General features: G+C 42.3%; 5 protein-coding genes across 7 annotated transcripts; 3 read left to right on the top strand and 2 right to left on the bottom strand.

Annotated features, from left to right (window-relative positions):
- Nucleotides 1-13,925: 13,925 nt before the first annotated feature.
- LOC138214662 (stathmin-like) lies at nucleotides 13,926-17,204 on the bottom strand. Its single transcript, XM_069176427.1, has 5 exons — nucleotides 17,093-17,204; nucleotides 15,424-15,465; nucleotides 15,142-15,314; nucleotides 14,794-14,985; nucleotides 13,926-14,693 (listed from the first exon to the last, which is right to left on the bottom strand). Exons 2-5 carry the CDS (start codon nucleotides 15,437-15,439, stop codon nucleotides 14,622-14,624), a joined length of 453 nt encoding a protein of 150 aa, XP_069032528.1. The 5' UTR covers nucleotides 15,440-15,465; nucleotides 17,093-17,204; the 3' UTR covers nucleotides 13,926-14,621.
- Nucleotides 17,205-40,238: 23,034 nt separating this feature from the next.
- On the bottom strand, nucleotides 40,239-69,257 carry pkib (protein kinase (cAMP-dependent, catalytic) inhibitor beta). Its single transcript, XM_069176727.1, has 3 exons — nucleotides 68,986-69,257; nucleotides 44,180-44,331; nucleotides 40,239-42,114 (listed from the first exon to the last, which is right to left on the bottom strand). Exons 2-3 carry the CDS (start codon nucleotides 44,319-44,321, stop codon nucleotides 42,032-42,034), a joined length of 225 nt encoding a protein of 74 aa, XP_069032828.1. The 5' UTR covers nucleotides 44,322-44,331; nucleotides 68,986-69,257; the 3' UTR covers nucleotides 40,239-42,031.
- A 2,214-nt stretch (nucleotides 69,258-71,471) lies between these two features.
- serinc2 (serine incorporator 2) lies at nucleotides 71,472-81,346 on the top strand. The gene is made up of 10 exons (XM_069176627.1): nucleotides 71,472-71,565; nucleotides 73,316-73,477; nucleotides 75,252-75,439; nucleotides 75,600-75,679; nucleotides 76,299-76,436; nucleotides 77,364-77,533; nucleotides 78,799-78,889; nucleotides 79,082-79,241; nucleotides 80,301-80,516; nucleotides 80,615-81,346. The coding sequence occupies exons 1-10, from the start codon at nucleotides 71,527-71,529 to the stop codon at nucleotides 80,751-80,753; spliced, it is 1,383 nt and encodes a 460-aa protein (XP_069032728.1). The 5' UTR covers nucleotides 71,472-71,526; the 3' UTR covers nucleotides 80,754-81,346.
- A 3,440-nt stretch (nucleotides 81,347-84,786) lies between these two features.
- On the top strand, nucleotides 84,787-127,150 carry hivep3a (HIVEP zinc finger 3a). Of its 3 annotated transcripts, XM_069175825.1 has the most exons (8): nucleotides 84,787-84,937; nucleotides 85,175-85,318; nucleotides 110,410-114,592; nucleotides 115,005-115,207; nucleotides 119,065-119,228; nucleotides 119,308-119,382; nucleotides 123,534-124,108; nucleotides 125,843-127,150. In XM_069175825.1, exons 3-8 carry the CDS (start codon nucleotides 110,762-110,764, stop codon nucleotides 126,350-126,352), a joined length of 5,358 nt encoding a protein of 1,785 aa, XP_069031926.1. In that variant the 5' UTR covers nucleotides 84,787-84,937; nucleotides 85,175-85,318; nucleotides 110,410-110,761; the 3' UTR covers nucleotides 126,353-127,150. The 3 variants fall into 3 exon arrangements, with proteins under 3 accessions (XP_069031926.1, XP_069031927.1, XP_069031924.1); XM_069175826.1 differs by lacking the exon at nucleotides 85,175-85,318; XM_069175823.1 differs by lacking the exons at nucleotides 84,787-84,937; nucleotides 85,175-85,318 and adding an exon at nucleotides 106,470-106,654.
- A 9,552-nt stretch (nucleotides 127,151-136,702) lies between these two features.
- Nucleotides 136,703-140,076, top strand: LOC138214607 (endothelin-2-like). Its single transcript, XM_069176358.1, has 5 exons — nucleotides 136,703-136,876; nucleotides 137,535-137,688; nucleotides 137,803-137,916; nucleotides 138,539-138,622; nucleotides 138,738-140,076. Exons 1-5 carry the CDS (start codon nucleotides 136,810-136,812, stop codon nucleotides 138,796-138,798), a joined length of 480 nt encoding a protein of 159 aa, XP_069032459.1. The 5' UTR covers nucleotides 136,703-136,809; the 3' UTR covers nucleotides 138,799-140,076.
- The last annotated feature ends 4,103 nt before the right edge of the window (nucleotides 140,077-144,179 follow it).

Raw genomic sequence — 144,179 nt, 5'->3', positions numbered from 1 at the left:
AGGTGCCTTTTTTCACTTACAAGTCATTGGTTTTGACAAACCAATTATGAAACTGCCACTTGCCGATGCCACAGCTGAGACGGAACGCCTGTAGTTGATGTCCATCCATGAAATCCTGTGATCTTAGCAAAGAGATCATCAAACTGGCCCCTGGTCAAACCTCAAGTACAGCTCGAAGCAGTAGTCGCAGTTCATGGAGCGAGCTGGGAAATTCTCCAAGCTACGTGCGCCTCCAGATGGTGTTATGCACCCAATCAAGACTGTGTTTTCGGTGTTCCTGAGACTTCCTCAACAGTGACAATCCAGAAATGGAGGTTATCGAAGTGTTGATGGCAGAAATAAATGTAGCTAAGGTATGGACATAGGCTTTAAATAAAGTGGATGTAGCTTTTGCGATCTGAAAAATTAGGCCTATGCAGAAGTGCCTGAAGCTGCTATACCACAGGGTGCCACTAGAGGTTGGCTCCAAAAAGCCTCCGACTCCGTAGACTCCCATTTAACTTTTCCCAAAAGTTAATCCGGTGTTGTTAGCTAAAGTCACTCCTTCTTATTAGTTTTCTGGAGGTCCATCTGAAAATAATTCCATTAATTAGAAAGTAAGTCTGAAAAAGATGTGTTTTTGGGGTGTGTCTGTTTGATTGACAGGCCTGTGGTGCTGTCAGGTTACAGCTATTGGTGGGCACCTCCAGCTCCAAACCGCTCCGAACTAGCAAGATGACGATGGCAAAAATCCTTGAAGCTTCATAATGACCGTTCACCACCCAATGGATGACGTCACTGTTGGTTGCAGCAAGATGTTGGAGATGTTCTACCATCTGTTGTGGCCAGTGAACTGTACAATAACTCACCTCTGGCAAAATCCATCACACAACAATAACACTGTTGGTTGTCTGTTTTCTTGTTTGTTTAAATATAATATATATATATATATTGTACTGTATATACTGTATATACTGTGCATTTTTATATTTAATATTTTTGTACTGTTATTTTATTGCTTTCCTGTATCTATAAATGCTGCCATAGTGAAAAAAAAAATCCCTTTGGGGATTAATAAAGTAACTACCTACCAACCTACCTACTTCTTTAAACTGGTCTGCAACAAAGTTTGCTTTTGATCGTTGCCTTAAGTATGTAGTATCTATGCATGAAAGCCCCTCACCCCTCTTTCCCACGAAGGAGTATCCCATTGGCTGTTAAGGGTGAACAAGTGCAAAATACTCCAGTAGTCCAAAATTACTAAATAAAACAGTTCAGCAGCCGTACTCAGGCGAAAAGTCTTTCACGTTTGTCCTGAATACAACAAGAGGACAACGGTTGGCCTTGACTAAACTACAGCAGCGACTGCAGGATAGTAAGAACTTAACTGTGGGACTGATGCCTTTCTGGCCCGTGTTTAGCTTGTGGCCTTCACCAGTGTTGCTGGAGCTTCAACTCTGTAACTCTGACTCTCCTATTCCATACACCATGCAGGGGTGTTTCTAAAGTTTCTGGAGCCGTTTCGTCATGACTTTAGGTTGCATCTGGAATCCATTGAAACTGCAGTGAAACCAAGTTCAACAATTCATCTAGCAGGACAGAAACCTTATGGTGCTTCTGGCTATTTGGGCCAATAATTTTCAGATGTATGGGATTTATGGTCACATCCCGATCAAAGGTGTCACAGCAGGTATTTTGTCTTTGACAGCTGTTTGGAAATGTCTGTCATTATATGGACAAGTGGGGTGGGACCACGAGTGCAACATGTCTGAGAGTTTTTCAGCCTACAGAGAGGAGTGCAGCAGCCCTTTGTGGTGCTGCGTCGATTTGACCATCGAAGGCAGTTAACCCTGCCAAAAGCATTTCATTAGTCTGGCTGTCAGAGGAGACCTCAGACAACGCTTTAAAGGCTTTTCAATTCCAGACAAGAACATTGTGAGGGAAAAACAGAATACTTTTGACATGATAATGGCCAGACGAAAAGATATTTAGTGGTAAATAACAACACCATATCTGTGGTTACCAAAATTATCGTGTTTTCTTTGATTTTTTTTTTAATACAAGCATTGGCATTCGCTCTGTTAAATGAATCAATTTCAAATTAATGCCATAATTGTACATCTCCAGCCAATTCACATTCCATACTTCAAAAAATTACACTCACAATCACTACTATGGCCTAAAGAGCTGAATTTATTCCAGGACAGCAAAACCTTGGCTCACTGCAACCTGTGGTCAATTCAGAAGTCCATCACTGTATTTGTTCAAATATACTAAATCACGCAACATTTATAATTCCACAAATATTTATTCAAATTCTACCAAAACTGACACAGACATGCTTTCGATGAAGAGATATCACTTTCGAAGGGATTCAGTTTGGTCAAATGATGAGTCCGCAATGATGTTCAATATCCTCCTGTAATTTTTACTGTATGGACAACTATTTTTATTTCCCCAAACTTCACCAAAAGGTCTCTAGGCCTAAGATGGATTTGAACCACCAATCTTCACCTTGATGAAGTATATCTTAACCTGTGGAATTAAACTGAATGCCAGCTAAACAACCAGGAAACTGCATCTGCAGTCATGTGTAAACCACCTTTTCCAACAGAAAACAGTTTCACTCTTTCTACCTGCGACTAACAAACTCTGTCTGCCTCCACCTCCTCCTCCACCTCCTCCTCCTCCTCTGCTTGACTGCAGTGCTGGACACTGTGAACTCCTGTCCTGTTGCACTTTCTCTGCCGCCACTCGTTCTTCAGCACTGTAGGTGGTCCAGTGCATTGTGATCAACGCTTCAGGCTTGAAATAACAACATGTAACAATTCAACCAAAAACCATTCATATTCAAATTGTATTTAATATTTACCAATTTATTGGATTTCTGTCTGAACTACCACAAACTTTATCCCCACAAATTCCATGAACACATTTAAAATAATACATTTTAACATTAGATAATGCAGCGAACCTCAGTTACTGTTAATTGTTAAGAGCTAATTTTTTTTCAGGACTTCCTCTGCATTGTCCTGCCCAAGTACAAATAGTCATCAATGTTGCCATGTGTGCATGTGATTTACTTTCATGTCCAAATCCGATCTGTTCACCAGCAAACAACAGTGCAGCCAGTCTGTCCTAAAAATGTGTTGAGATCAAATCTGATTTTCTTGCAGTCTGAACTAAGCCATACTGGAAACAGTCTGCAAAGCTTTTGTCAAGACAAACAGTGGCTTCTTTAAGGAATAAAAAAAAACTTAAACTTATTTTGGTTTGTTTACACCTTTTTCAATTATTTCATCTCCACTACTTCATAGTTTTATGTCTTCATTTTTGTTGTATTTGAACGAGTTCCTATAACTTTGAACTACTACTGAATGCTCAGAGTCTCCATATTTAATTGCTGCTGCTGTCTGCATCAGTACTCTCCTGGGAACAGTTACATTAAAGTGGAGAAATTGTCTAATGTTAAATTACAGCAGGAAACATCAGTCTGTGGGAGCACCAAAGTTTATTTTCTGTTTTCAGTATCTGCCATTAAACCCCGACATCGGTCAGACCCCCGGCTGATCCGACTGAGCAGCCTACCGTTCCCTCTCTTATCACCACGCATGTTCAACCACCTGCTACTTTTAATATTAACCGCATCTGTTTGCTACATTAAAATCTCAGTCAGCCCTGTAATTGTGTTTTCACGTCTGGGTCTTACTCATCATCTCCGCTGACCGGTGTTTGTCGACCTTAATGGGCTTCTACTGACCCCGCTCAGCATCCGCTCCCACCCTCCACCTCCCACCCCCCACCCTCACTCTACCTCCACTCCCCTCAGTCCCAGACTCAGCCCAGACCCTATTTGTTGTTTCCCCACAGACGATTTCATTAAGATGATGTCACGATAGACTCAACTCATTCTGCATTATGTTTATCCGGGGCAATACGGCACGAACATCGCTCCTCTTTGTTGTAATCTCAGCGTGGCTCCATTTGAACAAATACAAATAATTGAAAAAAAAAAAAAAAAAAACATTAAAATGGAAAGAGATGTCCATGTGGCAGAAAAATGATCGGCTTCATGCAATGCAAAAATAAAAACATTAGAGGTTGGCATTAAATGACATTTGAATTGAAGTGTACAACCTTAAAGAGGTGGTTGGAAAGTGTAAACCCATGTAGGATAAATCTTAGGGATGACAAAACGATTACAGGTATTGTTACAGAAATAGATATATATACAAAGTTTCATAAGGGTATGAACCTTTCTGGTGAAATACTGGATGTTTTATCTATTTAGGACTTCTAAAAAATCCTTTAGATGAAACAATCCGAGGAAAAATCCGTCTTCAGTGTGACTGCTTACAACTAACTGTATGAATACGGTGCTATACTAAAAAAGCCGGTAGCATGTTTGTCTTTCTGCTTTGTTTAGTTGCTGTTTGTTGATTAAGACAGTTGGAGTCTCCAGTAAAGAGTGAGACGCAGCAGCATGGATTGGCATGAAATTTGTTACACACATTCAAAACCCCCTCAGGATAAAATGTAATCCTCTGACTTTCTGCCTAGAAATATTAGCTCAAATTAGTCTGACACTTTGGTTTGGGATAAAAATATGAACAAAAACTATTGATATTCCCATCTGTACATTGTGTTCATTGCCCATTTAAAATAATTTTCAAAAGTAACATGGTATCAACATGACTGCCTCTATGTTTAACATCAACATGTTAGCATTGCCATTGTGAACACTGCACATGCTGGCACTGTAGTTAGCATTTAGCTCAAATCAGAGCCTCGTAGTGTAGCTAGAGCCTCACAGAGCCAATCAGAGCCTCAGTGTATACTGTAAATACAACTGGACACTGTCTCCAGGTCTAAAAAGTGAAGGTAATGTGAAAGCTCCTTACAGGGCAATACCAATGAGGGCCAGTAGGGGCTGGCGCCAACAAATCTCTGGCTCCAGTAAACTCTCATGAAATACCAAGTAAATACATTTTTCCACAAGTCAATTATGGTGTCATTACCTCCTTCTGATCAGTGCTCTGGTGGTCCTTCTGAAAATAGTTCCATCGTTAATCAGATATCAGGCCTTTTAAAAAAGATATATTTGGGGGTGTGTCTCTCCAAAGACACGTCCTCAAAGGTACGACTTTACCTTGAACACGAGAACTTTAGTAGCACTTAAAATGACACTTACTGATAGACCTTTGTAGTTTGGCTTTCTGGAAGAAATTGTATTTTCTTGATTCTTGTTGTTCTGGGTTTTGTACCCTCATGGTTGAAATGCACTTATTGTAAGTCGCTTTGGATAAAAGCGTCAGCTAAATGAAATGTAATGTAATGTAATGAAATGTAATGTGTCTGGTTTGATTGGCATGTCTGAGGTGCAGTCAGGTTGCAGGTTTAGGTGGGTGGGCATAGTATCCTCTGGGTCTCAGCCAGATCTCAATCTGAGTGGATCTGACTTCCCCTCGCTCCTCCCCGGCTCCACCCTCTCCCACAAATATGGTCACTTCTTGCACTAAAAGACCAATAAGGTGACGGACAAAACGGCCAGACTCGAGGACTCAGAACGGCAACTCACAAACCAGTGGGTGATGTCATGGTGGGTTGCCACTTCGGCTAGCTTACTTCATATATGTTCGTACATTTGAGCTGTCAAATCTGTATCAGTTTCTCAAAAATAGCTAAGAGAAGTCATCGTCAGAAGATCCACTATTAGTATTTGACCTACACCCACCCAGGACGTTGTTTGAGCAACATTGCGGGTGTGATGATGCTGATAACTTCAGGAGATATTTCATGCAGCCTCTCCACAACCAGGCAAGATATTATCACATAATGAGTTTACAATGACTTCTTAGGTGATCTTTAAGTGTAAAACTATCCAAGTGCCAAGTAAAGGGGTCACAAGACAAAAATGGTTGAAACGTTACAGTGAAGAATACTCCAGAGAGTGAATTGCTGTGTATTGCTCACATTGTCAGTAGAGCGAAGTTAACTGCAGTAAATGTACATGATTAGTAGGCTACTTGGCTGTGTTCAATAAGAAACAGGTCATAATGGCCAGTCTCTACTGTCTCTCTACTGTCCACACTGGGTTCAGTCAAAGTGAGGACCCCCTCAGTGTTCATCCAATTAAAGCAAGTTTAACACAAACTTTGTGGAACTAACAATGTGTGTGTTTAACACTAAGAGAAGTCCTTTCATGCTGTGTGTATCAGTAATTATCAGAGCACTTGTGCCCACAGAGCATTATTGAACTGTCATGCAGCAGGTCGTCTTCAGTCGCTCCTGCTGGGAACAAAGGTGAATCACAGAAGGTCATTACAGGACGTCCGGCTGTAGAGCGAGCTCGTTGTCATTAAAACTCTAAAATTGAAGACGTTAATGTTGAATTTCACGTTTTAACCCACACATTCCTCTTTTCTTCAACATTGTCCGGCCTCAATAGATTTTTCTTAAATTACTCTTCTGTGCGAAAACAGCTGAACAAATCAAGCATGGAGAATGAGTTCTCGAACAAGGGTTTTTAACGGCCCTGATATCTCTTTTGTCGCTCCTTTTTTCTTGTTGGAGAACGGTATTTGCAAACTGCAGATAATTGCCAGGCTTTGTGGCAACACCCTGATTGTTACCTACATTATGCACAGCATGTGTTCAGCCAGGCACTTTCTATGACCAGCCAAGAGCAAGACTCTTTGAATGGACGGGAACTCTACAGATTTTACATGGTAGTTAAGAGAAGTTAAATATCAGCAGTCGCAGGGGTTCTGCATGTCGTTCTAGAGCAGAGGTCTCCAACCTGTTGTTCACAAGCTCGTCTCCCGTTTCTGAGTAACTCGCTGCAAGTTCGAACAATATGCAGTGTTTCCCACACCTAGACTTATGTCAGCATTTTTTGTTTATTTATTTTTAAACATGTCTAAGAGAACAGCACTATTAACACGATTGATTAACGAGTGGACGGTCTCCCCTCGCTCCCTCCACCTGTGTCTGCTCACCCCAGTGCAGTAGAGGTTGAGCTTCGCCCTTCGTCAGACATCAGTGGACCTGTGAAACGCAGCAGAAGAAAGAAACAGCTGCTCATAAATTAGGTAAATAACATAAATACAATATTTTTGGTTGGACCACAACACCACAACACTACAGCTATAAAGTAGGTGTCTGTCACTGAGTGAGCAAGAGATCAAAGTTACACTGCCAGTATGCTGAATGTCGCTACTTCATGGGTCCAGCCATATACTATGTTTGGACCTGGACATGCGATTCTTTCAGGAGGGGCATGGACTCCCAATCGAAGGGAAAAACATTGGATTTTTTTCATTAAATGTTATATTAGAACTATTTATTTGACACGTTTTAAACTAGTTTGGCCACGCAAGAGTTGCATGGGCTGTAGTATGTATTTAGAAAAACACATGTTGGTTTGGGTGGAGCTCAGCTATGTGAGTAAATGTTACTAAACATGAGTAGCTCTCAGACACTTTCATTTTGTCAAAGAAGCTCTCGGGTGGGGAAAAAATTGGACACCCCTGCTGTAAAGGTTTATGGACCCAGAGAGGAAAATGTAATTTCTTCTTTCTACTCTGATGTTACTATTTCTCATTTTAGTGGAATAGCCTGCCTTAGAATTACCAAACTCAATTCACTGGGTGAAAATATGGGTTGTTGCATCCAAATGTGCGCAGACCTGAGGCTAATTTTAAAACTATTAGAGGAGCCTTTAACCAATCAGCCTTGACCACCATATACTATTTGCTTTGCATCGCTTTTGCTGTAACAACTTCATCCCATTCAGACATGATTGCTGAGCCCTTCGAAGTAGATGAGCAAACCTTAATGCAGACTGGGTTCCCAGACAATGACAGTTACGTCTGAAGTTGTGCGCAAACGTGTTGAGCCAGGCCAAGTAAGGCCCTTCTCAAACATGGAATTTGTAACATTGCTGCCCCCGTGTCACTCAGACATGGGTAACTTTTACGTTTACGTATAATCTATGATGTGATATTTGGCATCAACCACATGACTGGACAGTACAGGAAGTTACATATCCAGCATGAGACCCTCACTGTCCGTAGAACTGTTGGTCATTTCGTCCTCGGTGTGAGAGGAGTGTGAGTGTCGGATCTCAGCTTCAGCCCAATTTCCGACATTTTGGCTTTTTTATTTCCGCATGTGTTGTGAAACAGTTTGTCTTTGCAGCCAAACGTGTTGCTTCCACATGAAGTCTTGGATTAGGTTTCACCGTTTGAAGCGTCACTCTCTTGGCTGCCGTGATTGGCAGACTCATTATATGTAAAAGCGTGCTAAATTAATAAAGTGTTGCATGCCTACATGTCAATGTAACTGCATTTCTTAAGATTTGTTCTTTTTGAAAGGGGTTGCAGAAATTTTCCAGCCATGACTTTTTAAAAAGTACACAATGTTCTTATTCACCCATGACACATTACTTTGCGGTCAGATTAATACAAAGGGGAGAATGTCTGAAAGGTGCTTTAGTCTTGAACTTGCTGTAATTTTATACATTTACTTCAACAAAATGTCAGCTATAGGATTTTAAAACAAAAGATAATTTTAGAAAATGAAATTTTCTGAAATGATATTACCATCCTTTGATGGGTAGGTCCACCACTTTGGTTTGGACTGAAATGTCCCTAATATGGAACCAACTGAGATGAGATTTTGTATTTTTACTGAAGTAACAGATGAGAATACTTGAGCATTCTGTCTACTCCTTCAGTTTAGGGCTGAATCCTGGAAGCAGCCCAAATGCAATAAGGCAATGTGACCTAAATGTTAGAAAAATCCATGGTCACTTCCTCACACACAGTTGTGTAGCTAAGTACAGCTGATTCCAGTTTAGTGAAGAGCTTTGAAAATGTCCTGATGCAATTTCCACCTAATTTGGTCTTTTGGTTGGAAAAAAAGCTTCGTTTAATCTTAGATTTTGAAGATAGTTCTAATTTTAACTGGTTGAATGGGGACTTAGGGAGAAGCAGACAGAGAGCGAAGGAGATGCAAAGAACAACCTTGCCCTCTTGTGGTCATTTAAGGTGATTACTAAAAACATCAACAGATTGTACGACAGAGTAGTGTAATAAAAAGTAATGTAGCCACACTCACACCATTCAGATTGCATTGTAGAGTTAATCTAATCTAATGTTTGCAGGTCTGATGGATCCACATTATCGTTGAGTTTTTAAATCAGCAGAGCCATAACAGTTTGTGTAAAAATAGTCGGTAGACAAATACTTTATCTCAATAATCATATGGACAGTATATGGTTCATACCTCTGCTACATCACATTTGTCAATGAAAATATGGGACTTAAAAAAAAAGTGTTATCTTGAAGATCTGAATTGAATAAATCATGTTTGTCTTAATATAAACTAATATAACTAAAACATGATTTTCATCACTACTGATGTTTATTATATAACGGTCATGATAAATGGGCCCCATTGAACACGTGTGTGTGTGTGTGTGTGTGTGTGTGTGTGTGTGTGTGTGTGTGTGTGTGTGTGTGTGTGTGTGTGTGTGTGTGTTTTACAAATGTGTTTCTTTCACTTGATGCTCTCTCCCTCAGTCCATCTTGAATTCACACAGACAACAGTTTCCAGGAAGACATTTTGGAGTCTCACAGGCCGGCATTATTTGAGAAAAACCAACAATGTTCAATAAATGTGTTCAAAATGACAATATGATTGACAGAGTTATGACAGAGTTCTTGTGTCTCTCTGCTTTAATAGACCCCAAACCACCCATGGACTGCCCGTCGGGAGCACGAGGACATGTCCCGGTAGCCTGACAGCCCTTATGGCCTGTCATGAACAGTATTTCTGGCAACTTTTTGTGCTGTTTCTTTGTGGACACCAGTGAGTGAACAGTGTTATTTTAAGCTTTTTTTATTATGAAGAGCTTTTTGGACTTTTGTATTGAACTTTGTAGTTTCCGTTTTAGTAAATGGAGGCAATGTGGGTGTGTGTGTGTCTGTGTTTGTAAAATGTTGTGATACTTTTAATATGCTTGATGCTTGATGCTTAAATATAAAGCTGTTGAATTCTTAAATTATGTACATGAACATGTTTTGTCAAGGCCCTCCTGAGACATCATGTTCACAAGAATGGGACAGATGAACATATCGACAACCCAAGAAACTAAGTGCCTCCGACGTCAGCTCTCTCCTCACTGAGGAATAAAAACACACCAAACCACATGTTGTTTTTCAAAAATCAAACCATAAACACTTCATGTCATGAAATGCAGGGAAAATAAAAATGTGAAGTCCCATTCCAGTATAACTAACCCCAGACTCTCAGCATTACCATGAAGGTGTGCATTACATGACCTGAAGAACTGACCTTGCGAGCAGCGATGATGTCCGGACTGTCATCTGACCCGATTGAAAATGTTTGGATGGGATACTTCAGCTTCTCCTCTTGTGCCAGTTTCACCAGCGTAGCAGCAACCAAACTAATTATTTAAAATGTGAGCCAACTCTGTATCTCAGCCTCTTTTCAAAAGTGTAGGTTAACTGTTTTGAGTATTAAGTACATTTGTATGTGCTGCGATTGGAGTATTCCTCGTGAGTTTTCGCGACATTAGGCTGGCAACCTCAGTATTCAGAGACTACTTCTTAGATCAAATGTTCACATGCTGAATGTGACTGTATAGTCTGTGTAGAATAAAAAAATGTCTTACTCATCACGTCTCAAACCATCTCTTGATGTGTTTATTGCAGGATGTTCACATCGCATATTAATATATATAATTTATCAGCAACACTACTTCCACACACTACAGAGTGTACAGAGTAGCAGCAGTAGGGTACTTGATGCTGCATTGAGACCTTGTGTGTGTGGGGATGTCTTTCTAAACCACTGTTATTAGGACACTTGTGCACCGAGGACATTTCAGCTGGTCCTCACAACTTTAAAGGGCAGGTTGACGGTTAGCACTTGGTTTTAGGGTTAAGATCAGAATTAGGTCTGGGTTCAGGTTAGAGTAACGGTCAGGATTAGGCACTTAGTTGTAATTGTCATAAACCGGCTCAAAGAGGCAGAGAGACCAGACACATTGCAAGGACAACTTTACCTGCAGCCGGTATGTCTCAGAGTGAAGCAAAGAAGTGTGAAAATCAATTTCTACAAAGTTTAATTTTAAATGGCCTTTAACAGGTTTGTTGGTACCCTAAGAAAACATATATATGTATATATATTTGTCTTACGGTGATGTGTCAAACCGTTTTCTTGAATCAGCATCACATGTCTTCAGTCTTGTAATCAGTTGTTCAGCCTGTTTAAACGGAGAAAAGTGTTCACTCTGCTGTTTGGTATCATCGTGTGCACCACACTGAACATGGACCAGAGAATATAAAGCAGAGAGCTGTCTGACGAGATCAGAAAGAAAATATAGACAAGCATGTTAAAGGTGAAGGCTATAAAACCATCTCCAAGCATGGAGATGCTAACCCTAACCCATCTTCATATTCCTGTGACGACAGTTGCAAATATTATGAACATGTTTAAGGTCCTTGGGACTGTAGTCAAAGTGTATGGATGTGGCTGTAAGAGGAAAATAGACCCCAGATTGAAGAGAAAGCTGGTGCGAATGCTGACCAGAGAATCACAGCTTCACTCCAGAGAGAAGATAAAGTACAAGGTCTGGGTACATTTGCGTCTGATCTCGGCATTCGTCACTTTTTGAGTGCAGTGGGCTCCATCGAAGACGATCTGGGAGGCCCCTGCTGAAAAAGGAAAAGCAAAAAAAAAAAACGTACTGGAAGTAGCTAAAATGCATATAATAGAACTTCCTTTGGACAGATATGACTGAGCTTTTTAGTGAGTCACATCCGCTCTGTGTTCACAGACGAAAGGATTGTGAGAAGAGCGAAACTGTCTCAGTCACAGGTCACAATTCCTCCAACAGGACAATGACCCAAAACAGCCAGAATCACCCCTGAACAGCTATGAACAAATCATTGGATTGTTCTGAAGACGCATCCAATGAGTCCTGATCTGAATCCTATCAAACATCTGTGGCAATGTTTTCAATGACTTTGTCATTTGTTTTATTGTTTAAGATATTCTGTTGAATTAAAACTTAAAAGTAAAGTCTATTTCTTATTAAATATCGAGTAAACAATCATTGAGTACAGCAGCAAATTCATCCACGAATGTATGATGTGTGTAAAGTCCTCTGAGTCACATCTATCACTTGGCTGTATAACATTGATGAGACTTTACATGACACTGAAATGACGTCTACTTTTCTACTCAATTAGCTTACTCATCCCTTTTGAGCTTTCTTCTTCCTGGAATACTCCTGATAGAGACGTGGATGAATGTGTTGGTTCCCTTCATGCTTTTTTTCTGTCTGATCTCCTCAGACAGCTCTTTTCTTTCCTCTGGATTAGTTTCAGTTCAGGTGCACACAATGATAGAAACAGCAGTGACCACTTTTCTCCATTTAAATTGGCTGAACAACAAATTACAAGACTGTAATAAAGAAAACAGGGTAAAATATCACTATAGCCCAATTTTGTTTTTATATTGTCTGGTGGTACCAACAAATCTGTTGAGTTCATTTTAAAATAATGTTTGGAGGAAGAAGTAATCATTTATCCTTTTTCACACGTTCTTTGTTTTACTGTGTGACATGCCACAGGGAGAAAACATCCATGTTTATATGTATCTCATAGACACCAGTGTAGAGCTGAGACAGTTGTGTGCTTTTTGTTCAGGTTATTTTTTGGTCTTTTGTCTTAATTAGATGGGTGCAGTGTAGAACAGGGAGACACTGTACAATCAGGAACCCTGTGCTGACAGCATTTGCCGTCATGGCAGCAGATGATAATGAATCAGTTCTTTCAGTTCTCAAGAAAGAAATGCCAGCTTTTATTAAATAAAGAATTTGCAGTTTTACTTTGTCTTTGTCCACTTTGTCTTTTGTGACGGTAGAATAAGTATCTGTGGGGCTGTTTTTTGTTGTTGTTATTTGGACAGAACTAAACTGTCACCTTTAGTTTGTAAGATTTTCTGATTTTTACCGTTTGTAGACATTTTATTGACCAAACAATTTAATGTGAGAAAAATAATCAGCTGATCTGTTGAATCATGTTCTCATATCTGGTTATATGTTGCAGTATTCATGTTTTTTTTTTCTAATTTATTTAATCAGAATAAAAGTCAAGTTGTATTCGAGTACTTTAGTTGGAACATCGGTGCAGTCTAGTGCAACACTTGTCATTCAAGCCTGTATTCCCATATTTGGTCCAACCCCCAGGTGCATAATGGGAGAGGCTTAAGTAAAAAAAAACGTTTTACAATCTCACTAATAAAGTATATTTACCATGTTTCTGACAACCTATGAGGTTTGTAACAGCAGCATTCATGGCAGACCTGTTCTTTTGGATTGTACCCAGTTTATGTGCAGTATAGGGCCACATTTAATTTGATATCCAGACACCAATCAAACTACCAGCAGAGGGAGACAGAGACTGTAGTTTGGATGAAGTTGGACAACAGAATGGACAGGGTGTGATTTCGGGGAGCGATGTCATTCACATGGCTGTACTATTTATTACTATATAGGAGCTGTCTATTTTAAAATGTTGAACTTTGTTATAATTAAAAGCAGCATCATTAATTGCATATATGTTTATCAGTTTTAAATTCCAGTCCACAGTTAGAGGAATATAATGAATGCCATCAAGAGGCCTTTCTAATTCTTGAAGCAGGAAGTAAAATTCTTGAGCATTTTTACACTAAATCCCTTTATAGCCTTTATGAAAGTTATACAGACATCACTATGAATAGGTGTCATGTAATTAAGGCCCAGTAATGACAGGTAGACGCTTACAAGTGTAGTCTGTCTGACTGAAGGCCTGAGAGCCATTATGCAGAATATAAGCAACAACACAACAGGACACAGTTTCAACAGCAAAGTGTTTCCATTTTTTTTTTGTTTTTTTATTTGTTTTAGTACAACAGTTCAAGTCAACTAGCCAAAGTATCTACCGAGATGCCAAAGTGTATTGCTCTTCTGCATTCCATGTGTAAACCCCTGTTCAGTGACATTCAAGATGGCACCCTCTCCCATGTCTGGCATGTTCTCTCACAGCGAGAAGTCGTGTGCTTTGCAGACAACCCTGTTCTTACAAAAAGTGAAGAATCAGCAGTGACACAAAACATGAGCGAACAAGCAAAGCTGCACTAAACACCTGCATGAATAACAGCCGACGCCTTCGAACCTCGTGCTACTTTTCACACTTTATTTTTTTGTAATATACGGTAAGTGCTGAGAACAGGTGTGGTTCACAGGAACGGGTTCAAAACACTATGAAATAGGTAGGAGTAAAAGACCTATGCATAGAAACATGCTTCCTCAAAAAGATTAAGTACACACTGCTAATTTTCAAAAAGGGCAAAAGCTGCACTGACAAGCTACAAATCAGATGGATTAGACTCAACGAGGGGGAACGATCCACATGTAAACCAGCGCAAGTACACTCATAGCAGGAGAATTGAAAAATTCACAAAGTGGAACTGGGATTTATTTCAAAAAGGTGGGTAGTGAACACAACAAAAAATAAATCAATCTTTGGATACGTAAAAAACCCTATACAATCCCCCGGGCCAAGCCTTCAGTCTTCCGAAGTGCCTTCTTCTGGCTCTTTGGTCTCCTTGTTCTTTCGCACCTCTTCTAACTTCTTGTCCTGTTAAAGAACACAAAAAAATAGTTATAACTGATGTCTCAGCAGATAAGTGCTTCACGTCCATCCATTCATTCATTTAGCGTCGATAGAAATCACCGACCTTCTCCTTGAATTTCTCATTCATCGCTGCCATAATTGCCGTGCGGTTCTCTTTGTTGGCCTCCATCTTCAGATTGAGCTTCTCCTCTGCCATCTTGCTGAAGTTGTTGTTCTCCTCCATAGCTTTCTGTTGCACTTCCTTTTCATGCTCACGCTTCTCAGCCAAGTGCTTCAGAACCTCGGCTTCATGGTTCTGGAAAAGACCAATTGAACTTCAGCCATCAGACTGCATCATCCAGCAGCTAACTGACCCAGTGTGTAAGAGCCTGAGACTTTCATGTGTTACCAGCACACATTTCAAAATAAGTCATGGATGTTTTAAAGTTGATCACGTGTAATAAATCTTTACCTTGCGTCTCTCTTCTGCAGCATCCAGCTTCCTCTGGATCTCCTCCAGTGAGACGTCCTTCTTTTTAGGAGGAGACAGGGGGAACTCGCCCTTGGCATCGGGGGCGGGAGCAGCCAGGATGACCTCAAAGGCCTGGCCAGAGGCCCGCTTGTCAAGCTCCTTGACCTGGATATCTGAACATGAAAAGGTAAAACAAAGCGGTCATGCATTTGAGCACACCGATGATAAAAAATATCAGCAATAATGTTTGAATACTTTTTTTTTTTTTTTTATTAAACTCACCTTCAGAGGCTGCCATCTCGAGTATGATGCAGGTAAATGTACCTAATGGGGGAAATAAGAAGGTCACATTGTTGAAGCCGATTCTGTCTGAAGAATTCATGAGCAGATACTTCTAAAATTAGCGACCTCTAGCGGATGATTGACAACATTTCCAAAGAAACCATCTGGGTTAAAACCAGCCTGAGTGGCGACACCCGGCGGCAGCATTCAGGACTACAAGCAACCACCGCCCATCAAGCCACACGAAACCGCACAGACAGCCAAAGTCTTAATGACACACACCATTGTTTCTCTTCTAATTTATGGCAGCGGGGACATTCAGATCACTCCGCAAGCAACCAGCCCGCTTCATCAGACGACGAGGAGGGCTTTGGACCGACCGGTGGCTGCGCGAAGTGTTCATGAAAGACACAAGTCGCATTTGGCTGAAACAAAAGGCTGCAATCAGGGTGGGCACGGCAGGCAGCGCCAGGTGCAGACGGGACCGACCGAGGCCCGCCGGACCGAGCCTCGGCCCACCGGACCGAGCCTCGGCCCACCGGACCGACACAATGACCATCTGAAATCAGATTAGTGAGCAATGAGCATATCCCGGGAAAATGATCATCAGGGAGCACCTGTTCCTTGCGCCATGTGTTTGAGCCGCAGGGAGGGAGGGTGGTGGTGGTGGTGGGTGTGGGTGTGGGTGGAGGAGGGGCACAAATATGCACCAACAGCAGACTAATCACGCAAGACGAGCTCGAAAAGCTGGATCTTGTGGTCAAAATGTAACGATTCGTTTGAAAGAGTAATCACAGCAGCTGTCAGGTCAAAGTGGTTAATGAGTCAAAGACGGTCATCACAACCAGTGAAACGACCCCTCCCATGACATTTCATCAAGGATACCAGCGAAGCGAAATGTGACATTTATATGTTGCTGCTTTTGAATAAAATGACACAAAAAAAAACACACCAACCAACACTAATTTGGACTTAATTACAAAGAGGTTTGGTGAGAGTCCACACCTCGGCATCGTATTGAACTGCTGACTGTCTGAGTCCAAATGTCTCCTCCGACAGTGACAAAAGACAATATCTGTCCTTGATTTCAGACCCGTTTCAGCTCGCTGTGTCTTCAGCTCGAGTTTTAACGCGCTGCATCAAACAAAGGCGCTTTAGACGAGCAGCTGCAAACAAAGAGGAGCTGACGGCAGATTATTTACACACCGAGTAAAGAAATTAAAACAATAACTCAGCTTTCCTCAGACAGGTGCTGCTCGGGGGGAATAAAAAGATGAGAACATGTCGTTTCGGGTCACTAATTTCCCCCAACGTGAAAGGAGTCGTCCACGTCTCCCCTCGTCTGTCTCCCTGTCGGTGTCCACTGTGCCAAGTGTCTCCCCACCGTACAATAGGCTAACAGCCCGCCGAGCAGGCGCCATAAAGGAGCAACTACAACCCGCCGTCTCTCGTCTCGCTCGTCGCTGAAACGACACCAAATGAAACCCAAACGCCCCATTAAGTCGGAGACGTCCTCCAAAAAACCCGTCTGTCACGTCAGGTAGCTCACGCGCCCCTCTTCGCAACAACAACAACAAAAAACGAAATAAACTGTCCGAAAAACACGGACTCCATTAAAATATTAAACTTTTCTCGACTGCGTCTCTAATTCAGATATATTCCTACTTACAGGCGACAAAACTAGATCCCGTGGAGTCCCTCGGTCTGTCGGATGCGGTCAGTCACACCCTCCTGCTCCGAGCCCTGGATGCTGTGCTCCTCTCACTACTTACCGCGAGCCCTCTGCACGAGCTCGGCGAGCGCGCGCATAAATGGGCCAAAGCGGGTGACGTCACACCGTTCGCTGCCAGTGATTGGCTGGTTCCTCGCTACCAGAGGGGGGTGGGGGGAGGGCTGGGGATTGTAGTTTTTTTGGGGGGGTTAGTTTACCAGTAGACAATGAGATTTACTCACACTTACTCGTCTGGCTTGCCAGACGTGAGGATATTTATTGTTTATTGAACAATAAAGAACACGTTGCGTAAATAAAGAGTCCCTAGGATTCTATTAAAAGAAGTTTTTGAGGAAAAACACATGTTATGGGTATTTTTAGGGTGATGTTTTCTCTCAGTATTTCATGGCTCCACCCTGTCGCATTGAGTTTCAGCATTGATTCAAATGGATTTTTTTTTAAGGCCCCTTCCAATTGGATTAAATGTTTGACCTTCACTGTGCAGAATGAGAAATGAGCAGAAGGCTGTTTTCAAATTCATCTACGGATAGTGGAAAATTTCTCAGTGTTCACCATTAGGTTGTAGAATCTAGAATAAATAAACATAACACTTTAGAATGAAATGAAATCCCAAGGAAAACAAGCACATATACACGAGTTTATTAGCAATGAATAGATCAGGCACTGTTTTTCAAGAGATCCCAACTTCCAACTGCTTCCAAATATATTCAAGCTTTCTCTACCATTGTGTCTGCCTAATTTTTTTCAAAATGAAAATACAGCTTTTGATATATCAAGCAGATGGAGAAACATAGATATCAATAAAATGTCAAAATGACGGGAGGGAAAGACAACAAACAGCCACTGTTGAGACATATAATGCAGGTTCAGGCCTACTATGGTACCAGCTCTGTCGGTGACCTCTGACCCCAGAGGAAGCAAAAGGAAATGGAGAAAAAGAAGGGGTCTCTAAGATAAACGTCATGTTACATTTAAATGCATGAGATTCTCATAGGGATGAGAAGGAAGAGGAGTCTGACGGATCTATTGGGCGCAGTGTAGTGGCTTCAGCACTCACAGCCTTTACCGAAGCTGCATTAGCAATAACAACTGGTGTGTGAGGGAGGCTGCATTTGGAGGACCAGGATGCTGAACAGAGCAGCAATAGTGGCCTGTCTCTTGTACTCCAATTCATTATCAAAGCTGTTGTTTCCCAGTAGTTGAAGGACCTCATATGCTGCCGCCCTTACTCCTAATTTATTCATGTTCACGTCCAATCGAGCGTTAAATGGCTGGATTTAAGTGATAGCTCTGAATCTTTCTGGCTCACGTTCCACAGTTTCTCCAATAAAACTTTCAGGCGTTATGTAAATGCAAAAAACTTGGACTCAATTCAGCTTCAATCGACCACACCCAGACTATTTGATTGGGGACTATTTTTAGCTTAACATTATTCTGAGGACAGGAGAAGCGGATCGGTGTTTGTTCAGTCACAGAGATGCTGTGCTGAAAATATTTGTAACCGTAGGGCCTTACACTTAGATCTATTTTTACTGTTGCCATGCGGTTGTCATTTCATCTTGTGATTTAGGCCGGTGATTTATATTCACGCTGAAGCTGCTTTCAGTGCCAGGGTTCAGTGCAGAGAAATCAGTCCATGCCGGTCAGCGGATGCTTGAGGAACATCCTCTGCTCCACTGAGAGAAGCCCTGGCTGGACTGATCAGATGGCTGCAGACAGCCTGATTCAGTCTCACAGTTTACAGTAGCACAGTCACCAACGGGGCTGCATGGTTTCACAGTCGGAAATACAACATAATTACTCAGATCAGCACTCCGACGTAGCGCTCTATTCCCTGCAGGTTAGTGGCACAAACCCCCCCGGGACTGCGAAGGAAAATTGAAAAAAATCACAGATAAGAGGAAAGGTGCCCTTGAACAGTAAAGGTAGTGTTACTGCAGGACCTGTGCAGTGGTCAGCAATGTCAGACTGCAGCTGTTTTACTTTGAAAGCATTTCAGAAAAAAGCTAATGTGACAAAATAAAACAATTAATCTGTACACGATCTACTTATTTTATTTATAACCTTTTGGTCCTCAAATCCCTATACTGATATGATATTGTGGGCTTAACTTTGTGAAGTCAATGTAAAAAGTGCCTAAATCACAAAAGAAGTAGCAGTGAGGAAAAGCTCTCGAGAGTCATGACAGTATAAGAACAACATCGAACCGACCACCAAACTTGGCTCAAACCACAGACTGTAAATAGATGTAGCTTCAGTGCAAAGTGGCGACTAAAGGCTCCAAAAAGCTTCTGGCTCCATAGATAGATAGATAGATAGATAACTTATTAATCCCTCAGAGGGAAATTTTTATGTTACAGCAGCATAAAAAAATGCACATTCTATACAATAAAATAAGATAAATGATATTAAATAAATATAAATAATATTAAATAAACTAACCTAAACAAAACCTAAACCTAAACAACAGTGCAATGAATTAGAATAAAACAACATACAAAACAGCAGTGCAAGGGAGTTATTGTTGTGTGATGGATTTTGCCAGAGGTGAGTTATTGTACAGTCTTATTGCGGTCGGCAGGAATGATCTCCTGTATCAGGAATGATCTCCTGTATCAGTAATGATCTCCTGTATCAGTAATGATCTCCTGTATCAGGAATGATCTCCTGTATCAGGAATGATCTCCTGTATCAGGAATGATCTCCTGTATCTGTCCTTGTGACAGCGGAGCTGGAGGAATCTTTAGGAGAACGTCCTCCTCTGTCCCTGCAGCAGGTGGTGGAGAGGGTGGTCAGGATTATCCAATATGGATAAGAGTTTCCTCAGCGTCCTCCTCTCCACCACCTTTTCCCGACTGTCCAGTTTGTAGCCGATGATGGAGCCGGCCTTCTTAACCAGTTTGTTAAGTCTGTTGGTGTCTCCGGCTCCAGAACTCTCAGCGGTTGTGTGATGTTGGTCTTCCAGTTCAGTCTGTTGTCGATGGACACACCCAGGTACTTGTACTCCTCCACCATGTCCACCTCCTCTCCCAGAACTCTCAGTGGTTGTGGAGCCGTAGTCTTCCTCCTGAAGTCGACCACCATCTCTCTGGTCTTGGCCACGTTCAGGAGCAGGTGATTTCTTCCCGCCCACTCCACAAAGTCCTCCACTACTGCCCTGTACTCGTCCTCCCGTCCATCCCTTATACATCCTACCACTGCAGAGTCATCAGAGAACTTCTGCAGATGGCAGGACTCTGAGTTGTACTGGAAGTCAGTGGTGTATAAGGTGAACAGGAAGGGAGACAGAACAGTTCCCTGAGGAGCTCCAATACCACTGACCACCGTATCAGACAGCACACTGCCCAGACGGACAAACTGTGGTCTGCCTGTCAGGTAGTCAGTGATCCAGGAGACGGTGGACATGTCCACCCCCACCACCCGTCCCTGTCCCCAGACCTGAAGGCTGCTTTCTTCTTATTAAGAAGCACCTTCAGGTCACTAAACATAATATCGTCGGGTTCTTAGTCAGATCCATTCAAGCGGCAACCAACTGTCACGTCACCTGTTGGTTTGTGAACTTCAATAATGAGGCCTCAAATTCTGATTTTGGCCAGAAGTGACCATATTTGGACGGTTGGGGGAAGCAAGTGGTGTGTCTGACTCACTGTAATTGCAAACTTGAGAATACAATGTACCACCCACCGATAGCTGCAACCTGACTGCACCACAGGCCTGTCAATCAAACAGCCCCCCCCCCCCCCCCCAAAAAAAAAAAAACCCAGCATTTTGAGGCTCATTTTCTGGTTAATGACGAGATTATTCCCGGATGGACCACCATAAAACAAATAAGAAGGAGGCCGTTCGCTAACAACACCAAAATAACTTTACCTGAAAATGTATTGACTTTGTATTTAATGAGAGAAGTTTAATGAGAGTTTATGACCCAGAGAATTTTTGTAGCCAACCTCTAGTGGCACTTGGTGGTATTGCAGTTTCAGGCACTTCTGCATTGGCTTAATTTTTCAGACCTGGAAAATACATCCACCTTTATATACAGTATATGGATCCACCCCTTGCTCCTCCCCTCCTCATCCAAACATGGCCGGCCCCAAGACAGCAGTTCACAAATCAGGTGATATCACGGTTGGTTGGTGCTTGGTTCAAACTAAAAGCAGAGCATTACAGACTCATTTCAGCACTAAGACAAGCACATGCAGTGCAGTGGGTGAAAGGATCTTAGAGACACAAACGCCAGCTTCTGTCCTAAACATAAAACTAAACCTGAAAAGCAGCTAACAGTAGCTGCCTCGCTTTTTTATATATCAGCAAAGACAGTTGCTTTTTGAATGTGTCTCAGTCTGACACTGCTGTTAATAGCACCTATTATTACTGCTGACTTGCGATCATGATGGGTGTCACTGTGGTATTTTTCACCCGTCATTAGGAGCCTGTAGTGTCCTGTGTGTTCGGCTGAATGTGGTCAGGCTGCTCTGTCTCAGCAAGGAGGAGCAGATGGTGTTCACGGCCTGCCAGCATCGGTCTCCCCCTCTAAAACTGGATCTGTGTTGCTTCACAGGACAAAGACGGGCGAGACAGACTGATGGGAGGGGTGGGAGGTTGGAGGGGGGGCACAGGAGGGCAGTCTGTCTGTCAGCATGGTCCTGTGGCAGCACCAGCCAAAATCTGCAGATGTGTGTGTGAAGAGGATTTAGTCTGGAAGCGTGTAAATTTGTTTATGTGTGTTTGTGTCACTGATTATCTTTTCATACATTCAGCCTTGTGGGTAAGATTAAAAAAAAAAAAAAAAAAAAAAAGCCAGTTTTGTTATTCAGGTCATTGCTTTGAATTAGAAAAACTTGTTTGCTCATTTGCATTTTTCAATGAGCTTTCATCAGCAAACATTTGGCTCATAACTTTTTCCAAAACTGGCAGAAATGATTCATGATCCAATTAGATCATCGGGGGAGTAAAATCTGCTTGCTCTTAGCTCTCTTTAAATATTAAGTCTTGTCTGTGTATTCACAGAAAGTTTAGTTCACATTTATTCACACTCTCTCCTCAGAAATGTGTCTCAAAATGTTTCAGGCTAAAGACGGATGGTGTCCAGTGAAGCGGTGCTCAGGGTTAACCGCATGGAGATTTTAAAGCCTAGTGATAAAAGAGAGGACAAGTGGCTACGTGATGGGCCGACATAGGGGGTCATTATTAATCTTTTCCATCTCCCACTGGGCTGCTGCTGTGTCATAGCAGCAGCAGCAGCTGATCCACTAGAAGAAGCTCTGCTCCTATAACAGCAGAGGAGTGGGACCCTCCTTTCAGGAGCACTCAGCCATGCTGCTGTGTGGTTGGAGCTGGAAGCTTGACCCATTTTATTTTAGTGCACACAAACACGGTGAGGCCCAACACCCCGCCTCCCCCCTCCTGTCTAGATCAGGGGATGGGGGACGGGGGACCGGGGGACCGCGAGCCCGCCTTGTTTGGGCTGTAAGAGTCCCAATAGGAAGCCAGGCAGGCGTGATGTTTGTCTGTCACGCATTGAGAGGAGGTGGGAACGTTTACAGGTAACCACATCACAGCAAATATCCTATTGAGGTTTGAGAATTAGCAACACAAATAGTGACATTTCCTGCTTTCAACAGCTGATTCACGCTGATTCACAAGAAGCACAAAAGCACCTTTTTTGTAAATATTACATGCCAGCCGATGCAGTGTGTCCCCCGTTACCATGTTACTAAATGTATAGGGCAGTGCTGTTTAAATGTAATGATAACTTTTATGTAACTGGAGGGTTACATAATCACCAACTCAGCTGCTCTCCTATCCAGGAGGCTGCAGGCTGTCTAGAAGTGGTTTCAGCATCCCTGCCCCCCATTTGTTCTGTATGTGTATACTGTGTATGTGTGTGTGCATATGAGTGTGTGAGGTGGATGCTCACGTGCATTACTGTAGAAATGTGTGGTGCTGTTCATTCAAAACAAGGGAGCAGTTAAGATCTTTGTCTAAAAGTGGAAGGAAAAAAAAAAATCGCAGAAGATACAACATGAGGGATATTTTTGGTGCATCGGATAATATTGAATTATTAATATATCTCATTGTTTATCTTATTGTTGGTTTTAAATAAAACAGAAACAAAACAAAAATATTGTGTGATGAAACAAGAAAAGGAAACCACCAAAACAAATGGAATAACATACACATCGCAAAAGCAACTATATAAGTTTCAGTGATGTGATGAAGACAAATGGCTTTCATGCGGCTGCTTATGATGGTCATTGTAGTCAATAAAAGGCCAACAACGACAAGCCAGAGCAGTGTGATCTAACAGATCAGCCATCAAGAGAAAAAGAGGCACATTTGGAACATGTCATGAAGATGGAGTCCACCTGGGAAAACCAAACAGGATTGTCCAAAGAAGAATGCCCGAGGCAAGAGGACGATAATGACTCTTTCCAGCATGTGGCCCCGGGCAGAATGAAACAGCACGTACAGTCCTGACATGAATAGAGTCATTATGTTGAACAAATACACTAACCTGTGAGGAGAACCATAGAGTCCACAGACCATCAGGTTTTAGGATTGATTTCTACCTTCTGTCCTTGACCAAGTTATTGTGCCTTCCCTGCTTCATATGTACTGATGACACCGACTTCAATAATGATGGATTGAACTCTTAATTTATAAGACCACTCAAAGCCACATTACTTGATTTTGTATGCTGATTTGGGTCAGCTCCAGCCTGGCTGAGCCGACAGCTTCAGTTTTCTTCACTGTGAAAACAGTCTGTGAACTCGGCTCTTATTAGCGTTTGCACAGCCACTCTGAAGGGAGGACCAATCAGAGACATGTGTCTGTAGTTAACCGTGTCTGTCCCGCCCCTTTTTCACTGTGACTGATTGTTCGGTGGGTTATTTTTAACTCTCACTGACTGTAAAAAAAAAATCGCAAAACATTCAGCGTTTTGGGCAGAATAAACGGTCAGCACCTTGTCAGAATGATGGCATTCAATAAAACAACTTAAATATACACTGGACTCAGGAATAAATGCTTTGGTGGAAACGGCGGCTGGTAGTTGGAGCAGTGGAAGAGGGTCGGCCAGTTTTGTTGTATGCTGATTGGTAAAAAAAAAAAAAAAAAAACAGAAGTCTATGCCCAGTAGGATGAAACAAATACAAACGATTCTCTATGGAGGGTGAAAGAGTCATATTCACGGAGTGAAATTGGGTTCTGGTTCGCACCAAGCTGGGTCATCTGCTCTTCACAATGATAACACACAGAATAAAAACAAAACAATTAGACTGGTTCAGCTGTATTGATTTCAATCCTTTTTTAAGTGTCCACCAGGATTCTGACAGTGATACAGAAGTGCAATAGTAAGTTTATATCATTCTTTTGTAAAGATGCTAAAGAAAGAGGGATTTCCACAGGTTCTTAATTCCCAACTACACGCCTGCTTTTAATGCACAGTATATTGCCTTTAATATAAAGCCATGTCCAATCTGATTTGTCATGATGGATTAGACAACATTAGTTTTATAGTGGCTAAATAGACATGAATGGATGGATGTGTTACTGAATGGGTAGACCAGGGGCCGGCCTGATGGACCAACTGGTAGCGGGTTACATCGTTGAGAGCCTCTTTTTGATGTGACTGGTACATTTTCTTGTTTGAAAGTAAAAAGACAAAAAACAAGAGTAATGACACAGAAAACTGCTTCTGAATAATGGATGCAAAACTACTAAAAAGAGATGCAAAAGTCCTTCAGAATAACGGACACAAAGAACACTTCAAAAATGATGACAAACACGTGAAAACAAGCACAGACAGACTCAATCATGGAAATGTAAAACAACAAAAGACATGCTAAACAACAGAATTATCCAGAATACATGAAAAAAAGTAAATACCAACAACGACACACAAAACAGCTTCAAAATGGCATGTTGAATGTGTCTCCTGGTGGAAAGTGTCTCCATCAGGAGACACAAAACAGCTACTGGGTTGTTATGTGTCTTACATTCTGGCTGCTCTACCAGAGGCTGGATTGATGAAATGCTGCTACGATTGTTGTCCTTTAGTCAGTTTCTTCATCTCTGCAAGAGAGCAAGCTCTGTCAGAGGGACCAGTGGGTTCACCTACCTGATCAGGACCCTTCTTTATTGGTTACTCACTCTAGAAAGAGTCCTGGTGGCTCCAAACGTCTTCCAATTTATAATTATTGAAGCGACTGTCGTGGCAGAAACAAAATTATTATGAAGAGACACAAAACAAAATCAAAGAGACACAAAATGATTGGGCTGGGTTAAAAAAATTGAATCTGTCTTCACTTGAATAATCTAATATGGATTCATGAATCTCAAGATTGATCTTTAAGCCACAGAATGAGCTGTTGGAGTTTTATAGGCATGGACTTCCTCGTCTACAGGGCTAAAGGTCACATGAATACTCATGTGAGTGGTCTGTGGAAAGATATGATTCTTGTGATTCGATTGATATAAACTGTTTTAAGATACAATCACCCCACAGGTTCAGTAAACAGGTTTGTCAGACCACTGATGAACAAACTATTACATTGCTGACGTAACTCCAAAGGGCTCTTCCACCATCGACGCCACTTCCACAAAGACATACAAAATGACACAAAACAGCAACAAACGAGACAGAATCATTACCTTTCAGTCTGGGTGTCTTGCTTGTATGTTGGAAGAGTGTTGGTGCCCTTTCACATGCCCGTGCCAGAGGTCCACTGTTTCACAATCCGTCCATGGTTGTTGGATCGATTATCACATCTGGCTCAGTGCGGCCTGGCTTGGCTCATGTTGGGTCTTAAGGAGCTTTGTGCAAGTTATAGATTGAGAAATTAATGTAATTAGACCTTTAAATAAGCATGTGAGTGTCTTTAATAGAATCCCACACCCATTTGCTGGAATTCAAGGTCAAACTCCACATCCTCACCTCACCTACAGCCGTCCTCCAGCAGCACCATCATTATCTAATCCTTTGGTTCGTGCATTACTCTCTCTGATCTAAGACTCGACCCAACCTCTCGGCCTTGACCTCCCACTGTGTTGTCGCCTCACACAATAGTCCTGTTTGGGGTTTTCTCCCTAATGAGGCCCAACATATGGGACTCACACCTGCTGAAATGTAATCAGGGCCTGAGCTGAGAGTGATGAGACAACAGTTTGGGTCTCTGTACAGTTTATTAATTAGAGAGAATATCAGACAAGAGAAAAACATGGAGTAGGAACTAATATTATATTTAAATGACTGGATCAATAATGCATTCTAGCAGCCCTGAGGATAATGGCACTGAGGTGGTTTTGCATCATCAGCGAGTTTTGAAAGCAGACATTCAATGAAACAACTCAATCATAACACAGCGATTGATTGTTATATATGAGTCAAAAGTAATCTAATTTGTCAGTGAGCTTTCAAATGCACAATCATATTTAGTTGCCAGTGATACACAAACAGTAGCTAAAAGTAATGTGTGTAATGATTTTGATACGACAGCTCAATCCTGTGTTCTATCATGTGTAGTGTCGTCATATATTTTTGCTAAAACTGGTCAGTAGAGGTTTGATTCAACTTTAAAGGTCACATATTGTATAAATTCAGATTTCCTCATCTTTTTTAATAATCATAAAGCAGAACTAGGTGCTGTGTAATTACTGAGAGTTTTAAAACTTTCGGAGAGAAGTTTGAAACAAAAATATGTCAAACTATACTGGGATGATTTTTGGTGCTTAAAGCCATAAAAATATGAAGGATATCAAGACTGTAAATAAAACACAAGTTAGTGTAAAATATGGGACATTTAATTGTTGAGAGTGTATTCTAGTCTAAGCTGCTGTTGAATGATTTGAATTGTATGGTGAATTAATACTTAGAAGCATGAACTGGCAGCTGAGCTCACACTAAAGAAGCACTGTTAGATACAATTCAGACCAAATCACGTTAGAAATTGGACTATTTGTATAGTATGACCATATAAAACAATTTTCTCTATAAATATAATTTTTTTCCAGTTTTTTTCTGGATTACGCTGTAAAACCTCGATCACGCTCATGTCTGCATATTTTATAAGGAGCTGGAGCTGAGAGTTAATTAGCTTACCTTAGGATAAACACTGGATGCTGAGGAGAGATATTTAGTGTTGAAGTGGAGATATCAATGTGAGAAATGTGTAGATAAAAACTTACATTATATAGGAACTACAACAGGACTCCCATTGATCACTTGAAAGAAAGCAAAAACATTTTCCAACATGTTAACTATTTATGTATTTCTTTGTTTCAACTTACATTTAAAAAAAAAATAAAAAAAATGAAAGGTTTTGTTGGATGTATTTGGACCCTAATGAACTCACCCAGGTTACAATATTTGAGTTAGGGAAGCCGATATATTATATTTTTTAATGCTTTTTGGGGAATGCATCATTACACTGCTTGGACTGAAATGTTTTCTCAACTTTCTTTGTCTCCATTTGCTGTCTGTACATTACATGAAACGTTTCACATTGCTCTTCCAACCAGCTCCCATTTTTACATTGACTCTAAAAGCTACTTTAAAAAAATTCAACTCATACATTTTCAGTTTTACTTTTAGCCTGAAATATATTCGCTGCAAGTGAGAGCCAAATGCACTGACTTGAAAATGGGAAGCAATCGAGTCTGAAAATAATCTGAAATGTACAAGGTAATACTTTGATGTTCTCCTTCATATTCACTTCAGATAAATATTTAATTCTGGTGTTGCCCTGATGTTCCCAGTAATGTAGTGTAGCCGTCCCCGGCACAGCCCACAGTGAAATAAGAGCCCTGCCCACATGAGAGAGCTTGTTTCAGCGCTGCAAAAGAAGTCTGAGCCTCGCAGCCTGCTTAGGGAAGCAGGGGTGGGGTGATGGGGGCGTGACAGGCGTGTTGAAAGGAGGAGGGTAAGAAGAAAGATGGGGAGAGGGATGCCGTTATAAACAGGGAGCAACCGCTGACTGCAAAGTGATGCGGTAGGTGGGGGCATAGATAGGACTACTTGGTGCTGAATCAGGGCTTGTTACCATCACAGGGATCCTCTGGGGCTGTGATGTCAGCCCCGGGACAGAGAGAGGAGGCGAGGCAAACAAAGAGAGGAGAGGGAGGTGGAGGTGGAGGTGGTGAGGGAAGTCACAGGAGGACTGACAAAGAAGACCTGCAGGGATGATCAGCAGATGGCTGCTGAAAGCTGCAGGCAAACACTGGATGTCAATAAGGATGTATTAGTGAACAACAAATCAGATTTTTGTCTCCAATAATGAAATTAGTTTTACAACTGGAATGATAAATTTTATTGAAAGGTATTGTAGAGGTCTACTGAAGTTAGCATGCTAAATAGCTCGCCTCAAGCCATCCCATAATACCGCTCATAGAACAAAATGGGATAGTCAAGTCACTGTAGCATAAAGTCTGCCCTTAGTCAAACAATGAGAAGTAGAAGAAATAGTGTATTCTACTTTTAGTTATGATGAATGGAACCATAAACACAACGATAGCAGAAACTCTTGAAAAAACTGAAGTAATATTAGTTAACCTCCACTAGGGACAGCTCTTGAGCAATAGCTTATGAAGGCTGCTAATAGTGTAACGTAGGTGGTGTACTGGCAATCAGGTATATGGGGACACACCCCTAAGGGCCACTGCATTGGTGAGGTGTTGGGACTGTCAAAAATCCATCCAGTTTTTACCAACACTGTCACTGTGTGTCTGTCATTCACGGTGCACATTAAAGTGTGCTGCTTGTGGTCCGGTCCAGCTGATGAGTTTGCACCCTACTCCTCTGTCCAACATTACTGACAGTGTAAATAGCTCTTTTTTGTTGTTTGTAGATGATGCTCCGACCACTTAGAATAACTTTATTTGAACAGCCATCTACCAAACTGAGGCAACAAATAAACTGTATATAAAAGTGGATGTAGCTTCCGGGTCTGAAAAATCAGGTCAATGTGGAAGTGCCTTAAGCTGCAATACCACCGACTGCCACTAGAGCTCCAAAAAGCCACAAGCTCTATAGACTCCAATTGAACTTCCCTCATTAAATACAAAGTCAATAGGGTTAGAGCAGGATCTAGCAGTGACGAGCAGGATCTAGCAGGATCTCGCAGTGACTAGCAGTGACTAGCAGTATGGACCGACACCCAATGACTGCAGGAGCAGGGCAGATATAGTCTGGTGAGGTGATCAGTGGAATCAGCCACCTGCAGGTGGTGATTGGGGAGGGTGGTGGCAGCTGCTGAGACCGGTGAGGGGTGTGGCCATGGGAGGTGACAAGTAGAGGAAGACACAGAACACATGGGGACACAATAACAAACAGACATGGGAAAGACAGAAAACATGAGGAGAGGTGATTGGGGACAAAACAGAGGAGCAAACAGTAGGAGCAGACAGGAATCCTGACAATGTTTCTGCTATCAGTGGGCGGGACGTAACGTTGTCGGGTTTCCAATCAGATTGCATCAGATCCAACACTCACTCCCCACTCGATCACCCATTTATGATCACTCCAAACGGCTTCGAACTTCTAAGATGGCGACGGACTAAATCTGAACTTGAGGCTTCATAACGACAGTTCACAAAAGAATGGGTGACGCCACTGTTGCTTGCAGCTTGGAGGCACCTTCACGTAGCAGACAAACCAGCATACCAACCTTGTTTGGACATTTCAGAATGGATTTCTAGTCCAGCTAATGACAAGACTTATCGTCCCAAAAATCATTCCTAGTGTTGATATGGTTTTGCTGTAACTGTTGTTACTATGGTGGAACTTTACAACATTATAACAAGGAACCCAACACATCCCACGTAAGCTGCTGGGAGGAAAAACTCCGCTTTTAAGAGGAAGAAACCTCTGACAGTACCGGGCTCAGTGGTGAGCAGAAATCTGCCTCAAGCGTTTGTGGTGATGGGAGAGCAGAGAGAGACCAGGAGAGCTCAGGGATCCAAGACTTGGTCTGTTGGGGCCGGTAATTTCAGACCAGAGACGTGCAGCTCCAGGGAACTGTTGTTGTTGAGCACTGGAAACCAATATGTGTGTGACAAGTATAAATATTGATGATCTGTTAGCATTTTAAAAAAAGTCCATTCATATTCATAAATAGGTTGGAATATCGAGTGATTTGTTCATTGTTTATTTAATCTATTTTTGTGTTCAAAATTCATTCATTATTGTTTTATCAATGTTTTATCAGGCTAAGTAGCCTGATCAGCTATCCTGAGATCGATTGCTTTTGTCTTCGCCTGCAAACCCAGGGATTTCGCGGTGTTCTCCTCATTCCAGTAAATGCGTTCATTGAGGAAATATCACCACATCACTCTTGTGATTATTTCTCCCCGTTTTCAGGGGCGTAACGTGTGCTGTTAGATTAGTCCAGGATATGGAGGTTTGCTCATGAGTGCTAATCATAATCCCAATCTGGGTGATTAGTGTTATCCCGATATTATCATACCAACATGCACTCCTACAAGCCAGATGTCTGCATGCGAAGCTCAGCCCAGTTCAGAGTATTATGTTGTACTGTCCAAGCGTTTTAATGGCTCTCGGCTCTCAGCTCTTCGACATGACACTGATCTCTCTCTCCTCGTTGTTCCATACAGCTCCCTGGAAGTGGTGCAAGAAAGGAAATAAAGGAAGGAACCATTGCGGCCTTCATTGTCTCCCACCTTTGAGAGAGCATCTGCAAATATTCGGTATCGTACAAACATCGAATTTAAAGCTGAAAATCGAATGCCAATATATCGTTTCTTACTGTTTAAAGAAAAACTCCATAGATTTTCCACATCGAAATCTCTTCACAGAGAAGTCTGCGCTGCCTCTTTAACAAGTATGTTTCCCACAGTCTCGTGCTGTTCAGCTCCCTACAGTTTTGTTAGCTACACAAAAGCACGTAACAATCACATTTATTTGGGAAGCTGTAGGAGGCCTGCGCCGCTCGCTCCATAATGCATTGTTTTGCACAAAGGCCCGTGAAGCAACAATAGCTGCATTTACGGGAAATATATCAGGTCAAAATGATGTGAAATGTTTCTGCAAGAAAACTGATTTACATTATATCAACTCACATCAGTCATGCTGTCTTGGCATGCTGGGTAATGCAGGAACTGTAGCAGATGGAGCCATGAAAACATTTCATACCAAAAATTGTGAAGTAATATATATTTGTGTTGTTCAGTTCAATTTAAAGCTTTATAGCCTCTCACAATGTCATTTGTTACACATTATTGACGGTTTACACTTTTTTCCTGAAGAGAAGCAGCTGTTACTGTTCAAATGCACTATGTACGTCAGTAAGTGAACGCATCACCATTCACACAGTGCTGACTCACCGTCTTCAGTTCAGCAGTTTGTTCAGTGGGTTTCTAGACCAAGCTGCTACAAAAATACTTACTCTGTTGAAAATGTAACAAGTGTTATCACTATTTTAATTACTTCATTAACGTAAAGTAACTTTTTACACTTGATTTATTTTTTGACATTTGTTTTAAACTGGACAATAAAGCTAAAGAGTCCTTAAACTAAATGTAAACTCGTCAGTGTAAACAGAAGTCAACACTGATTACTGTCAAACTTTTATTAAAAGTTCTTCAGCATAACTTGAATTAAGATTTAAATGGTTTTTATTTACAACCACCAAAAACAATCCCAAGTATGAAAATCACAACTGACTGCAGAGAAGAAACGAAGTTCCCAGAACCTCAAACCCGGTTTACATTCAGGTCGACTCCATGCTGAGTGATGATACAACATGGATATTGTTCACAGGGTTTTCACACATCTTCTTGAATGACACTTTTCAAATACCTCTTTGTCTTATTAGACAACATGGCCAACCGCCTTGATGTGGTTGCTCAAAGGCAATGCACATTGACTTGATTGGCAGACGAGAGGCGGTGTGAATTTTGTCAAAAGAACCAATCAGAAAAAACAAAGATCAAAATGTGAGCGCATACTGTCAAATGAATGGAGCCTGTCTGGACGTAGACAGAAGTGGTATGAAGATACAGAGCAGCAGAATGAATGTTGTATTACACATAAAAGCTTTTAAATGAAAATAATTCAGATGTAACCTTTTTGTACTCACAAACATTTGGAATAGTAACTGTAACTTGATCACATATATTTAATCAGTAAATGTAACTGCTCACAATTACATGAATTTTGTAATTTAATTCCTTAATTTATTACACTAGTTAGTCCCCATCACTGACATAACATTCACAGCTCAGCAGTCTGTTATATTCAGCTGTGTTATCAGATCATGAGGAACCAGACAGTAATGGACTGGGAATCACAGTGAGGAGCTCCACTGCTAAAAAAAACCCCGACTGCTTCAGTCGGTGACCATGGTGATTCAATACTATCAGTCCACTGTGGAAATGTGTTCATTCATGTATTTGAACACTTCTTCATTTTCCAGGTGTCTCACGATCGCTCCTTTCAGACGTCACTACAATCGTATTCGAATCATTTTGAGAGTTTTACAAACACTAAGTAGTTTATAGTTACGCTATCATAGATAAATGTCGATAAAGCTGGACGTAGCTTCCAGCTCTGAAAAATGAGCCGATGCCAAAGTGCCTTAAACTACGATACCACCGGGTGTCACTCGAGGTTGACTCCGGCTCCGTAGACTCCCATTCAACTCATACAATTCCATAAATCCATACATTTTCTCCACGAGTTATTTCGGTTTTGCTCGCTAAAGTTACGCCTTCTTATCAGTTTTCTGGCCATTAATCTGAAAACAATCCCGTCATTAATTATAAAATAAGCTTCAAAAAGCCGTGTTTTTGGGGCCGTGTCTGTTTGATTGACAGGCCTGTGGGGCAGTCAGGTTGCGGCTATCGGTGGTCCGGACGTAGTATCCTCGGGTTTCCAATCAGAACGAGTCCGATCCATCGCTCGCGCCTCCTCAGCTCATACAAATGTGGTCACTACCGGCCGCAAACCGCTGCGAACTAGCACGATGGCGCCGGCCAAAATCTGAACTTGAGGATTCATAACGACCGTTTACAAACCAACGGGTGACAACACTGTTGGCTGCCGCTTGGTATGTAATCTCTGCTTTCTAAAAGGCTATAGAAGGCAGTGTGAAGGCTGCGGCTGACCCATGAAAGCAGTGAAAATATTAAAGAGATTGAACAGGGACACGAGTAGTCCTCTCCCGGAGTCGGCTGCTGAAGATAACCCACTAAGAAAGGACTGCAGCTGAAAGACCGAGGAGAGGGCGAGATTCGGAGGGCGGGAAAGTCTGTCGCTTCCATCTGAGTGTATTTGCTGGCGAAAAGGAGGGAGATGGGGCTTTAGGAAAAGGACAAACATGCCAGAGCGCAGGGATGGCAGCACGTAATGTTGTTGCCGAGTGACTTGGTCTCCGTGAGAACGGGGTCAGGCTAATGCTCGTTTCATCTTGTCGGGAGAGAGTGATGCCAAGCTGAGCTGTCTGACAGAGAGCTTATGGAGGGCGAGGAGTTGTGCTGCCCTGCAGTGTGTGTGTGTGTGTGTGTGTGTGTGTGTGTGTGTGTGTGTGTGTGTGTGTGTGTGTGTGTGTGTGTGCGATGCCAGACTTACGCTGCCAGTCTCCGCCCCATCACTGCTTGGGTGATGTCATATGTCTGTGTGTGAGCATGTGTGTTTGCAGCCTTGTGATCCATCCTTGGACAAAGAATGAAGTCACTGCAAAGCTGGGATGCAGAGGACGGAAGGAAGAAAGGGAGACAAATTCAGAAACAAATACTGGATCTGATGGGAAAATAAACAAATTGACCTCATTTTTAGCACATTAGCTTTGCTCAGTTTCACCCCCCCTCCTTTCCTGACAGTCTTGGTATCTTCCATACATTGAGGACGGAGGGATTAGAGTGATGTTTTGGTTCCACTTACTTAACTCTGTTGGTGCTCATCAGCCTGTTCATTGATTATACAACGTGAAAGGTCTAAACACCCGCTGTCTATCTGCTCAGTTGTGTCTGATCGAATGCTTTCAGTTGATTGTTTTCCACCGTTAATCTTACTGTCAGGAAGTCCAGTGTAAATACCAAAGCCATTCCAAAAAGGTCTCCTTCACACCCTGTCCGTGGCCTTCAGACAGAAGTGAGTGGTCTTGGGTCTGAAGGCATCCATCCATTATCTACGTATACCTGCTTTAGACAACAATATACACTGATGATGTCCAGCTGTATCTATTTGTGACTTTGGGTGAAGGCAGGAGATTATCCTGGACAAGTCACCAGTCTGTCACACAGCCAACACAAAAGACAAAAAACATTCACACCTACAGCAAATTTAGAATCACCAATTAACGAGCAGGCATGTCTTTGGACTGTAAGAGAAAACCTATGCGGGCATAAAAGGAACATGAAAACTCCACATAAAGCTGACAAAACAAGAAAGCCAAAAGGCTCACAGATCACTAAGCAATACTGGACCACTGGGGGTAAGGGAGACACAGACTTTATGCACATGAGGGCGGGGAGATAAATGAACATATTTAAAAACAGGAAGTGAAGACACCTGAAATGAGACATAATAATAAAAAAAACAATGTAACTGACCTGCGGAGTTCCTCAAGAACATGTTTATTTCTCTCTTTATGTCATCACCACAACAATATACACTGATGATGTCCAGCTGTATCTATTTGTGAAACGTGGTTAAGCTTCCTACTCTTTCTGCCCATTGCACAGGATTGTCTTAATGGCTTCAGTATCTGGATATGTCCTGCAAGTAAATCACAACAAAATGGACGTTCTTGTCTTTGTACCAAATCAGTCCTTTGACAGTTTTCAACAGCACATGTGAGCCTTGGTTTCAAACTCAATAACTGCCCCAGAAAGTCCTTTGTGATTGCATTAAGAAACAACCTGACACAGTGATGGTTTTGGATTTGTTGACAAGAAGACATTTCTCGAAACTAGTCAGCCTTTTCCTTTAAGATGTATTATATATAGATATTTGGTGGTGAATGATAAATGTAACTTGGGCACGGATTAGAAATGTACTCAACCGACGTTCCTGCAACTTCCAAACTCTTTTCCTCCCTCTGTGCCTCGTGCTTCTATTTTCTCCGTCTTCTTCTCATTCTCATGTCTTCCATCTTTTATTCTTCTCTTCCATCTTTCCTCCTGAGGCTCCTGTGTGTCGGAAATGGCACGTTGACTTCCACGTGAAGGCATTGCTATTCGCTGGGCCGCCTGCCTGCCTGACATCCTCTCTGTGACCCACGTCTGCATGGCCTCAGTGCCAGTCTTATCACCCCCCACCCTGCCTGCCTGCCTTTCCCTCGCTCTGTCTCTTTCTATATGTCTCTCTAACGCTCACTGTCTCCTCCACAGCGGCTCAGACACTCTCTCTCCGGCCTGGTCATCGAGGGTGAGAGATGTGATGAAGGTTGTAAAGCCGAGAGCGGTGGAGTACCTTAAAGGCTTCTGCTTCCCTTCATTCACTTAGCTTCGATTGATAACCCAGCGTTTGGCTCTCATCCGTGCGTGCTGGAAATTTCCTTGAAGAAAGCCAATAGCTCACTGCTTATGCCGTGCTGTTTAATTATGTAAGGAGACAGAGAGCTTTCCTCTCAGCTGCTCTTCTGTTCTGCGGATTCAGAAACACTCTGTCTAGTTATTTGACATTTGTAAAAGTGTGTGCAGTCTGTCAGGTTTAAGAAGATGAATGTTGATCGTGAAATTCGGGGCTGGCAGTTCGCTACAGCTAAAGCTATTTTTAGATATCGCTTCCACATTTCATGACTTCTTGTTGTTTTTGCTTCATTCATTACAATTATTCAAATCTACAAGATCAAACACTCACTTAAGGCTAATAGTGACATGTGGGCTACAATCTGCAAATGCGTGTTGTCCTCATTTTGTGGCCACCGCCTTCAAATCCGTCCCTCACCTTTTCCTCATGCTCTAAGAAAAAAAAGCATGATTGCATACAATGGAATAAGGTCCAAGCTTCTCTCAAGGCGAGGTTACCCTAGCAACAAGTTACGTAGCAGCAGTCTGGGTGAAGGAGAAACCTCAGAGGAGGGAGGATGCCTGAGAATGGAGACTGAGACTGATGGGGATTTTTTTTTAGTGAAAACATTAAGTCACAAACGGATTCGATGTTTCTGCTGCGCTCGATCAGGGGACCAAAAGTAATGCATACTGTACGTAGTAGAGACATTTATATGTGTTTAATTAATGATGTCTCCCTTACATAATCATAGACCTCAGCATCAGCTAACAAAGAGAACATATGACATATATTACTGTGGCTCTGACTGCAGAGAGACAAAGAGCCTTTGGGTGGATGCATGTCTGCATGGTCTCATCTCCTGTCAGCAGGGATGCTGGGACACAGCCAGACACCCAGCCTGTATGACACAAACACACACAACTTTCATCATCCACCTCCACAGGTTAGGAGCGGCATTTGAGCTAATTAAAGCAAAACGAATTGAAAAAATATTTAAATATTTTGTTGAAATGATTTAGTGTCTGTGAACATCGAGACAACACTGGGTGTGTCCAGGTCCAAACTCCTCACTGGGTTTAAAACACAAAAGATATGTGCAGGAGTGTCAATCTAAAGCCTTCAAGTCATATTTTTAGGCTCTATGTTTAAGCGATTCTTGGTACTTGTGTCAGAATTGTTGTTAAAAATTGCATTTCCGCCATTTTCTTTGTACCAGACACAACAAAGAAATTCTCCCGTTGGTGTGGCAGCATGATGTGGGGTGAATGATAATTTAGTGAATGTCTCCATCTGCTGCACACCCACAGGAACTGCTGCATTATGTAAGAGGAGTGTGCTAACGCGGCCATCCTGGAAGGAACAGAACAAGTGCATGTCTTTGCCTTGTGCAACCTTCAAGAGCCCCGAACTGTACGCTCTTCCTCTACTCTTCAAGAGATGCAGAAAATGACTGGTCCCATTTCAAGTGTCTTCAGAGATCATGGCTGCAATCAAATAGACACAGCTCTATTTTGCTGTGTAGTAGAAGAACAAGCGTAATTTGTTTTTGATATTTCATTTGCCAAAAGCTTAATATATCTCCTACATGTCCCAGGAACTATGGCTACCAAAATTATAGCTACTTGAGCCACATCATGAAATTCTTCGCAGTTGTATTGGGCGGTCTGGGTTTGCCATTTTCGTATGGTCAAGAGGTACTTTCAGCAGCAGGACTATATGCAGCATGTTGCTGTGTTATGTATGAAATATGAACTACCTCTACATTGTTGCAAAGAGGAAGGGAAATGTTATTTTGCTTTCTTATTTGCAGATGATCCAAAAAATTGTCCACAAGAGGTTGCAATATTTTTCAGAACCCAAATTGTGGAACTGTTCAATGTAATGAACGACATACTGCAATATGTGTAGGGATAAGGGTCAGTAACATCAAGAGGGTTCATCTTCTTGAGACAATGAATAAACTCATGAAAGCAGCGAAGGTTTTCAGTTGGGTGTAAACCGGCGTTGCAGCTGCAGTTCCTTATTGCTGCCTAAACTTCCCGACCACCAAGGGTGCTGTTGCATGACGGATGTTGACAATTTTGGCAGAAAGGTCTTTACACACCGGGGGCACGACAAATAAACGACACCAAAAAGCAAAATACTGCTTACTATAATATAATATTATAATATATATTATAGCATAATATATACTATAATACTATAATATATACTACTTGTATATATTTCAAAACGATCGTAAATGATCCATACCTGCAACAATGTAAATATATGACCGTTTTCCAAAATAGAGTTCAAATAGATTCAAGCCTGCTCATTCTTTTAAAAAAAAAATTAAAAAAAAGATGGATTAAACGTGGCAAAAATATGTTTTTATAATCAGCATAGCTGGTATTAAGGTATATAAGTGAAGGAGGAAAAGATGTTGTAAACATGCGCTCTTTTTTCCTTTACAGTGAAACAAAGATCCTTTAACGTGACAGTCAGTCATGATGCAGACAGCAGGCAGGCAGTAGATCTGAGAAAGAAGGACTTTTGTTTAGGAATATTTTGGGTTCAGATGCAGGAGAATCAACCCCCACAGACGAAGCTGTGCGCTGTCTGCTCCATTAAAGTAGTGGGGGGTGGACTTCACATCCCTCTGCATGTGTGCTTCAAGTGCAGCATCGGATTGACAATTCTCCACACCTGTCACCTGAAATACACAATGTGATCGGTTGATGTCTATTTGTGGTGCGAAGACTCCGAAAAATCAACCTCCTTCCAGAAAAACGTTTTTTTTTTTTCACTGTGCAATATTGACGCTCTGTGTGAAAGTACTCATGACAAAAACAACCGTTTGAAAAAATATATTTACGTACAAATTAGGCATGAAAAAAAATGCCCCTGCATTTGAGGCCTTAAGGATGAAACTTCATAAACTTACATGGTACACATTTTTCTTCTGGGTAGTGTAGATGTGCACTGAAAATTCCATGGCAATCTGTCCATTGGATTTTAAATTGACATTTCCCAACATCCCTCGCCCGTCTCCGCCTGACTATTGCTCACAGCTTCAGTCTTGGCTGTGATTATAGTCTGAAAACCCTGCTCACATTACGGTTCTCTCAGCCACTCTGAGGGGCGGACCAATCAGCAACCAGTGAGTGTGATGTCGTGAAGATGTTGTGAAGTAGAGTTTATTCGCACAACATATGGTACATGGTGGTCAATGCTAATTAGTTAAAGGCTGCTCTACTAGTTTGAAACTTAAGTTGAGGTCTCCGCCTATTTAAATGCAGCAATTGGAAACAATCCCTGATGGAGCGTGTCCAGACTCATGTCTTCACAGTGAATTTGGGTCTAATACTTCTACACTTTTAGTGCAGTGCAGTATAGAAAACTGTTTCATGCCATTCCTCTACTCCTCCTTCCCTATTTCCAGGTACATTTCTATTATAGTCTTCTAAAGTTAAGCCAGGAAATGTCCGAGAATAAAATACATTAAAGAAAGGTGAAGCATATGACCTACTTGGATGTGATTGTGTGTGAAACAATAGGTCAATAAGGTCCTCCATTTATATCCCGTGTCAAGAGATTTTTACATGGTTACATATTGGAAAAACTAGTCCTTCCACATTAGGCCTCTACCTGGAGTAATATATGGTTGATTTTAATCTTTTAAAAAAACAAAACAACATCATCACTATATGAGGTAAAAATCAGTGAAGCCCAACCAGAGATATTTTTATTTCACACATTTCTTACTTATCAAAACCTGCCTACATTACCAACAAGATCAGTGACAGTGCAGTCTGAGAGTGGGTGTGCTGTGTTAGTAGCATCTAATGTAGCTTGGAGCCTCAAGCAGACACGATCAGCAGGGTATAGTCGTTGGGGACACTTCTTTCTAACTCCACACCCTCAGATTTCTTTGCATTTTCAATCTTGGTTTCTTCCAACCGACACTGACTCAGTGACATTATATTTATTGGACTTCTCAAGGTAGATTTTACATATTTAGAAGGTACCATTTACTGTGCTTGTCAATTAGCATCTTAACATTTTCTAATTGGCCACCAGTTTGTGCCCCTCGTGTGTTAGTATGCATTCAGACTGGTGTCTATCAAAGAAAATTAACATTAACAGTGACAATGGTAGCTGGATTTGAAAAGGAGTCAGCCATCTTTGTTTTGATTCGGGAAAGCAGCGAACATCACTCAGCGTATTTTTTCAACTACAGGGTTAGAATCTTTGAGTGTTTTTTACCTTCTGTTTTGTTTTTTGTGCTGAATATATGTTAACACATGAAGAGCACAATGGGACTTTTGTTACTAAAAACAAAGAACAGATGAGGTTAATGGGAACGACATTAGTTTGCTGGCAATAGGTCCAAATCAAAGCACTGAATAAGTCCAATAGGATTTATCCAGTGAGAAAAACTAAAACAATCTTCAATACAAATTTATAGCTGTTAGCTGTTAAAGCCATATTTTTTAGTCTGGACCAAGTGTATCGTACGAGTGCAGAATTGTAATAATTTGAATATTTTCCGTATTTCCAACATATTGCTTCATATAAAGGTCTAAAAGCAGGACTGATGCCCTTGAAATGAAGCTACTCAACACACCGTGGTATATGTAAAGCTTGTTGGTTTAATATGGCAGGTTTCACCACCAGATAGAATCAACAGAAAGGATTCGATCCAGCTAAGTAAAATATACGCACCACTTAAAGAGATCAGGACACTACAAAATACACCTCTGATTCATCAACCCCTAAAAAAGTATGGATTATACAGCTTCACATCGACCGTGAACATGTTCTCATCTGTAATAGTAGTAGTACAGCATCGAAAACAGAGGCTGGGCAGCAGCACACCAGGCTTTCCTTGTTGCATATATTGCAAATACATCCACATAAAGACACAGTCACCGGCAACACATCTTCAAATAGAGACAATTACAGAACATCATTTCTTGGTGGGTAAAGTATTTGGATACAGTCTGGTAATCATACAGACAGCATGTATGACACTCATGGGTTATACTACAATACACTATATATACAGCAGCAGTGAGTGGATGGCTGACAAAGTGTTGACTCTCGCGGTTGTGTCTCGTCCCGCGTCCTTTTCACAGCTCTGCCGATGTGTTGATGAGTGTGAGCAGACTTTTCTCCGTGCGGAGAGACAGAAGGCGGGCGTGCTGCCGTTTTTTGCCACTCGAAACACATTGTGGCGGCGGTGGCGTTGCTCGATGCGTGCTCCCGTGCCCGGGCAGCAGGCATATGCTGCTGTCATTGCAAAGAAAAAAAATAAAGCTTAAAGTTGATGCAAAACTCAGTGTTTCTGTAAAATGGGGTGGTTTTTTTTCTTTCATCTACAGTCGAAGCAGTAAAGGTGATAACTCCTATTAAAACGGAGGAAATATCAGCAGCCCCAAATTAGTAGGTAACAGTACGTCACAGAGACACAACACACGTTTTCGGTTGTAAACTGCCACTAGGCACATTTTCAGAGGTTTGGGAAACGAGGAGACTTTAAAAAGCAACCTTAAGCAAAAAAAACTAAAGGAAATGTTCTCAGTGTTATAATGAAGCTGTGTGTACATTGTTGGCAGTGGGACACTATTCACTAAAGGGATGTCTCAAGATACAGACTTCACACTGGATGGAATCCACGTTATCACCTTGCACCACATGGACACCTAAAAATATAAGTAAATTGAATCCCTGGTCGAATTGAAACAGTCTGGTGATGAGGGCTAGAAACTGTACATTTGCAGTGTAGATATACTGTACAACAGCCTCTGATTTGAAAACATACAGTAGCTCATACACGTTTTGTGTAAAAGCATAAGTGAGCCAGACAACACAAAGAGTTCCCAGGTTTTCTAAGTCACGTACCAGGTTGCATTTCGCTGCGTTAGAAAGCTTCGAGCCACTACAGGCTGCTGTCGAACTCTCACTAATGTCGACGTAAAACAACACACATCACTACAAAACAGAAACCAGCAGTAAATGCAAGGAAATTGTACGTTACAGTTTGACTCACAACTTCCTGTTTTCTTTAGTTTTAAATAAATCATACAAAAATAGTTTAAACAGTTTATAGTCCGTCATGGTCCCTTTGATTCTCAGTGTTGTGTCCGCAGTGAGTGTGTAAGTCACACACACTCACTCACTGGTTCTGAACTAAGGGACGTCGGACTCCTTTCAGATAGTGCTGAGTGCCAAACAGTCCTCAGCTCCAGGCTCCAGTCCTCTGGGAGTCGGTCCATCACTCTCCCGTCTGTGGCTCAGTTGCTTCGCAGACTGACTCTCCACAGATCATCACTCATTCTCCCACAGGTCGCCCTCCGCCTCGTTCCTCATCCCGTTTCTCAGGTTATCTCCGCAGGTCACCGGGGAAGTAAATAAAGGAGTCCCTATGATCCCTCTTTGCCCTCTGAGCTGTCCGGCGGCGCTGGAGGCTCCTCCGCTGTGGGGGATTGTGCCCCTCCCGGGCCATCTGCACACAGACACAAAAATTATTTTCAAGGGTAAAAAACAAAGAATTACTTTCCAGAGCTGCTGTTGATCCATACTTGTGATGGTGACATACCTGATATTTTTTACTTTCAGGTCATTTAATGGCTCATACAAAGGCTGATCACACAGTTCTGAGACTGCTCCTGTTACGCATGAACGTAGTGCAGCACCGTGATATGTGCGGAGAAAAACGAACCTACAACCTCTGTTAGTAAGAATTCCAAGTTAAGTTCCTCGATCAAAATCAGCACCTGTGTTACACACGTTTTTGTGACCTCTGGTATGTGGGCATTTGCGATTTCACCATAAACCTGCAACTTGACGAGAGAGCGAACATCAAAATTTACATCAAATATTTGGGGAACGGAACAAACTTAGAGGGAGCCAAATCAGATGCTTAGCAGAGGTGGGAAGCAGCGATTTGGTTGTCATGTTGGAAAAAACAGTCGCCATCGTAGCGAGTTTTTTTTTTTGCACTGAATGTTTTCCCTCAGACGCCTCAGATCACACAGATTAACTCGACATCGACAGTCTGACCCTGAGGAACAAATTCACGGTGCACAACCCTGCGAATGTCAAACTGCGTTCCAACATCCATATCACCAAACTATTTAGTATGCCAACAAAAGATTTAGTACATCCCGATACTTACTATGTTAAACGTAGGATGCCAAAAGTACCAGGATGTTCTACTACATCTGGTTGTATTCTGCAGTATGCACGCCAGCATGCTGGCTGTTCTGACCCACAATCCTTTGCGCAGCAAAAGATATGTCACATTGACTGAGCCGCCGAGACAGTTGTTGGCGCTGATGCTCCGCCCACAAAAGGAAGATGGAGAAGAAGAAGAATCACATCCTTTTTCTTTTTCCTACAAACATCGCGCTACGGGTCGCAACGGATATGACAAAGTGGGTCGAAGTTCAAGACGCATTTTTGTGACGAAGTAGTATGTCCCAATTGTATACATACTACATGCAACAGTACGTACTTTTTAAGGGTAGATGCAGTTCGTACTAAAAGTAAAAAGAAATCGTCAGCGATTCGGAACACAGGGAAAGAACTCCTGACCTGACTTTAGTGTCAGGAGTTCACTCACCACTGCTGATTAAAATGTGTGTAACACAGGTGCTGATTTTGTTAAAGCAACATAACTTGGAAAACTTTCTCTCAAAGATTACAGCTTCCTCCTGCTCTGTGTGCATTATGGTGCTTCACCCGGTTCACACGTAACAGGAGCAGTCTCAGAACTTTTTGATTGCCACTGGTGTTGTTTAAAAAGCACCACAGGTAACACAGCATTAGTGCATTACTTCTCACACATCTGGCACCATAGTGGGATATACAACGTGTGGGATCTCGGGAAAATAAGTAGAAACATGCGTACTTTAAGTCCTTGCAAACACACTTATGTATTCCAACATTATAAATTATCTGAACTCAGCAGGCAGGAAATTAAATTAGTCAGTAAACAAGTCAAGATGTGAGGGCTTCTTAAACAAAGACAGAATTGTATTTAATATTTTTTTGGATAAGATAAATTGCATCACCATATCTGAGTAAGCAGCATGTTCATTTCTTTACCACCCATGCAGGCAAAAACGCTGAGTGGCCTAAATTTGGTACGCCTGTCAGCCACACTAACAGCAGAGTCATGATGAATAGCTCCGGATGGTTCTAGCATCAAAATGGCCACTTACTGTATAGTCATCTCTCAAGTGGCAATCCTTGCCCAAATTTAACCCACCTGCTTCTAACTGGAGCCGATTCTCAGACTACTCCCGAACTCTTTACCCCCAAATCCTTGCCTTATCTGCCAACCAAAAATAAACCAGAGCCAGGCCTCAAGGGACAAAATATCACAGCCAAGTTCACAAACAACCCTGAGTAGTGGTGTTAGGCCTTGGTTGGATATGAATCGGAAGTGATCATTTCCCAACATCCCGAAATGGTCTTAAAGCACATGTTCAATATACAAGTTAACGACAATTTTCCATGTGCTCATTATTTTATCAGTAACACAAATTAAATCCAATTTACTTTACCTTTGAGGGACAGCTCAGCCAGCTTAAGAGGCAGGTCGCCGGGGTTCACACCTGCCGGAGAGCCCAGGATGTCGGGCAGGGCATTTCTCCTCCCTGAGCGCCCTGAGGTGGCAAAGTCCAACACCGGCTCCACCTCCGTCATTTCAGGACCCCTTAAAGACATGAAGAGAGACAAAAAGGAGTATAATGTTAGAGTTTTGCCTTCCCCTTGAAATAGTGCAGTACAACAAGAAAGGAAGGGTACACTTTGATTCTGATTCCTCAGTTAGTTATCTATCAGGACAGACTGCTGTGTTTTATGAATTGACTCCTGTAATGGAAACATCATTAAATAACTGTAAATTACTGTTATGATCCATGAAATATGTTGAATTGATATTGTCTGTCCACAAAGTATGCTTTGTTTGCTTAATTTATTTGTTATCTAGCTCTTACTAACGAGTTTCTTGGACAGTTGGATGGCTAAAAAGAAAAGAAACATATAGGTTAATATTGAAAACAACATTAAAACCAGCCAACCCAAAAGTACTACAATTCAAAAATATGAAAGACAGATGATACAACTGATTATCTTTTGGTTTGAATTTTTTAATTTTGGCTTGCAGTCAAAGCTTATCTTGAGCATATGTCAAATTTCCCTTGTGTCATTAGTTTTTCAGAGTTAAGTCATTATGGTTCATGTACATATGTTTATTTACTTGGTTTGTTAGTTAGCTTACTATTGCTAACTAGTTTGGACAGTTAAGTGACTAATAGCAACAGAACTGCAGTAATGGATATTCATATTTAAAACACAGCACATTGACACAAATTGCATCAGATTGAGAGTCTTAACAAGCCACCAGCAAGGTTTTTGTTCTTTTGTCCTGTTAGTGTGCAACTGAAAACACTTCTGTGGTGTAAAAAAAACATGCAAGAAAAGTTCAAAATCAACTTACTGTTTTCACTGAAAATACTTCATTATAATTTATTCAGGATTTAACATTAGCTGTCCAGTACCATTATACTGGATGGTTTGCTTGGTTTGACCAAAAGCCTGATTACTGTAGCTGGTGAGATTTCTCTAGCGAAGAGCATATGGAAGTAGTGCAGTGGTTGATGTGCATTTTAGCCTGATATACGAAAGTCTAACATAAATTAAGGTTCAGTGTTTTGTTTCTGTACCATCAAATTAGTCTGTCTGATTTTGCCCTTTAACTATAAGGATGAAACGATATGTACGTGTTAAAAGGTGCTAATTTAAGTACATTTTAAATGATGTTGTTTATCATTCCTCACCAAGATGTTTATCCTTTTAATTTTTACTGACATCTCCTGAAAGACGATTCGTGTTACATTTTGAGTTGCACAGAGCCCAACAGTGGATATTCATCTTGACATTTCTCAGAAAGCAAAATGTACCTACTTGTGTGTGATTGGAGCATCAAGAGAAAATATTTATCACTGAGGCAGAGGATGTGTCTGTCTGGTCTCATGGCAACCAGCAGCTGGGGAGTCAGCTCTGGGCTACACTGGTGACAGGCAGAATTACATCCCTTGTCCCACTCACACACTCACACACACTCACACACACACACACACACACACACACACACACACACACTCACACACACACACACACACACACACACACACACACAAGCACACACACACACACACACACACACACACACACACACACACACACAAATACAGTGAGCCGCTGTTGCTATGGCAACAACACAGAGAGAGAGAGAGAGAGAGAGAGAGAGAGAGAGAGAGAGAGAGAGAAAAACAAGCAACCACTGGCAGGTAAACATACACACTGGAATCCACTCTCTCACTATCTGACTTTCTCTTCCCAGTCGTCTTCCTTTGTTGTGTTGGCTGGCTTTAAATAACCATACCGGTCTGTGGAGCCATTTCCCAACGCCCTCCTTCAACAAAGGAATGACATGTAAGTTCATGTGTAACTCGCAGCTACAAACTCTCCCACACACACACACACACACACACACACACACACACACACACACACACACTCAAGATCTGCAGAAAAAGGGCCACAGGTTGACCATCTGTTAGCCTCAAAGCGCTGTTGTATGTTAGCCATTCAGTTCATTAGAGCTTTTAATAATTCCCTGAGAATAAACATATTTCCACAGACACTGTCACATAATCACACGTTGACAGCTCAGACTGTGACAGCAGTGAGGACCGCGTGCTGTGGGCCGGGAAATGTAAACACAATGAAATGGCAGCTTGTGTTCCTTTGTTTGTTTAAAGGTGACATTCAGTGTGTGTCAGTTTTAAATCTCACTATATAATTATCAAATCAAACTTTGCTACTTACATGATGATGTAAATGATTGATAACTTTTAACAGTACAAATAGTGTTTCTTTAATTCATAACCACATTTCGCAGAACGCCTATGTCCACCCTCCCCCTACAGCACGGGATAAACATACTAATAATTCATGCGGCACTGATTTATTGATGTCAAAATGCTGTTGCACTGTTACCATTACTATAGACTGCCCAAGGCCGATTTAAATGCTGATATAGGTGTGTGTATTAGGGGGGGGGGGGGTATGTACACCAATCAGTCATAACATTAAGAACACCGACAGCAACAACGGCCCAGCAATAAATCATCCCTTTATGAGGATCATAATGTTCAGTTGTAGTTTAATCTGATTGGGAAGTGTTGATTTATGTTAACAGTCATTTTGAAGACTCTAAATTGTGGTGCTGTTGAACTGCACAGGGTTATACTCAGGTGGTTATATTTTTTTCACCTATTTAAATTAATCAGGTTGACAAAAAGACAATTACAATAAATCAACAATTATAATGTATTTATGCTTGAGTTTTGAATTGTACATTTCCAAACATGAGGATCTAAATGGTGTTTCGAAACCCTCCCCACATTACAGAAACTAAAACTCTGAAGCAAAACTGTTGAAATATTTATCATTTTGGTGGCTTTAAAGCAGTCAAATGTAAATGTATTGAGTCAAGAAATACAGCTGACTAACTAAAGCACAGCGGAGGAGAGAACAGAGAAAATCGGTCATTTTAATGTTGACTTAGAAATAACCGGAAAGTTTGAGGATTTAGAAATATATTTAAAAAAACACCATCACTTCTTCAATGTAAAATGAAGAAGGAATATTTCAGATTCTGTTCTATTTCCAGGTCAGCAATCAAACTGAATCAGATTAGTGGTATTGATTATGTTCGCTCCTTTGTTGAAAAGGTCAGATTTCCTTGAGTTGAACCCTTCCAGTGAAGCAGCGTTCAGATGACTCTGACGTGGATTTGATCGACTCGCTATCAGAGGCTCGGTCACGTAAATCGACCTGCAGCCATTGTTCAACAGTACAACATTCAACACTGTGATAGAGAGAAACATGACATCAGAACTAAGTGAAGGTGCTCGAAGTCGGATTGTAATTCTGAGCAAAGACGGGTTTTCTCAGCCTTCAATCACAGACTTCACTCAGTAAATACGCAAGAGTCCTATCAGCAAGACTTCTGTCCAAAACAAGCTGTCCAGTCGTGGTTTCAGAGGACGAATAAAGCCTCTAAATCACTTTTGTGGATAAAACCAAGTGTGAATTAGTATAGATAGACACAAATAGAGATACTTTATTAATCCCGCAAGGGTAAATTTTGTCATTACAGCAGCATGTACCGGGCAAAGCAATTAATTACATAATATAAAATAGGGGTAGTAAAAATCATCAAATATAAAAAAAAAATTGAAATGCACATTACAATAAAAATAGAATAATATTAAATTCAACTAAATTAAACTGAGTACCTGAAAGCAGATAAAATCATGATCAAAATATAAATATTTTTCTTTGCCACATTGGTTTTTGATAACCATAAATTGTCCCTTTAAATTCCGTGATTATGTGTATTGGTTCAGTGGCACCTGGTGTTCGTCTTGATGTGTTAAATTCTTCAGCCCACTTTTGGGAAACCTGCTTAAAATGAGCACCTCATTTTGGTGGAAATTCAACTCAAGTGTGGGTCAAAGGGGTCAATTGTACAATGTCAACTGTCCCTATGTTGCTTGACAACCCAACCTCAATCAAGAGAGATTCATTTGAGTGAACAAAGAGCAACGATTTTATTGCCAATGGCAACAACAGAAGACAGGAGAAATGTAAAGGATGTGAGTCTTTGGTGGATAGAACCCATTCTGATGTCATCATACTTACAGGAAATCTCCCAAGGCCTAGACTGTGATAATAGTGGAGGTGATGGGATGAACTCAGTAAAATCTCATATAGCACCAAAACACAAAATAAGTCATCACAGGGCACTTAACACTGCACAGTCCCGACATAGAACCTTTTACATTATAGAGAGGAGCCCTACAATTTAATGATTCACATGAGCGCCAACTGGAAGGAAAAACTCCCTTTTAACAGAAAGAAAATCCTTCTATATTAAGAAAGAAAAACTCCCTTTTAACAGACAGAAAAACCTTCTACATCAGGAAGGAAAAAAAACAAACACTTTGAACAGGAAAAAAACCTCTGGCAGAACCAGTTGGGTTAAGGGGAAAGCAGAGAGAGAAAAGAACAGCGCAAGGACAAATGACGATACAAATTGGGTAGTTCTGTGTTTTCCGGTAATGATGTGATGAGAAAAGGGTTCTGATGAGCTCGACCTGGGCACTGGGTATGAGGATTGGAGGTGAACAAGGTGTAGGAAGGTCACAGCGGTTCGCCCTGACGGGAAAGCTGATGCAGACGCGACGAGAGCCGATTTAAAGTTCAACAGGAATGATGGGCTGATTAACATCGTGGTAAAATTTGATCTTTGATCTGAGTCAGGTGATAGATGAAGCGGGGAGAGAGAGTGAGAGAGAACTGAGGCTGAATGAGTCATTGAGGCAGTCTTCCTGATTGAACTCACGCTGAGCTTCACTTCACTTCACATAAAACAAAAGAGACGTGGCCTCAGTGTCCTCTATGACCACTCTGCTTTCAGGCTGTTGAATTGAAAGTGTTCTGTGGCTGCAGAATTGAATTTGGCCCTCCACTAAGGCACTGTGGGCGTTCAGGGAATCCAGAGTATTGTTCCAAATTTCCCTCTCAGGCCCCATATATCAAAGCTGCTCTTTGTCCTGGATCGGATGCCACAGGTCAGCTCAACCTCCGACAATCGGAGTCTAATCGAAGCCGAGGAACAAGAAGGTCTCTTCCTGCTTCAGTCAGGCCTGTCAAGTCGAGCAGGTGATTATCAACAAGAAGCTTGGATTTGTCTGTTAATCTGGATAATTAAAATAAGACTGGCTGATAAACTGTCTCGCTGTAAACTCAGTGCCATATTGACCCTTATTTAATACTAGTTACTGGCCACAATCCCTCACAGTCACAATCCCCCTGTGACAGTATATTTCAGTTTTGGGGGTTTTATCTGACAGGTTAAGAAGATGTTTTTCAATGCTGTTAATCTTGAAGTATCAGTGTCAGTTACAGTCCTCGAAAACCACCGGTAGTCCAGCCCTAACTAGAATATCTGGTAACTTTCATTACGCCATTGGATTAACCATTGAACAGGCAGTAACCCCTCATGTGAGCAGGTTTATTTTAGACGATAATCCAACAACTATTTAAATGGGATTATCTTGTCAAGAAAATTGACCTAGATGCTATGACATCTGTGCCTGCTCAGTCAGACACAGGAACAAGCCGCAGGTATGTTATGCAATCAGGTCAAAGTCTTTTGATTGGAGAACTGTCGTAATTCTGGTGTGCTTTACAGAAAGCTGCCATAGACACTCAGTTTAAATAAAAGAGGACAAAAAAACGATTTTCACTTTTCTGCAAATCTTTGAACATGTCACAGCTCTGCAATTAAATAAGAGCTCATTAATGCTGTAAATTGCTACCTGGGCTATTTCTAAATACACTCTATAATTTTGAAACAAATTATACAGTATGTGCTTGAAACTTCCTCTATCTTGTGTAAATAAATATGCAGTGAGAATTCTCTTCTTACATCACATCAGTTGGATAAGTGCAAATGAAAAAAAGGCCCTTTCACCAGTGTTTTTTTTCTGTGTTGTTTTTCTGTTGCATCTCTGAATTGAAACACCACTAAACACACAACTTTGAAGGCTAATTGTGACCAAAGCAGCGCAGGCGCTTTGTCACGAAGACCTCTCAACGTCGACGAGAGTGGATCCTTTCACATGAAGCCTAGCTGGCTTTTTCAAGAGAGTGCCTGCTATTCTGAATGGAAATGCAAGTTTAAGGACCCTGAACAAAAACATCGTGTCTCAGCAGACATTTTCACAGACATTGAATGAATTCTTTCAGCTTCCCTGACAGCAAGAGAAAAGAAACACGAGCGGCAAACAGAAAGAGATGCTGAGAGCTCGATATCTTGGACTTTTTGCATCCAGCCAGCATACAGTATGTTATATCTCTTACAGCATTTCAGTTTAAACTTTTAGAAGTCGTTTGGAAGTTAAGCAAGCGCCTACCCTCAAATTACACTATATTATACTACATAAAAGCCTCAATATGTAAAATATCGAAGATTTTGCAATACTTGAACAAATAGTAAAAACAAAACCTGGGCGTTGATACCGATGTCAGAAAAATGCTTGTTTTCAGTGCTTTGCTTTCAGGAATAGGGCTGTGACTTGCTCTCTAATTTACAGTTTTGATAAGATGGAGGTAAAAATGCCATTTTTCACTGAAGTTGTTTAAAGCTCACTCTGACCTGGCAAGGAAACATATTCAATTTGTCCAAGTGTCTCTTCTCCACAGAGCCTAAGGTTGTTCATTCTGGCCACACAGTTGTGGAGCTGTTTCCTGAATATGGGGACGTTTTTTCAGGTTGACGTTTCAAAAAATAGTCCAGGGTTTAAGGGGTTAACAAAAGTAGCCCCATTTGAGTTCTCAAATGTTAACTGTTGCCTAAACACAAGCAGTTATAGAGCGACTAAACCAAAATACAGTTGAAGTTTGCCTTACACAGAATGACTTATTTCAACCTAAACCATTGATTTGAGTTTTTCTTAAACCTAACCACATGGTTTTTGGCATCTTAATCTAAGGCACCTAACTTTTCACACGGTCATGGTATCATCTACTGGACTGAGACATGTATTGTACACTTTGGCATAATATCAGGTTGCTTGAATTACGGTGAATCAGTTCTTGATTTTGTTAAACCTGCATAAATGGAAGAACATTAGCATCTACTGTGGTGCTGAGCAGGTCTCTGAAAACAGCTGCCTGCTGCTGAAAAGGACACTGATGTGTAACAGTGAGCGTGAACCAAAACAGGCATATTCTTATGGCTGTAATACCAAAACAATGAGCTGAAAGATGTTAAAATGCCCCATTAAGCTGAGGGAAATTGTCATCATGAGTGACATCTTTCACTATACACATTGTCATTTGGTGTATTGTTTATGTATGTAAGTTGGACGTAAGTTGGGGCGGCTTTAACATTTTGGTGCTGCAGTTGTGAAAAACGAATAACACAAAATACGTGAACTCAGTTTACTGGTTTCAGACCTGAAAAATATGCAGTAACGAGGAACCATATCGAAAATAAATGCTAATATATGGGTCATTTTTTAACATGTGCCAGTTGGATCTTCTAGGTGTACAACAAATAAAGAAGGAAGCTGTTTGAAAATGTCAGGCCCATTAGAGATTGCAGACACTTTGGAACAGTGCTGTGTTTAGCAGTAAAGCAGCTGGGAAAACCGCTCTCTAAATAGGTCAGGAAAACTCCAATATCTGATTCTCAAGCATCATAAACTACATTTTTATAACGCAGAATACCACAGGGAATAAAAATGGAAGTGAAATGCATAATTTTAGGTACTGAAGATTAATGCTGGATTAAAAATGTTTTAACATGAGTTGAAAACACTGAAGAAAACCACAAATCCAGCACATTTTTACACCTGTGTGTGAGGTGTGCATGTAGATTGATGATCAAGTATTTATTTGTTTCAGCTTTGGTAGTGCGTTTGGTAAGACTCTGATTTACAGATGCGGAATTACCTTCTAAGATTTCTCTATATTATCCAAAGAAATTTCCTGTAAAGAACCAGTTGGGACACTGTGTAAAGCAAGAATGGGACAACATTTTACTTTCAAAACTCCAGCAACTATTCTCCTCAGTTCCCAAATGTTTAAAAAGTGTTGATAAAACAATAGGTGATGCAACACAGTGGTAAACATGCCCTGTCAAACTCTTTTCAAATGTGTTGCTGGCATCAAATTCTAAATAAGCACATATTTATTGTAAAACAAAAAAAAATGTCTAACTTTCAACATATGTTGTCTTTGGTAAATTTTCAATTAGATATGACTTTACATGATATGCAAATCATTACATTCTGTTTTTATTTGCATTTTTACACACTGTCCCAACTATCCCAGCAATCTTCCTGACTGATTTATCACTCTAACTTTTCTGTGCACTGATTAAAATACTCTCTTGGTTAAACTGGGAATTAATTCTCATTAAGTCTTACACAAGAACACTCTCCTAATTACATTAGTTATTTGCAGGACACTTCTTGGAAAATACCCAAAAGTACAGACAAAGTTACAATGGTTCCAGCTTCTTCAAAGTGGATATTTCCGGGTTTCTGGTTCATGATAATAAACGGAATATCTTTGTTGTAGATGGTTGGTTGGTTGGTTGGTTGGTTGGTTGGGACAAAACAAGACATTTTAGGCTGCACCTTTATCTTTAGGAAACAGGGGTCCACATTTTAAATACCAAACAACTAATTGATTAAACGTGACAATACTTGACCGATTATTCAACAATGACCGTCTTTGTTTGCTAAAGGCAGCACTGTAAAAATACTCTATTAAAAGTAAAAGGCCCGCAATGTAACTTTGTCTTAAGTAAGGATATGTGATCATAATCACGAAAATGTACTCAAAAGTAAAAGTACCCTGTTCTGAAAAAAACCTCCCTGTGACTATTGAACTATTACATGTTATGTTATTATATAAATCAAGGATTAATATAAAATCTGAATGCTACAGTTGGTCAACGTTATTCTAAAGTATACGTAAAAGACTACAACTAATATCTTCTTTTTTTTGCTGGGGGATGAAGGGGTGGTTAGTACAAATTATTAAATTATAGAAGTTATGACATAAAGGAGCGAATCCTAGCATTTGAGAAGCTGGGGCCATGAAATATTTTCCCTTGGAATAGTTTCTATGGACTATTCTTGACAACTACATTTGAATAGCCTGTTAACATCATTTCAATTCATAATAAGTCATCAAATCTTATAAGCATTTAATATCTTCTGTATACAAAAATCTGAAATTGTAAGTTTGTACTTAAAGAATCAGTGCAGAAGACCTCCAGCAGTGATCTTAACTCCCCTTACAAACTTGCAAGAGACCCGAGCTAGTGTTTAGTTTGTCCCTTCTGGGCTACCGTATAAATATGATGGTGCAACACGGTGTGCTCCGTGGAAGAGGACCCGCTCCACATGTAGATGTGAAGGCCTAATTCTCGGGTAACAAAAACACATCGATTCTTAATTTCAGGTGATTATAGACTGATGAAAACAAAATTATGAATATTGCATTTCATTTCTGCCAACAAATCCTCCTAAATCCCACACACTGAACCTTTAAGTGCTTGAGTAGACTTGGTTGTAATCCTTCGGTATAAAGTGCATACACTATAAACTATCAGCCGCTTCAGTTTAATAATATCTGTGCTGCTACTTGCCTTTAAGAAGCCATATCTGTCAATGCGTTCTTATCTCCAAACAAGAGACAATGATAGGAATCGGTTGTCGGAGCCGAGCAGCCTGGCCCTGCCTGCTGCCAGAGGCTGACCTCTATTCTGCATCTCATCAGTCCAACACTCGCAATGTGACAGCCACAGCCACAGCACAGACTACAGCTCCTTTATCATCTAAACATAGCATAAAGGCGGATGTAACACATGAGCTGGCAGCAATTCAATTAAATCATGATAATATTTTCTGGTCATTTGTGGTATCATTGAGGAAGATGTTTCATTACGTATCAGACAGTTGTCAGTGTGGATGTTTTTCCTTGACACAGCAGTTGATAGGGAAAGAGGAATAGTAGCAGATGACTCCAGAGCCTCACCACAGCAAATCCGACCCCTGCACATCCATCCATAGAGTCTCGCTTTTGTGTTGCCAACTGTCTCTGCCTTCCTCTCCTCTCCAACTGTCGTGGTATTAGTCAGTAAGACGGTGGGGGTTTAGGTCAGAAAACTGCAGACAAAACGATGTTTACACAGCCGGTGCAGACAGGAGAAGTTTTAGATGAATAAATAATGCATGGGATTAAGTCCTTGGCTATTTTTAGTCCCTCATACCGTGTGATTATTCCCCGTCCTTCTCCCCACTTTTTCACTGTTATCCTAAAGCTTAACATGCGCTAGCTGCCATGGAAACTGCACCATTGTTATAAAGGCAGCTATATAGTGGAGGAGGGGAGGCAAGGACGAAGCAGACTATCTTTGTACTGCAATTATATTGTTGTTGTTTTTTTGGAGATGTGTTTTGTTATTGTGTATAATATTAACATGTGTTAAGCAATGAAAATAATTCTGAAACATGGTAAAAAACTGGTAAATAGGAATATAATTTTTTTGAAATTCTTCTGATCACTATTAAAATTAATCAACTACAAAACATGGATGACAAATGCATCGACAGTACGATGGAGTGCGATATATGCAGTGCAAAGCTATCAAGTTATTTGCGAAATATAGCAACGGGAGGGGGGGGGAGGGAGGAGGGGGTGAAGGAGTAAAATCAGCTTCGCTGCTCACATTCCCATTAGCAGGTGCACAGAAGGTCATGCATATGCACAAAAGCTGGAGGTGAAGCACGACTGATATCAGCAGTGGGTTTTCAAAAAAAAAAGCTGTGTTTTTTTTCCTTTCTGAGCAGCAGAAGTGAAGAGACGGAGAGAGGGAGGTGAGACTGATCTAATGAGACAGCGTGATCACAGCCTCCCTTCACATCTCGCAAACATCCCGGGCACATCTTCCTGTCTTTTCCGCTGATCCGCGCAGCCCTTCTTCTTCTCACTATGGCTGCCTGCTTTCAAGTTTCTGAAGCCAGACAAAAAAAAAGAAATGCATCAGCACACTCCTTTTACTTTGTAGATAATTTGCTAAAGGGGCGAGTCTTTTGAGAGAGGTATTGTCAAGGTCTTGTGCTACAAGTGTGGGCATGTGCAGAATAAGCCAGATGATTCTGTTAGTGGTTAAAGAGAGTACTGAGAGAGACAGAGTTTGCAGGTTTGCTTCTCTGTTTTTAACCTTTCCCAAAGCAAAAAAACAACAACAGATTTTAAGGAATGGATTAAATACTGTGTTTACTCAAACTTTAGCTGCAAACATGACTGTGGCCAGCTAACCGGATTAAACCTAATGTGACTTCTAAAGCCAAGTGGAATTAGGAAAAACGATTCACTAAACAGGCATGTGTGAATGTGTTTTATTCTTCCAAGTATGTTTTTCTATAGTACTCACCCACTCACGATTATGTCAAAAACATCAGCACTTTGCTGGCATTTGTACTGTATATATTTACAGTAGTATTAAAGATATAATATACCAGAGTTACATGTCTTAATCTGCAACATAAGAACAATGTCCATGTCGTCTCAGTGGATTATTGACCAGGAAGGATGAAAACCTTTTGTCTCAAGCATGTAGCTTTAGTTTATAAAGTCTTATTTATCACAATATTACATAATAATATGACATAAAATGTCTAGCTAGTTAACTGCGTATAAACTGTGCCATCAACAGTTGTATTGAGAAAGCCACAGTCAACATGGATTTCTTGAACATTACGTAACTATGTTTTTTTACGTTACGAAATGTAACATAACTAATTGCACTTACGTAGCATTAGTGAAATATGTTACATGACATGCCTTACTTGTGTCAAATTAATCCTCTTAACCCAAACAATGATCTTTTCACAACCCTATCCAAGTAGTTTTGGTGTCACATTTAATCCAAACCATGATCTTTTCCTCAAACTAGCCACATAGTATTTCGTGAATAAACCTAAGGCCCCTTTGTTTTCACACCTGGGCGACGCAAAACATGATACGGTATCCTCTCGTGGACTGACCGGTGAATTACAGACCTTGTTGTGATACCGGGTTTGAAATGGAAGACTTGTTTCAATAATTGTTCATTTTGTTGATACATCTGTTGTGTTATCTTTACATATATATTAACTGCATGTGCTGTGCCAGATTGGAAAGTTTTACAGGTGAAGTTTAGCAAAGTTTCGATCTCGTGTTTTTTAATCCTACAGATACAGTAATGAAGACATTACATATCAATTTATATCTCAATTAAGTTTCATAAACCATCCACAACAGGGAGTTATAGACACTCACTGATATCATTCAGCAATACTGTTTACTGGTTCCCACATACAAAGAGATCCTCACATCATAGTCCTTCCCATAGCTCCGAAAAGCAAACCACCATCTGTAATTAACTGCGCTTAATGTACAATAACAACAAGCCATTATACAAAATGAGGTCCACAAAGTGGCCTCCATGTTGCCAAATATGAAACAGATTGAGCAGCTTTTCATAAGGGTCAATCACAACAAGGGCACACACAGCTATTTACAGCAATTTGCACACTTGACAGAAAGCAGTAAAGAATGGCTGGCAGGCCGCGCTGGCAAAGATCTGAAGAACAAAACATGTCGAACGAAGAACAGAATGTTTGGGGAGAAGTACGACTTTTACACGTCCTTTTCTGATTCAGCTCAGATTGTCCGCTAATCCAGACCATACAGATCCACCTCCCGCTTCGCTCCAGTAGAGAGGTCACACCCTACAGATCGTCCTATTTCTATCTGCGTGCGGCTGCACACGCAACACCACAGTTGCCATTGATCTCCGCCCTGAGTCTAATTAGACTGGTAGCCTCTGGTTCCCATTTATTCCTGTTTAGTTAGATCCCAGTCCTTCTCAGGTCAATCCCACCGATTTTATGTATCAAACTTGGTTCACTTGTCAATGGGACTTCTACTAAGCCTGCTGTAATGTCTTTATTAAATCTGATACAATAACCCTTGTGATGACATCAGGGTTATCTGGGCTTGACCTTGGAAACTACACCTTTTGAATGGGACGCCTGCGTCACTACTAGTAGTCTAGAAGGCAGTACATTGAGTTGTATTGTGGGACATGAAGGGTTTAGCATCACTGGAGCTCGACCTGAAAGCAGGGATATCTCTGCCTCTGTTTAGTAATTTTTTTGATGTCAACTACAAATAATTTACACCCTAACTTTAATTTCAAAAAGGATAATGAAGTAATGGGATGAGACAGCCATTAAACTGTAAAAAGAGAAGCTCAAAGTGACTGAAACTAGAGGGATATAAAATATGTACATGTTTTTGTGCACTGTATAATTGAAACAAAGTCCTTTGAATATCTGGCTGAATTCAATTGATGCTTAAATTCACCTGCATGTTTATCTGCCATATTTAAATAAGAGCTGTAAAATCCACAAGCTTTTTGATCCAAATATTACACAGGCCCCCACAGGTCATATATAAATCGATGCAAACAGATAAACAAACAAAGGGAATGGATTAATAAATGGTGCACATGAGTATTTTAATAATCCGTGAGCGCAGATTGAATTTCCTGATTTTAGCATAAACCCTGTCTGTCAGCAGCAGTACCTGTGAGGTGAATAACTATACATGTTGATAATCCCAACACTGACATCAGAGTCCAAGGTGACACAAAGACTTTACTTTGATATGAAACAGACAAATCTTAACCATAGTGAAACTGCAAACACATTTTTTTCTTGATAAATGACTTGGAAAAAATAATAATGTTGACGTTTGTTTCAGCACGTTTTCAATCTAAAACTACTTTCAGCTTGCAGAGACTATCGATCACCCTCGTAGCAGCACGAAGGCCAAGAGAATAAATCCACTGTATGTGTCCGGCATGTCTGATGTATATGTGACACCAGCATGTGCTAGTGTCACGTCAGTATTTCACCATAAAGCCCGTTGTGTCGGAGAGTGTAACCAAGGCCGTCCTCCACCTCGGGCGCTCGCTCCGAAGTAGACCAGCGTGTCGACAGCGAGGCGGCTGCAGCTGCACGTGCTGCTCCGGCACGCTGGCCACCACCAACAGGCCTCTGGCACTCACTGACAACAACCCTGGCAAATGGGGCATCGGCTGACACACACACACTCAAATTAATAGAGCTAACGTACACACGCAGCCGCCACCCTGCATCGGTAGACGCGTCGAGCTCTTATGTTGGGTCTGTGTTTGTGATTAAAGAGAAAACAAAAGACGACTTCATCTCCCACCAGTTAGAAATCATGTGATTTAAATTCTTCCACCTGTCCCTGAAACACTAATCCAGGTCTGAGTTTATCAGAAGATATTTCCCAAACATCTCCCTCAGCTTCTCTTGTAAAATCACAAGGTTTTCCAAGACCTTACAGGACGTAGGGCTGAACTGTGGTCAGTCAGTGGTCAGTGACAGATTTGCTGAGAAATAATATACACTGATATTGTTTAAATACAAGCGTAGTTGTGCACAACAGTCTCTCCAGGAAGTCAAACAGTTGTGCTACGATGGAAAAGAGAGAGAAATATTATCCCTGGTGCAGCTGGCCAGTCGCAGCATGAAGTGTGTCGCATTGTTGGCTTTGAAAATTATAGGAAGAGGCGAATCTGACATCAGAAAGGTGTGGGGGGCAAGAAGAGTTTCAAAGCTATCTAAGCATCTATCCCGACCCCAAGTGTTTGTCTGGGGCTGGTACGGTGCCCTGAAATATCTCCACAGAGAGGTTTTCATCCTGATTATATTTCACCTTGACTGGCTTCTTTGAAAGGAAGAAGAAACCTGAGATGTCATGTAGGGTCACTTCTCCCTCCACAGAAAGAGGTGACGCATTAGAACCTCATCTTGTCTCTGAATTTATGGTGGCTAGGACTGCAACTAGCTGAAATTTTGATGTGAACTAACATGCCAATTATTTTCTTAGTCAATCAATCGGATGATTTAATTGAGATGTACAAAAGTGTACGTCACGATTTCCTACTGCTCAAGATGATATCAGATTCCTTGATTTGTCCAACCATCACATCACAGCTAAACATTTTCGCTCATAAGACAAACAAAAGCAGCAAATCATATGGAAAGAGGGAGAGTTCTAGAAAATAAAAATAAAAAATACAACTAATCAACCATCCAAAACCACAATAATGACTACTACACCTACAGGGCAACAGTAAATGATTTGTGGACACATCTCACCTTATTATGGTGAACATGTTCACAAGGAGTTGCCTACTTGTATCCAAACCCCGCCCAGTTGTGTTTTCTGTCCACCTCCTTAAAACAAACTAGTTGGACATATTTGTTTTTGCTCTGTTTGGGTCCGAGTTAAATGTGTACCCATTTAGAATCTAGATATTGACTCTGTCAGCCATTTAGTGCTGAACATGTAGTGTACAGTGGGTTTATCAGAGCTCCTGCTGCAGCTGGAAACGAGGCTAATGAGAGCTCATGTTCACCAGCTAGTCACAGTGTGTGTCAGTCTGCTGTTTGATGCTGGGCCTGAAACATACTGTATGTTTATCAGTGGTTTCAGTCTGATTATGTGAGGAAGCAGCTGCTGCTTAAAATGAGGCGATGAAAGCTGCTTTGCAGGCTGAAAGAAATCTGAAAAGCTCCATAGAGCTGAAAAGAACTAAAATTAGGTGATAATTCTCTCAAACACACCATCAGACACGACACAATATCCCTTCATTCATTGTTTATATAAAAATATGGATAAGCGCAGCTTTAAACCTGCAATATCAGATTCTTTTGGCAACTGTGGCTGTTAAGAAGCAACACTCATTTATTTGGAGTCTTGTTTTTAGCCACCTGATGAATTTAAGTCCAATATTTATTCTCTTTAAGCTCTGTTTTTGGTCTCGACCAACTCCTGCTGGGAATATCTGGCTCTTAAGCTCCTAAATACTCCACTATGTTCATCAGCTAGCTGCTGTTTGATGCTCAGGAAGTACTGTATGGTGGCCTTTTATGGCTATTTCTCTGAAAGCATCTGCCTACTACAAATGACACTATGAGTCACGTAAGAGGGAACCAAAACAGCAAAGTTGTGGATGGACCAGTCAAACACTCAAACACTCATTTTCTGAAGTTTCCCCCCTTCCCATGATCACACAAACACAGAACGAGAGTTAATCACAACTTAAACTCTGGCTCAACTAATGTCAACAAACGAAGCTCAGGAGAAGCAGAAGTCTTTAGCGATCATCTTTGCGATGAGGGTCGTTGTTTGCTCTGCACATCTACCGTCCAACTAACTTTCCCTGGTCTCAGATCGAGTCATTGACTGTTGATCTGTGGATGGACTGTCTGCTCGCTGCTTTGCTCACAAATGATTGTGCATAGCAGTGATAATCTTATTAAATGCTAGCTTTACCTGGTAGTTTGCACTGCACCTATGTGTATCTATTCATTTATCTATTTAGAGTTCCACACAGAACTTTTTGAGGTTAGTCATCTTTAAATGTTTCTCCTGCTTGGTTCCATAGCATCTAATCTTGTAGTGTAGCAAACATTTTACTGGAGCATGGTACATGTTCTTCTTATCCTTTCGTTGTTAAATGGCATTTGGAAAACAGCTTTTAGGTGCATTACCACCACCTTCTGGTGGTGGTAATGCATTACTAGCGGCTGCTGGTAAAAGCAAGGCAAATAAGACAAGAAGTGAAGTAAACTATGATTATTAAACCCTGATTATTTTCTGCAATACTTTCAACTTTACACACAGTGACCTGATGTGTCATTAACAGCAGTTTTAGTTTAAAAATTTGCTCCTGTATATTAGCAGCAGAGCTGAAGTCAACAAAGCCCGTCATCTTTGAGGTTCTTGACAGATCTACAGTCAATTTAACTTTGAGGACGGGTTTATCTTGATTTCTACCTGGTGATACTTATATTTTCAAATATTTTTCCACTTTACTGCAATTTATAGATGCAAACCTGTCAGGTGCACCTGTGAAGAGGCATCTTCAATAAAAAAAAAAAAAAGCTTGCTTGTTGGCACCCATTGAGATCCAATTGAAACAGCAACAGCACCTCTCACCCTCTTACAGCCTCTCCATTTGCCAATCAGCAGAATGAGCCCATCAGACAGTTGATGCCTGACAAACTGTTTGGAGATGGCATGCCTGTTTCTAGGGCAGAGGGAATTCCACGCGGTAATTACAGGGGAAAACGACGCAGCTGATTCTATTGTACGGTCTGATACACTGAAAAGGTCACTGATCTGTGGATGAGATGGATGCCTCAGGAATTACAATAAAGCCTTTGTCTCCACAGAGGAACCATCCCATCTCACCTTTTGCTCCTTTCCCATATAATCAGTATGGAGAGGCTGGCTGCAGCAGAGATGACATTGACGAACCACAGTCCTTTCCCATAAAGTCGGCCAGCGGCATGCTGAGGGAAGTCTATTGAGTTATGCTGCAACCGTCCTGCCTCTCATCAGGCAGGGCTGCTGGGAAAATGGGCACGCAGAGGTTTAGGTCAGATCAGTTTAACACAACTTCTAGGAGGAAAAAGGTCCCCTTTGTTCCTATTGTCATCCTCCGTCCTCTACATCTCTGCGAAACATGTCCACTGTCTCAAACCATTCGTCCTCCACGGCCAGGTGGGGAAAGAGTGGGGAGTGGTATGTTTTAATGGCAGGAAGATAAAAGTAGCCAAATGGCAGCCAGTCATAGGTCACAGTAAAGGGCAATGGGCTTTACAGAAGCAGCTGCTTGGACGCCACACTTATAGGTCACTGGTCAATACAGAGGAATAATGAATGACTAGCATTTAGCCCGGCAAATTACTGTTTCCATCCTTAAAGTGGCGAGGCCCTGCAATCAATGGGAATTGAATTCAGCACCTAGTGGTAAAAATGAAAGACGCAGGCGACATGTTGGATGTTATTCATCTTGCTGCAGAGAAACACGTTTCAAACTTGAAAAGTGGGTAACAAATTTCTCTCCTTTGATTTCAGTTTTGTAGCAGACAGTAGATGAGTGAAATCTACATTGTGTTCTCAAAAAATCTACAAGTCTGCAGGTACGAGTACAAGACAGACTCTGAAATAAAATAGTCTTAAGGCCTTGGGGCATTATTTTGTGCAATGAATTGGTACGTCAATATATTTTTTTGAACTGCTGTTTTTGTTATGAATACTTTCACACAGAGTTTTGGAACGAGGTAGATTTTTCTGAGTTTACCCACTGAATAATAACCATTCAGATTTTGCATTATAGGTGGCATCCCGAGTTTTAGCTGTGGAGAATTTTCATTCAGAGCAGACAGACAGATCATCAGGTCTGAAACCGAAATATTGCCAAACAAAACTTCTTTCTCAGATCAGCTTGCCTCCCTGTTTGCCCAGCTGCTTCACCAGGACTGACTGACACGTCATATTAAACCATCTCTCTGTCAGTTTAAAGGAAAAAGGAGCGCATATTTTCGACAGTATTGAAGGTTTTCCTCCTCCAGTGGTAGATTTTATTACCTTAATGTCAGCTGTGCTGATTTTAAAATGATAATTTTGCCATTTTGATTTTGAGGGAGAATGAGATGTTGTGAATCTGTTTGAAATTAGAATAACTAATGATTAGTTTTGGTGCAAGAATTTCTCTTTTTCAGGTTTTTCAGGTTGTTGTTTATGTCTTTCCCGGTGTGGAAAGACCTTTAATATATGAAAATTACAGCCTGATAATCAGACTGGGCGGTGGTTTTGTATCACTTTACTGTTGGTTTTTCCATGGCATCACTTTTATCTATGGAAGGGTTGTTAATGGTTTCACCTAATGTGGGAGCTGCTGTGCTGGTTGCTAAGAGCAGATAACTTCATGTTTTTCATGCCGATCAAACACATATGATTGTTAAAGAGTAGTTATTTCTGTGAAAATTGTACTGAACATGGACCCACAGTGTGGACCTCATCCAGGCTTGTCAGCATGGTAAATGGTAATGGTCTGTACTTGTATAGCACTTTATCACCTTTTGGTCTCAAGGCGCTTTAACATGGTTTTTCCCATTCACACACTAATGAGACAGATCACCATGCAAGGTGCTAGACATCAGGAGCACATTCACACACCAATGGTACACCATCGGGAGCAACTTAGAGTTCAGTGTCTTGCTCAAGGACACTTAGGCATGTGGAAAGGAGGAGCTGGGGATTGAACCACCAACCCTCCGATTAGTGTTCAACCCACTCTACCGTTTGAGCCACAGCCTCCCATCTTCTTCAGTTTTTCGTTCTCTGGCGGATCGTGTTTACACGCAGTAGCTGTTGTTGGGTTGGATGGGCTGGTTGTCAATGATTTTTTTTTTTTTTTGACCCTTTCTTTTTATGAATGACGGGTAAAGATGTTGCTCTGTTAAATTGAATTTGCTTTTGGAGTGTGTGGAGTCACTTGCTGAAGTCAGTGAGATAAACAGAACAAATCAGACAAGTTCAAACCTGTGTTCAAAAATGTTGATTTAGATCAGATAAAAAACAAATCTGATCAGACTTTTGCTTTCGGTTGTTGACAGGTTTTGATACTCGCTGCAACATACATATTCCAATTCCCGAAATTTAACCAGCCGTAGAAATGAGAGAGATGTTATTGGTTGGTATGGTTGGAAGAAAAGAGTTCAATTTCATATCATTTTAAATATAAAACATTTTTTTGACCTTTAAATGTAATTCCAGTGGGATGACATTAGATAGCACTACCTTATTGGTTGCAGCCCATCGTTGGGAACAAAAAAAGATCACTTTGAAACTCTGAGATGTACTTGATGTATTTTGTACAAGTGTTGTTCACATGTATACATCTTTTACAATATCATCATGTGAACTTAGTTTTTTTTAAGACAAGTGCCAAGATTGAAAGCGGCTTAAAAGGCACATCAAATGATTAAATTGACCTATAAAATCATTCCAATTACAAATTTCAAAAAAAATGATTTACATGTCATTTATTTTGAACTTGTATTTTGTTTGTAGGAACCAATGGCTCAGACAGCAGCCTGAGCAGTAAAGCAATTAATAAAGAGGCAAAATACCATATTCATAAATATAGATGTGCACATTTGAAATCATTATCTCCCATTAATAGACTGAGAAATTCAACCCTGATGATACACACCTGTTAAAATCTCTACATGTAATGTTTGATTATTTCAAGTTTAGTTTGACTGTAGGAATATCAGTAAAAAAAAAAAAAAAAAAAATCGGAGGAAAAAGTTGTTGGTGATTAATAAAGGTTATAAGGGAAATTTTACAAGGAAAACTTTACCACTTATCTGCATAAATAAAGTTTATGTTTTTCCCAATAAACCAACAGTGTTTCACTTCAAAGGCCAGTACCTCCAGCCTGGCTCAGCCCAACTACTGTTCACAGCTTCAGTTTTTTATTGTAAGGGTTAGGATACACCAGCCTACAATACATCCACCACAGAGGTCACATGATCTACATGGTTGTTGTCCACCATTTTGTGTCTGACAGCGGGGTGTCTTAGAAAATATTGCAAAGTAGCATTTGGAATTACTCAAAACCTGTTGTCATCTCTTCATGTTGTCTGTTCTGTCTGTCTAAAGCCGTGTTTGGACTGAGTCGCGCAAATTGGGGCCAAGACGTGTTGGAAATATTTGATAATCCTCTGACTGTGCTGTAAGACTGTCCGACAGAAAAAGACAAGGACAACAGATGATGGATCTGCAGACAAACAGCAGAATGGTTCTGGTGACTTCGGACATCAGTCAGAGGCTGAACATCACACACCTACAGCAGGCCAAATCACTCACACGGTTGGTGGTGCAGCTAACCTCCATACTGCTGGTACACTCACTGTTTGAGGTGAAAAAACACACACTGCATGAACAGTCCAGCAGATCTTGCACTCATCACACAAAGCTGGAAGATATTTGTAAGTTAAAGGGTAAAATATATATATATATATATATATATATATATATACAGCACTACATTACATTTTAGAAGCTACAACCAGCAAATGTACTATTTTTACCTGATAAATGACTAAATGAGAGCCAACTTCTGCACAGTCAACACATTAGCTGTATGTGGTGAATAAATACAGACTGCATCAAAATTACTGGATATATGACTCATGAAGTTATCAAACAAATATTCATTTCAGCACCAGACTTGTCAATTATTGAGATTTCGGATTAGGAAAATAGGCGTCCAACACGTTATATCAGTTAAACATTCTGTAACATTTAGAGGGATGGTTGCTGTTTATTTGTCCGTCTTGGCTCATTAATGAGGAAAAGTGTTTGATAAAGGATAAAGATAAGGTGCTCAGCAATGTTACTAGGCCACCAAAGATTAAACAGAGTTTACAGGTAAAGCAGTAACCTGTTTACTGACTGTAGCGGAAGACTTTGTTCCTTGTGAAACAGACAGCTAAGACGGGTTGGGGCTGTTTGGGAGGTGAGTGATAAAGGGTTGAGCAACCAGCCCCGTCTGACACCTCCGGGACTCCAAAATCTGCACGGGTGAAAGGAGGGCATTTGATGCGATGTCATTGTGTGTCTGCCATCATTTGTGTTAACACACAGTGACACTGAGGCTGATTTCCAAGAAGGAGCAGGATGCAGAAGAACAGATGATAGGAAGTCTGATGATTCTGCCAGCGGTAACAGAACAGAGCAGGCTGCCTGGACGGCTGTGTGAGCAAAGTACTCTCACTTCCCCTGACATGATGTTAACTGGGGGAGTATAAACATGACGAGAACTGACTGTATTCCCATGACTATGGTGCTGCTTCATAAAACACTTACACAAGCACATTTGAAAGATTTCCAATCCTAAGCTTTTTCTACATTTCCCTTTGCCGACTTTAGAGCTATTTGAGTCCCCAGGATACAGCATATATCTATATATATTGCATTAATGGTCAACTTAAAGCTGCACCATATGAAATGACTATTAAATATGAAACATCAAAAGTGACACCTGTAGAGACAAACCCAAACATTTCCCTTAACCCTTATGAAGCTTTTGAGCCTCTTTAAGCAGATTATTTTGGTTTTCATGTCTGCACATTTACTATTTTGGTTGAATGCAAAATACTCACCTGCAAAAAAGTGATGTAAATTTGCAACGTTTGTTAAAAAAAAAGATTTTGAATAGATTTGCATCAGTTCATTCTTCAGAAAAATTATAGATTTCAACATCAGGCAGTAGTGATCTGGTATCTTCGTTTGGACCAACATCTTTCTCCTTCTGGGGGTTCAGCATGAATCTCTGCCCACCAAACTCAAACTGGATCCTGATTGAGACCATTTTAAACTCAAACTGAAATCGTTTTTAAAGAGGGAGCAGTCATGTAGTCATGAATGATCTGGTGCCCCTTTTTGTGGTGCATTTTTATATCAATTTGTCATATAATCTGTCTGTATTTCTCATTAACTTTTGTGTTTTGATTGTGTGTTGATTTGGATTGTCTCCTGTGAAAGTGTTGTGAGTCGTTGATTTTCTGTATTTTAAAAAGTCCATCTAGGGACGGGCATTGCACATGAGTTTAGGCTATAAATGCTGTGGTGTGTCGCATTATTTATGCTACATACTTGTCCCCATACAAATAAACGTGAAATAAATGAATAAATTAATTAATGAATAAAGGGTTGTAATGTGACATCTGAACCATTTCCACATGACGTGATGGGTTGATGCCTTTTATTCGCGAAAGCTCCGAAAAATCGACCTCCTTCATAATATTGGTGACCGCATCTGTTTTGGTCTTGGACAGTGACGTTCTGCTGCCACATCACTTCATTGCTGTAAACGTTCTGCAGCATTTCAAGGCTCACTGTTGCGGATTTTCTGAGTTTGACACAAAGTTTGTTGTGGGCTCTCTGTTAAACACACAAAAACATGGTTAACTCAGGTGCTGATGTCGGTGAAGCGTCAGAACTTGGAATATTTACTCAAAGTTTATGGCTTCCACCTACTCCGAACAGTTGCTGGACTTTTTGATTGCCCCTTGTATATCTTTATTACCTTGTTGGTGCTATATACTGCTGTAACTGACGTAGAACATTACTGATTGACGTAGAGCCCATGTAAAAAATCAAATACATTTACTTTTCAAACTGTTTTTCAAGTACTTCCTTGGAAGAAGTAATGTTCTTCCCAGAAGTTAGCATGACAGTCAGCATGAACAGAACCAAGACATAAACTTCAGCAGAGCACACAAACCCTCTATGGAGAATTAAATTGTAGCGTTACCCAGTGTGTTTGACTGGCAGGTGATCACTGCATCGCACAGAAAAGAAACCTCCAGCAGCCAGCCAACGAACCGAGGCCAAGAGCTCAGACTGATGTTCAAATCTGACCTCATGGAGATGTAATTCCCATCAGGTGAAATCAGAGAATTAAAAGGAAGTGCCCCGGAGCTGGAATGAATATGAAAAGACAGGGAGGAGCTGCCGGTGGCCCAGCAGGCCCACGCCTCATCCTACTTACCTGACATGGTGTTTCACAACGATGATTCACTAAAGAGCTCATGCAAGGAGCGAGACTACACAAAGGCAGACGGACACCCCAGCACGGCTGAAAATCCTCCGCTTTTTTCCGGGAAAGTTTTTAGCTTCACATTCACCAAAGCAGAAAACCTGAGGCTCATTCATATATATATATATAATATAATATATATAATATAATATATATATTCACCAAAGCAGAAAAATCCCTAAAAATATACATCGTTTACCACTTAAACCCTCTGAAATGAATAATTAAACAAAACCTTGCATAAAAATAACTGGCTCATATATATGAATAAGAGGAGCGATATATATATATATATATATATATATATATATATATATTCATATTCAGTTATTTTTATGCAAGGTTTTGTTTAATTATTCATTTCAGAGGGTTTAAGTGGTAAACGATGTATATTTTTAGGGATGCAAAGTGTCACAAAGAAAACCCTGAATACTGGCACACTATACTGTCCACTGACCCTAAAACTGACTCACTTTTTAACAGCAGGCCTGATGCATTTCGTAAAAAGTGATATGGGTCTTTTAATTTGAAATATACAAACCAAAAGTATGGCTCCTGTGATCATTATTCTCCTTTAATAATGCCTAACATTTAAAATCTAGCCAAATGAGTCATGGCCTGCTCTGAGTTCAACAGTTTAAGGTCATGGTGTACACCTTTTTAATAAACCAGAGTAGATAATCCAGATGCCATCGACCTCTCTGCTGGGAGCCAGTGGCATTTTCATGTGAACAGCTAATGCAGACAATGCTGGGAGCTCAGATGGAGGTGACAGGTAGGCTGCTGGAAGGAGACGCTTCCGTCAACATTTACATGAAGGTGCTGGTAAATGTGAGCAAGCCATCCAGCTGATATCAGATGTGACTGCTGCTGGCACATAAATTGGTCACATGTGGATGTGTTATTTAAGCTCCTATTGTTGTTTTCTTTTGTAAAAAAATAAAATAAAAAAAAAAAAAAAGACAGTTTCAGTGCAGATAATGGCCCCAGCACGCCTCATTGATTCCTCCCTGCACGGCTGTATCTGTTATAACCAGCAGCTTCGTCTCCAGCAGTCACTCTGACCGCGCTCGAGGTTTGCCGGCGCGTCAGCAGTGTGCTGTCCTACCTGTAGAGCGGAGCAGGTGACGGTGGATGTGCGCAACGACGGACACTCACCAACTGATTTCAGTGCGCTTCGCCGAAGGAAAAAAAAAAACCCCAAGGAGTCCTAAGTTGAACTAGCCGCCAGCCACCATCTTCCGCAGGGACGAAGAGGAGAACGTGCGCAGTGTCAGGGAGTCCGTCCGAGACGACACCTTCCACCGCCTCATGCCAGCTGACACCGCCGGACCCCGGTACACTGGACTTGAGAGAGGTGACACCGCACGGACACACGAGCGCTCCTCTGCGTGATGAGCAGCGACGGGGAGGCGCAACAAGATGCACGTGCTTAGTCCGGTGGATACAGGAAGAGAGGGTATTTGGCCTTCAAAGTAAGAGCAGAACAGCTGTAGATAAAGGAAAAGTTAAAAAAAAAAAAAAACCACAGCTGTCGCTGTAGAGATCTGGAACATCCCAGAAAAAGCAAATGACATCATGAATAAACAGTCAAATAGAATGTGAATAAATCCAAAATGAAGTCGGAAACATTGTCCAGTTTCACATATCCTGGGATGGTAAACTGTATGGTGTCCTACTTCATAGTGTAAATGTTATCAATAGTATTTCTATGACTGGTGGCAATACTAAGTGCAGTAGTGTGGCGGTGGAAGTAATTGTCAAATACTTTCTTTTATTTTGAAGTCCATACAGTACGGTTTCCTGTATTGTACTTTTCACTCTTTTGTCTTGCCACTGCTGGTCAAAGGTTTGTACCATTGTCTTTTTCGTAAGGGGTGCGCCTTATCTACACTTTTTGATGCTCATAAAAAGAAACACTTATTTACCTGTCATGTGATCACATGTAACTCGTAATTTGTCCTCAATTCAAATCAGGGATTATGGTAAATGGTAAATGGTAAATGGTGTGTACTTGTATAGCGCTTTATCACCTTTCGGTCTCAAAGCGCATTATAAAAGATGAGGAACAAAACAGTAAAAGACAAACAGTGGTCCAGAAATATAAACATGTTTTCTGTAATTGCCTCAGTCAATAAGCGTTTTATTGTCTTAATATTTTTTGTTTATTTCATTTAATAGCATGAAATGACAACAATTACAGCATAGTATCATTAAATCACGTATAGTGTTCCCTGTGAACTCAGTGCCACCAACAGGCTTAAAATCCATAAGACAATAGGCATATATAGTACTGTAAATACAACCAGGCACCACCAGACACACAACACTCTTATTACAAAATATTAAAAGAGAAAGCAGAGAGCAGTCACGAAACATGGTCCCTCATTCATTATGTTTATTAAACCTTGCATTAATGGGTTTCATTTGGACATTGTGTTATTTAGACTGGAGGGAAATGAAAGTGTGGAAGGGAAGAGGCTTTATTTTTGCACTGAAACTGATCACTCACAGGTGAACACCTTCTGTGTTCCTGAAGGTCAGACACAAACAGATGGAGGTTTTCCCCCTGCTGTTTTAAACTCACTGCCTAACCTTCACTCCCCCACCTTTTCTTACTGTGTGCTACTTCTGGAGAAACTAAATAACAAAGATTATAATTTTGTTCCAATGATTGGGCATTGCCATGATTTTGCAAAGGGTTTATTTTGCATGTGGGCTATGTGTTTTTCCTAAAATTTCCATTTAAAAGACGTGCAGGTTTTGCAGGCTTTAATACACATTTAATTTATTAGAATAATACATGGGAGATAAACAAAAGACTTCACAAATAATAAATCGACAGTAATCACAATTTTGATGACCACAAACACATCCTAAAACAATGTAAGAAATATTATGATAATAAGACTAAAAATAAAAGAATAATGATTTAATTATTATCATAATCATCAATAAAACACAATATGATCACAGTGAGCATTGCAGCAGCAATATAAGACATGGTTACACGAAGTATGTATTGTATTTAGAAATATACTAAATGCAGTTAGATAACATTGTGTTTTTCTGTTATGCTGTTTTAAAATCAATAGCTTTTTAAAATTTGCCGTAAATTTAATCGCGTTTAGTTTGAAGCTGTGGTTTGAAGTGGTTATTAGACTTGTAACAAAGGGAGGGTTTCTTTTTTGCGCATTAGCATCTAATTGGTCAAACTTTTGGAGAGACAACCGATTGAGCCAATCAGAATAGATGTTGGCTTCGAGACAGAAAAGTTTCTGTCTTATCACCAACGCCCAGAAAGAAAAAACATTAATACTGGTTGTTGTCGGAATTTACCCGAACAATACCGGAAGTGTCGCGAGTTTGTCGTCTAAATAAAACTCACCGTCAACAGACAGTGTGTCTCCAGAGTTGTCTCGACCGAAGTAACAATCCCAGAACACCCCGTAGACTAACCACATTACATATTCATATGTACCTCAATAAATATCTACATTAAAACCTGAAATAATATCTCGTTAGAGTTTGTGGTTCAGTTAGACTCCGCGCACATTTGACGAAGCTCTTATTTTGAAGAACTCACCGGATGCTCTTCTATCCTCTTTAATTAACTTGACGCCGCCATTTTGTGCCACTTTATTTCCTGAAGTTTTTAAGGTTTTTACGATCGTCTCTGGAGTTGTGAATTAAACCACCATGGGCGCATGTTTAGCACTGGGCTCCCTCGCCAGTTGTGTGAGTATACATGTACCGTTTGTATTGTCGGTGTATGAAGTACAAACACTTTGATTTCTTTTTTAAACATCATTTCTTGACCAACTCGTCAAACAGTGCGTTGTTCGGCTCGCTGGGACAACATTACGTCACAACATCGACATCACGAAAACTAGTGAATAAAATCACGTATTTACCTGTTTTTATTTATTTATTTATTTATTTTTTATAGTTAAACCAAAGTCTGATGCGACAAAATACTTATTTTGAATACTTGGTCACAAGTTACTCGTTTCGTTGTGCACGCACTTTGTAAACCGAGTAACTTAAAGGCTTTACGTGATGTTGTGAAAATACGAGAAACATGTCAGATTGAAAGCTTGTTTTGCTGCAGTCGATACGAGTAATATGAACAAAATGAAACCAAACTCGCCTTGTAACATCTGCATTTTTTTTTTTTTTCTTAAGAAGGCCCAATTTCCGGTTTCACTCACGCCATCAAGACGTCACTGTTTCTGCTGCACAGCACATGTTGTAAACATTATAACACACGAGATAACTGACAACGATAAAACAAACATGTACAGATTGATTTAAGTGAAAGTAATGAAGACTTTCATTGCAGTAAATGTCTCTGAATTAACTGTCACCGTGGTGTTTGAGTGTGTGTCCCACCGAGCAGTATTATTTATGTATTATTTGCCTTATTACCAACAGCTGGGTGTTGGTAACTGGAGAGAGAGGACATTTTTGATATTCGGGCCATTAAAGTACATTAGTGTCAATAAAGCAACCAAATTAAATGGGTCTAAAATAATATTTACTTTTATTGAAGCATGCAGTGTCGGCACATTTCTATAAAGACAAGTAATGATACTTCAGAGGGCTACGACAAGTTAAAGTGGTGTAACAATCACAGCCAGCAGCATGGTAAACCCAGTTGGTTGATCAGGTCTAGGATTGGAATGATTAGTGTGCACGATAATCTGCTTTTAGCCGCCCCTGGGCCCCAGTGTGTCTCACACATTTCTCTGTTGATTGTTATGCCATTGATTCATACCTTGTTATTGTACAAAGTGGAGGACCGTTTTTAATATTTCCATTCTGATACCAGAAAAGTGTTGACCTTTATTATTCCATTTTGGTGGTGTCAGATGAAATACATCAAGTATATTTAATGTATTGTTTATCCCTAGTTCCTTGTAACATTAAAGCTTGGTTTTGGTCAATTTTTTTTTTTTTTAATCTTGACTGAGGATTACAGGTATGTGTGTACTGTGTGTTGCCAAGCAGTATTGAATTGGCCCGGCTGAACCATGAAAACTGGGTTCTTGTCATTGCAGCTGGTGTGTTTACACCCGGGGCTTGTGTACTCTAGTGCATGCTCATATTTAGCGAAGGATGGCTGATCTCAGCTCCGGTCTCTGCCTCGGTGCTTCACGCACCTCTCAGCAGTGTGCATGTGAATCCTGCAGGATGACAACCAGAGAGATGGAGATTTGTTCCGATGGCAGCTCTATTCACGGGGCTAAATGCTGCCGCTGTAAATCACCATTTGTCTCTGCTTTCCTGAAAGATTGCAGAAGCAGGAGAAAGATGGTTGCCCTGACAGCGGACAAATCATTTGTTTTGTTTTGTTTTTCTTCCGAGCACAGTCGTTGCAAGCCATGCATGCATTACCCTGATTATCCCAAACCCCAGAGCCCTGGGTTTCATAAAATATGCAGCCGTGTGAATGTCCTGATAAGTCTCTCCCTCGTCCGCTCTCCAGGCGTCCTGTTTGTGCGGCTCCGCCTCCTGCCTCCTGTCATCATGCTGCCCTTCGACGTACAACTCCACCATCAGCCGGCTGGCCTTCTCCTTCCTGCTGATGCTCGGGACTCTGGTCTCCATCATTATGATTCTCCCGGGCATGGAGGGACATCTTAAAAAGGTACTTTAGATAAAACTAGCTGATGTAATGATCCAAACATGCTGCTGTATCAGTGACCGTTGATACTCTCATATCACGCTCTCATATCTATCTTTAAATAGTATAAATGAGACCCGACAATATTATAGAGAGAAACTCAACAATTCAACAGCTCCTCCATGAGCAGGCATTGGTGACAGCGGGGAGGAAAAACTTCCTTTTAACAGGAAGAAACATCAGACTGAGAGGTGGGCGGCCATCTGCCTCGACTGCTTTTGGTGAGGAAAACAAAAATGTTCGGCGTAACGGCAATTTAAACTAGATTCTGTGTTTTCTGGTTAAGGTGCGAGTAAGTTATAACTAAGTTTAGGTCTCGGGTTGAGAATAAGCTGGAGTGGAAGATGGCTGTCGCTCCTCTTCCTGTGCTTCAAGGAATTTGACAATTAATATGACTGAAGGGAGTTGATTCATTTAGGGCAGAGGTTCCCAAACTTTTTAGACCATGTACCACTAGTGTATATACCAAATCCACCTGTTCATGTATCACTTCCCACAGCAGATACCAACAGTTTATTTCATTAAAAAAAAATCATGAAATTCACTGGTTTAACTATAGACTAGCTAGTATTGACTTTGTACTGTTATGATACTCTGTAACTTTCCACTTGGTAGATTTCCATCAGACCTGAAGTACATTTTATTGCGTGAGAAACTTTCTTTGCTGTGTCTGGCGATGAGGGAACGTTCCATTCTCACGATGGAGGATCTCCCTGTGAGGTTTTGACGACATGTTTTGGCTACAAATGTGAGGCTGTATCTGTGTTTGTTTTGGTCAGACTCACCAAGTAGACTCCGGTGTATGAGCTCTGTCCTTTCAGCTGAAATAACTCTTATATTATCTTGCTTTATTTAATTGACAAAAGACAGGTGTTTGTTGTATCATTGTTTATTAGTTCATTTCTCCACAAGGAAATACATCATTTCCTCCGAGAGCTTCAGAAAGGCAAAATAAGAAAATTCACTTTTTTTTGGCCTTGTGTCAGCTAGTGTGTCATCGTTTGGCCTTTCAGCGAGAAACCCAAGTACTCCTGGGTAGAACCTCACGTACTACAGTTTAGGACTGATTTACACTGACATGTTCTTCCTGCTGCGGCCAGGTTTCTGTAAGACAATATAAATCTGTTTGATGATCAGTTATCAAACAGATTTACTAACAGAAATTTGGAAGAGAGAGATCTAATATTTAATATTCCAGTTTGTTTTGTTCAGTTAGTGTTGATTTTGAATAGATTTCTATAGATAACTCCCCTGATGAGACTTTTTGATTTATTTAAGGCCTCAAGGTTCAGACACAGTCTCCGGGGTTTTAGACGTTTTATTTTGTCTGTAAAGTCCACGTTGTTTGCTGACTCAACCTCGACAGCTGAACACATCATCACTGGTCAGATTAGGTCCCGAGAGTCGCACATTGTTTTGCCAAAGTTTCACATCGTTCCTCGTTCATGTTAGCGACTTCTGATTGCTGTAATCGGGTGTCTTTACCACAGAAGTGTACAACAATTTTATTAGAAAGAATAAAAAGTAGGAACATTACCCAGATTGGTTTCATGATGCTATAACCCAGCAGCAGACCAAGTAATAATAACACAACTGGATGGTTGGATTGTGTGTGCTGGATTTTTCTCAGAAAAGTCCTAGAAGAGGAATTGATTTATTTTTCTTGACTTTGATCCAGTTGCCCCGTTTTAATCCTGCTTCCTCCCGTTATTTCCTCTGTGTGCTTTCACATGATCAGATTCCAGGTTTCTGTGTGGGCGGCTCAAGCATATTCGGCACCGGGAACCATGTGAACTGTGACATCATCGTGGGCTATAAGTCTGTGTACCGCATGTGCTTCGCCATGGCGTGCTTCTTCTTCCTCTTTTCCATCATCATGATCCGAGTGCGCAACAGCAAGGACCCCCGAGCCGCCCTCCAAAACGGGTTTGTACTGCAGCCTCAGTACCACAGCGCTGTATGATGACAGACGCTGCACTCTGGTGGCCAAATGTGGACACTGCACGTTACAGGTTGTGTTTGCACTGAAGAACCAAACTCGTTTGTTCTGCACATACGTTGAATAATTTAACTTCTGTCCTCTCAGTTTCTGGTTCTTCAAGTTTCTGGTGCTGGTTGGCATAACTGTGGGAGCTTTCTTCATTCCAGATGGCACATTTAATACAGGTATGAAGCCTGGGCCCAGGTGTCACGGTCTTTTTCAGCATGAGGCCAGTTTGGCCTTAATTCGGTCGTGGATTTTCATTTCAGCAGTTTACCAAAAGGTGCTTGCAGTGTGAATATTTGCTCAGATTTTTGCTAACTGATTCATGTCATAACTGTAAATTGCTTATTAATGAGGCTGAGCTTCTGTTTCGATTGGGCCAACATTTTAAGAGCTTTGATCTCTTTTGTTGAGTGATTTAGTTTTTCTAGTCAAATTTGTGAAAGTGTCCTTAAACTCAGGTTTCATAAATCAAACAATTTCAAATGATTCCCTGCCTTAGTTACAATTAGACTTCAACCACTTTTTAGATGTCAATGGTGATTTTAAGTGCCGGAGGAGGCCAGCGACTTCCTTTCTTTCCACACAGGCTTATTGTTAGTTCTGTTGATGGTAATTAACCACTTCTAACCACCAAGTAAAGTTTTACTCTGTGATGGACCTGAGGAACTTTCATGAACAAGGTTTAGACAACTAAGAACGAATGAAAGGAAAAGTGACAATCCACTGATTGAATATTTAGGATTGTAAAGTGATGTTGACAGTAACCTTTCTATCCTGAACCCTCCTCTCTGTTCTCAGTGTGGTATTACTTTGGCGTGGTAGGCTCCTTCATCTTCATCATCATCCAGCTCATACTGCTGGTGGACTTCACTCACTCCTGGAACCAGTCCTGGCTGGAGAAGGCCGAGAATGGAAACTCCAAGTGCTGGTTTGCAGGTAGAAACATAACAAGCTCACTTTACACCAACAGGACTTTAAAAGAGCTTTCAGATCAAATGTTTGGATGTTTGGCCCGAAGGCTTTTTAAAAGGCAATACCTCTATTTTAGGATTCAGGCTACTTTGAACGCCAATAAAGAACCAATTTAAGTCCGAATTTTACAAAACATGTATCCCTAATGGTGACATTAAAACGAATGTTATGATTCTAAATACTAAAATATGCTTGTGTGATTAGAACATTGCATTACAGTGAATTGTGGTGGAACTGCCGTGGATTGAAGTCATACTGATCAATAACCCAGAAATCATAAAACCAATCAAACCAGAGAAAACACTGAAGAGACTCCAGTGAAGTTTCCATGTAAGAGTTTAGGATTTTGATAATAAACTGATGCTGCGTTTAAATTCAGTCGTCTTTACCGTGTACGAGAAGAACCATATGAGCGTGTGAGATTCACGATGTCGGGACTCAAAATTTTCTAGAAGCCGAGGCACGAGTTGTGAAGTCTGTACTGATGTTTACAGAAATGTCACTGAAGCTAATATATTGTAATTTTAGTCATGTAGAGGTTCATAACTTAGATAATAGTCTATGTCTGAGGAAAATGTTGATCTTCCTAAAGGCCTCATATTTCCCCTCTGTGTCTTTTCATTTCCTGCATTATGTCCCCCTCCCCCCTGCTGGCTTGCTAACTTGTTAGCCTCTTTGGCTTCTAGACGCTGTTCATGTTGCCCAGCAACAGTGTTTTTACAACTTAACCACTTGAACACCGAGCATACCAACAACACGACTTCCCGTGTTGTAACCACGAGTTCCATTTGAACGCAGCATCAGAAACAAATATTGTTGTACTACTTAGCAGCGTCTCTGTCAGCTTCCATGTGGTTGTTTGATGATGGTGTTCTTCTGTTCTTCTCGCAGCTCTGCTGTCCGCCACCATCATCCACTACGCTCTGGCGTTTAGCGCCGTCGTGCTCTTCTACGTGTTTTACACCCAACCTAACGACTGCACCGAGCACAAAGTCTTCATCAGTCTCAACTTCCTGTTCTGCATCATCGTCTCCATCGTGGCCATTCTGCCCAAAGTTCAGGTGATGGAGACACTTCAGATATTAAGCTATTAAATGGCGGCCCTTTTTTTTTTTGGTCCAAATCGTGACCCTCTTTTGTATCTAATTTATAACGCTGTACCAAAGATGTGACGGGAGCAGGAAATGAGGATAGCTGCTGTTTTATGCTCAATTAAAGAGCAGCTCTTCTCTGACATTAACAAATCTCCTATTGAACCTTTAATCTGTTCTTGTTATCCGGTGATGAAAACATGTCGGTCGCGTCAGCAGCTCACAGAAGAATCGCTCTTCTTGGCTTTTACAGTTCGGAATCAATTCAGTGATGCCGGGAATCACTTGTAATGACAACATTAGTTATTAACATTGACACAATGAAAAAAGGAAAAAGGCTGAAGCCAACACGCACTGCATCACTTCAACCAGCTCACACCAGATAATGTGTTTCATTTCCCTGATTTTTTGTTTGTTTTTGTGTATTGACGGCTCGCCCTGCTGCTGATGCTGCAGCAGACAGTTTGTTCTCCACTGGTGCTGCAGCAGAGCACTAAACCATATTACACTTCACTTCATAGTATTCATCCATGAAGAAGACTGTAAGACGCCTCCAAGTTAGTGCAGTAAACTTGTATAAGAAACCCTGAGACGCCCGGCCCTCGTAGCCCAGCGCTGACGCTAGTTAGATCTCCACCAGCAGTACATGATATTTATATAAACTGTAGCTGCACTGAAACGTTCCTCTGCCTGAACGTCTCTGTAACTTCAATCTCCAACCACCTGAGTTGTTGTGTTTCAGCAGAGCGATCTGCTGGTTTGTGAGAAGTAACAGTTCATATAGTCGTTCATAGTTCATATCTTCTGCTGCTCACATCACGTTCAGGTGAAGAGCTACAGGTTGTTTAAATTCAGGTTGATTAATTTAGAATTAATTCATCTTGTTTTATTTCAGCAAATTACAGATCAACATTTTTATCTTTGAGTTTATTTACAACTTTAGTTGCATGTAAATAATGAAAACTAAATTTGATGTGATCCAATGAGGAATTCAGATTTTAAGCAGAAGTGTAATTTATTTACTCAACCTGTGTGTTTAAATAAAAGACTGGACATTAAGTGATTGCGTCAATAACGTTGTTCTCAGATTAAAAATAGACAATCTTAAAACTTTTTTTTTTTCAGTGAATAAAAAAATGTAGAAATGGAACGGTATTGATAAACTTGGGTGTTTGTAAATGAACCTGGAAAAGTCGATGATGTTCTGACTCCTGCCGTCCTCGTTGTATCCACAGGAGGCTCAGTCCAGCTCAGGTCTGCTGCAGGCCTCCCTCATCTCCCTGTACACCATGTATGTCACCTGGTCGGCCATGACCAACAACCCCAGTAAGTCTGAGTTCACAACTTGAAGCAGAATATCTGACTTTGGAGAGGAGCTGAACAAACAAAACAAAGTGAAATTTCCAGGACACTTGCTACAAATGTGATTTCATCTCCGAGCTGGTGTGGACTTAATAACGACCTTGATATTTACCAACGGTTCTACTTCCAGCTGTTGACAGTCTCCTGTGTTTTCAGACCACCAGTGTAACCCCAGTCTGTTGAGTTTGGTCCAGTCCGGCAGTCCGACTCCTCCTCCAGAACCTGCTCCCACCACAGCCCCCGAAAACGTCCAGTGGTGGGACGCACAGGGCATCGTGGGACTGATCATCTTCTTGTTTTGCACTCTTTATGCCAGGTAGTTCACTGGTGCTGCAGGTGTTCTCGTCTCAAAACCAGAAACACTACATTAGTTAACGGTAGTAAGAACAGAGGTGGAGGACTGCTGCTTGTGTCCTGGTTTGCATTTGGATGTAGCTGGCAGCTACAACCTATCTAGTTGTCTTTAAGAGAAGCACCTGGACCATTTCATGGATGTGGGGGATTTTTAAAAGCAGCGACTGCCTTCAGATGGAGTGATGTCACTGCTCTTTCACCGCCAAGAGATCCAGACAGCTGCTTGGTTTCACTGCTTCACCCAGGCCGTTACTCTCCTCTATCTCATACTTCAAACTGGCTTTGCACAGAAATCACACGGTCATGAAACTCCTGAAAAAGTTATGAAATCAGAAAAACTGTTGTCTCGGCCTGGAAGAGGTTTGGAATTAACAGAATGTTTGCAAAAGTTTAGAATCTGCAATCATTTGGGGTTTGATTTAAAAGATGTTCCCAAAAATCCCAAAACATGTTTAACATTGAGGGAAATATGTTCCTTGTCGAACTCATTTTAAAGTCCAGAGCTTCACAGGCTGCGTGACGGTGGGAGAATCACTTGCTGTGGTTGTGCATGCTCTCTAAACTACGCTGCTGTGATTGGTTGTGTCGCTGTCAGTCAACTGGTCGCTAACCTTCACCCTCCCACAGCGCAACAACCAATCACAGGAGCTCAGAGCTCAGCCCGGTGCACTCTCCTTCCTATTTTTAACTGTACATAAAGTCACAGAAACGGGGTCAGATATTATGTAAAGGTGTGAAAGGTGATTGGTAAAGATGTGTGGGAACCCTGTTAAGAATAAAATCTGTGCTTATTATGTGTTATGAAAATGTTTACATGTAAATACAGCTCAAACTCCAGCCAACTCATATGAGAAAAAACAAAGAAGTTCTGCAAGAAATCAAATCATTCAGGATCAAGTTAAACCTGGAAACCAATAAAAGGACCAATCTGATCTGATCTGATCTGATCTGATCTGATCTGATCTGATCTGCGTGAGCTCCCGTACGTCCAGCTGACTTGTGCTTCTCTCGCCCACCGCAGCATCCGCTCTTCTAACAACAACCAAGTGAACAAGCTGATGCGGATGGAGGAAAGCCAGGGTCTGGCCACCGACTACGAGGCCACCACAGGCGATGACGGAGTCCGCCGGGCCGTGGACAACGAAGAGGAGGAAGTCACCTACAGCTACTCCTTCTTCCACTTCAGCCTGTTCCTGGCTTCGCTCTACATCATGATGACACTCACCAACTGGTACAAGTGAGTACCTGTAGTTTACGGTTCGTTTTGTCGCTGCCTCAGACAGATCGCCTTTCCTCCGGCACTGACCCCCCTGTGAACCCTCTCTGACCCACCAGACCCGACACGGACTACCACGCCATGCAGACCTCCATGCCGGCCGTCTGGGTGAAGATCTGCTCCAGCTGGCTCGGCCTGGGCCTCTACCTGTGGACCCTGGTGGCCCCGCTGATGCTCCCCGACAGAGACTTCAGCTGAAGTCTTACGGTCTGTCAACACGTGACCGCTCGCCTCCTACTATTTGCACCTTGAGGAACGATAGCTTTAAATTGTCCTGCTTGAATGTTTGATGTTCTTGCAATGCTCCTCAGGTCAGTGCTTATCGTAACAGTTACTCTCAGTTTGTACTGATTTTTGTAGACACAGAAGATTGTTTGAGTTTAAGCTTTAATCACATTCCAGTTTCTCTACTCAGGTCTCGTTATCACTTCACTGTTACAATTATTAGAGCTGAAAGCACCACATGCCTTTATAGAAATATCCAAACGAATCATAAAGGATCTCTGTGGGCAACTGCTGTGGTTGTTTCACTACATTTACGCTGTTTATTATTCCCTTTCAATCACTTTGATTTCATGGGAAATTTGAAGTCTAAATTTCAGAGGTCTACTTGTTGTAGTTGTTTATTTTATTCAGATTAATAACCAGAAGGCCTTGTTGTATTTTGTGCACACATAATTTAGAGGGACCATCTTTGACATCTTTAAAAGTTTTTATGATCTTCAGTTTTCACGTAAATTGCTAACATTTACTTTTCATGACAATAAATAAAGCTGACTGTTTCTTTAAAATCAGCGTGGCCTCGTTGTGTCCTGTAGGTGGCGCCTTGTCCCTCAAACTAATCGGTTTCTGTAGCAGGTTTTCATTATGTTCAAATAATTTAGACAAATGTGGTGCAAGATTTCGAAACCCGTATTGTAAATCGATCTTTTTTTTTTACATGCACTACCTTCTGAATCAGCCCGTTTTCTTTAGAAGCTGCAAACACAATGTCATCAACTGGTCAGCAGAGATTTCCAAATGCTTCACTGCCCTTCCTCCATTAATCACATGATTCTGCTCAAATGTGATTTATTGCGCTGCTTCTGTGCAGGATTCCCTGGTGCAAAACACACACACACACACACATTTGGCAAGTAATGTAGAGGGAATGTGCTTTCCCCTCTATCACAAGATCAGCATGAGCAGGGCGGCCCAACACAACACTTCATTATACTTCACAATATTCATTCAAGGCCTGTGTCGGGGGAACAACGACAAACGACCGGCCCAGGAAGTCCTTTTGGGCAAATCCCACACGCCGTACCTGCAATACAACAGCCCGTTAGTCACATCATGTTTTCTTCCTCTTTGGATAAAATCTACCATTTCTGCTGCTTGTTTTTCACCAACTAATTTATGCTTTGAATATTACAAATCTGCATTTAGTTCATTCAGAAGATGAAATAAACCGACGGCATCAGACTGTTTGAAGACTCCACAAAATGAAATTATATAAGTCAGATAACAGACCAAAATATTCACTTTTACCTCAAAATCCTACATTTACCAAAATCCATTTTCACCAGACCAACACTGATGAGCAAATTCAAGAGTTTGTTTCTCATCTGTGAAGCGAATATTCAGATTTAAGAGTTGTCAGTTTATTTACAGCCCGCAAAGCTGCTCGATGTCCACTGATGAGCAATCTAACATCAATGCAATAGAGTTACAGATTGTACTGTTTATTTCATGAATTCTTCTTTTTGTGAAAAGCTGGTGCCTACATTACCCAAAATGCACCTGGCCTGGGGATTTAGGATTATTACTGGTATCTACGCCTCAAATCAGCTCCCTCCTCTCGGATGCCACATCTGTACTGAAATCAGTGGAGTTCCCCTCTGTGCTCTGATCGGCTCATTTGTTTTCCCAACTGCAGAAACAGCCATCAGCAACAGACCTCTCTGAGTTGAAGAAGACGTTTAAGAGATGATGGCAGTGACTTTAGACTTTTAGTTGATGCAAAATTATTGATGAAAGCCTTAAAGGCCCAGAATTAATTTCCTCACAGCCTCTTACTGTGAGTAATGGGATGCTGCATAAAAACACGTATTTTCCATCCAACAAAAGCAGCTTCAGTATTTCACATGAGAGATTTATGTGTTTTCTTTTCAATGGTTTGAAGTGGGCGGGGCTCAGTAGGAAAAAGGTGATGTCATCGGTGAGGATTCAGCAGTTTGAATCACAACATGATGACAGTCGTTATTTTTACCTTCAGTCAAATCTGAGCCAACTGCACCGACATAAACCGAACAAAGAAGACTCCCTGAGAATTTGAGAGTTAAATAATAAATAAGTCTTAAAAGCTGTTTGTAAATTTGCTGCCTATTTATTTGCTATTAGTGTTATTGTGACATATAGCACTAAACTGTAGAGGCATACAAATCCCTTTGCTTTGTGAGAAGTGTTTGGGAAAGTTCAGCGGTGGAAACTAAGTACATTTACTCAAGTACAATTGAAATGTACCTCTACTTTACTCAAGCATTTCCATTTTCTGCGACTTTATTCCTCCACTTGTCTACGTTTCATATCAACATCGAACTTGATCAGATGGAGGTTAGACTATTCAGCACGGCCACAATAACGCAACGTACTAATCACTCATATATGTTAAATATTACTCTCTAAATTTGGACATTTTGATTAATAATTACTTTTATTTCTGATACTTAAACGTCCAGTTTTATCCTGTTTTTCCACTGAGAACAGAGTGAACCAATGTCCCCTCTAAGCTATCAGGTTTGTTGACATCCACAACATCAAGCTGGCTAATTCAATGACACACGGTTATGTCAGTAATCTGTTGTTGATCCAGTTTGTCTCTTGAAACTCACCCTGATTCTCCATGTAGTGGCTCATGATATTACATGCAGGGATGTTGCACCTTGGCGCACACTAAACACCACTGTACTGTATATATTCCTGCCAAAAGTTGTGATGTGACCCACATTGTTATGGGTGAGGGTAACAGTGGGAGTCCCCGGCCCAGCTGCCAGCAGCCGGCCGGGCTAATGCTGTTATATAATGCTGAACAAGGCTCTGATCAGTTGCATAAGCCAGTTATAAGATCATGCTTTCAGTGGGGGACTCTTCTCTCTCTCCTCCGCCCTCCTCCCTGAGGAACCTCATCATCATCTTTATCATCATCATCATCATCATCATCGTCGTTGTCGTCAACAGCGACTGCAGCCTCCACCGTGGAGGGTTCAAAGCTTCTGGCAACCCAGGTGGAAAAACAAGCTAAATGGAGTCCTGAGACACGTGAAGATATTTGAATAGGCAGCCCCGGAGGTCTTCATTGAACGTCTGTGACTTTCACCTCTCAGGACCAAGTGTGTGAGGACAAAATAATCACTCATCAAGATGGTGCCATGGCGTATTTAAAGGGAAACCTGTACATTTTACATTTCAATCTCCAAATCAATAAAATACAGTAGACAATCAAATATTTATTGAATAATTAATGAGTGCAACTCTTAATCCTTATAAGACAGCATCAAGAATGAGATCCTTCAATTGAAACATTATTTTTGTCAATCATCTTCAGCATCCTGTGTTTTGAGTCTCCTTGTGCTATAATTTCACTTTTCATACAAATAGTCCAAACTGTGTAAAAAAAATAAAATAAACATTAGAGAACCGAATAATCATGATAATAATAACAACGATGTGTGTGGATGACTTTACTGTTAAAATAAGGTTTTGAAGAAGATTTGAAGGTCTTTGTTATTTTCTAATGTTACTGGAAGCAGCAGCATGTCTCCGCTCCAGCTGTGGCGGGATGTTGTCAGCAGTTAAGTGAACCTCAATGGTGCACACACGAACTGGAATTTGAGCGATTATGCTGTCAAAATATCTGCAGAAATGTGACAACGGACAGATTTTGATTTGATATAGCGCTTTAATTTCTTCTCGTATGATTTCCGATAAGGTATATTTGGTAATAATTAGTTCAAGTTTGCATTACTACCTGAATTTTGTGTCACTTCTGCGTTTTTGTCGTCTATCTTCCATCAGGTATCAGGCCGCTATTTTTTTTATTTTATATATATATATTTTTACCTTTACGTCGGCTACGTTCATTGGCTTTTATTTTGGAGTTTTTGGCCGGAAGTGTATGTTTTCTCCTTACCGGGGTTTGACAGCGGTGATGCCAGCGCGGAGGCAAATTGCAGCATCAACTTTAAAGAGCATTCACTCCGTCCCGTTACCAGCGGACCATCCGGACCTGACCAGTCACGGTGGTGGCCGGAAACAGCTCAGCTCCCTCTCTGCAACAGTCTGATGTGAAGCAGAAAGCCACCGCGATGGAGCTGAAACCCGACAGAAGTCAGCAGCCGGAGGTATCATGATAAATTAGTTATTATAATGACTATCATCTGATGTGTTGTATGAACTGCCACTATCAAGCCAGCTACAATCAAATACGGCGTTTCCAGTCTAAAATGTAACAGCTGGCCGAGAAGAGTGATGTTTTTACTTAAAACAGCTCAAATTGCTTGTATTTAAACAAAACCCGAAAGCCGCATACGTTTTCAAGTCCACTAAAAGCCGAGACTTTTGTTTTGTCAACACCCCAGGGCCGAAGACGCGCACCCGTCCGCTTTTACTTTGAAAGACGTCCCCTGTAGGTTTCCGGTCTCGTCGTGGTGAAGCTCGTCTGATTGACGCAGCGCGTGAAGCCGCGGCGGCGCCGCAGACAAGTGAAGTTGAGCATCCTGCAGGTAACGTAGGACCAAACCGCTGTCAGCCAGGCGTTGTTACACACATCATCTGCTCATATGGAGCTTTGTTGACCTGTAACCACACACACGGTGTTGCAGGACGGGTGTTCATATTTTGCATGTTTTTGTTGTTGTTTTTGTTTTAAATCTCTGTTTCCTCTGAATGGTGAGATAAAATCACGTCCCGTGAGGTGACCAGCGCGGATGGAGCTGAGCGGGCACGCTGCCGTGTATTTGTGCTGTTTGTCACCAACATGTCAGAAGGGTGTTCCACTACCCGGACCGGTCTTGGGGCTTTTGCCCGTTGCCCAAACCGGCTTCATTCATTGTCTGTGAGAGGGAGGAGGTGGAGGTGGAGGTGGTGGTGGTGGTGGAGGTGGTGGTGAGCTGCGGCAATTTATCCGGAGTTGGACCTCCGAGAGACAGGAAGTGTTTGGATCCCAAGTTCAAAATAAACGCCTGGCGTTTGTCGCGTGAGGATAACCAGGTGTGGAAGTGGACGCGTGGAGCCGCCGAGGCGGTGTTACAGCGGCGGAGTGCGCTGCGGGGGGGCGGGGTGGAAGCACGGGCAGGAGCAGGAGCAGGAGCGCTCGGTTTTGTGGGGTAGTTTTATTTTGAAGGGTTTGTTACTCCTGGTAGCTTGACGCTGGTTGTAGTAGCTCAACTCGGGTCGGTGTGTGTGTGTGTGTGTGTGTGTGTGTGTGTGTGTGTGTGTGTGTGTGTGTGTGTGTGTGTGTGGCATTGGGAAGAAAAACTAGTGTCCCGAGTGTTTTGTTAATCTGCGTCGCTTTGTACCGCCGGTGCGACGCTCGAGCACCCCGCGGTGCGCGTGTTGTTGTGCCTCAAATAACAGCAGCCGCTGCCTTTTACCCAGTTACTCCATCTTAAAAAAAAAAAAAAGCCCAAATGAGGCTGTTTAACACAGGTGTGTGTGTGTGTGTGTGTGTGTGTGTGTGTGTGTGTGTGTGAGTGATTGGTCATGTATGGCTCGTGGATATCGGCCGTGTCAGCGGGCAGCGCGTGATGGTGCTCCGGGCTCCATCAGCACTATGCGCCTCGTTTGTAGCGAACCAGCCTCCATTCAAAAAAAAAAATCTGGCACTTAAATATTTAGTAATTCGTCTGCGAGCGCGCATGCCCGTAAAAGATCATGACTCAAGACGTTTCGTAAATTGTCCTCTTTTTTTTTTCTTGGCAAATATATCCTCCACCTACAAGCGCGGCCTCGTTTTAAATGTTGTATTTCCTCCTGCCCCCGTTGCTCACTCCTATTCCGGAGGAAGCTTTCTAAGAGGATCAGGACTAAAGGTCCACGTTCACTGGATGACTGGATGCCGAATAAACAAGCAGACCCCGAGTCTTTAGACAATACAAGCGCTTCGCTTCTTCAATATGTGCGCCTCGTTTGGGAGTCTGAACTTAACATGAGCGATGTATTTGCTTCGTGGCCACACGCAACAGCAAACCAAGCCGCCCCGCTCCACCAGCGTCGTGCTCCCCGCTGCCTGGACATTCCTGCGTAACCTGCTTGCGAGGAATCCAACATGACATCATGCGTGACAAACAGCCTCGTTCAGGGCCGATTTTGTTGTTGTTGTTGTTGGTTTTTTTTAGCCGTCGGATCAAATCGCCGATAATATTATATAATCACAACTGAGCTTAAATTGGTGGGTTGATTTGGGTGTCAGCGTCGTGGCCAAGTGGATAAGCTTCAACATCCCGCTGAAATATAAACGGTATGTTTGAGGATGAGCCCACTGAGAGCAAGAAAATGACCCACCGCACGGATATCAGCTCTGCAGCTCTCAGACACTCCTCTTTGCTATGATGCCTGCTGGATTGTGTGTGTGTGTGTGTGTGTGTGTGTGTGTGTGTGTGTGTGTGTGTGTGTGTGTGTGTGTGTGGTGGGAGGGGGGGGGGGGCATCTGAGGACAGCTTCAACACAGCTCTGCTGCAAAAACCCTCCAATTCAACAGGACACATCCTTTCATCCCTCCACCTGAACATGATCGGTTTTAGATTCAGGATGAGTCAATTCTCCACAGACACACAGAGTTTCAGTGGAGCTCCATGTTTCAGAGTAATACGATATTATCATGCCACCGGGAGGAAGGGAGCGTCCACCCGTCCTGAACAAGTTATTAAATGATGGATATTCTCATCATCAATTCATCTATTGGTAAAATGTGATGAAAGAGAACAAATAAATCCCAAAGTGAGGTCTGTTAAAGGGCTTTTTTTGGATTGCATACTTCCACTAAAGAAGCCCGTGAGGCTTTCACAGTTTTTCATTGGTAAATTATTCAAATTACTGATTCATTTCTCTATCAGTTGACTGAGATCAGAATGAATTGTGATCAATTATTTTAGGCTTGCTTAGCGTAACATTTGAAATATTAATCTGATGTCTGTGAACACGCACCACATGTTACATGTATTTGTAACTCCTATTATATTGAAGGAAAAGGCGTTGCTGTGAAGTAATAATGCAAAGACTTGTTACAATTTTGACATATTGCCTGATCACAATTATTTGAACCTAATAGTTAGAATCGTTTTCCATCCGCGGCTATAAAAAAACAGCTGGATGACACGAACAGAAACATCATATTTTCATCAATACATATTTCCCCCTGTTTGATGTTTGAGTGGCGCTCTTTAAATGACGTCATCTCATCTCGCCGTGTGTTTCTGCTTTGCTTTAAAGGCCCACGAGTTGACAATTAGCGCCACCGACTGTTTATCTGGAGGTTCAGACGACAACAGTGACTTAAAAAGAAGCTGTTGATCGCCAATTAATCAGCAACTGAAATTTCTGAATCGTGACGGCCCCGGTGATCCATGGCGGATCCAGACAGATGTGCTTCGTGAGTCGTTGCGGGTGAAGTGTTGTCTCGCTTGTTGCTGTTGTGTTGTCGTCCCTGCGTCTCGTCGCGCTGCCGTCTCCTCCTCGACGGGGTCAAACTCTCCGGCTTCTCTTTTGTCCCTCCGCGTCCTCGACTGGGAATTTCTTTCCTCAAAAGAGTCCATGGAAAAGTCCGTGGCTGTGACCGTGGTTGTTTACTATCATTTTCTTTTCCCCTGGTGTCGTCCTTCACTTTAAGACGGCTGCACAGGGACACAACAGTCCTCTGCTGTGTACCTGCATCCATCACTCATCTGAAGAGCAGCAGCAGGCAGCTGCTGTCAGTGGTTGTTGTAGGACGGCTGGTTTGGAAAACATGGACCTGATGTTCTTTCTAAAAGAATATTTTGTTTTAAAAAATGTTCCATCCTGCTTTTAAAATGTGACCGATTCTCATAAATCCATCTCAAGTCTGAATAAGAGATGCAACAACACATTTATATTTCGCTCTCAGCACGAATGAGTCTGAATGAAAGCCATCACTTACAGGCACAAGATTATGACGTCTTGACGTGGGATGTTTTTATTCATCGTGTGCCCACCGATCACCAAGCAGTGGTGGAAGTGATGCTTCAGAAGCTGCGACCTGATCCCAGACCTCACGGCAGCAGGTTTCACCACAAATACAAAGTGTTTTGGATTTCTTTTGCATGACAACACCGGCAGAAATATCTGTTCTAAAACTGGCTGGAAATTGGTCTGACGCGGAGATCGGAGAGCCGCTCTGCCTTTCCACGCTGAGGACAACGTAACCGGGCAGCTTTACGGGATCGGAAGGATCCCACGAACATCATCTGTAACTTCCTGTTTTCTCTCGTCCCGCGTGTTACATGCTGAATATTAAGTGTGTACTGAGACATGTTCACGTCTCAATGAAATGGAAGAAATATTTACATAAAAGTCACAAAGCTGCCCGATGAAACCGCCGCGTTATGTGTAACACAAAAAGAGGACGTAGCAGTGATTTAACAATGTTTATGTGCACCTGTCAGCCTGTGAAAACAGTTGTTTACTCTGTGAAAGCAGTTGTTTACTCTGTGAAAGCAGTTGTTTACTCTGGCCTGCACCATCAGAAAGTCCTAATAGAAAGCCTGTGTGACGAACTAGCAGCAGGAGTTTGAAAGACATCCACCAACAAATGGAACGGATGGAAATTGAGTTGCATTATGGGAACTGTAGGACAATGTGGACTTGGGACTGAACGTCACAACGTCTCTGCCTACGCGGTGTTCATTTGAACCATCGTTTCATTGTGTGAGTGTCATCGTTCAAACCTTGTTTTACTTTGTTGTTCTGGAACACGTTTGGATTCAGAGTTGTCTGAAAGCAGCTTCGCCAATGAGAATGTTTGTTGTTATATTTGACTGATAGTCGAATAAACAAAAGGATTTGTACGCATCACCTCGGACTCTGGGAAATTACAACGGGCATTCGATGGACAAATTATTGACCTTTTAAAGTATTTATCAATTAATAGAGAATAATCAAAACAATAGAAAATTTGGACCCTGATTGTTTCTGCTTTTGCCCGACGACCCGACAATCAAATGAGCCCGATCAGTTGATGGCCGTTGCTTCAAAGATCATGTAAATATGTTTATTACTGGACTTTTACTCACATAAGATAAGAAATCAAGTGTATGAATCATCCTCGTGAAAAGCTGCTGCAGGTAGAATTATTATTGTTTCATATTTTATAAGCAATGACATGTAAAGTGGAAATTTATATGCAGAACAACAATGTTGTTGACAACTGCTGTAACGCAGTGTGCCGGCGCGTTCATCCACAACAACCTACCGACTCCGGATGTGTGATTGTGTCCGTTTGTCATGGATCCCTGTAGGTTACAGTCACTGCTTCCCAGCTAGATGTCCATCCGGGGACATATTGTGGCACCGACAGGCCCGAAGCCCGAATGCCTTCCTCTGTGTTCACCACCGGAGACAGAAAGGTGTGTGGTGGTTTTTTTTGACACGAGCATCGCGGCTCCGGAGGCGACTCCCTCCAGCCCACGGCGTGCTGTTGCATTATGAAATGGCACACACTCCCAGTTTGTGCTGTGACCCCGTCAAAGGTCCCTCTGTTCAGCCAAGGGCAGCGCAGTCAGAGGACAACATTGATATTCATGCAGCTCCATCTTCTGGAGTCACCAGCGGGCGCCTCATCCCTCAAGTGCCAGTCAGGCCGGTGTCCTTGGTAGCAGGTGAAATGTGAGGGCACTTGTCTCTGTGGAGCCTCACTCATGTTGTCCACACCGCTCTCACAGGCTCGTATCAAAGGAGAAAAGGCTCAGCAAACGTACAATCACAACTTAACTGAATCAAAGCAAAGTCTTCCCGGTGACGGAGTGAAAATGTGTTTGGAGAACACATCATCACCACATGCAAACAATCACTGTCTGATTGTGTTGGTGACGACAGAGTTTTCAACCCTCCTTTGAGTGTGGCTGTTCACACAAACAAAACTCTGAATAGTAGAACTGAATAGTATCCGTTTTACATCATTTATGTTTAAACTGTGTGATGGAGAGTAAGAGGAACAGGAATCTGACCTGGGAGAAGTTCTGGAGAACTTTGCTGAGTCAACTCTAAAAATGTGTAAACCTCTCGGTGTTTCACATTTTCTAGTTTAACCATCAAAATGATCAGTGGTCAGTTTTTCAACACTAAACAAAAATCCTGCAACTTAGGAACATTTTTGTTGTTGTTTATCTGCTCAATTTCTCTAATAACTGATTAATGGTTTTGTTGATGAACCAGAAAAAGGTGAAAAATGTGTGTTTGATATTTTTCAGAGCCCAAATTGACATTCTGTCTTTTTCATCAGTCCAAAACTAATATATATTCACTTTATTTCGATCATAGAACAATAATATCAAATAAGCAAATTCCCACGAGATAGTAATATTTTTTGAAGTTTTGCTTCATAAAATGACTTAATTGATCCTCAAAATGAATCAGTTGGTGAACAGAATCAAATATCATAATATTTCTGGGCCAAATACCTTCGTACCAATATTGCAACAACATTGTAGTGATGTCTTTTGGTGCTTCTTGCAAAATATTTGTGATAAATAATCATCAATAATGCAGATATAATGACTGACAGCTGGAAGAGTTTCATACGCCGTAAAACACTATTTAGGCTATATAACGATATCTATATAATGTCTAGAAATCTCCCGGCCATAAGTTAAAGCACTTATTTGAGCTGTTCTCTACAGGTTGGTTATGAGTTGTGAAAATAATAACATGTATTATCAGTAAACGAGGTCCATTTATGTCCTCAACCAGCTCCGAACATCAGAGCGGGTTCGTTCTGACCATCCACTCCAGCCTCGGTAGGAAATGAGCAGCGGCTGCAGTATATAATGCTGAACTTGCATTGCTCTTATTGGAACAAATCTCTTCCCAATGCAATATATCATCAAACTGCATGTCCTTCCCTCCAACCTGTGAAATCCCTTTTTTTTTTTTTTTTTAACCCTAAGCTCTACAGCAGTAATAAATCACAGATTCCTCGTGCAAAATCTCACGTTCATGATTTAAGATGTGTCACGTAACCAGCACTCTCAAGTGTGTAAGGTGCACACACACTCACCTTTCTGCGTGGATCCGGGTGACAAACACTGCAGGTAGCCGTGCGGTAGGGGACGCTGGTGTGTCCACGGTCATCCATCAGGGGGACTTCCCCCGGCCGCAGAGACACCAGCTTAAATGTCAGAACCGCCGTAAGTGAACAGATTTCCTCTCCGCCAGCAGCCGGCTTAAAACGACGGGAGCGGAAATTGACTCTCGTCCGCGTTAATGAAAGGATACGCTCGCCTGTGTGTGTTTGTGCGTGTGTTTACATCGTTGCCTACGCGTTCGCTTGTCCGTGTGCTCGTGTGCAGGAAAACGTGTTGGCAGGAAAGCTTGCACGTGTGCTCGGTGAGCGCCGTACGCTCGGGTGTTAAGTGTGGTGTTTACATGCAGTGTGTGTGTGTGTGTGTGTGTGTGTGTGTGTGTGTGTGTGTGTGTGTGTGTGTGTGTGTGTGTGTGTGTGCGTGCGCGTGTGTGTGTGTGTGTGCGTGTGTGTAGAGGTGCATGGGCATCGGAGCATGTGTGCCCTCGCTGCGAGTTGTTAGGCCCTTGGCCGCGCTGCAGCCCTCTGCTGGGGGGGTTGGATGCCGTCAGTGACCCGGAGGCGAGCGTATGGACCCAGCTTGGGCTGCTCTGCGAGGTGGAAGGGCCTCTGGTTTCGGTGACCCCCGTAGAGAGAGCAGCCTGTCATGCAGAAGGCCTGTCAGCTGCAGCTCTCATTCACAAATCACCTAGCGCACACACACACACACACACACACACACACACACACACACACACACACACACACACACACACACACACACACACACACACACACACACACACGCAACAAAATGGGCCTAAGTTCATGCCTTACGTTTGCTCTTTGGAAAAGACTAAATTCATACAACATTTAGCAGAAACTTCTCTGATGAGATGTCTAGTTATATCATAGGTTACATTATTCAACGGGGCTTCTTCAGGTCAGACATTTTACATTTCTCCTTATTAAACACTAATAACTTCAATAACTGTTGTGCCAGTGACAATCAACAGAACAGAGGATGGTTAACGTGTGACTCCATACATGTCAGACATTTGGAAAATGAGATTATGACCATGTCACAGTGGTATTGAGGGCTGCTGCTCATTATCTGGGTTATCTTATTGATGTGATTGTTTCCTGTATGTCTCATTGGTACATTAACCATCAAAGGTGAGGTGACGTCTTCAGATTGCTACTTTTTGTCCAATCAAAATGTTTGGATATTTGTTTTCTGTTGATCGAATAATCAACTGCTCAATTTATTGTTTGGATTATATCAAGAAGACTTTTGTGACATAATCCAAGGAATTATCAACTCTAAATGCATTATGATTTATTTCATTATTGAAAATATATGAAATATTTTACTATCAAATCAAACATTCTGCCCAGACCCACTGAAGGTAATCGCAGAAGCCTCGGTCAGTCCTGCAACGTGACAGCTGCTATGATCAAAGATGTCTGCACCCTGAATGTTGGCAAGAGGAAGCTGGAGTTACTTTGTACTTTTGTTATGAATGGAAATTTGCAGCAAATGCAGACAGTCTGGTCTGTTCAGCGGTGAAGTTCAGTTTGTACACAAACACAACAAACATATCAAGACTAATGATACGACTGCTGCTCCAACTCAGCCACAACTTTCCAAATACAACTGCTGCGTTGCTAAAACAAACTCCAGAAGTTTGGGGTCTGAAGGTACGAAGATGTAAAAAGACTTCTGACAGTTATTGTTTATATCATATATATCACATAGCAAACAGTTTGGAGCAAATACTCGTATTATCCAAGAGCCAGATTGTTGTGTTGTGACCTGCCACAACTAGTTTGGTCAAAATGTGGCTAAAAGTCTCAAATTTATCGGAGCTACCAGTTCCGGGCTAAAACTATTTAAAGCTGAACGGTGACCGGGTTTTATTTAAGAATGAAAATCAGATGTGGAGTGACAGCAGATCATATTTATTGTAAGTCCAGTATTAACTCTCTTTTAGCTCTGTTTTGGTGTCGACCTACTTCAGAAGGAACTATCTGGTTCTTTGTCTGTCCTGTGTCCATGTCCATGTTCACCAGTAAAGTATCAAAATGAAGAGCTGAAAAACAATCAAACTGAACTTGATTTGACCCTTTGTGATTTGAGCTGCTGTAAAGTCGTACGGTCACACTCGGTGTTTCATGTACTCCGTGGAGAGTTTGGATTGCATCACTGTCCTCTCCTCTGCTTCCTGTTGGCGTTGCCATTGTCGATAAAGTTGGTGTTTTTTTTCTGAGCAGAGAAAAGACTATATGTAGTAGACTGCAGGCTTTGGTGTTATATAACAGCAGTTATGTCCGTTTGTCTGGATTTGTCCCTCAGTAGGTCTTTTGTCCTCCTGCAGCTCTGGTAGATAGCCTGGATTCACACTGAGATACCGCTGACTCAGCAGCTACCTACAGGTAGACCTCGGTATCATTTGCAGCCACGTCCCAAATATTGCTTTGCATCATAAAGTGTATGTCAAAATATTAGCGGTGGCTACAGCAACAGCAGCTTCTCGGTGTGCGGACGATATGGATCTCTGAACAGGCGGCTCTCTGGCAGGCTGCCTCATCCCTGTCTGTTGATTCACTGTTGGTGAAATAAGAGAACATATGGCTGCTCTCTCCCTGCATTACATCACCTTGAGATCCAAGCAGATTGGTTTGCATTTAGAGCCCAGCTCAAAAAAAAAAAAAAAAAAAAAAAAAAAGCTTTGATCCGAGCTGTGCTTTTTTTTTTTTCTTTTTTTTTCTTTTTTTTTTTTTTTTTTACCAAAATTGGCACGCTGGCCTCTGAAGTGAACTGTGTCTTAATGAGGTGGACGCACAAAAGGTCAGCAACTTTTTTTGTTTTTTTGCTTAAAATAAAAGCAGGGTGGGATGTACTTTTGTAGTCTGTATCCTGCTTTAACCCAGCACACAGCTCAGCCAGATGCATCAGGCTGAACTGTGTTAGTATTGATCCATGCGAGTTATATCACATCATGCAGCGTTCCTGCCTGCTGCACGCATTCAGGCTACCGAGAAGACTTTGCATGTGGTTGTTATCAGCTATTCACTGGTTTCCATTAGCTTCCTGATTTAGCTTTTTTCTACCCGGCTCTTTTCATGCCCCGATACACCGTGCACTCTCGCAGCGCAGATATTGGTGGTGATTTGGTTTGAAACATCTTCATGGCATCGCCGCCTCAGCAGCTTTCTCTTCTTCTTCCTGAGCCAAACCGCTCTCAGTAGACTTTATTAGCCGTGTAGAAGCAAAGTATCTCCAGGCAAACCTTAACACTGCTTCTGGTATGAACCACAAGATGTTTCAAAAACAGTCAAGTATCAAAATCATACTGGTGCCAGTTTTACTCCATTTTAAATCAGTAACATTCTTCCATGGCAGCTTGTGTGCAGACTTGGACACTGACAAAAACATTCCCTCTCCAAGGGACACTTATATCTTTATTTGTTTTATTTGATTTAGCTTCATTGATGAGATGAATCTGTTGGCATGTAAACTCAAGAGACTTTCTCCTCCACGTTGGCCACAAGTTTAGCATCACTTATGGCTTTGGAAATACAGGGTGTCTGTAGGTTTCCTCAAAAAAGGACTTTAATGGGAATTAAAAAGTCTTAAATTCTGCTAGAAAAGATTGTAGGTTTCCAGGAGATTTTATACACTGAAAGTGGGATTATTCTGCTGCAGGCTTCTCCTATAAATTGAGCTTCAATCATAGAATAACAATATTAAATTTGGATAATATAATAAAGAATAATTCTACTCGATATGGTGCCTACTGGTTTTCTGTGATGCTGCAATACTGCAGCCGTGAAACGGACTGCTTTTTATGAGGTAATAAAAAGGTCTTACGAAGTCTTAAATCTCGCTCGGTGAACCTGACGGACACCTTGAGGTGGTCAGACAAGAATCCCAACTCATGGTCCACTTACGAGCTTTCAACAGAGACACTCGTTCTGAAACTACTATTACTCAATGTACTTGTGAGGTCTATGTCAAAAGATCCGTCTCTATGACAATGGAGCAAACTCCCTCCACTGGTGAGCACCATGTGATGCGATTGGAAGCCCTGGGAAAAGCTTGTAAGTTGACCATGTAAGTCAGAAGTGTGAAAACGAAGCATCAGACCTGTAGCAGTCTAAAGTCACAATTATTAATATTTGTACTTAAGATTTTCCTGGCACTACCCTACGAACAGAGGGAAAAAGATTTTATTTTAATACACAAAAATGATCAGTCAAATAATCTAAAGCATGACTTCTCCTTTAAAGGGATCTCCTCCTGATGTCTTCCAGGAAATACACAGAACAGATGGGTCTCAATGAGTGTAGTTATTGAATGATATTTACTCCAAGGATAAATTATATGAATTGTTATTTGGGCATATGAATTATGATGAAATGAAGAGAATAGCAGCAGTGATGATGGGAGCAGATGAAGGTTTGGTTACGAAGAATGGAGCTAGTTCCTGACATAGATGACAGATTAAGAATTTAGGAGTTTGATCAAATAGCTATCAGACATGAACCCGATGGATCAGAGGAAACTCCGACAGATCGACGACGCTTCGGTCGTCCTGACGAGCCTCTTTCCTGCGGAAAGCCTGGCGTCGTGCTGCGGGAGTTCACTCCTGCGACCGCCGTCCCATCCGGGCTTCTGTTGTTGGTACCACCTGGTTCCGGTCTGGTGGATTGACTGCAGGTGCTGGACAAGAGCTGGCAGCCTGGTGTGACTGCAGGAGGACCGGATGTTTGGTGAGGTGGAGAGTCTCTCCACTACAGTTTCCTGTTCATCATGTTCTCACGTATCACAGCTTTCATAATGTTCCAGCTCGGCTTATTACAACATCAGGTTTTTGTGATATTTTCAAATGTAGGACTACAACTAGTTTTCACAATAATATCATGATGTAATATAATGATATATAATATAACATGTTTGAGTCTGAATGTGCCGCTGCTTTGAGAGATGTGTTCCAACAACTCAGTTTATTTGACACGCAATACTCCCTAATGACAAAAATCTGTCAAAATGTTTGACATTACTGCTTAAAAATGACTAAAGCCGTTAATAAATGATCAAACTGTCATGTGGTGGCGTTTACCAGGACCCAAATGCAAGCTCACAGACTTAGGTATCAGTTCCAAAATACAGTCTTTATTGCAATAAACAAAAACAAACCAAAAGGTGGCACCTATCGTGTCCACTTGCTTCCAGTCGGGAGGGCAACTCGACCGACAGATCCGGGGAGACACGGCTGGCAGGGCAGCCGGCAGACCAGCGGACAGGAACGCTGGAAGGAACGGAGTCAATAATCCTCCGAGTCGGGAGGGCAACTCCACCGACTGGTGACTTTGACAGGGAGATCCGCAGGAGGAACAGAAAGCTGGAGGAACGGGAACAGGACGGACGGACGGACGGAGGACTAACAAAAATGAACCGACAACCAGAGGAGTGCAGGGGCAGGGTACATATAGTCTGGGGAGGTGATCAGGGAGATGCAGCACACCTGCAGGTGGTGATCAGGGGTGAGTGGCTGCATCTTCTGGGACTGGTGAGGGGCGTGGCCACAGACAAGAAGACAGGGGACTGAGGGGACACAGGAGGAGAGGGGATCTCAGAGAAAACAGAGGAAAACCGGACTCCTGACACAAACTGATTCATGTTTGTAGTTGTATTGAGGGTTTGCTGTTTAAAAAAAAAAATCAAACATCTCTCAGTTCAAAGTGGATCAACTCCCCGATTGTTTCTTTTATGATGTCAGGTAGTGTTTGACATGTCAGAGAAGGAAACCAGAGGTGATGTCATCAGGTATGAAGTGTGAGCTGCGAGCATCAGTCGGGGTTTCCTGCTACAGAACTGACACATCGAATGAATCGCATGGAAACGCCTGAACACACGAATTCCTTTGGTTCAGAAAACGTAGGATTCCTTCGGTTACTAGTTGGTATGAATCCTAGTGTTGTGCTTCCTGTCCAGATGTATTGATTCACACAGCTTTACGAGATGTAGGCCACTCGTTCGGCTGCAGGTGGAGCCTGCAGCAGTTTTTTTCTTTGTCATGGTGATGGTGATGAGAGTGTACACACAGCGTCAGAGTCTCAGTCAGCGGCTGGACAGAAAGCCACACTCGCATCCCGACACCACAAACACTCGCGGGAGCCGCCCAACTTAGATGTGGTGACAAATATAGCAAGCGGCTGGTCATTTTTCTATAATTAGCATTTCCTCTCAACATTTCCAACTTGTTTTCTGGCGGCCTGCACAATGCCTCCCATTCTTTGTGCCTCCTTCCTTGTTCCTGATTTGGCTTGCTGCGACTCCAAATAGATGATTTCTCCACTTTTCTGTAAAAGAATCTATTGTTACCGAGTTTCTGTAGATATTAATATCATACTGTTTTTATTGATGGAATGAATACCCTTCAAGCTATATGATACACACACGTTAGTCATGTTAATGTTGTCATAAGGCCAGTTGTTTGAATCCATCCTGTTTTTATAACTTAAGGCCACAAAGTATTGACTTTCGTCAGGCCAAATACAAATAAACTGAATTACATGTTGTTGGCAGAACTGAGAGTTCCCATGATCTAACCACGATGGTGAAATAACGAAAACTATTACCTCATCTTTTGGTGGCCCAATATTTAACTTGAAACCTAAAATAAATAAAAACACTACAGTGATAATATATTGCCGTGTTTGTCATGTCAGATGTTGAATACATGGTTAGTTTCAGAAGCTGCTCTTCAACCCAGTGCCCCAAATCCAAATGCTGGTGATGCTGATGGGACGTAACTGAGGGATTCTGGTCGTAATAGTTGTATCACCTTCAGCGTTGGCTGTCTTCTGCTGTTTGATATTTAGGGCCCGAGCACCGATGGTGCGAAAGCCCTATTGTTTTTTTCTGTTTGTGTTTTTGTAACGGGGAAAAAACGAGCCCCTGGTTTGACATTTTGAGGAAGTTTGTCCTCTTTGTTTTCAAGCTGCGAGTTACATAACTACCGTGTCGCCAGTTTGATTCCTGCTGATGACCTTTGTTGCCCCCCCCCCCCCCCCCCCCACCCCGTGTGTCACTGCCCTTGTTTCCTGTCTGCCTCTGTTTTCTGCTCCCTAATAACAAAAAACTAAGCATGGTGGTTTATTGGCAAAAACTCCCGTTTGTAGAAGTTTATAGCGGCCCCCTCTGCCCACCTCCTGTCTTTACTCTCCGCACATCTTCTTGTATATAAATGTTGCTGTCCGACCGGTAGAGACATTCTTCTGAGCTTCTGTACGGGTCGTACAGACGATGTTGCTCCTCCGGTCTCTGGAGCCTCCACTGACCCTTTTTGTTTGAAGTTAGCAGGTTAGTCGTTGGATTTGTTGTTGTTGTGAAGAAAGGCAGTGCTCTTTACAAAGGAACACCAACAACGCAAACTAGTGAGAGCTCTGATGCTCTATTATAATTATTATCTTAAAATTATGAATTACAAAATATTGTTATACAGTTACATATATTTGATATGTTGGATCAACTTTCAAATATAAAGTTACAGCCTTAGCTTAGCATCAAGCTCCTTCTTATTAGATTTCCGGCAGTGCATCTGAAAATAATTCCATCATTAATCTAAAAACAATAAGATTCAAAAAGCTGTGTTTTTTGTGGGCGTGTCAGTTCGATTGACAGACCTGTGGCGCAAATAGATTATGGCTATCGGTGGGCGGGACATGGTATCGGCAGGTTTCCAATCAGATTGAGTCGGATCCATCGCTCGCTCCTCCCAGCTCGTCCAAATATGATCACTTCCTCCTCCAAACCGCTCCGAACTAGCAAGATGGCGACGGCCAAAATTCAAACTCGAGGCTTCATAATGGATGTTCACAAACCAACGGGTGACGTCACTGTTGGTTGCGGCACTGACTCACTTTGGGAGCCAGCCCCAAGTGGTCAATCAAGGAGTTTCCCGTTGGCTTCCTTTTAATTTTAATTTAAATTTTTAATTTTAATTCAAATACTGAGACTGACCTCATATCTGATACATTTGGTTTGATTTCACTTTAATAAGGACCACAAATAAAACTCCAGCTCTGACAAAAACAAGAGTCAGACCTCAACACAGTGAACTAAACTGGCAAATACAAGCGTGAAATCCAACAAAACAGGCACTTCAGTACATCACCATCAGGAGTACTTAGACATTTAAGAAAAGTACAAGACCCATGAAAATGTATTCTGGTGCATGGTGTGTTGACTTTGGAGGATATATGTATTCTGGTCACGATTATGTGATGCACAGTAAAATAAATTGTAATTATTGCCCCTTGAGCACACAGACAGCCCTCTCTGGTCCATAAAGGTACATTTGTACACACGTAGAGTTAGTATGTTATTGGAACATTTGGTAGTAGAGTCTAACCAGCACCACCCACCACAGCTGAGCTCTGCTCAACATGTGTCAACATGGTCCGGTGTTGGACAGCCGGGTCATCGAGCAGTCGCAGCTCTTTCTGGAGCTCGTGGCTTTTTTATCTGTGTTTGAACCGCGGCAGCGAAGTCTTCCCTCTGCTGGTCGCGCTGCCGTCGGGGCTGAGAGGGGCGTCTGTTGGTCTGGTCGGAGGCTGCTTGAGTGAACGGGGAGTCTCTGGTCGGTCGGTGGCTGGATGTCTGCAGGGACGAAGGGGAACTTTGCGGTTCTGGTTATATGTTGGGATTCATTGGCTGGATTTAAATACATGTGTACATACCAACTCATGCTAAAAGGTACACAACAGATCCAGAGACAGTTACATTAGTTAGCAGGTACACTGTACCTGAAAAAGACTGTCTTCACCTTTACTCTCTGTACTCTGAACTTACAGTCTGCTCTCCTATTGACGCAATTTACGCCAAACAAGCTGCCCCGCATTTGAACCAGTCAGTGATAATGCATTTCAGAGGTCATTAAGCACTACAGGCTGACTGTGTGAAGACCACCCTGTACTGTGGCAGGCAGGCGGCGGTGACAGATTCTGCTGTCTCAGTGGTTGAGGGCCATATGTGAAGCCCTGGACCACTGGGATGCTGAGGAGGACACTGGCTGTGTTCGCTCTCCTCTGACAGGTGGCACGGTGCCCAGAAACTCCTCTGTGGCCCTGCAGGACGGAGCCAGCGCCACCTTTAGCTGCGGATGCTGCTGCTGACACTCCACCCCGAACCCAGCCGGATCGGACCGATGTATGCGTTTGCCGATATTGACCTTTTAGGTAAAATCAGATATCGACCGGTCACTGTCATCGTCCTTCAGGCTGACGGTGGTTCGTCCCTGACTACAACAGGCCGTCAGATGTCCAAGCAGAGAAGTTATTTCATTCGGTGGTTGTTTTTCTTCTCTTCCTGCTTTGACACATATGCTAACCTCCCGTAAAGCTGCTCTCATCAATATTTCTATGTTCACATCGGATCAAATTACTGCCTGAAATGTGGAAGTTGTGTCTCGTACTGACAAGCCCACAGAAAACTGTCCCTCCAATCTGCAGTTCCCTTCATCTTGAGATATGTTTTGCATCTTTCAGCTCATTGTTTTGGTTTTACATCACGCCACTTCACTGTGTTGGTTGAGTCTCACGGCTCTCATCAACTTTGTTTTCAGCCGAAGCAGCAAAACAGCTGATAAGCCTGCAGATTGATATAATTGATAGAACAAAACATAGATGGGAGGAGCGTGAATATTAGGGATCTCCTGATAATTACATTTTTAAATTCCTGATACAACTAATTTCTAAGTCCTGATCCGATACTTTTATTTTCCGAGCCACAGATGAACATTGCACACTTAAAGTTTATTAAACAACCACAGTATACATGCTTGACAGTTGAATAGGGCTGTAATGCATAAAGAAGAAATTACCTGCAATTGAGGTTTTCCTTTTTTAATAAGTAAACAAACAAAAAAGTGTATCACAATTCCGCTTCAAGTTTTCACGTTTTTTTTTTCGACCAAAAGAACATAAAAACACTAAAAATGTCTTCATAAATAGCCGTTATCAATTTCACCTAGTGCAGCATTGTAGTAAGAACATATACTCAACGACTATTAGTCATAATTCTACTTCAAATTGGTTTAATAGCTTAACTTGAACATTCACAGTAAATAAAAATCACAATTAAACTTAAGCTCAGTTAACTGAGTGAACTCACTTTGTTAGTTGCTGAATCAAATTAGTAGTTTTGAACGCAGCTCTGTTCACATAATGCTGCGTTGCAAACATTACAGGCTGCTTTTCTTTTTAAAATATGTCCACGCTGCACACGTTTCACACGTCAGCAGAACATGTCACAGTACAACATCTGCATCCCGCCACAAACTGTTCTCTCTGTCTGTGACATCACCGACCGCCGACGTAAAACACAGATACAGACCGATTTAAAAAAAAAAAAAAAAAAAGGACTTCATCAACCTGATACTAATCTTTGACATTGGCTCCGGACATCCCGAGTTAATATGGTAGTTGAATTAGCTAACATGTTCCCCACATTTAGTGGACATCATGTGGTAGTGAACTGCTTCATTTACGCAGCATCATTACATCAGCATCTCTTCTTTGGTAAATTGAGAAATTTATGTCTCTGAACAGGAAACTTGAGTAATTTTCTCCGACACCCAGCAGGGACAGCCACATTAAAAATGCACAGACACCAGGAGAAAGCCTTTTAGCCATTTTAAGCGTGCAGCAGCCAAGCGTGAGGGGTGAGCATGTATTTAGTGTTTCTTCATCCAGCCAGAGGCACTAACATCCTGATTTGGCCTCGGGCTTTTGCTCCGTTCCTGCACGTCGTTGGGCTGAAGGTTGTCTGCCCCGGTCTAATGTAGATCACTATTGGAGATTAGATGGGAGATGTGGAATAAAAAAAAACCCACGGGGCTTTAGTGTGAAGCAGCGTTCAGAGAAGGGAAGGCCTTGACCTGTTTAAAGTCTGACCTGCATAAATCCGGATTTTTACAATGCAAAATGCTATTTTTTTTTTATGGTCATTTGCCACAGAAGCTGATCCTGTCAGAGGTAAATAAATAGATGGATAAAATAGAATCTCCTGCTGGGGATTATTACAAAGCAAGTCAGAAAATAACAATACAAAGAAAAGCCTTTGTGCCTTTCCCCTTAAAAGATTCTTTCTTCTCCACCGCAGGTTTATGTCGTCTTAAGCGGTGCAAAACTTTTCTGCAAATAAAATGGTGGCTAAACTGAAATTAGGCGGACATACCCACAGCATCTGCATCTTCCAAAATAGACCTTTTTTCTTTTTTTTTTTTTTTTTTCTATTCAGCCTCGGCTAAATGTTAATGTATTGTATAGCTCGAGGTTCAAAATGAATCCACAGCATTCAGTCTGTGAAAGAGGACAGTATTGTGAAAGCTTATCTTTTCGTTTCCGTCCCTTTTTCTCGTCCTACATTCAAAACAAAAAGGGAAAAGATAATTCCTGTTGAGGAAATGTGTTTGGTATCGTGGTGTTCACGCTGCGACAAGGCCATCCGGACCAGGGCCAGCTGCACAGACGCAGCCGTCCTCTGTGAAAGAGCTGCAACACTGGCAGCTCTGTCACCTCCGAGAGGCCGACATGTGGAGTGAGGGCCAATATTAGTCTTCCTGTCACACTCGAATAAGATGACAGCAAACCACAATATATCGGACGCAATAATCATCTTTATTTGCAGCAGATTTCAGCCTCGGTAAACATTTATCTCGAGACTTCTCGTGTAAACTTTCGACAGCCCAAAAATCCTCAATGTTTGTGGGTGAAACTTGGATGTGAGATGTTTTACACTCTTTCCTCTGAGTGACAGGAGACATGTGAAGTGTTCATTCTGCAGCTCGCATCAAATTATCTCTCGTCTCCCGACCAAACCTTCGCTCTGGGTCACTGCTACCCAAATCCAACTTTGAACAGGGATTTGTTGGGCTTTGTTCAGCAGCAGTAAGAAAATGTCTCTTCTTACTTCAAATTCAGAACCAGTGCTGAACAGCGCCTCCGCTGTGCTGAGGGTTTCTTCCTGATCCCAGCTGTAAACCAGGTTTATTTTTGTTCTTCTATCAACCGAGTGAACTGAAAGTCCAATCCGAGTTTAAACAGAAAAATGTCTCCCTGTTCTCGCAGCATCAGCAGTCCTTGTTTGGACCCTTAGACTGTATAAAAAGTGGACGCAGCTTCTGGATCTGAAAAATGAGGACGATGTCGAAGTGCCAAAAGCCTCCAAAAACTTCTCATGAAATACAAAGTTAATGATTTTCTTTCACCAGTTATTTTGGTGTTGTTTGCTAAAGTCATTCCTTCTTATTAGTTTTCGGGCGGTGCATCTGAAAATGATCCCGTCATTACTTAGGCCTCAAAAAGCCCTGTTTTTGGGGGTATGTCTGTTTGATTGACAGGCCTGCGATGCAGTCAGATTTCTGCGGTTGGTGGGCGGGACGTAGTGTCCTCGGGTTTCCAATCAGATAGAGTCAGATCCACCGCTTCTTCCTTCCCAGCTTGTCCAAATATGGTCACTTCCTGCTCCAAACCGCTTCCAACTAGCAAGTTGGCGCCGGCCAGAATCCGAACTCGAGGCTTCCCAGCGACCGTTCACAAACCAGAGGGTGACTTCACTGCTGGTTGCCGCTTGGTTGGACCTGCTTTCGCAATACATACTGGCTATTCTTGAAGAGTCCCTCCAGGGAACCACATGAGTATTTCAGACATCTGCAACAGTTTTGTTGTTTTCACTTTACGACTCCAAGTCCATCAGGAGAGTTTCAGAGTTGTTTGTTTGCCTGATTTACTCATTCCATAATTCTTTTTTTTTTTTCTCTTGGTTGTCAGTTGGCTTTGTTGTTGGATAGTTTCTTTATTTTGTCTGTTTTCACTGTGTAATTAGTTTATTATTTTCTACTGTGTTGTGCGGTAGCTGACAGACAAAGTCTATACAGTTGGCTGTGTTTGAGTTGTTAAAATTAAATTCATCCTTTTGATAATTTAGTAATTATAATTCACATTCGGTTCGCAGTGAGAACACATTTCTTCTCTTTAAATGACCACATGTAGACGCTGATGGACTGATGTGATACGAGCAGCTTTATTCTGAAAACTGACCAGACGCTCTCTGCTCGTTCTGTGTTTGTCTTCCTGCCGGGCTGATCTTCTTTCATCAACGTATCCGTAGCGAGTGGAGAGCTGCTTCTGGGATGTTGTTGAATTAATTGTGGTGTATTTGGTGAAATTACAACCATTGTCCAGAATTGCTAGAGTGAAGCTTGCATGTGGGCCGTGATGGAGTTCAGCTCTAACACTTGCTTGACCAGCAGCTCAATGTAGTGCACATTTTTCATGAAAGATTTAACGGCAATGCACATTAACTTGCACCGCCATGTGGCCATACTTTTATTTGTACACTAGTCACACATCAGGATGAACAGCAGTGCCATTAAAATCACTGCAGAAGAGGAGGGTGCAATGACGGAATTGATTACAAAGGAATTTTGCTTTGAACAATTCCCCAACTTTTCCATACGAGCCAGACGTAAAGAATTTGTTTTTTCAATATTTGAACTTTATTTTACATTTTTATAATTTACACTCAGTTTTTTATGCATACATGGAAAATGAGCACCAAAAAAAAAGAGGAGGATGTGTTTGAAAAAAATGTTAGTAATTTGATATTGCATCCAAAGAACTCCAAAGGAGCTCCTTTCGTGTTATCTTTTGGGGTCAGGTAACGCTCTTTCTGATTTTTTACTGTCATGAATAAAACTGTCTATTGTCATGAATATCAGCCTGAGAGCTGGACCCTCAGATCATTTTAAAATCTGGAGTCACAGGGACTCTGTGTTGCCCGGTGCAGGACGGACACGCTGGGCTCTCTTCCATTCCCCTCTCAGCTTCCCCTTTTCACGCCCGGCCAGATGAGCGGCTCACCGCCTGCCTTCATCCCACCGGCCGGTATTCCCTCAAAGCTCCACATGTCTCCGAGCTTTCAGCCTGCTGAAAAAAGTCAGTTGGCGGAGGAGGGGGGGGGGGGGGGGGGTAGGGGGAATAACCCATGGCATAAAAGAGCAGAGAGTGATGTCAGAGTTGCCTGGACTCGTTTCAGCCGGACCCCTGTGCTGTGGACGCTCTCCAGGGCTGCGCTTATAAACCGGATCTCTCTCTCTCTCTCTCTCTCTCTCTCTCTCTCTCTCTCTCTCTGTCTCTCCCCCTCACACCCCCCCCCCCTTTTTTTTCTTTTTTTTTGAAGTTACATTTTCCCCCCGGGTCCTTATGTTTTAAATTTTTCCAGAGTCCTCTAGAACGCATCAGCAATATCTCTCCACCTCTACTGGAAAAATGAGCCTTGAATGGGGAAACTGTGTGTTTTAAAAATATGAAGTAACCCCCCCACCCCCCTCCCCATCCCGCCTCCTCTCCCGGTCAAATTAAACCAGCGACCATTCACCCTGCCCCTCTACCCCTCACCGCTCTGCCAGCTGTGCAGCCCGACACCGCTGCCAAAAGAAACACGAGCTTACGTCAACTTCCAAATAAGGAGCTGCCGCTTCACTTTGACCCATGAAGAGAGACTCCGAGAGGTGGGAGGGTGGGTGGAGGAAAGAGGTGGAGATGGACGGGCAGCGAGTGTCCCCTCCTCCTCATTCATACACATAATCTACTCCGCTACCTGTTTGTCAGCCCAGTGCACGTAGAGCGGAGACTCGATTACCTCTCCCTCTCCCTCCACCGTCACTCATTCATCCTTTCTCTCCTCCTCCTTCTTCACCTCGCGCCGCTCTCTACTCATTCACAACCGGAGGACAACACCACCTGCAACCAGGTAACAAAAAAGGGGGAAAAAAGCCTTTGATATCGTTTTGTCATCTGCAGTGATGCTGGGGTGAGTGTGAGTGTGACGCCATGTGGGGACTGAGGGGGATTTTCTCCATTCGTGTCTTTGTTATTGCAAAAAGGCTGCTGCATCAGGGAGCCAGCGAGTGGTGGAAAAACACAAGAATCATCTGTGCAATTGTACTCCGCTTGAAAGCAGCCGTTTTTTAAGCATATGCAGACAGTGCAGCTTCTGCAGCTAAGAGAGAGAGAGAGAGAGAGAGAGTGTGTGTGTGTGTGTGTGTGTGTGTGTGTGTGTGTGAGTGTGAGACGGAGAGTGGTTCGTGGGCTGTGTATTAAAGCTCGTAGCTCAGACTGGGGAGTGAATGAGCTCCCTGTGTTGTGTATCCAACCTCCTATGCTTGGCATGTCCTCCCGTGGACTTGTGGGAGCGCTCCCCAAGTGCACACACGCGCACACACACACACGCGCACACACACACACACACACACACACACACACACACACACACACACAGACAGAGAGAGGGAGAGCTGTGTATGCATGCAGCGTCTCCCCGGGGGCTCTCCTCTCCGTCCCTGGAGAGCGCCTGTTATCAGGCTGACGATGAAGTTGCACCTTCTGACTCGACGGCATTGCTCATGCTCAGCTGACATCGCCGTGGAAACAACAACAGATGAGGGCATTCAGGGTGTTGCTCAGGTCAGAGGAGGCTGTGAGATAATCAAGTCCACATTTGCATTGGGTTTCATCATAACATTGTCAGTGAAGTTCTTACTTTTTGATGATGCTTTGTTTTAAAGGAGATATTCATAGTTTTACACAAATCGTTTACAGTTCTGCATCATTTTTAGCTTGTTTTCGATCCAGTTTAATCAGAAAAAAGCAGGAAAAGGTGGGTTTAAAACTGTTTTAGTGGCACAATTTATTTTTTCTGAAGACTTGTCCAGTGTTCTTTGTCATCCCTCAGTTTGTATTTTCTCTTTGTGGTTCCTCCTAAAAGATTGGAGGAGTATCGGTGTAGTACAAATTCAAGACTCTCAAAGTATTGATTTTTTTTTGGATTTTTTTTTTTTAGATGTGTTCTCTCCAAAAAAGCAGTAGCTTCTGGGAGGGAGGCACCTTCGCCTGCCTCTTCCTCTCCCTCTCTCCCTTGCTCTCTCTCTCTCTCTGTAGTCGGTGAGGATGCTGGAAGATAAATTTAGCCCTCCAGCTCTCCTTCCATCTGCTACCACATGGTTTAGGGCCGTTACCATAGGAACCACCGCTGGGTGCCCATTAGTGTGAGAAGGGGAAATTGACAAGATTTTTAAAAAGCCATTTGTACATTATTCTCTGTGTGTGTGTGTGTGTGTGTGTGTGTGTGTGTGTGTGTGTGAATGGACGCAGCATTTCACAAACATAGGAGGTTTTTTTTGCTGGACGTGTTTGATCACCTGCAGATTTTGAGCGCTCTGCAGATTGTAACTAACTGTACGCTCACTCAGCACTGCAGCCATTGGACCAACATGGCCGAATGATTTTTCAGGTAGTAGGAGCTTTTTTTTTTTTTCAGGTTTGTGTTGCTCTCATTGTTTATGTAACGTACATAAACCAGTCAGCTTCTATCTCACTACAGGGAGGTATAGCACAGATGGGAAAAATACGGTTCGTGGGCCAGAACCAGCTCACGGACCGTCTCAGTTTGGCCAGCAATGTCATCAAAGGAAAACAAATGGACCCCTAAAAACATGAATAAAGGAAAGCTAATGGCGACAATGAGTCTACAAGACGGTGTCACATCGCCACGTAGCAGCATGAATGATGGACACATTAAGGTGCATCTGTTTGATGAAGTTGGTACTGTTTACCCTGAATCACTGGCATGACTCACTGTAACACAAGTAACAAAGCCGTGAATTGTATAAAATGAGATACAAACAAGAATTTTTAGTTTAGTGGAAAATATCAGCGAGTGGTTAAAACAGTGCGCCACCCATTTATCATTGCACTTCTATAACAGTGCTTGACACGCCATGCAGTATTTAAAACATTATTTATAAGGTATGACAGTTAATGCAGCAGATAACGGATATTGATGTGTAAAGTCAGTGGAATTCCCCTTTAAGAGGAGACGTATTGATGTTTGATGGATTGTTTCTAAGTCAGTTCTCACTAAATCTGTAGTTATTTGCTCCAGCAAACAGCCGTGTGACGGTAAAACTGGAAACTTTACACCTAGACGTGTGTTTTCTAGCACAGCCTTCAAACAGAGGGAATCACAGAGGCTGAGAGCCAAGGACAGGGGAATCTGTGGGGAGACGGGCTGACGGAAACAAACACTAGCTGCTGGGTTCACTTGCTCTAAGTGAGGTGTAAATGAACAGTTTTTTCTTTGCGCTGGAACAAGTGTAAATGAGCAGATGCATTGCGTGATGATGAAAATGTCAAATGCTTGAGGTGCCAGTCTTGTACAGCGAGAACTGAAATGTACTTCACTCTGCTTGTTGTCACCCACATGCAGAGTCTGCAGCTTCTCTCAACGTCTCACAGTCTGAGGAGTGATTTTAAAGTGAGACAACAGAGTCTCCGAGTTCAGTTACAAAACCTGACTGACCTACATTTACTAGTCTACAGCAGGAGAGTTAGGCCTTTAATTTGACCTTCATGGTGTTCAACAAACTGCAGGAAATCTTTACCTACGTTGTTGTATGCTTGTTTTGCTGAAGTAAAGTGCCGGTTTCATACTCGTGTGATACTAGCATGTATACCGTTCCCACAAGTTAAACCAAAGATGGTGATCAACCTGTTGGCCATCTTTTGGATTAACTCCAGCAGCTTTGCCGTCTTCCACCAGAATGTGGGTGTAGAAACCAGCTGGTCAGTGTGTGGGATGCCTTGTTTACTGTTTCAGTATCCTGGCACTAAATAACATTGGGAATTTAATTCAGCATCTCCACTGAGTTACCTTGTGTGCAGGCACTCACAGCTATCCCTCAACTTCATTCAGCTCTGTCCTTTAAAGTTTCTAAGATCACAGTTAATCAGATGAAACGGATCAGACATGAAGCACGCAGCGTCATTTCTGTAGTGTTGCGCTGCATGGTTCGACGACAAAATATCGCAAACATGAAGCATTAATCAAAGGAAAACTTTAAGCGATGCAATTTCATTAAGGTGCTTCTATGACAACAATTTAAACAAGGCGCACAAGTGATCACTTAAATGTATTTCTGAACTCGTTTTTATTTTACTGCTCCCTCCTCAAGCAGGATAATCTAGTATTTCCATCTGACAGGATTTTTATTGGGCATCTCGCAGCAGGAAGATCTGACGTGTTGTTTTTTGTGCGGGAGTGGGTGAGATATGTCATGTGGTGCTGTCCGACAAAAATACATTATGGTCCACGGTTTTGAAATAAGTAGTGCAAGGCTGATAAAGAAAATCCTTGAAAACCATGACAGTTTGAAAGGATGCCGTTATTGGAGTGGTTCAGTCGTCTCTCCTCTCTCGGGGAACGTTTGCAGAATCATCTCTTTTATTCCCTGCCTGCTGGTATATTTTTATACAAATAACATTACATAAACCATTCTCATTTAAAATGGTCAGCAGCAGCCAGGGGAAAGTGAAAGATGACTATTATGACACAAAGAGGGGATTATGTAACACGTTAAACATAGATATCCATAATTTGCAACCAGGGTCAAAGGGTTCTCTGTTTCTCAAAGCTTGATCTTATATAGCTGTTGTTGTTTGTTTTCACAGATATTCATGTTGAGGAGATAGAAGAGTTGTACGTTCAACTGAGCCCGCTGAGCATCAGTGTGTGTGTGCGGCAGCAAGACGGGCCGAGCGCTTCATGATGGGATACTGTAGGTCATCAGGGCAGAGGACTTCCTCCACAGCACACGACATATCACAGCTGCACGCTTCGATGCCACCGTTCTACATTTGATGACTTCATTCTGTTATCAACCAATACAGTTAAACAAGAAAACGTTATGAAGCATGGCAGAATTCATTCACGTTAAACCCAGTTAATGATTCGGCTGTAACTCCGTAGCCTGGCTCGGGCAGACGCATCCCACGTGTCTACCTGAGGCTGTCCTTCCGTTTTATGGAGGCCTTGCGTAGTCACCTGACGACTGGGGAGCAGTCCGGAGGTCAAGAACGTTGTCAACCAGAGTCTCCTCAGCGAGGCCCGCAGCCCAAGTCTCCCTCCCAGCCCTCTCATCCACAACGAACCCATGGCACACCACAGCAACCCAGAAGAAGACAGAACCCCGAGCGGAAACGTCACAGGCACCAGCCGCAGAGCATCGAGGCACCGCTGGAGCCCAAACATGAGGCAACAGCAGCAACCAAAGCAACTGCAGTTTCCAGTTTGTCACCAGGAGTCCTAACCTCCTCAGCGGGGACCCCTACCCAGTCTAAACCAGAAACCCAGGAGGGTACCCCGAAACAGAAACGAGAGCGCAAGCCTCAAAGGCCAGGCAAATATGTTTGCACTTACTGTGGCCGTGCTTGTGCGAAGCCCAGTGTGCTACAGAAACATATCCGCTCCCACACGGGGGAAAGACCCTATCCATGCGCCCCATGTGGCTTCTCTTTTAAGACCAAGAGTAACCTGTACAAACACCGCAAATCGCATACCCACAGGGTGAAGGCCGGTCTGGCACTCGGGGAGCCAAAATCTGTAGAGGACCAAGTCACTGAGTCAGAGGATGAAACAAAACCGTTGTCATCAGCTTCTTCCCTTACAGAGAGACAAGGCAGCGTCACAGAAAACAAGAGTCATGAAACGGACCGGGCCAAAGATTGTACTGGAGGAAACACTGACTCCTACGCAGTGAAAAAGAGACTGGCCTTACGTCTAAGTAGGGGCAAACACGCTCCTCAAGACTCATCTGATGAAAAGACCTCTTCTCTAACATTAGGTAGTAGAGGCAGTACAGAATCGGGCTATTTCTCCCGCTCTGAAAGTACCGAGCAGTCACAGGACAGCCCCCCGAACACAAGTGCCAAAAGCTATGCAGAGATCATCCTCGGTAAATACGGACGTCTTGGACACCTGCAGAGGATGTCTCGTCATCATAACCAGCATCCCTCTGGTCAGGAGGACAAAAACCTCTCCTTCACCGTGCCCAAGAAACAGGTCATCGACCACATCACCAAACTCATCACCATCAACGAGGCAGTGGTGGACACCAGTAAAATCGACAGCGTAAAGCCAAGGAGATTCTCACTCTCCAGAAAGAACAGCTCCGAGTCTCAGAAGAGTTCAAGTACGAAAGAATCGCTTATTCACAGCCCGAAAGCCGGAGATCTTGGCTATAAAAGCAGCGGCTCCATCACCATGGGGGTTCCATGTGAAAAATTTCATCATCAATCCCAAAATGTGGAGCAGCCAGCTGGCCAAACATCCACCGCCCCTCTGGTGAGAAGTCACTCAATGCCATCTGCAGCCAGTTCATTCGACGCCTCCAGTGGCGGCCGCGGCAAATTCCGCCTGAGTCAGTCCTTTGATGAACGACAAGCTTCTGAAACGCAGGCGACCCGTCGTTATGGGATGCTACGACGGCAGCCAGCTATTGAGATTCCACTCTGCGCCGAACTCACAAAAGAGGAACACGAGGGTTCTCGTTCATTTTACCCCGACGGTGTAACCGCTGTGCCTGACCATCAGCAAAGTCAACCGCAGCCGTACGAGTGCGAGGCCTGTGGCATTGGATGCAAAGATTGGGAAGGTTATAAGAAACACAAGCAAAGCCTGTGCCCGTCACATCATCCCAGGAATGAAGCGGTGATTAGTCAAATGGAGCGCTCGCAGCTAATGAACCACGCAGTCAGAGCCGGAGCTTCAACGCTGCGCAAGAGAAGGAAAGAGGAGAGTTTTGAATTCGATGACCCTTCTTCTCCGTCACCACCCTCTCCGGCCCTCTTGTCAGGTCAGTGTAAAGATGAAAGCGGTGCAGCTTATGAGGGCCCCAGAAGGCCGGCGCTGCAGACCTGTTCAGTGATTCAACATACTAGTTCCTTTGAGAAACAAGAATCTTTGTGCAATGAGAATCAAGGCGTGGAGGCAACGAAGAGCTCTCAGCCTGAAGAAGAGTATCAGCTGGTGCCTCAGACCCAACCTCAACAACAAACGGCTAAACTGACAGCCCGAAAGCTGGTTCGCCAGCACAATGTACAGGTTCCAGAAATACTGGTGACAGAGGACTCCAACATGAGAACAGACACCTCAACAGAGACAAACTCCACCGCAAAACACTCCGAGAAACCGGATGAGTTTCAGTGGCCACAGAGAAGCCCCTCTCTAGCGCAGCTACCGATTGAAAAGCTTCCTCCAAAGAAGAAGCGCTTACGTCTAGCTGAGGTTGCCCAGTCCTCAGGGGAATCCAGTTTTGACTCCATATCTTTGCCCCGCAGCCCCAGTCAGGACAGTAGTACATCGTATGCGTCCAGTCGCTCCACATCCTTCGAAGAACCAAACAGACCGGACATGGAAATGGCCACATCAACACCGCTGAGGAAATCTAGAGCTCCTCATATGTTGACGGTGCCCGGGGTGCATCAGCACAGAGAGATGAGGCGCTCGGCGTCTGAGCAGGCCCCTCATGACTCACAGCCTAGTGTCCTAATGGCCGAGACCCGCAGTAAGTCTTTTGACTACAGTTGTCTGTCCCCTGAGCGCTCAGCAGTTGGCTGGAGGGAAAGAAGAAAATGTCTTCTCATGAGACACACCGCCATCAGAGATCCGGATGAGGAGGAGGAGCAGTGTACCGTCCCGAGTCGTAGTCCTGAACGCGTCAGTCCTAGCAGATCCTCTCAAGCAAGTCCGACTTCTGTGTACTGCACAAGGTCCTCTTCTTCTCCTTTGTCAGGAGACACGGTCCTGCGTAATCCAGTAGGATCACAATGCAAAGAGTTGTTTTCTCAGTGGAAACTTAGTCAGAATATTCAGTTAATGGGCAGCAAAGAAGTGTCACATGACCAACCTCTAGCTGCAAAACAGGAGGCCTTACACATCCATACAGAGCTGCCCCCTCCTCAAGCACCACAGCCCTATCCTACACATGGACCATCAGGGGCAGCCAGAGCCCACTATCTTCCTATGTCTACCGGACTGAAACTGGAGATTCCCTTACGACACGACGACTATTCGGATGTTCGAGTAGGTCACTCCCACATCCAGCATTCTGCCCCTCACATCACTTCCAGTCTGGAAACCCTGAGGCCAGTCACGTCTCCAGATGTGGCTGTGCGTCTCCAAACAGCCACCCTCACCCCAGCATGTGCCATATACACCATGCTGTCTCAGTCCACGTCCCCGACGCCCCTGGAGGCCGTCGACGCTGTCACACACAATGTAGGCATCTCAGCAGCTGAATACAGAAACCACAGAAACATGAGTCCAGATCTTCAGCTGTGGTCTGACGATGGCCTGAGGTTGTCAGGCTCAGGAGGCAACAAGCGCATGCTCTCCCCTTCGAACAGTATAGAGCTCCCTCCCGAGTCCCAACAGCAGCAGAAAAGAGTGAAAGAAGAAGAGGAGCGGGAGGCGGGATGCTCCGACAAGGCAACAGAGGACGCACGCAGTCAGGAGCTCAGACGGGAGACGTGTCGACCAGGTGTTTGTTCTCCCGTCTCGCATGTTGGACCTTCGTTCCCCAGTCTGCTGTCCAGCACCTGTAATAGCTGGTGCTATTTGAACTACATTAAACCGAACCCTTCTGCTCTGGACGAACAGAGGCCCTCAGTGTATTCATCGTGGTCTACTAGCGGCTATGACCCCAACCCACCTGGCCTCTCCAGCAAGACGGCTCTCTCTCTGCTGCACTGCAAGCAGAGGCTCAGTCCCTCCATCTACACTGTATCTGCCATGTCAGTCAGGACGGCGGAGTCAATGGAGCAAGAGGACAACAAAAGATCCTGCTCCACTGAGGTAATTACTGCACTGACCGCTGATTCCACCTGTCTATACATCTGTGAGGTTGACTGTAAAAACTGACCCTCACAACAGAACTTCAGGGAACTATTAGACAGATCAAAATGAGGAAGAGAAATGTCAGCAGGTGTAGCAAAGAGTGGGTTAGCCCTGCTAACTTCACCTTTAGGGAATCCCCAAAGGGGAAGGCAGGGAAGATTGTTTCCTAACCTTAAAATAAAACTAAGTATAAAACTATACTGACGACATGATTATAGAAATCTTTGCGTCATAACATGCAAAGAAAGAACATATATGTGCTTTAACAAATGTTATGTAACACATTGTTCAATGAGAATTCCCAATTTTTGTCTCCCTGGGCATGCTGGAGCAGAGTTGGTGAATTTGCCCGTGTCTCTTTCGAGTGTAGGTCTACAACAGCCCGCCGTACTGCAGAGACCTGGAGGGGACGGGGACGGGGACGGGGCCGCCGTCAGCAGAGGACAACCGGTCACACAGAAAAGAGGAGGAAGAGAAGAAGAAACAGCAGGAGGAGGACGAGGAGGACGAGGAGGAAGTCCCGATGTGCTCCAGAGACAAACAGTCTCCTGCAGTTTGGATCACGGAAAGAGGGTGAGTGGGACCGTGGAAGAAGAACAACATCAGCATTACTGTTGACATGTTGTCTTTGTTTACACTGATCAGTCCTCCCAGGAAATTCTGGTCTTGTCATTGCAATAATTAATGAGAATTCTCTGCAATATTTGCTCTATAATTACATACATTTCTCTGCAATAAGGTGCTCAATAGAAGCTCAGCTGAAGTCATCACAGCACAAAGTAAGCTTTCCCATACCGAACTTACTTAATCAATAAAAACAACTCATTATTTACAGTCAGCAAGGCTCTTCAACCTCCCGTGCCCTCATCAAAACAAACTGCTTGACAGTTTAATGGGAAAAAAATACACAGTTGAACAGGAAGTGACAGCGTTTATAAGAAATGTAGTCTTCATCAAGAGAATTAGGCTCCCAATCGTCACACTTCCCTATGCCAGTCTAATCATACAGGTTGTGCTGAAGCCCTACAGTTAGAAAATATCGCACTTTATTGTGTGCTTTCAGTGTCTTGATTAATATTTAAAAATAATTTAAAACACTTGTTTTTTTATAGAAAATGTAGCCTATATATTCTGTATTAAAGTCACAGACAGTCTATTTTATTATGCTACCTCACTTTAATGACTTATTGTTTGTTTTGCAACTATAAGCCCCAAAGTTCTTTCATTTCAGAAAATGGTGAGAACTGGAATATTCCCAGCTTTGTCTGTGATGTGCAGCAAGCTGATCATCACAGGAAGTGACTATATGAATCTTTGTTCATCGTTAATCGTTTCCCTCGACTTTTGCCGGGTCCCTAAATTTTATTGCAGAAAAACATTACGATCTCTTTTGAGAAAAGTTGCTCCAAAATTAATCACAACCATACCGCTGGAGTGGCCGACTTACGAGCCTCATTACTTAGTGTTGAAATCTTGCGTCACATATTGTGGTATGTTCTGGAAACTGTTGTCGGTCCACCATGTTGGAGAGGCCGAAGGTTGGCTGTCTGCACCAACAGAGCCCGTCTGTTGAAGGGCTGAAGCCAGGAAACTACCTTCCTCTGCTCCTGCAGAGATTCATTTACACCAGCCATCACAGCCATTCACATGGAGCAGCAGCACGGTGTGTGTGTGTGTGTGTGTGTGTGTGTGTGTGTGTGTGTGTGCGTGTGTGTGCGTCACAGTCACACTGACACCACAGGAATAAGTAGGAAATATAGATTTGTGTGCACGCATGCTTTGGTCATTAATAGAAACCTGCCGTATGGAAACATCGTTGTCAACAGACAAAGGGAATGTGCTGAGTAAACATGGAGTGAAGGATTTGTATTCATTTGTTGTCAGGCATTTACTTTTATTATGAACTGGCAGGTTAACACAGTACGTATGATTATAATAATAATAATTTGAGGTCTAAATGGGAAAGAACCCAACAACACAAGGATTTGGGCTGTACTTATTATTTATTTTTTACCCATGATTCATTTTGTCAATTATATATTAGCTTAAATGATTATTATGGTCTTTATAACATCCGTAAAAACGTCCCATCAGCGACAGAGACAAGGACAGCATCAGGGTAACACATTGGAGAACTGGAAATCATCACACTTGTGTGATTCTGTTTAAAAAGTGGATAATCAGAATGGAGAATAATGGCTGAATAAGATCTGATATTGGAGTTTTCTATCCCTGAGTTTAGCCTGTCAGAGGTTAGTTAGACTGTTACGCCGGCGACACACTGCCTGCGTGGTGCACTACCTCGCTGTACGGCTGTGTGTGTGTGTGTGTGTGTGTGTGTGTGTGTGTGTGTGTGTGTGTGTGTGTGTGTGTGTCACTGCCAGTGTGTCTGCTGTGGTGATGTTGCTGCAATTCCTATTTTTCTCCATCGAGTTTCCCTTTGATATTGGACATCAGTGATCAAATGTTTGAGGTCCCACAAGTAAACTTGAAACCAAAAGCAGCCCCGGGATTTTTCACACACACAGAGACAGAAAGAGGGAAAACACACTGGAATAACACCGTCCTACACCTGTTAAACTATTGACATAATATAAGTGGAGCCTACACTGGGTGCCTGCTATGACTACATAGTACACCTATGATCACAGATCTTCTCCTTGTCTATTTTTGCTGAGAGCCGTGTGCGTCACACATGAAACTCTCGCTGCTTCAAGCTGTTGACATGAACACCAAGACGTTCTGTGACCGCCTTGCAGGTAATGTGTCCTCGGCTTGAGGCTAATTAAACAACTGTGGGTGGTTCTCGGTACCAAACTTTTGGCTGGATGTTATATCTAAGACTCTAATTGGATGTACCACATTTGATTGACGTGTCTCAGTGTAAGCAGCAGAAAAAGACTTCTGATTGTCTGTCTGCTCCAACAAACATCCAACCTTCAGTTTAAACACGGTTACAAATCAGGTTGTAATACAGTATATGAAATGGTAAATTTAAATGCAAGTAACCATAGAAACAGTACTTCTGCTTCACGCTATAATAACGATCACAGAAGTGAGTTAAAGTTCAGCAGTGATGGCCCCGCACAACAACAAATCACACTCCAAAGTGTCCTGATAGAGACATTAATGGAGTCAATGGAGGAGATACCCTCTTCAAAGATCAACATTGAATGTGTTCCTGAAAGAAGCAGTGTGGAAATGTGTACGATTAAATATATTTGGACACAGTTCTGTTAGTTGTTTTTCTTTCATTTAAACACACACACACACACACACACACACACACACACACACACACACACACACACGTTGCCGCAGATTAATTTGAACCAGACACCCTCAGTACTTTTGATACCCATCAGAAATAATCACCGCAGCGATGCAGCTCAGGGGAGTACAGAGAGGTGCCATCTGTGTGTCTCTTTTTCTGTCCGGTAGTGTGTCTGTGAACAAATCCCCGTTGTGATTCACGTTGACACTCATCGCAGCCTTCCTAAAAAGAGTGAGTCACGCTCACGCCCGCTCACTCTCTCCCTTCTCCGTCTGTTCGGTCTGTCTGAGGCACAAAAAGACAACAACAACGAGGCAGCGAGGTGCCCCAACGTCCCCGTCGTTTTTCAGCTGGTGAGCGGAAAGCCGAGGGGACCCAGACTCTAAATTTTGGATGTGAATGCATGAAAATCCTTCTGTACGTGTCTGCTGTACAGTGTCGGACTACAACGCACAGGCATGAAGTGTTTCTCTTTCATTAACTTGAAAAGTTTTTCGGGACTGTAAAAGCCGCCGTTCACGATACGTGCCGAGTTTATCCAGCCTGCAGTGAAAATAGAAGAAAAAAAACGGCCGATTATAACCAGAGCCATTGTTTGTCATCGGAGTGTGTTTTCATTTTCCGTGTTTTTTCATGCTTATTTGGAGCAGCAGCTGGTCTGGGCCAGGGCTTCCCTCCCTCTCCGGCCTGTTTTTATTGGCCGGCTGCAGCAAACCCCCCGAACCTTGAGACGCATCGTAGACTCCCTCATGTTTGGACTCGGCGGTGGTGTGAGCTGTGAAGGGGTTTTTAAGGCAGAGGGTGGAAAGGGGGGGGGGGGGGGTGGTCTACTTTTTTTTTGCCTCATGAAAGCTGCTCTGTCGAAGCTGAAGTGGGTGCCTCGCTGAGGGACCCTCAGTGTGCATGGAGGGGTGGACCCCAGGCCCAGCTGCCACAGTGTGAGCTCCCTGTGTAGTAAAGGCCAAACAGATAGCGCACTTACTCCGGATAAATACGGGCACGAAAAAAAAGCTGCTCACAGGTGCTGAAGGGCCCGCGGACCGCCGGTCAGCTCCCGTTACACTCTTATCGATCACTGCTGTCGTCCCTGAGAGGAACAGCATCAACACACAGCTCACAGGGAACCAAACTGAACTTCCTCTCTTCACACCTGCAGGTCAAACAAGAAGTACGGCTTCATCCGAGGTGGAGGTGGAGGTGGAGGTGGAGGGGAGGCTCAGTCTGAGGACTCTGCATTTCACTGCAGGAACACCAGCATGCTCTCCACAGAGTCCACACCATGCAGCTGCAGTCACTGTAACAGCACTTTTCCAGCTAAAGGTAAAGACAGTGAAACTGTTATTTTTTGTTTCTAATGTTCCCTGTGAATTCACAGTGAGCTGCTCCTCTCTGTTTCCAGTGAGCCTCACTGAACGCCTGACATCTAAAACACCCGGAAAAAACACCTGCTGTTACCCAGAGGACGCACATGAAGGTACGTTGTGGCCTTAAAGGGGACCGATGATGCTTTTCCAGATTCGTCCGTCAAACACAGCATGGGTCCGTGTGACATTCATTTTTTCACCACTGGTCCACTTATCTAGTAAGGTCGAGTTTTATTGGCCCCCTTGTATATTTTCATCAACCTGGCAGCTAAAGAATCAAAATAATTTTGATGACTTATATGATACACAATGCGTACGACAGGGATGTTCACTTTAAATATGTTTATGATATAAGAACAGAATTTATGATTCGGTGAGTGTGGAAGACCTCAATAATGAAGTCAGCGTTTCAACAGGGTGAGAATAGCCGTGTGGTCGTGGCGGAGCGACCTGTGCCTGCTGTGTGTTCTCGTGTTTACTCGTGTAACCCAGCATATTTTCTGTACGCTCAGCTGCTGTCAATCAAACACACGGCGAGTCCCGACCTGCTGCCTCTCTGTCTGTTTAACCGTGCAGCTCTCCACAGGGTGACTATCACACTACAACGCCCCAAAACTCTGGACGGATTTGTGATTCACTTCAGTCAAATAATACTGCATTAAGGCGAGGACAAAAAGAGGATGATAGTGTGTTGAAAACCACGTCTGCACAGCGAGCTGGTGTAAACCGTGCTGTCGGGGCGGTGGGGGTGTGCTGATGACGTAGACCCTAATTGGGCGCTACTGGCCCGTGACTGGCGAACCAACTTGCCTTGAATAAAACCTTTACTGGCCCCGGGCCGTCGGGCCGTCGGGCCGTCGGGCCACCGTTATGTCGAACCCTCCACAGTATTCAGTGTTATAATGTTGGATGGTCAGATTCCAGAGAATGAGGTAAACGTATGGAGAATAAAAGTTCAGGTTTCAGTCTGCTCCGAACACTCGGTTCATGACGAGGAAACATCAGCTCGTCCTGCATTTCTTTCTGTGGTCGTCATGAAGCGCAGACTGATGGTGTTGGGAGACACCACCTACTGACACTCATTTGGTGACAGCACAATAATATTTGACTGGCTACGTCAGGTCATTTCTCACATGTACACCTATTAGCAGGGGGCGGATATAGAAATAGTGTATATACAACTCTTGATTAAAGACTGACTTGCTGTAATCAGTCAGTGAGGTTTAAACACGTACGGATGGATGTTAGAAGTTCATTTTCAATTTAAGAACGACAGATTATCTTGGCAGGTTTCGAGTTTCCTTTCTGAAAGCAATAAGATGATGATACGGGGGTCACAAGCTTTCAGGTTAAACAAAGTGGGCTTCTAGGGAGGAGGGGCCTTAAAGAGACAGGAGCTTAAACAGCTCTTTTCAGACTGGACATGAACTGAGGGGCTGCAGGAAGGAGCAGTCAAAGATAAAGAAGGTGAATCATGGAAAGCTTCTGTCGTGGAAAACTACAATATGACAAAATAAAATCTTCTTGAAGTTGTTTTTTATGCTACTTAAACAGTACCAGTGCCATTATTTTCTACATTTCATGCTAAAAACAGGAAGAAAACTTGAAGTCCAACCTCTGATCGGCCCACATGTCCTGTGCTCCCATCTTTTTCTTATATTTTGCCACGTCAGCTTACTGTTAGCTCTGTTTGCACCTGCCTGAAATGTATTGCACGTTAGCATTTTGGCTAATATTGCCTTATCGATAAGCCTGGATACAAACATCATGTGTTTTCCACTTGGGTGTTTTTAAAACGTGCTACCAAACACATTTCATATGTGTATTTTCAACTTCCTGTTGACACCAGGTTTCATTGTGTCACATGTCGAGTGACATCTGCTCCTCACGCCCCCATTTGAATAAATGTCTGACCTGTTTAATTTGAATACAAAGAACTGACAGAGCTGGACCGACATAAGAGACTTTCTTCTGCAGCCTTCTCGTCGTCGTGGCGGCGGATCACAATGTGTTTGTTTTTATTATGTGTTTATAAGCGTATGACATCATCATGATGTCTGATCTTATCTGTTCAGAATATGTGCTGAAAAATTCCCTCTCAAAACACACAATCAGAGTTTGTCACTGACACCGTTACATACGTTTCAGTTTGAACCGACACGGGCTCGTTATTGCACATTGTATGATTCAGAACATTTGTATTGTATTGTCTTTATTGAAGCGAAAATACTTTATTGATTTGGATAAATTAGATTCCAAAATAACAAAGCAGAAATCATCTGGTTTGGTGATCATTGGTGAAGAATTCAAATATTATTAAATACTTAAAAACCTGCATCACCGTACTGATCATTTTTTAGCATCAGCACTCACAGTGAGCCGCTGTAACACACAGTAAGTAGTTGTGAGGCATTTATAACTGAAGATAACCACTGGTTGTCTTTTTAATCTCACATCAGCCCTACAGAGGCAGAGAGACTACAGACACAGAAGAGTTGAGAAAAAGGTTTGACGGCTCTGAGCTGAAGTGTCTGAGATATTTAGGATGTAAAACCTGCAGTAAATGCTCCTTAAGTCTGTGGATTCATCATTTCTATTCTCTTTGCACACGAGCACTCTGTTGAAGCTAATGAGCTTGTTCAGTGTGCCGTCACTGCTCCCCTGCTAACATCGCTAGTTTGCTATTAGCACCACCAGCTGATCAGCTGTTTTCCTAATTATCTTTAGATTCAGCTGCTCCGTCGTTTGATCTGTGTGACAAACTAAGTTACAAGGATGTTGGTACATCAAAATTAAATACAAGAAACAGGAAAAATGAAGTAAGTTAGCTCCAGCTCATGTTATCCCAACAGATAGCTGTAACGGGTCAGAGCGTAGCCGGCTGTTTGTTTGTTTCTTACTTACAAAGTTACACATTTTTGTGGCAACATACTATTTAGATGTAAAATAACTGAAGTTTAATCACATAATGTAGTTACTGTGTTTATTTGGATTTGATAATTGGTTGGAAGATGACAAGCAGCCCTTTGATTGGTTGGTTATACGCAGGGAAGTAGTCACGTCAACCTTCGTCCTCAATGACTTGAACTTGATGGATCATCCTAAAGAGTGCACTGATTCTGTCAACACAGATAACTTGTCACTGTTTCACATTTGTTTTGAGAGAAATGTCAACATTGGCCAGCAACCTATCAAGATGTTGGACGTACACGTTTAAAGATGAAAGATTCTGTATGTCGAAGCTTTGACACTCAGAGGAAGAGCTTACTCAGCTGTTATGAACTGACCATAAAACAGCCCACTTACATCCTCACTGTTCTCCAGGTTTCACGACACATTAGGAGAGTTGAGATCAAAGCACTGTTCTTTTAGACATAACTTCACTGTGAACAAATGCGTCTGGCGACTCTCCATAAGGGATCATTTTGAGTTGTTGCTAATAGACGTAGATCTCTGGTCTGGTTAATTAAACTACAGGAGCAGCCTTTAACCAACCAGCACGGTCCACCATATGCACCATGACTCTACCGTCGCTTCAACCACACTGAGAAACATTTAGTCACCCCACTGGCTGCTGGTTGGTCCGCCTGTCAGAGCAGCTGAGCGAACCTTAACGTGTCCGATGGAGCCAGGCTACTGATCTTTATTGTTTGTACCAGAAACCAGACTTGACATGGTACAAACAGAAGCTCAGATTAAGAACCATGACTCGCCTGTATCAGCCCAGTACACTCGGAGCCGACATGTTTCATGTAAAGAATAGATGCTTGGTGGAGTACACTGACGAGCCAGAACAATCTGACCATCGCAGACCTGGACTTTACAAAGTCTTCCATCCTGTCCTGTGGTATCAGGCACCAGGATGTGAACAGCTGATCCGTTCGAGTCCGAGACCCACCGTAGATGAAACTCGTTCCAGCACATCGGTCACCGGCTCATGGTTTGTCAGTAGGTGCTCACCACGGCAGACTGGCTCTGAGCTTGTTATCTGGCCATAATAATTTGGCCCCTTGTCAAAGTCTCTCAGGTCGTTACATTTCATTACATTTCTACCACATCCAGAACCGACTGTTCACTGACTATCTTGTATTTCCCAGACTTGATGTGACTTGTTTTTACCAGATAATTGTTATTTGCTTCATCTGAAATAGGTTTACAATGTTTTGGCTCATAGGTGGAAGAGAAATGAAGAGAAGTCTCAGGTAAATGTGTTAAAATACATGTGTATATATATATATATATTTTTTTTTTTCTGTCTTAGGAGTCTGTGAAGACCAACCAGTTCACCCAGATCCACAAAAAGATCCTGAGCACTCTGATCTGGGGACAGGAGGAGATCACGAGGAAGACGTCGTAAAAGACAAGAGTGTCAGATACGATGAAGGCGACGGAGCTCGTCCAGGAGGCCAGCTGGTGAAACCTGAATGCAGCTCATCCCTCCCGCTTCCCCCCAAGGACTCCACCCAGAGCAGCTCCGCCAGCACCAGGAGGGCCCTGTTCGCCCGCAGACGCCTCGACGCGTCGGCATCGGGTTCCTCCAGAGGCTCCCGTTCTCCAAGCACTCAATCCTCGACTCCACCGAGGGAGCCGTCTCCACCTCGCAGCCCATCGCTTCGGCCTCGCCGGTCCCCCACTCCTCCGTCACCCCTGTCCCCGCCCAGTTGTCATGTCTCCACCACCCCGCAGAGACAGATCTCTCCAGTCAGAGGCCTCTCTCCTAGAACGGCCCAGTCCCAGGGGTCGGACCCCGCCGGGCCCCCGGGCGCCCTGGCGGACGCCACGGCTCAGTGTCAAACCTGTCTTCATCCAAGGGACCAACTATCCGCAGCAAGACTGGTGAGTCACCTCAGCTTTTGTTCGGAAAAAAAACCAAAAAAAACACGCTGCCGTAACGTTTGTTTACAGCGTTTCACTTGGTCGTCTTCGTACGAGCCGATCCGGCCATTGTTTCTGTCTTGTTCCAAATGTTGCTGTGTTTTTCGGTGTGTGTATTATTATTGCCGGTCAAATCGTGGCTTTTGTTCAAACCGCAGTCTTCCCTCACCTGTGAGTTGATCCAGCTCTGTTAGTTCAGCCAACAGTTTTAAATACATCAGCTTTTAGGGCTCACAAAGCCAATCTTGTGTGGCTCGGTTAAATCTGTAAGTCAACATCTAGAACAAATATAGATAGGCTGGTACATACGAGGTTATTTTAAAGTCGTACATTTATTGGAAAAGGAAGGAAAGGCAACTCTCTTGTTTTCTATCAGTCAAACCGAGCCGGCAGCTCCCGGCCTTAAAATAATGCAGGAGAGCTCCCAAATAGACACAACATGTTTTCCCTGGGCAGCCGCTGATAAAACGAGAAGCAGGTCGATCGTTAAATACCAAAGATTGGAACCACATGTTGTGGACGAAAACAACACGGGCGAATATCTCAGCTCACCCTAATAAAGTATATTAAAAAAAACACGTCTAGTCCAAACTTGTGGTTATGTTATGGTGTAACTTCACCACTTCCTCCTCACACTAATATAGGTCTCAGAGGAGCACATGGTAATTCACCTTCTCTGCAGGGTTGTTTTTCACATCTGCACACACAGACATACATCTATAAACTCTGGATATTTTGTAACGGGAGTCATTTTTATTTACCTAAATACCTGATTCATGCATTTCAAGCAAAAACACTATTCGATGGTCACTTGGAACTATTCGACTGTTAATGGCCTTTCAACCCCCCAACACCACCCTGCACTCACACACACATACAGAGAAGGACTCACTCGCGCCGTAAACTCGGGCTCAACAAATGTCATCGAACTTTCTAAAAGCCTCGTCGGAGCTGAAGGGAAGCATGTCTTCAGCTTCGCTTCATGTCCAACGTTAAACTGACTTTGTCTGGTCGTCGATCATTGCTCACCGGATGGATCGTGCGTTGCTGCTCCGGTCTAATAACTGTGCAAAGCTTCGGTTGACTTATATGCCAGCTTTACCTGCAGAGTTTGTGTACTTGCGTTGTCACGGAGCTCCACGCAGAACTTAAAGCAAACAGCTTTAAGGTGCATCACCGCCACCTGCTGACGGGAGTAACGCATCACAACCAGCCGCGTAAAACCAGGGGGGAAAAAATAAGGACAATAGTCACATGTACGAATAGATTGTTGTGAATAAACCGTCCCGGTACTCGCAGTGCGCTGCTTGTTTCTATACTTGACGGTGTGAATGAAGTGTAAGGATGGAAGTGCACCGTTTGAGACACTGACACTGGTTTAAAGGGATCATGGGAAATGAAGGGAAATGAGACATTTGTCATGATCCTGTGAAAGTGCTTACCTGCTGCTCATGTCTTAATGGCTGCTAACTCGAAGTCCTGAACTTAGTTTCGAAACATTTTTCGAGCATCAAAGTGAAATAATCTTCGAGTCTTTCCAATTGACCACCGTGAACGGTAACGGTCATTAAACTGGTACTCGATGCCTCTTTTCATCTTCCAGTGTGGTACATTTCAAGAGGCCTTCTGAGTCGTCTCCTACGATCTAGTTTCCCAGCAGAACCATTCAAGTTTCCCTTCCTCTTGTTGTTTCAGTCGGTGGATGAAGTCGGTCTGACCCACAACACCGTTCATCCCGCGCGGCCTCGGGGAGCCCACAACCTCCTGAGCCACCTCCCTCTGCACTCCCAGCAGCCCGGCAGATCCCAGAGCCTCCTGATCTCGATCGGGGGGATGCACATGATCCAGCCTCGGTCCCTCATCCCTCTGTACAGCCTGGTGAGCAGCGCGACGGCTAACACGGCAACGCCGGGGGCTCCCAGGAGGCCGAGCGACGCTCCGAAGGGAAGGCTCGCGCTGCCGCTGCACTGGGACGCTCTGAAAGAGACGTCGCCCCGCAGCCGAGCCAGCCCGCCGCACGCCGAGGAGTCCGGGCCGACACACGGGAAGAGTCCGGGGTGCTTCGGCATCCAGCGACCGCCGAGTCCCGGGACAGAGACGAGACACCCGGAGGTGAGCACAGACGCACCTGTTACGGAGAGGCGCGTTCACCCCGAGAACACAGCAGGCCAAAAAAAGGCTCCTCCCTCCCACACGCAACTCTGATAGGAGGCGGAGCCTAAAGGGACAGTGCAACAAGACTGACGACCAGTCCACGACTAAAAGGCAAGAGCACTTGAGCATCGCTTCTGAATGACGCTGTACTTATATAAATAATATATATAGACGCTATGTTAGATATGCAGTATGTTTTGTAAATCTTTTTTACCCTCTTGTTCGATGTCATCGGTGTTAATTTATTTATGTGCTATTATGCAAATTCTGTACTATATGCAAAAGCAGCTGGAATGAAAATAGACAAAGTTTTAATCAGTTTCCCTATTAACCCCGGTGACAGCTCTACTATACTATTGCTGTGTTACTGTACTGTATTATCAAAATGGATATAGAAAGGTACCACAAATATTTATTCACCCCAACCAGTATTTTGAAGTGCAATTTTATGTCGAGATTGTGGTTTGAAATGTCATGCTTAAAGGCTGTGATGATGATGATGATGATGAAGATGAAGATGATGATGATGATGATGATGATTATTATCATTTGTCAGATTTTTGTTGTTGTCGTCTTTGTGTTGAAGAAGCAGGGTTATGATCAGCTCCTTTTTCTAAGACCTTCAGGAAGAGAAGCCTGAGATCCAGACATTTGGAGTGCACTGACAGCTGATTTGATATCCAGTGGAAACCTGTTTCACGTACACGGTAGCTACGGTACACTTTTTTTCATAAACAGATACGTGTATTTTTGTGTTGCTTTTCTAAATGATACAATCACTCCGTCATTTTCATGTTTACCATTAAACTTCTCATTTTTACAGATTTATATTAAAACTGTGCAACAGGTGTTGTTCTTGAGTCTGTTATTATTCTCTCATTTCTACCAGTGGAAGATAATATAACACTGAATGATAAATGAATGGAAATCATTGACGGCATGAAAAGGAAGAAAACCCTACGAGTAAGTATCAAGAATGCGTTGTATGTTTCATAGTTAAAGGGTAAGGTCACACTTCTGAGATTGAAGTCAACCCACAGTGACATCACACGTTGGTTTCTGAACTGCCGATCTGAAGCCTCGAGTTCGGCACCTCGGCCGTCGCCATCTTGCCCTTTTGAAACCAGAAGTGACCATATTTGGACGAGCTGGATCAAAGCAAGCAGCGAATCTGATTCGATCTGGAGGACACTATGCCCCGCCCACCTACACCTATACAGGCCTGTCAATCAAACAAGCACGCCCCCAAAGATACCGCTTTTGGAGGTCTAATTATGAACTTTTTGCAGAGTTTTTTTTCAGATGGAGCGCCAGAAAACTAAGAAGGTGTCACTTTGACACCATAATGACGTGCACAAAATGTATTGACTGTATTTCATGAGAAGTCAGAGCATTATTGGAGCCAAGCTTTAGTGGCCCTCAGCGGCATTGCACCGTTAACGTTACATGTTTTGAAAGCGTAAAACTTATCATGTGACCAAGGTCCTGCAACAGAGGCAACGAAGGACATTTTCTGTATAATCACAGACTGCCGTGCAGGTTGTTGAGAGTCGAATGCAGGAGGCAACAACATTTTGTTGACTTGTTTTTATTTCCTAACCCCAAACGTGCGTATTTAGAAACCTCAACTAGAAGTTTAATTTCCCTGTAAGTCACATGGCTACACACATGCAGTAGGTTTCCTTTTCGTCCACTACAGGAAAACGAGTAACTTTCACCCCTTGACAGGCCAATGCGTGTCTATTTCACGTTTTGCAGTGATACCAGGTTGCCTGAGGAGGTTAATCTGTCTCTGGTCATGACTGTAGAAAGATTTTCAGTTTATCTTTCTATAAATAAAACTGAAGAAATGAAAACCCAGAAAACCGTTAAATGAAAAATGTGGCAAAGAGCCGATCTAAACCGGTTTCCATCACTTGGAGGCTGTTGGGTCACTTGTTACGTCGGTGATAAACCCAGCAGATCTATCCCTGATGAACTCCTCTCCTCAGGTCCATGTAATGAGTTTGACAATTACGTCAGAGGAAAAAGTCTCCAGCAGCAGCAATAATATTTTAGTGAGTAAAGGTGACTCCAACCTTTCAGTCCGATCACATCAGCGTACCATCATGGTTATCAGGATTATGTCTTTTACCTGTTAACTCCAGTGATCTTGACAAGACGACGCAGCAGCATAAATCTTCCACCTGTTCTTTTGACCCGGGCCCATCGGATCGTTCATGTTTCCCTCCGGTCTGGTGTTGTCCACACTTCTCTCGAGTGTTTGTGGTACGTTGGTTCTTCGCTGCTGTAGGTGCTGTGCCGGTTTGTGTGCCGTTCTTTTGCTTTGCTTGCCAGGCTTCCTGTTTGCTGCCCCTCGGTTGGTGACCATGTGTTCACCTGAGGAAGAGCTTAAAGCTGGCCTTCCTCACTGTTCTCGCTCTTTCCTTGGACTTCTCTTTTTTGCACTCTTTGTATTAGTAGCTGAATTACAAAGTTGATTTACCAAGCCTTACCATGTTAACCTCCCTTCACTGGTGTGGCCTGAACAACAGCTTGCCTCCAACAACTCTCCAGTACCTGTATGAAGTGTACCGGTCGGGCTTCAGAGCGAGTCATAGCACTCCAACAGCACGAGTCAAAGTAGTCACTGATATTAAAATGAACAGCAACGCAAACCAACTTCCTATTGTTATTCTCAGACCTGAGGGACACTGCTGACATTCTGAAACAATGTTGGCTTTACTGTTCTTGTTCTCCAAACTTGAAGTCACTCTAAAGATTTGAACATAATGTCATAAATACAACCTGCGGCCTGGCGACATTATAACCCACAGAGCAAAGATGGAACTACTTTCTACATGAGAAACATGGATTATCTGCTGTAATAAATTCACTGTTTTTGAAATTGTTGCTGTTGAATTTTTTTGAACTGTAGTTGCTGTGAGGGCACATTTACATGGACCTAGATATAAAACCATATATTGTTTTGTTCTGATGCTTCTAAGAACTTAAACATGCAACACACCAGTGAGATAAGAGTACTACAGAGTCTAATGTGGCTTTTCTTAAACTGCACACTCTGCTGATGAATGTGGCGCCTCCCTGTGGCTGCAGCAAGGCTGTGCATCATGTTGAAACTCCACCGCTCTGAATGGAAACTCATTTTGTTCATATCTACATTATGACCAGCTCATTTTTTTTAATTTCTTTTTTTGTCATTTTGTTGTACTTGAAATTGATATTCCTGTTCTCTGTTGTCATCAGCAGGCAGCTCGTCTTTGTTCCCAGACACTGCAGGTACCATATGTAACCACTGGGTGGCAGTAGAAACTCTGCTCTGCCTCATGCTGCCTGCTGAAAGGGATGACATCATCCCAGTGGAGGCACTGGGCCACGAGCTGAAACCAAGAGGGGAGACCCTAAATGGTTTCATTTAATGTGTATTTGAACAGTTTTACTTTGAAAGTCCAGAGTCATGAAAAGTTCAGATAACAGAAGTGTTTTGTTTTTTTTTAAACTGTTTTTATCTAACACCATGATTCAGTTGTTTTGTGATTATTCCTCCTTTTATTATGAAATCTACAAATAGATTACCCTGAAATGCCAGGAGCTGCTGAGCAACAGTAATAACAAAGCCTTAAACTGTGAGTCATGTTTTATGGGGTACATGGACAGATTAGCAAAACAAGTTTTGATCAAAAACAATTATGCTGAGAGGATTTAGGGTGTATAAAAAAAAATTATGCAGGAAAAAAGCAGAGAATGTCAATAGTTATGGGTTTATTGGTTATAATTAGTGAGCTAAAAATAATAAATAGTTAGCTGACAGTAATAGATGTCTAAAAGTAAGAGATAAATGGTAAAAGTAACAGATGAATTGCTGAAAGAGCTAAATGTTGAATAAATAAGAATAAATGGGTTTAATAAGTAAATCTGATGGCAATAACAGCAAAAGTAGTTCAATAAAATGATAAATAAATGTTAGAAATCTGTGGAGAAATGCAAATGCAGTGGCACAACAAGCAAACCTGACTTGACAACAGTATGAAAGAGATCTTGTAACAATATTGACTTTTACTAAACTAAAGGTGTTATGATTTAACAAAACTTTAGTCACCGGTCTACAAAATTATGTTATGATGTATTTCCAAAGAAGGAAAAACTCCTCCTGGAATATCAGATCAAAACAATGACTCCTTATGAGAAACAATTCAAATTTCTTTGTGCAAAATTAAACAAACATCAGTGAACGGGAAATTCCTGAGACTGAAAGTCTGACGGGCAACAACACATCTTCACACTTCTATTTAATGGGACCACAACGTGCACACGTCCTCCATTTGCTGGTTTTTGCCAAAGTTTTTTGTTTAAGTTATAATTATGGCAATGTGCTGTTTGTACATGTGAAAAAAATAAAACAATTGGATGAACATGATTTCTGTAGATGTCATTTAAATTTAAACTGGGCATTTTACTTCTTTAACTCATGTTCAACTCAAACTTCAATTACTTCTCTTGCAACATTGCTTCAAACTCGGAGACAAGGTGTCCGACTGATGAATCATCTTCATTATCTCCAAAATGTGCATCTGGCAATAATATTGTTTCCTGTTTCCATTTGAATATGATGTGAATCAGCTGAAGGTCGTGGCTGCATTTAAACTCTCACTGTTTTATTACATTTCATTTATGCTTGAGGTTTATTTTAAAGATATCTTTATTGTCAACTTTTTCCTGTCTTCTGTTTAATCTCTTCATTTTAATGTACAGTTTGAAAGCTGCCTCGGTCCCGATGTAAATGAAAAGCCAAAGATGAGTCCGTCCTGCTGGTGTCGTCATGAACAAAGTTAACTAAACCTTTTGTAGAGTCTTGTCCTCTTTCTGCTCGCACAAATCAGCACAACGGAAAGACAAGAAGTTGGCAAGCCAGCCGTCGTTTACAAAACCTAAAGTAGTTGCTTTCATGATGCTTTGAAGACAAACCAGATACAGATCAACTTTGCAGTTATTTTTAAATGAACTCGATCTATCGAGTCAGTATTCATTTTATTGGGATGTAACTGGAGGCGATGGCGGCTTTGCAGATATTTTCTTCTGTTCTTTACATCAAAGTTGTGTCTGAAATCAGCTGTTTGTTCGCTCCTTCAATGCTCGCCTCATAACCACGTTCAACAGTGAGCAGTCAATTCAGATTTGGGAACGATGCTAATCATGGTCAGCTTACTGTCAGCCGTGGAGTTGCCCCAACAATCATTATGGTGTCTGTACAATACATTGCAGTGCATCATGGGATCATTCAAAAGTAATGTAGATTTGGACAATACTTTCTGTTACGTTGAAGGATCGTTGAGGGTGAATCAGATTACGCACTTGCAATTTGGAACCTCAAATAAACGAACAGCAGACATGTTGCCTCGTCAGAGCAGGTAAAGCAGGTGTTCCAGATAACACTGGTTCTGTTCATTATCTCCACCCGTGCTTTACACGGCCAACTGTCTTCTGAGAGACATTCACCACTCAGACATACAATACAGACGTTGACGTACATGTTTGTAAAGGGACACTAAACATGCCACATTTGCTTCGTGAAGCCTTTTGAAACAACGGAAGACAAAAGCTGACCTCTTATTAGCTGTAGCTAATAATAATAATATATAATAATATTAATAACAAACGCTTTCTCCTGCTCACTTTTTAATGTTTCAACCTGGCTGTCTTTTCAAACGACACCCTGCTAGAACAGTGCTGAACATTTGTTCATAGCATACATAATGTTAAGCTGAAAGACGGAGGCTGAAGTTACACGTCCCAGACAAACTGTCCACATCCTCTACCGGCATAGACTTCACCATGTAGAAAGGAACGCCGCCTCCAGGTGTGAAAACAGAAATGCCTTAAAGTGCAATACCTGTGAGCGCCACTAGGAGCTTGCTACAAACAACCTCTGGCTCCATAGACTCCCATTCACCTTTTCTCTTGGAATATAAATTGGATCATTTCTTTCCAGAAGGCATGATGGCATCATTCACTAGATTCTCTCCTTCTGATTGGTTTTCTGGTGAAAATGATTAAATACATCAGCCCTTAAGAAGTTGTCTGGTTGTGGGTTTGTCTGGTTTGATCGACATGACTGGGGTGAAGTTTCCCATATTCGGTGCATGGACGTAATGTCCTCGGGCTCTTAATCAGAACCAGTCAGCTCCTCTGCCCTCTAAAAAAAAAAAAGAAAAAAAAAAAGATGACAACGGACAAAACCCAAGAACTGAGTCTTCAAAAGGTTTCTGATGGTCCGTGAAGATTTCAAACATTTGAGCACTTTTTCCAACACAATGGACGACTTTCCCAAATCCAGCACAGAGCAGAAACAGCCGGAAAGTATATGTGGGCTAACAAGCTGTCATCCAGGACAGGCCGCCATGTGACGGATGCACTACTCAGGAACAGTTTTTTATGTAAACTAAAACCCCACTTAATGTGGTTCATTCACGATTTGCTATGCAGCTCTTGACACTGCATGTGAAGCTAGACATGCTATGCAAGTATATTTAGTAGTTTAAATGTCGATCACATAACGGTCTCAGGCTTCACATTCGAACTGTGTTTTTTCCACCTTGTTCTGAATGAGATGACTTTGTGTGTTATTGTATCACAGTCTGATATATGCTTCACCTCCTTTCAGAGGAATTTTGGAAGTTTCTGCAACCATGGCTCCGCTGTTTGTTTGTCATCAAGGCGCACACATTCCTCCGTCGCCCTCCGCCGGAAGTGCCCGAACAGATAAGGGCACATTTCTTTCACACTGTGACTGGTGTGTCTGGAGAAAGCAGCCGGGAAGGGGACAGGAGGAAGGGGACAGGAGGAAGGGGACAGGAGGAAGGGGACAGGAGGAAGGGGAAACGAGGGGCAGGAGGCACCTTCAGATGGAGCCCATTCCTCCAGGCTGCTCCGCTGGACAAATATTTGCTCTAGATGACTGGTTTTTTTTTTCCCCTTCACTGTAACAAATCGTTGGTCAAATGCCAGCCTTTGTGACATCCTCCTGGCATTTCCCTTTCCTCTTAACCCGAATAAAGCATGACAGCAGACAGACACGCGTGCTTCAGCCGTGTTTTTTCCTGCTGCTGTTCCTCAAACCGTCATCTTCTGTCTTCTAGGTTTCCTCTGCAGCTCTGATGTAAAATTCCTCAACATTCGGTTTTCCATCCTTACTGACCTCAACAATTGTACTACTTCCTGTTTTTTAAATGCAGCTCTTTGGTCTGCCTACTTCAGCTGGACTTAAAACCATTTATGGTAAATTGTGTAAACGAATACATTCACTGATACTTCTCGACTTTCCTGAATGGAAAACATTGTTCTTTCGTCCATGTTTTTCAGTTTATTGTCATTATACAGGACAGGAAATCCAATCAGGATATTTTATCAGACTATAAAATCTCAGTAAACTCAGTGACATCTTTTTTTTTTAAAGCTCTATATTATGTTAGTCTCCTGACTTATTGTCCCAATATGTACACTTTAAAGTTAGTGGAAACCCCTGCTGAATATCTGTATATTTAAATAATATGCAGATGTTAGATTTGACCTTTGCACCCTCTGTGTCTTTGAGTTTGATAAGCATGTCTGTTTTAATATCTAAATCAGCAAGTAACCACAAATCTAACTCTGGGTTTGGTTGGACACGACTTAAGACCGCCGCTCTGTTTGCATAATTAAGATGAAATAGATCTCGAGTTCTTGATCACTCTTTTGCAACAAGCAGCAAAATTAAACGTTAAGAACTTAAACCTTCTTTCATTAATATGTTCATATAAACTGAGTCTCCATGTGAGTCACTTGTAGAGATGAACCAGAGAAATGTCACCAAACTGAACTGTTTGTCGCAGCTCCTCAAGCCTTTTTTTTTTTTTTTTTTTTTTTTTTTAGCATCTTTTAGCTAATTGTTTTGTTCAGTGAAAAAACAGTAAACCACCAATCCAGCACCAAACCATAATGTTGGCAACCAGCTGGTGAACATAGTGGAGCATTTAGTGGTAAAAACTGAGCTATTATTTCTCAAGGGTTGGTGGAAACAGAGCAAAAAGGTGGAAGGATACTGGACTTACTGTCCCGACCTCAAGTGTTCAGAAACCATGAATGAATGAATGTCAGTGCTCCCTGTCTGCTGGATACGAACGGTAAAAGGCAGCAGATGTTTTTACCTGAAACATGGAAAAACGTCATTAAGAGTTGAAAAACTGTAGTTTTCAAAACCACATACAGCTTTAAAGTGACTGTCCATATCCATATACAAGAGGTAACCCCAGAAACACAGGACTGAATTCTGCTGTCACTTTTAAACTGATTGACTGGTCCTGAAACAGGAAGTAGAGTTCAATAATAAATCATAGTTAATCAACTGCAGAAGGTATGCACCTTCAATATTGGCAAACACAACAACAAAAATGACTATGATCGCTGGAGTGTAGTTTTTATTGTGATTTTATTGTGATTTTATACTATATTATATTATATTATATTATATTATATTATATTACATTATATTATATTATATTATATGCAGTAGAGCTAATTTCTCTCTGATTGTTTTCTTCATCACACCTGTTTCTTTGCCTCTATTGGTCACCATTGTTGCTCATTTTAAAATGACGGTTTTAAAAGGATTACCTCATAGTGGTGTCAACGTGAACTAAACCATGAGCGGATGGGGCCCCTCAACAAGTGGGAGGTCTCTGATAGGCTTTTAGATACTTGAAATATTTTTTTGTTTTAGCCAGGAGAGAAGAGTTTACTTACAGTACTAATAAAGTACAATATAAAAACTGCAGATGCAAACCAGGCTGTCTGAGGGCCTTCCTCATGTTGGATGCCATCATTACCCTCACTACTGCACCCATACTGTCTCTGTCCATGCAGGTTCGTGGTAATCCCTCCATTCCTCACGGTGATACTCTGTTATCAGATACTATGTTAGTTTATATGAGTTTACATGCTTGTAGATTTAGATTACGTAATATATTCTATATCCGATAAGATCAAAGAACATCTTAGGGCGTCTGCATGACTGTGTGTTTACACTGTGAGTTCAGGTTGTGGTCAAATTAATGATGTCTGTGTATGTCGTGTGTGTGTGTGTGTGTGTGTGTGTGTGTGTGTGTGTGTGTGTGTGTGTGTGTGTGTACTTGTACTTGTATTATATCCATGGTGGTGTGTGTGGGGGGGCTGCAGAGAGCTGATGTGGCAGGCAGCTGCATATCTCTTTACGAAGGTCAGAGCGTGTTGCGCGCTGAGCCGAGACGTTGTGGGACGATGTTGCCATGACCTCACCCTCCTGCGGGGGTGCTGACAGCTCTCCTCCCCGTCCTCATATCAGCTGTGTGGCACATGTACACCCTCCGTCACTGCTCATCTCTTCCTCTGCTGCCTCCAGATTCATCCGCACGCCGACGCCTCTGGAAAGAAAAACACACAGTTTCATGGCCTTATTTAACCTCATCTGCTGCTACTCAGCTCCGACAGGTCAATAATGAGAATGTATTATTGACTGAATCATTATAGGGTCCTTCACATTAGCAAGAGTACACATAAAAAAGGAAGCAAACAATCAACTGAACAGATCAATACGTTTTTAAAAATGGTGTAAAAATAATTAAAATGTAGTTAAAAGAAAGTGCAAGAATTAAAAGTACAAGAATGAAGCAACATGTTAAAAATCTATGAATACAATTTAAGTAAAATAGAAATAAAAACAATAATTAAAACTTAAAAACTAAGATGATAAACGTCCCTTCAAATTAAACAAAGAATTACACTATTTTTTCTGAATTATTTTCACATATCATGATACAGAAAATGTCTGTTGTCATATTATTGTCAAACCTGCCTGCTATTATATTAATATTAGTAGTAGTATGATATATGTTTAGTTCATTGTCTGCTCAGATTGCAACTTCCTTGACCATAACTGTCCTCCGCTCACTGCTTCAAAGTTCAGCTGCTACTTTAACAGTCTTGTCCCATGACGGTTTATGTTTGTACGTATGAGGTTATTTAAACACACTCTGACTCTAAAACAAAAACATTTAATACTTTGAATTTTCTTGGTATGAAATAACGGCATCAGAAAATCTATGACTCAAACCCATTGTTAACAAGGTCACTGCTGCTGGAATGTGTGAGTGTGTGTTTGTATGTGTGAGTGTGTGGAGGGGGAAGTGTGTGTGTGGGGGAGGGGATGGGGGGGGCGGTGGAGTTTGAGTGTGTTGTGTAATAACTGACATGCGTACAGACAGTGGAGTACACAAAGGTGGGCGGGGCCACGGTGATGCGAGCCACAGGGGGTATATAAGTAAGAGATTCCTGGCAGGGACATGAACACAAAGCACCTGTTGCTGCTCTTCAGCCTCGACACACACACACACACACACACACACACAGGACCTCCGTCCACTCGTCTGCACCTCTCCGAGTGCGTAAACCGACTGCTGCTGCTTGCATCAAAACTTCATCCAGACTTTTCACAGAGGATGATGATGGCCTCCTTCATTTGCAAGATACTGACTTTACTCATCGTCTGCTTGGCTCTGCAAGAAGGTGAGCAACTTTTCTTTTGATTCTTGGGTTTTTAAAGGTATTTATTACTCATTTTGTAGAGTATTGTGGGTGAAATACAGTAAAAAAAAAATTATCAATTTGATTAATTTTTTTGGGTCCTTTTGGCTATTTTTTGCAATACATTACTAGTTATTTCTCAACTTTGTGTGGTTTAACTAAAGATGTGACAGTAAGGGCGATGGTTAGAGTTAAGGTTTGAAGTTTACTCAAATAAAAAGAACTGTAAGAAAACAGTCATAGTGCAGATTAATTTAGCGAAAGCATCGACATGCTTCATGCTGCATGATTTCATTTTGCAGGCTCTGACCATCTTCCAGTTAAATATAATACATAAACTGGGTTCAGCCTTCTAGAGAATATTTTCCTTTGATAAGTAACACACCTTTTATTGCAGAATAATCACATGATTGCACTGCTGATTCAGGCACTTCTGAGCATCTTGAATGTTTGACTTGGATTAAGTTCATTGCTTTATAACATGGTAAATACGTCACATTGTTAATCATAACCACATTTGTTTAATCGCTCTGGTAGGTCAAGTGGGTTTGTTTGTATTTACATATGATAATCACTGGTCTCACAGTGACACTGCAAAAGTTAGCTCTTTTTAATCTCGGGATCCTGTGTGGTTTTCTAGGTTGTGGACTTCCCTTATCAGACCGGGAAGAGCTTCCAGCTCAGGCGTCACAGCGACACCACGTCAGGACCAAACGCTGCTCCTGTAACAGCTGGGATGATAAAGAGTGCATCTATTTCTGTCACCTGGATATTATCTGGGTCAACACGGCAAGGTGAGGCTTCACACTCAGAGAGCTACGTTTGTCACCCAACAACACTCAGGTATCATTTCTAAACAAATCCAAGAAGCTTTCACTATCTAATGAGTTTCATTTTTTCCTTCACAGTAAACTCCTCCCGTACGGCCTGGGAAGCCCTCTGTCTCGCCGTCGCCGGTCGGCCAACCGATGCGATTGCCTCAACTGGGCCGATAAAACCTGCCATGGCTTCTGCCATAAAAGGTGAGCGATCCTCCCTTCGTCCCTTTCCTGTCTCTAACATCTATGCAGACCTACAGTGATGCCAGTGTTTCCCCTCACGTAGCAGCCTCTGGGTGATAGATAGCATCAGAGCAGCTTCTGTGTCTCCTTCCAGCGTGTGATGAGCCTTGTTGATGTAGAGGACGAGTCAGAGACCGGGCGGTGTGATTGAGCCGGTGATAACGCCGCTGACAGTATGAGGGTAGCGGTCAGAGTGGAGGGAATAGCTCACATTTCTGTCGAGGCCTTCACACAAATCACAAAGGTTTATTAGCAATGCTGCTATTTCTGGAAAGATCACATTTCTGCCTTTGCTCAGGTGAATGTTTGTTGCGTCCTTGAGTCATTGTGCTCATGAAACCACCAGTATGAATTAGTCACCGACTCTAGATCTTATCCTCGGAGGTGTTTCAGAAGACGCGCCCTGCATTCTTACCCAAAAGACATCTAAAAATATACTAGATTAGAAGGAAATTGTTGGGTTTATCCGGGACTAACTGTGTTTCATGTAACGTAGAAATGTCCAGACTGTAAAGGTCTAATTTCCTGAGACGTTGGAAAGGTTTAATCCTTGTTTTAATGTTGGTGTTTTATCTGTCTACAGCTCAGAGGACGGCGGGACGAATGTCATGGGCCCAATGTTAGAATCTGCGAGCACAAACAGCAACAAATTGTTGGCATTGTTCAGGTAAACGAAGAAGAATTTACGAATCAACCTTAACGTCCGTATCGTGCTGTTTTCGATAGTCACTCCTGAGACACAGGACGCATCTCTAATCTGGTTTCTTTTGCTTTTCCTGCAGGTCTGCACTCAAAATCCAACATGGCAATCAAAGAATAACCCTTCAGACATCAACAAATTAAAAAGTAGAACAAGAAGGTAGAGGAATGAGTTAAATCCAGAAGCAGTTCGACCTTCATGGATTCAACCTTCATGGATTCAACCACTGTGGACCGGCGAGTCCTCCTCAGTTCAAAATGTGTCTGGACTTCTACCAACTCTGGAGACGCAGGGTGGAAACATGGAGGGCAAAAGAGGCAGCAGAGCTTTAGAAGACCGGCAGCTCCGAAAGACAGAAGCCCTGCGGCCGCAGCAACGATGGGTGGACACGTAGAGTCACTACTTGAACTACCCTTGAACTTTTTAGAGCTTAATTACAACCAGCAGGCCAAAGAAACATCCCTCAAATCCCAGGACATGGAAACTGACCTTGGGTTACAATGAGCAATTAGTGGCCAGTAAACTGTTTTTAATGGACAAAAGCACCTGCGTGACTCTTCTGTCTGGACAGTTTTAAATCCACGACTCTCCTACAGAGGATTAAAGGATCCTTTCATATTTCGGAGTCGTACCAACTCTACATCTATCTGGGAAAACTTTGCTAATGTGTATTCAAATGTTCTTGAAACCTCCCTGTTGCTGCTGACCTTTGTTTTAGTTTGATATTCCTCTGTATCAGAGCTGTAATCCACCGTCCTGCTTAATGTTCAGGGCAAATCAGAAAACAGCTTTTTAATGATCAGGCAGCACTCTCTTCACGCTTGGCACACACTGCTTCAGCAAAACCAAGGTCATCTCTTTGGGATTTATCTACCAAGCAATTGGCTTCATACAGACTCTATTGTCGGCTTCACATTCTGTATACAGTAGACTTCCTGTTATTATACCAGCTGTAGTACAGTAGGTCTATTGTGTATCCTCATGTGTTTATTGCACAGCTCTGTCTTCGTGTTTTGATTGAAGATAAGCCAGAAGGTTTCAGTGATGTGCAGCTTGTTTTTCTCTGATGAATGTTGACTTAATTCCTCTGGAAGTAGCCAATCAGAAATCATGACTCTTGACTTGTACTATGCACTTCAAAAACATCTCTCCGCCTCCATCTGCCCTTTTGGACTTGAGTCAGCAGGATCGGATGGACATGTGGATAATTTAACAGTCAAAGGGAGTCCGAAAATATTCCTCCTCAAACATCTCAATGCTGTTTATGCTGGATAGTTTACCAGACTGAAGTTTACTGATGATGCTAAATGTTTTTCAACAATTGTAAATAGATGAATTTATTTATTCTCTAACTTATTCAGAGATGTATTTATATTTCTATGACTGAATTTTATGTGAGAAAATAAAAACACATGAAAGTATTTTTTTCTTACAGAATGTGAATTTCATTGTTTGACATATTTATTACTTGCGTCATTCAACAGACCTTCGACTACCAATAACATGCTCCAGCAAATGTATTCAATACTCATAAGACACAATGGACTCTCTTTTTCAGACACAAACAGGGTTTGCTATTGGATCAGTTAAGGAAGAAAAGCTGAACTCAATACTGAACTCATATTATCGTTATGTGCATAAGAAGACTTCAAGATTAATATGTTACAGACAGATGCCACAGACTGGTATTAATCTCTTCAAAGTCACAGTTAAGAAGCAAATCAGCATTTTTCCCCAAAATGTCAAACTATTACTTGAAAGTGCTTCTCAACTGGTCCAGCTTCAGAATGCAAGTTTGTCCTTGATCTTTACGCTGCAACTCAAATGTTTGAAATTTTTGAGGTTTTCAAATCTGACAGCATCGTGTCAAAATAATGTGAAAGTACAACAAAAGTGCCACTCGGAATAAAAAACGATTAAATAAGAAGGCACACTTATCTTGAACTGAAGGCTTTTCAACTATTTTAAACTGATGATCCTCATCAAAATTCAAGAACCTAAATTGAACTAAATGAAATATGAAATAGAAAGTCAGCCTTTTCCTGAATTAAATCAAAACTTCCAAAAATGCGTAAAAATGAATGGAGTTTGGTGTAGATTACCTTTGGAACTCAAAGAGCCTCTTTCTGAAACCTCCCACGAGGGACACTTCAGATCTGAACTGATTTTTGTAGTCCATACATTAAATTGGTTCAATCCCTTGAAACATTTGACCCCTTTAAGACTGTCTCTGTGGCCTGACTGCAGGCGTGTCGTGCTTAACATTTAACTACAGTGCAGGCACACAGTGAACCTGAAGATACAGAGCAATGTGTTACTACACAGGATTTCTTTGTCCGTAGTGTAACGTGCGGTGGTAATCTCTCCGTGGTGGGGAGTCTGTCCTGTTGTCGCTACATAAGCTGATGTTTCCTTTGATAGGCTGTTCTCCGAGAGCGACGTGAGCTCTCAACATGTTTATTATGAAGGTGACTTATAGCTCCTTAGTATCTGAGGGATGTCCTGAGTTGTAAGTGAAGTGTTTAAGGCAAGACAGATAATAAGAATAAAGTCCATTCTCTTCTGCCGGCACCGGTTCAATTCTACTCCACTCCACTCCAGTTTACTTGTTTTTGGTACCAGGTACTTTCACTGAATTCGTTTTCCAGTGCGGATAGTAGTCATAGCCACACCGCATCAAACTACCTTGATGTTATCTTTAACGTGACACACAAACCTGTTAAATCTTTTCGTTGCAACCAAATAGAGGAACGTTTGCAGCGTGGTTTTTGCAGATCGCCATGAATCAAGTCGTCCAGTGAATGAAACGATGCCGGCTAAAGTAGCTTGGATGTCCGTTGTCACACATGCAGTGAAGCATTGATTTCCGACTAATCAGTGGTCTGCAGTGTTTGCACATAATCTTGGAGTATTGACTCTGCTTGCTTCCAGCTTCAACGAAAATAGTACCCGGTACCATTCAAAACTTTTGCCCAATGGAAAACCAATGGAGTCGTGCCAAGCCGGTACCAGCAGTGGAAAAGAGGCTGAAGCGAGACGTTGGTTCCAATCAAAGTCAATCACAGGTTAATATGATGTCCTTTTAACGTGTGTCTGTGTCTGTGCAGGAGCTGGTATGAAGGGATTGTCGGGGGAAAAACAAACCATTCAGTTTGAATATTCACCTGCTTCTTCTTCCGTTCATCTCTGCACCCCGACGTCACGAAGAACTCCCAGAACCCCCGGCCAGCGCTGCACAGTGTGAATAGCTGACTTAGAGTGAGGAATGAAAACAGGATGCTTTTTCTGCATTCCTCCTAAATTCCTCCATCGCAGGAGAGAAGCTGGAGAGGAAAAGCAACAAAGGAAAAACAGGAGCATGCTTTCTGTTTTTGCAGGGAACTGATATGAGCTGGATGCGGGACGCAGATTGCAGCCTTAATCACTCTGTTGTCATAACAATAGATTTGTTGCTGTGCTTTGTTTTAGTGCTCATTTAATGTTGCCCTGAGTTTTGTTCTGTTATGCATGCTGGCTGATGGTAAGTCATGATTGTGTGATTGTTTTTGTGAAAGTCTCCCTGGTCTCCAGCCTGTTGTTTCTGCATGGACACATATCAGGTGAAGGGGAGTTTGGGAATTGTAACCCATGTTTAACTGCTTCTTGTGCATTTAGCAAATAAACAAACTGATTTAAGGACTGTGAGGAAGTCGCCAGGGTGAAGAGAGGATTTATTATTATTATTATTATTACTATTATCGATTTCAAAAACTGCAAGATTGTCCACAGCATTATTTACATCATATTTAACCCTTGAACCTTAATACCTCAATATACAGCATATAGGGTTGACACAACTCATTCCAGTACTAAAGAAGACTGAGAGTCCACAATCATGCACAGGCTGAACTAATGATGATGGTAAATGTAAAGTTAAGTGATACCCAGTTCATCCTGTGGAAATATGTTTGTACTACGGGCACAGAAAAGGTTCTCAGACTGTTCCTGTTGCACGTGAACGGAGCACCATGCACTGTGATGTGCATGAAGCAAGAGGAAGCTGTAAGTATTTAAAGTAGCGTTGCTTCATTGCTGTAGGCTTCTTATCCGATTTCCATAGTTTGATTTTTATTAGTCGCCCTGGGGATCAATAAGATAAGATAAGATACGACTTTATTAATGCCGCAATGGGGAAATTTAGCAAAACATTTAATAAGGATGGTTCCAACCTGGTATCGACCAATGATCCATTGCAAACAGGACTTCTACTGCTACTACGCGGCATGCAACCTAACCACTTGACTACCGGGTCACACTTACACACTTACCTCAAAGAAAGTCATCTGTGCTCCATCTGCTCAACTCCACGGTGACACTGCAAATGCAAATTCACCAGCGGTCTCAAAAACACCCGTAACGCAGGTGCTGGCTTGGAGTTTTTACTCACAAAGGTTATTGCTCCTCCCTGCTCTGAGCACATCACGGTGTTATCACTGTTTCCACGACCACCAGTCTGTGAACTTTTTGATCCAGTCTTGTGTGTACCAAATTTTTACTAAAAGGCAAAAGCGCAAACTAGCGGAAAAAACAGGAAGTTTTATCCCAAGTATGCACATAATTGAATATTAGCCCATCATTTAACTGCTGAGATATTTCAGTCTCGATTGGCCAGCCAATATCCCTCGAGTTGTGCTGCCAGCTAGTGCGCTACAAAGACAAGACGTTTAACGTGGTGAAGTCTAATTTAAACCACAATATGTTTATAGAAATTTCATTGTATTTTCACAATAGCACCCAAAGTAGAAATTCATAAATGGAAAACATAAAGCTGAACTTCAAAGTGCCCCAAATATTTTGTGCAAACTCCTTTAGTGGAATCTATCATGACATGACACAGGCAACATCCCCTGCATTAGAAGTTAGGAGTTTGTGCTGGTGCAAATAATAAAGAAAACATTTCCTAAACTGTCATGACATTGTTTGAACGCTGCCACGTCTTGCCACATCAAACTGTTTTTGTGTTTTTCCTCTCTGTTCCAGTACCAACCGGCTTTGATTACAGTAAAAGTCGGTGTTGGTACATTCCTCCTCTTCCTGGGTTTGTTTGCAGGGACCCCAAGCGGCCGGGGACAGACCGGCCTATCTGCACCGCCGCTCCAAACACGCCAGCTGATACCAATACATGAAGTCTAGCCATAATCAAACAGCCGGGTCCAGCAGGAAGGAAGCCGGCCCGGTCGGGGAGAGGAGGAGAAGCTGGTTTCATTGCATTAATAGGTAACTTTCCAGTCCTTAGAGCGAGTGTCAGCGCTGGAGAATAAACAGTCTCTTAGCTCATCTGAATAGCAGGCATTCCTGGATGCTTCCTCAGAGTTCAAAGGTCAGCCTCATTAAGCAGGGTAATCGGTCAAAGTGTTTAACAGTATGCAGTACGTGCTTAATGTTTCCTTTGGGAAATGACTTGTCAGTCATTTTTCTTCCACGGAGACCTCCAGACATTCCTCCAGACATTCCTCCATCTGCCGGCAGACGAGCAGCATCTTCA

This window comes from Embiotoca jacksoni, unplaced genomic scaffold (genome assembly GCF_022577435.1).
Source record: "Embiotoca jacksoni isolate LCO1_2020_lvr unplaced genomic scaffold, fEmbJac1.0.p SCAF_7, whole genome shotgun sequence".
Classification (NCBI taxonomy): domain Eukaryota; kingdom Metazoa; phylum Chordata; class Actinopteri; family Embiotocidae; genus Embiotoca; species Embiotoca jacksoni.
The sequence above is the reverse complement of the archived record's forward strand: the minus strand, read 5'-3'. Positions and strand labels throughout refer to the sequence as shown.

Excerpts from the sequence above, each read along its gene's own strand:
- LOC138214607 (XM_069176358.1), top strand. The coding sequence starts at position 136,810 with ATGATGATGGCCTCCTTCATTTGCAAGATACTGACTTTACTCATCGTC. Across the intron at positions 136,877-137,534 it reads CTGCTTGGCTCTGCAAGAAG|GTTGTGGACTTCCCTTATCA; the intron begins GTGAGCAACTTT and ends GTGGTTTTCTAG. Across the intron at positions 137,689-137,802 it reads ATCTGGGTCAACACGGCAAG|TAAACTCCTCCCGTACGGCC; the intron begins GTGAGGCTTCAC and ends TTTCCTTCACAG.
- serinc2 (XM_069176627.1), top strand. The coding sequence starts at position 71,527 with ATGGGCGCATGTTTAGCACTGGGCTCCCTCGCCAGTTGT. Across the intron at positions 75,680-76,298 it reads AGATGGCACATTTAATACAG|TGTGGTATTACTTTGGCGTG; the intron begins GTATGAAGCCTG and ends CTCTGTTCTCAG. Across the intron at positions 77,534-78,798 it reads CCATTCTGCCCAAAGTTCAG|GAGGCTCAGTCCAGCTCAGG; the intron begins GTGATGGAGACA and ends TTGTATCCACAG.
- pkib (XM_069176727.1), bottom strand. The coding sequence starts at position 44,321 with ATGACGGAGGTGGAGCCGGTGTTGGACTTTGCCACCTCAGGGCGCTCA. Across the intron at positions 42,115-44,179 it reads GGCTGAGCTGTCCCTCAAAG|ATGGCCCGGGAGGGGCACAA; the intron begins GTAAAGTAAATT and ends GTCTGTGTGCAG.
- LOC138214662 (XM_069176427.1), bottom strand. Across the intron at positions 14,986-15,141 it reads CTGCAGAAGAGAGACGCAAG|AACCATGAAGCCGAGGTTCT; the intron begins GTAAAGATTTAT and ends GGTCTTTTCCAG. Across the intron at positions 14,694-14,793 it reads ATGAGAAATTCAAGGAGAAG|GACAAGAAGTTAGAAGAGGT; the intron begins GTCGGTGATTTC and ends GTTCTTTAACAG.
- hivep3a (XM_069175826.1), top strand. The coding sequence starts at position 110,762 with ATGGAGGCCTTGCGTAGTCACCTGACGACTGGGGAGCAGTCCGGAGGT. Across the intron at positions 114,593-115,004 it reads AAAGATCCTGCTCCACTGAG|GTCTACAACAGCCCGCCGTA; the intron begins GTAATTACTGCA and ends TTTCGAGTGTAG. Across the intron at positions 119,383-123,533 it reads CCCAGAGGACGCACATGAAG|GAGTCTGTGAAGACCAACCA; the intron begins GTACGTTGTGGC and ends TTTCTGTCTTAG.